Below are 144179 nucleotides of genomic sequence, written 5' to 3'. Positions count from 1 at the left end.
GGGTTTGCTGCTTTTGTTTACCACATACTCAGAAAAAAAAAATAATCTGTATTGATGGGGAATTGCTGTTAATAGATCAAATAATACCTGGATCAAACCCTTGAAATTAACAGAATTAAGTCTGCAGAAAGCCACATAGCCTGTAGGTAAAGATTATTGGGAAAAACACAGGATGCTTTGCTTAAGATAATGACAATGTAGCCTGAGGAGGTAACAAATGAAAAAGGCTGTACATTCATTGCAGTCACAAGGCAAAGGGCCACTGCTTTTGCTAACAAAGATAGCATCACTGACACACGTTGCTGAGATGTTCAGCCAACTCAGACCAGGAAAAGGAAACACTCACCACCTGATCACAATCTTTTTTTTTTTTTTAAGATTTTATTTATTTATTCATGAGAGACACAGACACAGAGAGGCAGAGACACAGAGGGAGAAGCAGGCTTCCATGCAAGGAGCCCAACATGGGACTCAATCCCAGGTCTCCAGGATCACACCCTGGCCTGAAGGCTGTGCTAAACCGCTGAGCCACCCAGGCTGCCCATCTGATCACAATCTTGATGAAGCCAAATGGACCAGCACTAGAAGGACAAGCCAATCAATCTTGAAGTTTACCCAATCTCTGACCAATCAGAAGAACCCATAACCCCAAGCCCCCTACCCTTGATTTTTGCCCTTACAAATTCTTACTTGCAAACCATTGGGGAGTTGGGACTGTTTTCCTAGGTAGTGCCACACCAGTAAGTAAGCCTATCTTTCTGCACTGCAAAAGCTTAGTGTCAGTTTTGTTTTGTTTTATTAATTGTCTTGCTGCACATAAGCAAAACCAACTCTCATTTGGTTATACCCTTTGCATTTCCATTTTTTTAAAATTTATTCATGAGAGAGAGAGAGAGAGAGAGAGAGAGAGAGGCAGAGACACAGGCAGAGGGAGAAGCAGGCTCCATGCCAGGAGCCTGACATGGGACTTGATCCCGGGTCTTCCAGGATCACGCCCTGGGCCAAAGGCAAGTGCCAAACCACTGAGCCACCCAGGGATCCCGACCCTTTGCATTTCCCAATGCCAAGGAGATATATACAGAAATGGAGCAACAGCAGCCGTTAGAATGGTGGATAACTGCAAAAGCAACCACCAATACATCCCAGTTTTCTCTCATTGGCCTTTCACAGAAATCATGAGAATTAGTGCTCCCCTGGCATCTGAACAGCAATATACTGCCAACATCAAGTAGTAGCGAGCTTGTTTACAACATTCTTCAGGAAAGATGGGAAGGAGCTGTTCTCAGAGCAGAAACTGGAGATATAGCTGCAGAGCTCACTAACCTAGGACAAAAGTCAATGCCTCCGAGCCATGGTTTACTAATCTGTAAAATGAGAATGGCCATAATTGCAGAGACAGCTTAGCCCATTGCAATAGAAAAATTTAGACTTTTGGGGGCACCTGGATGGCTCAGCTGGTTAAGCATCCAACTCTTGATTTCAGTTAAGGTCACGATCTCAGGGTCATGCGATCAAGCCCCGTGTTGAGTCCTGTGTCAAGCTCAGTGTCAGGGTCCACACTCAGTGGTTAGTCTGCTTGAGACTCTCTTTCCCTCTGCACCCCATCCATGCTCTCTCTCTCTCAAAAAAATAAATCTTTTAAAAAGAATAATATAGACTTTTCGACAAACTTGATCCTAAATACTGTCACAGTATAACCTTGAGTTACTTAATTTCCCTGAAGCTATACTTGGTGGTGATAATTGAGTTTGAGAGAGATCTGTTGAGACAACTAGGTAGCGGCTTATATAAAGTGCTTATTACAGTACAAGCATATAAGACATGCCCGATAAATGAAAATGGTCTATTAGCAGTTACTGGATGTTTGCTTACATTTTGGCTACAATATTACTTACAATTGTACTGAATACTTCACATGATTTATCTTGTCATACTTGCTTTTGCTTTCTCTACCCCTCAAAATATTTTTATGAAGATAAAACAAAATAATATATATTTTTATATGGAAATATGAGCACAGGAAAAGTCCTAAAAGGATATACATAAAAATGTAGTGGTTATCTCATAGAGCTATGTTTATGGATGATTTTTTTTTTAAGATTTTATTATTTAGTCACGAGAGACACAAAGAAAGAAGCAGAGAGAGGCAGAGGGAGAAGCAGGCTCCCTGCGGTCAGCCCCACGTGGGACTTGATCCCAGGATCCCGGGATCATGACCTGAGCCAAAGGCAGATGCTCAATCACTGAGGCACTCAGGCATCCCTTACAGATGATTTTTGTCTTATTTTTTCTTACCTTCCTTTTCAAACTTTTCTACAAACATCACTGATGCACATTTTGGTTCTGGTTTCTTTTTTATGCCAAAATACTAAAAAACAAACAAACCTACATGAGTCACTTCTTTTGGACATAAGAGCTAACAAAGGCTTTGCTTTCTCTTAGGAGCTTGCATGTGTTTTTCTTTTAATTTATTTATGTATTTATTTTTAAAGATTTTATTTTTTTAAGTAATCTCTATACCCAACATGGGGCCCAAACCCACAACCCTGAGATCAAGAGTCACGTGCCTCACTGACTGGGCCAGCCATATTTTTCTTTTTAATAAGCAGTGTTAGCTAATGGTATACCCTCTTCACCTTGCCAAGGGAACTAAAGGCAGATTTTTATTTTATTTCATTTTTCTGAGCCAATTTTTTTTTAAAGATCTTATTTATTTATTCATGAGAGACACAGACAGCCAGAGACACAGGCAGAGGGATAAGCAGGCTCCATGAAGGGAGCCCCACGTGGGACTCAATCCGAGGTCTCCAGGATCAGGCCCTGGACTGAAGGTGGCGCTAAACCGCTGAGCCACCAGGGCTGCCCTGAGCCAAATTTTAATCCAATCATTCAATTAGGTCCTTAACTCTTTGTATATTTCTCTTCAATTTCTCTGCCTGCCCTAGTCTTGACTTTCTATTCTAATTTATATTTGTCTTATCCTGATTTTATATTTTATTACTTTTCTCAGTGTTTGTCATAAGCCACCACAAACCCTTTATAGAATGAAGCCTGGTATACAAAAACACACATATACAACTGCTAATTTTTAAGAATTGCTGTTGCCCATGTATTTCATTGCACATTTCACACATTCCACAGAGTTCTTGGTTACAACATTAATGATAGAATTATAGTAATCTTTAAATTCTATTTCTGATATTAAAAAAAAAAAAGTAAGGGTACCTGCGTGGCTTAGTTGGTTAAGTGTCTGACTCTTGATTTTGGCTCAGGTCATGATCTCAGGGTCATGAGATTGAGCCCCAAGTGGGCTCCACACTGGGCATGGAGTTGCTTAAGATTCTCTTTCTCCTCTGTCTCTGCCCCTCCTCCTTCCCCACTCTCAATAAATAAATAAATAAATATTAAAACTTTTTCAAAAATGCAAAACCACAAAATCTCCCTGTAATGACATAATTTTAAAAGCCTTAGAATTGGGTCACTTTTATTAAATGTTCAATTCTCAAAATTTTGTGTATATTTTATATTTACATAATTATTAAATTTATATATATTTTTATGATATATAAAATTTTTAGAATATGTTTTTTAATTTTAAAACTTCCACACTATTCCTCTCCTTCCCTACCTACTTCACTAAATTCTGACACATGTAAGCAATAGCAAGCCCAACAAAGTCACTCCTAAGGAAAGAGGTCAGAGGCACTAATAAAACCACTCTCTCAAAACCCTGGAATAGAATTTCAAGAGGTCCTCAATCAGAACCTAATGCTACAGCCAATGAATCATCCCACAGTAACTTTATGCCACCATTCTTAAACTAGGGGCCTCCCTCAGGCTGGGGAAATAGGAAGTTGGCAATTTCCTACTCCTGGAAAAGATACTGAGGCAGTCAATTCATAAACACTTAAGATGTTTACCAACTCCAAGAGAACAGTTCAAATACACAAGGGAAGGCCTCTGCCAGCACCTCCTCTCCCTACATCAGGTCCTTTTATCAGGAATCCATAGGAAGCCCAAACAGTTTCACAGTTCTTGCTTCCCGGCTGTTGTCATACCTACTATCTTGTCATCATAGGCAAATGCCAGCAGAGGCCTTTTGCAGTGCCAATGCATGCCAAGGTCAGAGACCCACACTACATTTCTTGCTTGTCTCTTATGGAAATCAATATAGAAAAACCAATAAATTATGTTAATAAGAAAAATGTACATTTATTAATATTTGCCTACATAACTGACTTAACCTGATTAATAACCCTATAAGATAGATACAACATTACTGCATTTTACTGAGACCACTGAGGTACAGAGAGGTCATAAGCCAGTAGGTGACAGAACAAGATTTGAATGTAGGCCAGTTAACTTAAGAACCTATGCTCTGAATCCCTATTCTCTAGTCCCTGGGAAAACAGTAATAGCAGCTGATGTTTGTTGAGCACCCCTTATGAATCAGATAAATTATATTTTATTGAACACCAATGACAACCTAGCAAGGCAGTTTTCTTTTTAAATTTTTAATTGCAAACAGTAAAACAGTTTGCAATAACAGCAAAATTAGCTTTTTTTCATGTACAGTTCTGTGAGATTTTAAACATGCATGCAGGGATCCCTGGGTGGCGCAGCGGTTTGGCGCCTGCCTTTGGCCCAGGGCGCGATCCTGGAGACCTGGGATCGAATCCCACATCGGGCTCCTGGTGCGTGGAGCCTGTTCTCCCTCTGCCTATGTCTCTGCCTCTCTCTCTCTCTCTCTCTCTCTCTCTGTGTGACTATCATAAATAAATTTAAAAAATTAAAAAAAATAAACATGCATGCATTTTTATAACCATTACCACAGATAGGATATAGAATAATCCCAACGAAATAATTCCCTTGTGGCTAGCCCTTTGTACTCAAACTTCCAACTCTAACTCCTGGCAATCACTCATCTGGTCTCTGTGCCTCTATTTTTTCCTTTTCCAGAATGTCATAGAAATAAAATATTATGTAACCTTTTGAGACAAGGTTTTTTCCGTACTTAACACATCTAAGATTCACCCATGTATCTGTGTGCCTCAAGAGATCATTCCTCTCTATTGCTAAGGAGTATTCCACTGTGTGAATATACCACAGTTTGTTTATCTATCCATTGACAGACATTTGGGTGGTTTCCAGCTTTTGACAACTTTAAGTTAGTCTGCTACACACACACACACACACACACACACACACACACAGATGTTTGTGTGAACATAAGTTTTCATATCTCTAGGATAAATCCCTAGAAGTAGAATTTCTAGGTCATATAATACTTATATGTTTAACTTGTTGAAACAATTGTCAAGCTGTTTTCCAAAATGGCAGTACCATCTGGCATTCCTACCAGAAATAGGAATGTTCCAGTTACTCCACATCAGCACTTCATGTTGTCAGTATTTTTTAATTTAGCCATTCTAATGAGTATGAATATTTCATTGTAGTTTTTTTTTTTCATTGTAGTTTTAAACATTACTAGTGGTGTTGAGCGTCTTTTTAGTTGTTTGTTTGCCGTCTTTATATCCTCTATGGGGAAAAGTCTGTTCAAATCTTTTGCCCACTTTTTATATTGGTTTGGTTAAGTTTTGCTGAGTTTTGAGAGTTCTTTTTTTTCTTTAAGAATTTATTTATTTATTCCTGAGAGACACAGAGAGAGAGGCAGAGACACAGGCAGAGGGAGAAGCAGGCTCCATGCAGGGAGCCCCACGCGGGACTGATCCTGGATCTCCAGGATCACATCCTGGGCCGAAGGCGGCACTAAACCGCTGAGCCACTGGGGCTGCCCAAGTTTTGAGAGTTCTTTAAGTACTTCAGACACAAATAAATTTTCTTATGTATGTTTGCAAATAATTTCTCCCAATACGGGTCTGGCTTTCTACCTCTCTTAACAGTGTTATTTTGCAAAGCAAGAGTTTTTCATTTTCACTAGGTCCAATACATCAACTTTTACTTTATGGATCAAGCTTATGTTACACCATCTAAGAAATATTTACCTAACCCAACAGGAAAATTATTTTCTGCGATTTTTCTTTCTAGGAGCTTTATAGTTTTATGTCTTACAGGTAGGTCTGTCATCCATTTGGAGTTAATTTTTGTATGCAACATAAGGTGTAGGTTGAGGCTCACTTTTTTGCATGTGAGTAATCAATCCAGCACCATTTGCTAAAGACTGTCCTTTGTCCATTGGACTGCCATTGCACTTTTGTCAAAAATCGGTTGGCTCTATTCATGATTTTATATTGTGTGTATATATATATATATATATATATATATATATATATATATATATATAATTTGTCTATATAACTTTCCTTTCACCAATATGCTGTCAACACAGCTGCTTTACAGTATATCTTAACACAGGTAGTGAAATCCTCTCTGTTTTTTCAAAACTGTTTAGTTTTTCTAGTTCCTTTCCATATAAATTTTAGAATCAGCTATATCTACAAAGAAGCTGTCTTAGTCCTTTCGGGTTGCTTTAACAGAATATCATAGAATGGGTGACTTACAAACAACAGAAACTGATTTCTCTCAGTTCTGGAGGCTGGTAAGTCTAATAAGAACCTGTAGATTCAGTGTCTGGTGAGAGCCGCTTGCAGTTTCACAGATGGCTGTCTTCTCCCTGTATCCTTACATGGTAAAAGAGGCAAAGGAGCTCTCTGGGGTCTCTTTTGTAAGGGCACTATGCCATTCATGAGGGTTCCACACTAATGACCTAATCACTTTCCAAAGGCCCCACCTCCAAATACCATCCCACTGAGGATTAGATTTCAACATATGAATTGTAGGAGAGTTGAGAGTATAAATATTCATTCTGTAGAATAAGCTTTCAGAGGCTTTGATTGGGATCGCTTTAAATCCTTAAGTCAATTTAGGAAGAATTAACGATATTGAGTCTTCCAGTCCATGAACACAATATGTTTCCATATTTATCCAGGTCTTCTCTAATTAGTGTTTGGTAAAGCATTAATTTCAATCTCACTATATAAATAAATAGATGATTTAACTAAGGTCATACTTTGTAATGGTGCCAGCATTTTGAAATAAGTTTCATCTGCCTCCAAGGATTTAATTCTTTCCACTAAACCACACTGCCTTACAAATAGATTGGTTGTTTTTTTTTTTTGTCAATGTTTTATTTCTTTGATTCATTGAAATAATATATGACTTTTCCCCAAGCTGTTATTCCTTCAGCTGTTTTTTTAATCAATATCAGGATTATGATTAAAATTAAAATAGAAAAATGCTTACAGTATGCTGTTAAAAAATGCAGGATATAAAATTATATCTACTATATGATACCTCCCACATAAAAAAACATATATAGAAAAAATGCATTAAAATATATTAAAATTGTTAATGATTCTGATATAGGCAGGCCAGGTCCAAGGACCTCAAGCAGGTCCCACAGGACCAGCCAAGAGGAAACCTGGTTTCACATAGGATGGAATCAAATGCAAGCCAGGAAGAAGTGAGAGTAGAGTTTATTGAATAATGTAAGTGATAGACTATAGCAGAAAAAATGGCTGGGTGACTCAGAAAGGGAGAAGTCTCCCCATTGCTTGGGGTTAGAAGGGGTCCAGGATATGTGTTCTTTCAGGAATCCAGGGTAGGATCCAATCAAGGCAAATGTGAGGTGAACAATAGGTGTTATTCCGTAAGTCACCAAAATTAGGGGGTATTGACGCCAGTGTTGACAAAGGTTTGTTCTAAGCTAATATTCTGTAATATGCTCAGGATCTGGTTCTTCTTAGAAGTTATCAGGTGTATGGGGGCCTGTGACAAAATTCAGAGAATGATTAACTTTCTTGCATCCACCTTGGAGTGGGAACATAGCTTCTTTGGCTTATTCAGATGCAAGGTGAAATACAGAACATGAGTAAATGGGGCCTAGGTGAGAAACAGTAGAGATGGAGCATTTCCAAAATGGAGTCCCATCAGTTTCCTTACTCAATTCTGAGTTGTAGATCTATGGGTAATTGTTAATTTCTTCTTTATATCTGTCAGCATATCTAAATGTTCTACAATGAGCAAATATTATTACTATTACTTAACATATAAAGACATGCTCATTGCACAAGATTGATACAAGAATAAGATATCATATGTACCTTTCATCCTCTATCCACTTCATGCTCCCAATGTATTGAGCCTGATGTATATATTTCAAGGACTATTTCTAATCACTTAGTTTTAGTATTTTTTGACTAAATGGAACACATCACACAACACATTGATTTGCTACTTGCTCTTCTCATTCAGTCATCTTATCTTGCCGATCTTATACTTCAATACCTGTAACTCTTCCTCATTCTTTGGTACCTCATACTATAGGATGAAACTGTAACTTATTTAATTATTCCCTTTCTAATGAAAATTTAGGCTATCATTTATGCTATTCAATGATGCTGTAATTGACATTCATGTTATTACTTATATAAGAACACTGTTTTTGTTTTAACTTGGGTTATAGAAAAAAATCATATATTAAAGGTATCATGCTGAACTGTTTTTTGAAAAGTAATGCAGCTATATTTGTAATATCCCTAAAATATTGTAAGTGAATTAGTCACATTTACATGTTTTAAGTGAAGTAGATAATTAAAAGAAACTTGCACACAGATGGCATGGGGAAAACAATTCATCCAGTGGTGCTAAGAGCATACACTGAAATAACCTTTCTGCAAGGTGGTTTAGTCTTTCATAAAATATGAACAACTCTAATCCATCAATCCCATCCCACTTTAGTGGTTTACTCAAAAGGATGATCACATGAGTAAAATAGAAGTACATAAAGGATAATCACCGCTGTATTCTTTATTATACGTAAAGATTAGAAACCATCTATTAGTTGGAAATTTTAAGTACATTCTGGTATAGTCAATGGAATTTTAAGTAACCATTAAAATTGACAGTAGAGCTCAGTAGCCATTGCCATGAGAAGCAAAAACATACTGCTAGGGAGATGAACAGGCCACAGAGCAGCAGGAGAGTATCCCTATTACATGAATAAAGAGTTACATAAAATTGCTGCATATCTGGATGGCTGGACAATGCTCACCAGAATGGTATTCTTCACAGTGGTTAACTCTTTCTTTTATATATTTTTTAAAGTGGGCTCCACACTCAGCATGGAGCCTAATGTAGGGCCTGAACTCAGGACCCAGAGATCAAGACGAACTAAAATCAAGAATCAGATGCTTAACCAACTGAGCCACCCAAGCATCACATTCTTTTACATTTTTTTATTGGAGTAAAATTCATATACCATAAATTCCAAATCTTTTCTCCAACTGTGTCCTTTTTTTTCAACATTGTTTTGGCTATACTGGGATCCCTGCATTTTTACTTTATTTTCCTTATTACTACCTCACCAGCATTAGCATGAAAGAATTTGTCTTCTTAAGGGACGCCTGGGTAGCTCAGTGGTTGAGGGTCAGCCTTCGGCTCAGGGAATGATCCCGGGGTCCTGGGATGGAATCCTGCATCAGGGAGTCTGCTTCTCTCTCTGCCTATGTCTCTGCCTCTCTCTCTGTATCTCTCATGGATAAATAAATAAAATCTTTGAAAAAAAAGAATTTGATTCCTTAAGACAGGTTTATGTTATGACTATCACCACCAGGTAATGAGGGAGCAAAGGGTTTGGAAAGTATCAGGTATCAAGGAAAGCTATTTATGTAAAATATTTTACATTTTAATAATTGAATTCTTCCATAATGATGACATTTTTTAAATATAGAGTAGGAGAAATGAAGACTCACCTGTGGTGTCATCATATAGACCATCTCTAGTCATGTGTATTTCTTTTTATCTTTTTCCTATATATAAACCTAAACAAGTATATTTCTCATGTAATTTAGAGAATTAACAAAATATTTCTGCTTCACTTTAAAAAAAAAACCTAAAACAAAGCAGAACTTGAAAATGGAAAATTGAGAGAACAGTATTCATTTTACAAAAGAATTCTCTCAGACTTTTATTTTTCAATGTGGCTTTACTGTTTGTGGAAATGTTATAGTCTTAAAATATTCAAACTATGGGACGCCTGGGTGGCTCAGCAGTTGAGTGTCTGCTTTCGGCTCACAGCATGGTCCTAGAGTCCTGGGTTAGAGTCCCACATTGGGCTCCCTGAGTGGAGCCTGCTTCTCCCTCTGTGTCTCTGCCTCTCTCTCTTTGTCTCTCATGAATAAATAAAGAAAATCTTTTTTTAAAAACCTCAAACTATACATAAAAATTTTTAATTTTTAAATTAAACTTAAAATTCTCCTATTTAAAGTTAATTACTATTGGGATACAGTGATAGAAGAGAAACTTATAAATTAAAAGAAGTTGACTTTGCTAGCCTAGGGAAAAGACCAGACCTATCTCCTTCAAAGATTCATTCAAGATAGTCCTAGTCAGTAGAAGGGAACTACCATTTATGGATCACAACTAGAAGTCCAGTACATTCACCTATAAATTTGCCCATCAGTCCTTACAATACTCTCAGACACATTTTAACCCCATTTTACAGATTGAGAAATGGAAAATAAGAGAGATTAGCCAAAAAAAAGAGAGAGATTAGCCAAAGTGTCAAAACTATTACATGGATGAGTAAAAAATATGTAATGAAGTTTCACTCCAAAACCACTTATTCTTTTACACAGGCATTAATCATTCACACATCATCTTCAGAATTTTTGTCCTATCCACTATCAGCTACACTTTTCTTTATTCAATAATTTTTTTAAAGTAGGCTCTACAACCAACGTGGGCCTTGAACTTATAACCCCAAGATCAAGAGTCACATGCTCTACAACTGAGACAACCAGGCACCCCTCTTTATTCAATAATTTTTAAGTGGGCTCATTTTTTTTTACTTAAATAAATTTAGTTAATCTTAGGTAATAAATTCATTGACCTGGCTATATGTTTTTAGTAAGCTTGAAAACACACCCCCGCTCTGTGTTTGTCTCACTCTTCTCAGTCCTACCCTCTTATTCACCCCTATCCTTCTCCTCACCACAGTCTCTATCCTCTCCCCTCTCCTCATCCAAACACCTTCTCCCTCCTTATTCCTCCTCCTTCCTTCTCCTCATTCCCACCCCATCTTCTTCTGTACCACCATTCTCTCCTCACCACCACAATACACTTCTCTATCTCCCTTCTCCCTGGCTCACCCTTGAGCCCTGATAGCTAACTGATAGGTCCTGGTCCAGCAAGAAGACACAGACCATTTTGTTCAAGGACTCCAAGGCCAGGAAGGCTCAATGGCAACATATACCCTATGCCAGGAACTCTCACATCTTGCTGTGGATGTAGAACAGCTCAGAATCCTAAACACTTATAGGACGGGCTTTAAGTCACTGAGTTCCAGAGGGCCACTGAACCTTGACTGCTGGTCCTGAGATAGGATCCCATTGCTGCCAGAACCACCACAAGGAGCACCTGATCAACAAAATCACTGTGAACCATAGCCTGTTCTCTGGCTGCTTCCATGTGAATGCATGTGCCCAGAAGTGAGGCATGAGGCAGAGGACTACAAAGCCACACTGTGTCCCAACACACTGAAAATCCCAGCATGCAGCACACGTTCATCTTTGTTCTTTCAAATAGTGATTTTGCCTTAAAAATTTTAAGAGAGAAGCAAACCATAAGAGACTCTTAACAATAGAGAACAAATTGAGGGTTGATGGAGGGAGGTGGGTGTGGGATGAGATAGATGGGTGATGGGTATTTAGGAGGGCACTTGTGATTATGAGCACTGGGGTGTTACATGTAAGTGATGAATCACTGAATTCTACTCCTGAAAACCAATCTTACACTACTTGTTAGCTAACTAGAATTTATTTTTTTAAGATTTTATTCATTTATTCATAAGAGACAGAGAGAGAGAGAGAGAGAGGCAGAGACACAGGCAGAGACACAGGCAGAGGGAGAAGCAGGCTCCATGCAGGGAGCCCGATGTGGGACTCGATCCTGGGGTTCCAGGATCACACCCTGGGCTGCAGATGGCGCTAAACCGCTAAACCGCTGAGCCACCCGGGCTGCCCAACTAACTAGAATGTAAACAAAATTTTGGAAATAAATCAATAATAAATCACTCATCTATTCAAGAAAAAAAAGTATATAATTTAGTGCTTTTAATATATTCAAAAGTTGTACAACCATCACAACTACCTAATTTCAAAACACTTTCAGGGGCAGCCCCGGTGGCGCAGCGGTTTAGCGCCGCCTGCAGCCGGAGGTGTGATCCTGGAGACCCGGAATCGAGTCCCACATCGGGCTCCCTGAATGGAGTCTGCTTCTCCCTCTGCCTGTGTCTCTCTCTGTGTGTCTTTCATGAATAAATAAATAAAATCTTAAAAAAAAAAAAAAAAAAACACTTTCAGAAATTAACAAGTAACCATTTACTGATACAGTCACTCCTCATTCCCTCCTCTCAACAATTACTAATCTACTTTCTGTCTCTGTGGATTTACCTTATCTGGACATTTCATATAAATGGAATCACACAATATATAGCCTTCTTTCACCTAACATAACGTTTTCAAGATTCAGTGGGCAGCCTGGGTGGCTTAGCGGTTTAGCGCCTGCCTTCAGCCCAGAGCCTGATCCTGGAGACCCAGGATCAAGTCCCACGTTGGGCTCCCAGCATGGAGCCTGCTTCTCCCTCTGCCTGTGTCTCTGCCTCTCTCTCTCTCTCTCTCTCTCTCTCTCTCTCTCTCTCTCTCCCCCTGTGTCTCTCATGAATAAATAAATAAAACCTTTGGAAAAAAAGAGATTCATCAATGTTATGGTAGATATCAGTGCTTATTCCCTTTTATGGCTAAATTATATTCCATTGTGTCCCATGGATATTACATATTTTGTTTATTTAATCATCAGTTGGTGAACATTTGAGTTGTTTTCACTTTTGACTATCATAAATAATGCTACCATAAGCATTCATTTTTCTGGGAACATACATTCAATTGCATATTTCCAAATATTTTCTTCCATTCTACAGGTTTTCTTTTCATTTTCTTATTTGTGTCTTCTGAAACACAACAGTTGCTGCAATTGGTTTTTCTGGATATTATACCCTTATCAGATATAAGTGAAGTCCAACATATCTAGTTTTCTTTAGTTGTTTGTGCTTTTAGTGTCATACCTAAAAAAAAAAAAAAAAAACCAACCTAATCCAAGGTCACTGCCTAATCCAAGGTCAAGAAGATATTTTATTCTTAGAGTTATTACATTTAGGTCTTTGATACATTTTGAGTTAATTTTTGTATATGGTATGAGATAGGGGTCCAAATCCAGTAAACATATTAAAATCAATTACAACTTGGGGCACCTGGCTGGCTCAGTCAGTGGAGCATGCAATTCTTGATCTGAGGATTGTGAGTTTGAGCCCCATGTTGGGTATAGAGGCTACTTTAAAAATATGAATAAAATCAGTTGTATCTTATATATTGGCAATAAACAACTAGAAAATAAAAAATTTTTAAATATCATTACAAAAGCTCCCTGACATTAAATAATTAGGTATAAACTAACAAAACATGTTCAAGATAAAACTATAAAATTCTGATGAAATAAATTTAAAAAGATGGGATCCCTGGGTGGCGCAGCGGTTTGGCGCCTCCCTTTGGCCCAGGGCGCAATCCTGGAGACCTGGGATCGAATCCCACGTTGGGCTCCCGGTGCATGGAGCCTGCTTCTCCCTCTGCCTGTGTCTCTGCCTCTCTCTCTCTCTCTCTCTCTCTCTCTCTCTGTGTGACTATCATAAATAAATAAAAATTAAAAAAATAAATTTAAAAAGATTAAAATATAATAAATTAAATAAATTAATTAAATAAATAAATAAATAAATCCTACATAAAGGAGAGGCATATCATGTTCCTGAATTGCAAAACTGAACATAATAAAGATCTCAATTCTCCTAAATTGACCTATAAATTTAACAGAATTCCAATCAAAATCCCAGTAGGATTTTTTTCTGTAGATATAGACAATTGATTCTAAAACTTACATGGAAAGGCAAAGGAACTAGAAAAAAAAATAATTTTTAAAAACCAAGTATAAAGTTGGAAGAATCACATTATCCAATTTTAAGACTTATGATACAGCTACTGTAATCAAGACAGAATGGTACTGGCAAAGGAGTACACACAGATAGAATCATACAATATATGACTTTTAATGTAGCATATCTTCAGAAGTAGACCCACACAGATATGACCACCTGATTTTTGACTAAGACACAAAAGCAATTAAAGATAAAATCATAGGGTTTTTTTTTTATCAATAAGTGGCATTAGAACAACTGGACATCCATATAAAAGGAAAAGAATATCAACCTACACCTTACATCTTATACTAAACTAACTCAAAATGGATCATAGACCAAAACCATAAAATCTTCATGATATGGAATTGGACACAATTCCTGGTGATTTCTCCAAAAGCACAATTCACAAAAGAAAAGCTGATAAATTGAAATTCATTAACATTAAAAGCATTTGTCTTTGCAAAAGTACTGTTTAAAAATTAAAAGACAAGCTACAGACTCAGAGAAAGTATTTGCAAATAACATACTCAGAAAGGAGGATTTATGCTCAGAATATATAAAGAACTCCCCAGAAAAACAAAAGGAAAACAATTCTATTTATGGGCAAAAGACTTGAACACTTCACTAAATAGGATACAAATAGAAAATAAACACATAAAAAAAAAAGAAAATAAACACATAAAAAGAAAAGAAACACATAAAAAAAATACTTGACATCATATGCCATTTAAACATGATTTAAAACCATGATGTCATACCATTGCACATCTATTTGAATGACTAAAATAAAGAATTATTATAATAATTCCAAGTGCTGACAAGGATGCAGAACATGTCAAACCCTCATACACTGCTGATGGGAATACAAAATGATAGTCACTCTAGAAAACAGTTCAGCAGTTTCTTACAAATCTAAAAACAATCTTACCATTTGAACCAGCAATCTCTTGGGTATTTATCTTAGAGAAATGAAAACCAATATTTACAAAAAGAGCTTATGGCAGCTCTATCCATAATTGTCCAAACTGAAAACAACTCAAATGTCCTTCGATTAGGTAAATGGATAAACTGGTACATCCGTCCAGTGGAACATTACTCAGCACATATCAATAGTGCCTAGATGAATCTCAAAGGTGTGCTATTTGAAAGCCCATATCAAAAAGTTATAAACAATATGATTCTATTTATATGACATATATGATAAGACAAACTACCAACAGATAGCAGTTCAGTGGTTGCCAGGTTGGCCCCAGGGAAGGTCATCTCCATAAAGAGGTCCATAATGGAGGGCTTGGGGGTATATGTTAAGTTTCCCAAGGCTGACACAGATAAAAGTACCACAAAATTGGTTGTCTTAAAGCAACCAAAATGTATTCTCTCACAGTTCTGGAGATTAGAAGTCTGAAATCAAGGTAATAACAGGGTGGTGCTCCTTCTAAAGCCACTAAGAGAGGAGCTTACTTACCTCTTCCAGCTCCTAGTAGCCGCATCCTTACATTTCTTGGTTTGTGACAGCATAACTCCAATCTCTGCTTTTATCTTCACATGACCCTTACCCTGTGGGTGCCTCAAAATTCACATGATATTTTCCTTCTTTTTAAAAGACACTGGTAGAGCCTGGAGGATTCAGTCAGTTGAGCAACAGACTCTTGGTTTCTGCTCAGGTCATGATCTCAATGTCATGGGATCAAGCCCGACTCTGTGCTCAGCAAGGAGTCTGCTTGTCCCTCTCCCTCTGCTCTCCACCCCACACCCCTGCTCTCCTTCTCTCAAATAAATAAATAAAATCTTTAAAAAACACCAGTTATATTAGATTAGAGCCCACTCTAATGGCCTCATCTTCACTTGATTACATCTCCAAAGACTCCTTCCAAATAAGGTTACATTCACAAGTACTGGAGGTTAGGACTTCAACCTACCTTTGAAGGAGCGGGGGCAGGAAGGATGTAACTCAACCCATAAAAAAGTGATAGAACTGTGTTGACTGATTACAATGGTGGTTTCAGGAATCTGTTCATGTACTAAAACTGATAGAATTGTACATTTTTAAAAGCTACTATAAATATAAACACAAAGCAAAAAAAAGGAAAAGCACAGGTATAGGGATGTCAACTTTCATTTTGCCAAGTAACGGACATTAAAATATATATAACTGCCATCATTTAATATTGTCCTCTTTTTGTTGAAGAAAGGATTGATGACTACCAAAAAGTAAGAACAGATCCAGCAAATGTTTCATTGACTCTGATTGGCTTGCCTTAGATTATCTATAAAATAGTCATTGAAGCAAAAGAGATGCATAGTTGCCCACTTTTTTAAATAGGCAAAATAGGTTAAAGTAAAACAGAAACATGTTCCATAAAAATAGTCCCTTCCTCTCCTGTTGCCCAGTTCATCAGCTTTTCCCAGAGACAACATTGCTACCAATCTTCTGGCAACCTCCCCCAAAAATTATTTTACTATACAGTCACATATGTGTGGGTGCATGCATGCATACACTCCCACACACACTCCCACACATACAGATGGTGGCATACTGTATAAACTGTACTGTATCTCCCTTTTTTTCACATAATAATAAATCCTGGAAGTTGTTTCATTTCATCACATAGAGACCTGCTTTCTGTTTTTAATGAATGCATAGTATCACAAAACATGAATATACTGTAAAAAATTTTTTTAAGATTTTATTTATTTATTCATGATAGACATAGAGAAAGAGAGAGAGAGGCAGAGACACAGGCAGAGGGAGAAGCAGGCTCCATGCCAGGAGCCCAACAAGGGACTCGATCCCCGGACTCCAGGATCACACCCTGGGCCAAAGGCAGGCGCTGAACCGCTGAGCCACCTAGGGATCCCCTGTAAAAATATTTTTCATTTCTTTTTTTTTTTTAATTTTTTTTTAATTTTTATTTATTTATGATAGTCACAGAGAGAGAGAGAGGCAGAGACATAGGCAGAGGGAGAAGCAGGGTCCATGCACCGGGAGCCTGATGTGGGATTCGATCCCGGGTCTCCAGGATCGCGCCCTGGGCCAAAGGCAGGCACCAAACCGCTGCGCTACCCAGGGATCCCAATATTTTTCATTTCATTCAACAATCTCTCATAACAGATATCAGAAAGTCAACATCATATAAGTAGAGTTTGGATTATTTTCTCTAAAATCATGAAATTGCCCCCATTTTTCTGCCCTCCAATACTCTTATAAGCTATTCCTGTAAGGTATCCTTAAATGATTTGAGACTGTCACATCCAGAAAAATCTCTTAGTCCTGCAAATGTATACATTTCACTACCCATTCAATTGTAGGAATCATTTCTAAATGTGTTCAATAATCACAGACTTGGCTGAAGGTGGAAAATTGGTCAGTTTCTCCATGCTGTTCTCTACGCAATTTGTTCCTATTCTCATTTCATAAAGGAGACAGTTACTTTATGTTTGAATTAAAATGATACACATTGAAATAGTGCCATAGTTAAAATATAAATAAAGTCTCACCATATGCAGAAAAAAGAAGCAATGCAATCCCCATCCCACCCCCAATTTAAGACATCTGCCAAGAATTTCATAATTCAAAACTAGCAAGCCAGGTTAATTGTATACTGTGCTTACGTAGTTACCAAATTGGGCATCCTTCAGCTGGCAAAAAGAAAAACTATAGCTTTTATGTGCTTTGGAAAATTTCCCGAAGTTAAATTTTTACTTGTCCACTCTACATTTGTTATTGTAATGCAATATCATCTCTATGTTGCATAACAGTGTCCTTTAACTATTCTGTTAGGTAATACTTTGTTAGGTAATAATTCTGATTACAGAGCTATTAAAGGTGCCCCTCAAATGTGAGGAAACCTTAAGAGGAAGACCAGTCATCATGAGATACCATGTTGACAATTTAAAGAGTACACTCTGCTGAAGAATATGAATCATGCTAAGGAGTTTTTAGAAATCAGCATTAAAACAAATACAAGTGACATTAGTTGTTAATTTAGAAATTGATGTGTTCTGAATTATACAAAAGTTTTAGATCTGTGTCCCCCTCATAATGACAACTGGCCTTGAAATTCCTTCAAAATTTTCATCTCTACTCTGGGTTTTAATAGCAGTGAAACACCTGGCAAGCACCTTAACTTCTCAGAGCCTCAGTTTTCTCATTGAGAAATGGGGATGAGAATAGGATTTGGTTTTCGGAGCTCTCCGGAGGAGTAAATGAGATAATTCACATAAAGTGCTTTTTGAAGTGATTCTTACAGAATAAATGATCAAGGAAGGCTCATAGTAAATGTAGTGGTAGTTTTGTTGTGGTTTATTTCAAAACATTAGTTGGATTATTGCTCCCTCAGATCTGATATAGCTGCCTTATCTAAATCCACCAGTTTCAATATAAATCAGAACAGTGGTTGCCTATTGAGAGAAAGGGGTTGAGGATTGACTGTAATGAGGCATGAAGGAACTTTCTCAGGCGATGGAAATCTCTCTATTGGGGTGTTGGTTGTCAAATTTCATTGAATCATATCCTTAAGATTAACACCATTTCACTGCATATAAACTTTCAATTCAATTTTTAAAAATTAGCATCTTATGCTAATGACTGCCCTACTGACAAAACAAAGGCATCATTTCTTAGTGTTTAGGAGGTAAAGGACAGAAATTATTTTTGAGGCCATACAAACAGGGAAAACTGGTTTTTCTTCCCGGCCTAAGACTACAAAGTCCCAGAGATGGGAGAGCGGTAGAAAACAAATAAAGGAAATTAGAAGCAATGTAGTAGCTTCAAGCTCCATGCCAGCTTCTGTACATCTAGGTTTACGGCAGAGGGAGAAGGTGATGAAGTGCCGATTGAAATCTGGGGGACCCAAGGATGAGACATGTGTACCACCTTTTGTCTGGCATTTGAGAGTAGTACTCCCATATATGTCCCCTGTATCAGTGGACAGGGGCATGCAGTGAAAAGGACAGGATGTTAATCTGGGTAAGGGGTCAGGGAGACTGCCTAAATCTCTAGACTCTCCCCTGTACATCTGAATGCCCCAGACTGGTAAGGCAGAGAGGACAGTAACAACAGTAACAATACATTTGAAGGCCTACTGTGTTCCAAGTACTTTTCTAAGTGCTTTATATGTATTATCTCAGTTAATCCTCTCAGAAATCCTATGTAAGTAGGTATTATTATTATTCTCTTTTTACTGATTAAGAAAGTAAGGCCAGGATGGCAAAGAAGTTTGATCAAGTATAGTTAATAAGTGGTGAAACTTGGCAGCGTGTATGCAGATCCCTCTATCCTCCAACTTTTCTTTTACAAAATTGTCTTTGCTATTCTGAATCGTATTAGAATCAGCTTGTCCTTCTACCAAAAAAAAGCCTGCCAGGATTAGGGTTGCATTGATTCTATAAATCAATTTAAAGAGAATTGGCATTGTAATAGTACTGAATTTATGAATATAGTGTATTTCTCCATTTGTTTATGTCTTCTTTAACTTCTCTGAAATTTTGCACTATTTAAATTTTCAGTGTACAGGTCTTGTACATTTTTTGTTAAATTTATCCCTTAGTATTTCATATCTATTGATGTTATTATACTTTTTATTTTTTCAATTTATTGCTACTATATAAAAATACAATAAATGTTCTTTATTGAGATATAATTCACATACCATAAAATTTGCCCTTTTAAAGAATATAGCTAAAAAAATACAGAATATAGCTCAGTGGTTTTAGTGTATTCACAAGGTTGTGCAATCATCACCACTATCTAATTCCATAACATCTTCATCACGGCAAAGAGAAACTCCATATCCATTAACAGTTGTTCCCCATTTCCCCTTCTCAATCATCTGCTTCTATTTCCATGGATATATCTGTAGAATTAATTTTTATGTATTGACCTTATATCATGAGTCCTTGATAAACTCACTTATGATTTCTACAGTTTTTGTAGATTTCTCTGGATTTCCTACATATGTGTTCATGTTAACTGAGTGACTGAATATGTGATAGACCATATATGACAACAGAACTCTAACCCACAAACTCTGCAGCAACTGCTCTAAGAAGCAAAATAACAACCTCTGAAGCAATCAATCCAGAATGGTCAGAACTTGATCAGTGACTGTTTGTGTCCTTTTTTTAAATTTTATTTTAAAGATTTATTTATTTATTTATTCAGGAGAGGCACAGAGAGACAGAGGCAGAGACACAGGCAGAGGGAGAAGCAGGCTCCATGAAGGGAGCCCAACGTGGGACTTGATTCCAGATCTCCGGGATTAGACCCTGGGCTGAAGGTGGCGCTAAACCGCTGAGCCCCCCGGGCTGCCCCTTGTTTCTTGATACTACTACTAACTCAAGACTAATCAGAAAAAGACAAACATGCTCCCCAAACCATCACATCAGATGCCACTTCTAGTTAATTCACCTCTAGCTTCCCTATGACAATAGCCTCCAATCAGTGCAGACTTGAAGCTTTCCCTTTTTTTTTTTCACTATAAAGCTTTCCAGCCTCCCTATCTGACTTTGAGTCTCTGCCAAAGGCAAGTAGTAGTGGCTATCTCCTATGACAAATTCTGAATAAATAGCCTATTTTCATTTGGGTGGTCTTCATTTCTGAATAACGAGTTTTACTTCATTCTTTCCAATCTGTGACCCTTTTATTTCTTTGCCTTGCCTTATTACTCTGGATAGGACCTCAAGCACAATGCTTTAAAAAGTGGTGAAAGCAGACATCTTTAGATTGTTCCTCATCTTAAAATATCAAAGTATTTTTAATGAAATTAAACTGCTATAATATTAGACTTCTTTGGATATATCTAAAAATATGGAATAATAGTTTTCTTTTTTTAAAAAGATTGTATTTATTTATTCATGAGAGACAGAGAGAGAGAGAGAGAGAGAGAGGCAGAGACACAGGCAGAGGGAGAAGCAGGCTCCATGCAGGGAGCCCGATGTGGGACTTGATCCTGAGAGTCCAGGATCACACCCTGAGCCAAAGGCAGGTGCTAAACCGCTGAGCCACCCAGGGATCCCTTAGTTTTATTTTTAAATATTGGAGTACCTGGGTGGCTCAGATGGTTAAACATCTGCCTTTGGTTCAGTTCATGCTCTCTGGGTCTTGGTATCTAGCCCTGCATCTAGCTCCCTGCTCATCAGCAAGTCTGCTTCTCCCTCTGCCTCTGTCTCTGCCTCTTTAAATCTTAAAAAAAAAAAAGAGAGAGAGATTTTATTTATTCCCTTGGGAGAGAGAAAAGGAGTCAGGGGAGAGGCAGAGGGAGAAGCAGGCTCCATGCAGGGAGCCCGATGTGGGACCGGATCCCAGGACTCCAGGATCATACCCTGAGCCAAAGGCAGATGCCCAACCGCTGAACCACCCAGGCGTCCATAAATAAAATCTTTTAAAAATAAATAAATATCAATATATGCAGAATGTTAATAAATCTTTTATAACTCTTCAAACTTATGATGAAAAAGCTTAAATTTTTGTGCCTAAGATTGCAAATCCGAGAAACCACCAAGGAGCCAACACCAATGAGAGTACACGAGAGTTTATTTACAAGCTCGAGCTTGGGTCCAAGTATACCCGACACAGCGGAGCAGAGACTTGGACCCCAAGGTGGGTTCCACTTTAGTTTTATGGGCTGGTCTAGGGGATCTCCAGAAGGGGTGGAAGAATTTCTCAAGTTCTGTTTACATTCTGATATGGGGCTCTCAAGGGCATTAAGCTGTAAGCTGTTTCTTCCTGTAACTGAAGCAAGGTAAATTTCAGCTCTTATTCACAGGGGCCTGAGATGGCTGTACTTGTGCTAACGCTGAACTTAAGGACCGGGATGAGCAAGGAGTTGTCTGCCATTATACACAATGAGGATGCAGAATCAGAAATTAAAGAGTTATTAAATATAAATAAAATTACTCTATGCACACCTGAGATTGTGACTGAAATTTAAATTCACATTATGATTATAATAATTATTATGATAATTAAAGAGCAGGGAACCTTCTAAGACAGATGCTGTGTTTTGAAAACCTCCAGCTGGGGGGAATTACAAATAAGAAAGAACCTTTCCTTAATTGTCACAATCCCTTCTCTCCCTGGGCATCACCTTACTAACTAGAACTGAAGAATCATATTTGCAATGCTAATACCTGGCCCTGGGGAAGGCCCACAGCTATCCATCTGGTTTATTTACAATCTCTAACTTCTGAAACAAAGAGCTGCCCAAGCATCAGCAGAAGTTCCCAGGAACCAAAAAGCAAGGATCCCCCAAAAGAGAAGAGCAACCACTGCAGGCTGGCATCAACTTAGTTGGGAGTCCTGTCTGTCCACCCGTCATAGAGAACCATCTGAAGAAATAGTCAGGGATTAGGCAGAAGAGGTGCTGCCCCTCATTTTCCCCCAGGAAAACATTACTTACCAAAACAAGGCACATTCTGCACACTTGGAGTCCTAGGTAGAGTCCCCCAACCCCAGGGAGCTGGAGTAGGGACTTAGAACAAAATCCAAGAAACCTCAGATCCTCAAGTATGGAACTGGACCAGAGGGGTTGTTCAGTTTTAAACACCAATTCTTTTGGCATCTTAGTCCTTTCCCTGGTAGGAGGCATCCCAGACTGCACCTTTCTAGCCCTGATGAAAAGCAGGAATAAAAAGCGGGAGATGGGGAGCTGTACCCTCTAATTAATTCTGCATTGGAACTGGATTAGGTTGAGTAGAATGCAGACAACTGGGAGTTCATTACTGACAAGAGAAATGGCACTGGAATTTGTCAGGACCAGAGCAGATGGGCTTTTAAGTGAACTAGCCATACCAGCACCAACATAAAACTCAGTTAAATAAACAAATACTATGATACAAATAATCTCAGTAAGTTTACAGGTTATAAGATCAATACATAAAAATCAATGCTTTTTCTATTTAGTAATGATGAACAATCTGAAAATGAAATAATTCCATTCACAATAGTATCAAGAAGATAAAATGCTTAGGTAATTAATTTAGCAAAAGAAATGTAAGACTTGTACACTGAAAACTACAAAATACTGCTAAGAGAAATTAAAGAAGATTTAAATAAGTGGGAGAGAAATTTCATGTTCATGGGATTGGAAGACTCAATCTTAAAATGGCAATTCTCCTCCAAATTGATCTATAGATTCGATACAACCCTATCAAAATCTCAGCTACCTTTTTTGCTTAAGCTGACAAGATGATCCTAAAATTCATATAAAAATTCAAAAAGGGGGGATCCCTGGGTGGCGCAGCGGTTTAGCGCCTGCCTTTGGCCCAGGGCGCGATCCTGGAGACCCGGGATCGAATCCCACGTAGGGCTCCTGGTGCATGGAGCCTGTTTCTCCCTCTGCCTATGTCTCTGCCTCTCTCTCTCTCTCTCTCTCTCTCTCTCTGTGACTATCATAAATAAATAAAAATTTAAAAAAAAATTCAAAAAGGGGCACCTGGGTTGTTCAGTCAGTTAAGCATCTGCCTTTGGCTCAGGTCATGATCTCAGGGTCCTGGAATGGAGATTAGCATCAGGCTCCCTGCTCAGTGGGGAGCCTGCTTCTCCCTCTCCCTCTGGCCATCCCCTTCACTTGTTTTCTCTCTCTCTCTCTCTCTCTCTCTCTCAAATAAATAAATCGATCTTCAAATAAGTAAAAATTCGAAATACCTAGCATAGTCAAAACAATTTTGAAAAAGAACAAAGTTGAAGGGTTTACAGCTCCCAATTTCAAAATGAATTATAGATCTATGTAAATCAAGACAGTGTATGGTCATAAAGATAAACATATAGATAACCCACACTTAAGGAGAAGGGGATTTGGGACGCCTGGGTGGTTCAGCGGTTGAACATCTGCCTTCGGCTCAGGGTGTGATCCTGGAGTCTTGGGGTCAAGTCCCACATCGGGCTCCCTGCATGGAGCCTGCTTCTGCCTCTGCCTCTCTCTGTGTGTCTCTCATGAATAAATAAATAAAATCTTAAAAAAAGTGGGGGGGGGGAGAAGGGGATTAGACTCTACTCTTAAAGAGGAACATTAAAGAATTTGTGTCCATATTTTTAAACCACCACAGACCTTTGGTGATTTTTTTTTAAGATTTATTTATTTATTCATGAGAGACACAGGCTGAGAGAGAGGCAGTGACACAGGCAGAGGGAGAAGCAGGCTCCCCACAGGGAGCCTGATGTGGGACTCAGTCCTGGATCCCAGGATCATGACCTTAGCTGAAGCCAGGTGCCCAACCACCGAGTCACCCAGGCATCCCGACCTTGGGTGATTTGAGTGAGCACTATATCTGTGGAGTACTGAGGGACAGGCTACAGTGGGTTGAGAAGTCAATGTGAGGCTAGGAAATGGAGGCTGCTAATGTAGATCATTCTCTGGAAGTTTATAAAGAAGACTAAAGAAATGGGATGGAAGCCAGAGGAGAAAGTGGAGTGACAAAGTTCGGGTTGTGGTTGTTTTTAAGATGGGACAGACTTATTCATGTTTAAGAGCATAGGAGGACAGAGATGGGAAGGAGTAGCAGGATATACAGGTAAGGGAAAGAACATGTGAGAGTGTAAGGTTTGAGGATGATGGGAGGGAACTGCATGCAGAGTATAGCTGTAGAGCTTAGCCTTAGATGTGATGAGAAACAGCACATCTAATGCCACAGGAGGGGCAGGAGGAGAGGGTAGACGTGGTTGTGGGTGCATTTGGAGTTTGGCTTGGGGAGGATGAAGGAGTTCCCATCTGATGGTTTCAATTTTCTTTGTGTGAAAAACAGCAAGGTCTTCTGACAGTATGAAAGGAGATGGAATAGTCAGAAATTTAAGGAGAGTAGTAAATGTGACATAAATAACTGTAGAAGAGTGGGAAATCAAATTGATGAGAAAAATAGAGAATCACACAGAAGTGTTGAGGGAGGATATGATGTTGCTAATCATATTAGTCTGCTGGAATTATAAGGAAATCTCTTAAAAGGAAGAGCAAATGGTATCAGATTAAAAGAGCAAAGCATGGGGTACCTGGCTGGCTCAGTCAGTATAGCATACAATTCTTGATCTCAGGGTCATGAGTTCAAGCCCCATGTTGGGGATGGAGCCTACTAAAAAAATAATAAATAAAAATACATAAACACATGTGTTAAAAAAAAGAGAAAATCATAACCTCAAATTTCCAGAGGGGGGAAAAAACTGAAACAAAAGGGAAGAGCAACTTGAAGTTTCTCCAGCCTCGGAGCCAAGGGATATGGGGAAATAGGAATGAGACATAGGCAGCAAATAACGTCATCCTCTGCAGCTTTTGTAAGCACCTGGCAGTAAGAGAAGTGAGTGTCAGTATAAGCACCTAAGCTAAAGAGGCAAGGCATTGCAGTGTCCATGGTAATAAGATGGTTGTCCTCGGTTCTAGTTCTAGATATTAAAGAATATTCTACATCCAGCAGCAAGTCTGAATTCTTTCCTGAAATTACTGGCAACAAGATGTGATAAATAGATGTAGCACTCACATGTGGGCTAATAGGGAACTTCAAAAATTAAGATGAGTACCCAACCAAGAATGACAAAACATTTGAGGAATGTTTTAACATAAAAAATGAGAGATACCACATCCTACAAAAGAGAGAATTAACACCTAAGGAAATAGAATAGACCAAACAGAACATGCCTTAGTTCTTCTCTTCTCTGAGCTAGGGAGAAGAAACTGGCTCAGTGTGCCTTACACCCAAGCCCCAGCTTCAATATTCACAAGTCAAGAATTTGCCTCTTTGTATTCTTGTTCTATTGTGACAATCTCCCTTAAGGCCAAAGGATGACTCAGAGTCTAGTCATCTGAATAGAGAGTTACATATTGGATAAAAACACATGGGTTTAAATATCAAAATATTTTCCCAGCACACCAAACAAAAGATTATGTTGTGTACATTACAATGTTAATGAGGCAAACAGTAGAATTCAAGATAGAAAGCACTAAAAGGAACACATAGTGATATTTCATATCAATAAAAGAACAGTTAAAAAAACTATTGAATTTTTGTATATCTCACATCAGAACTTTTAAGTAAACAGCAAAATCTAATATAAATGTCAGACTTTTTTTAAAGATTTTATTTATTTATTCATGAGAGACACAGAGTGTGAGAGAGAGACAGAGACACAGGCAGAGGGAGAAGCAGGCTCCATGCAGGGAGCCTGACTTGGGACTTGATCCTGGGTCTCCAGGATCAAAACCTGGACCGAAGGTGGCGCCAAACCACTGAGCCACCCAGGCTGCCCAAATGTCAGACTTTTAAGTAAGGGGATGAATTTTCTCCCTTAATACCTAATGAAATGAGCAATAAATGGTATACACACATATTGTCAGCATTAGCCAAACTGGACTGGCGTGCAAGAAAATAACCAGAAGAGTCTGGAGTGAATAAAGAGGTCCAACTTAGCTTAGCCCCCAGGAGCATTACTAGTGAATTAATAAGATCCTGAAGATTCTTGCTAATGGCATCAAACCCAGAGTGATCAGAATCCTTATCATTTACCTCTTCTGACTAAAGAGTAGTACATATGGCTCCTGGAAAAGAATGGGGAAGGAAAACAATGGGACTGACACACACAAAAGAATAAAATTCAGAACAACCCACTGAACTGGGAGAATGTCCTAAAGAAAAAATCCAAATGGACAATAAACTTTGAAAAGATTGTTTTAAAGCCCACTACCAAAAGCCTCCAGGAACATATCCATAGGAAAGAAGATTAGATTTACCCTCCTGCAGCAAGGGACAAAGTACTCCAGAGGAACTGTAGAGGCCTTAGCAAGGGGACCTCAGGAAAGGCTTCTCATAGTATTGAGACTTGTGCTGGATTATTCCCAGAAAAGTTAAAGAAGTAGGGTCCAGTTATGGATTGAAGGTTGTCAGAAAGTTGGGGCAATTTAGTGGCTGTATATCTCAATAATTTTTATCTAGGAAGCATGAGGATTGAAGCAAGGCTAAAGTTGTCATTGGTAAAAGAGAAGCTGTGACTCAGTTTAGTCAGAAGTGGGGGATGTTATATGGTTTTTATGGTCTTTCTCTGTCTTGTTCCAGAAATGGTCACTGAGTGGCCTTGTGTACCTCTTATTTATATTCTAAGAAGTATTGTTTTGTTGAAGATTTTATTTATTTATTTGAGAGAGAGAGAGAATTTATTTATTTATTTATTTATTTATTTATTTATTTATTTGAGAGAGAATTTATTAGTTTCTGTGAGAAACAGAGCATGAACGAGGGAGAGGGCACAAGGAGAGGGAGAAGAGGGGAGGGCAGAAGGAGAGGGAGAAGCTGACTTCCCCCCTGAGCAGGGAGCCCAACTTGGGGGTTCCTTCCTAGGATCCTGGGATCATGACCTGAGCTAAAGGCAGACACTTAACTGACTAAACCACTCAGGCACCTGTAAGAAGTATTGTTTGTTTATTTGGAAACAACATGGCCTAGCTGTTGGTTGCCAACAAGGAAGTTTATGTTCATTTGGAAACAACATGGCCTAGCTATTGGTTGCCAACAAGGAAGTTTTATACCTTCTCAAGAAAACCAACCTTTGTAATAGTAATAAGATAAATAAAAACCATATCAACAAATATCTTTTTTCATATATCAGATTGACAAAAACAAAAAAGTAATAATAAAAAGAAAGTAATAATACCCAGTGCTAAGGGAAATATAAGGAAATAGTTTTTCTCATACATTATATAGTATGAATTGCTATAGTTATTATTATTATTATTATTGTGGAAATTTCAAACACATATAAAAGAAGACAACGAGGGGATCCCTGGGTGGCTCAGTGGTTTAGCTGCCTGTCTTTGGCCCAGGATGTGATCCTGGAGTCCCGGGATCAAGTCCCACATCAGGCTCCCTGTGTGGAGCCTGCTTCTCCCTCTGCCTGTGTCTCTGTCTCTCTCTCTTTCTGTGTCTCTCATGAATAAATAAATAAAATTTTTTTAAAAAAGGAGACAATGGCATAATTATACCAACTTTAATCCACTTCTCTCCCTCCAGTACTTTTCTGAAGCAAATTATTTCATCCATAAGTATTTCAGTATGTATCCCACATCTAAAAAAGTCCCCCCATTTCTTTTTTTTTTCATTTCTTAATTTAATGAAATATCTAGTGTTCAAATTTCCCATTGTCTTATAAATGTACTTCTTAATTTTATAGTTTACTTGACTCGAGATCCAAATAAGGTCCACACACAGCTTGTTAAAGTAATATGGCATTATACATTAAAAACCAAAAATATAGGGGTGCCTGGGTAGCTGTCAATTAAGTGTCCAATTCTTGATGATTTCAGTTCAAGTCATGATCTCAAAATGGTGAGATCAAGCCGTACATCCGGCAAAAAAAAAAAAAAAAAAGCCTCACATCCGGCTCTGTGCTGGGTATGGAACCTGCTTAAGATTCTGTCTCTTTTCCTCTGCCCCTCCTCCCACCCTGTTCCCCCCAATCAAAAAACATTTTTTTAATTTAAAAAATATACATATATACATACCCTCCGTTCTAGTAATCTTCATCCTAACAATCTAAGATCTATGAGAATATTTATTGTGGCATTGGTTGTAATAACAAAAAACTTAAGAACAGCTTAAAAGCCCATCAATGGAGGAACTCTCTATTGATGAATAAGGTGTGTATCTATACTATGGGTAACTATGTGGCTATTAAAAAAATCAACTTTGATCTGTAGCTACTGATCTGGCAGGCTGCCCTGATGAATAAATAAAGGATGTAACTGAGAAATATATTTAGTTTATGATCTCACTTCTGTATAAGCATATGACAACTCACAACCTCATATATATTTTACAAATTTATTTATATGTGTATACATGTATCTGTATATCTTTTCTACTAGGCTTACATGGTTATGGAGGAAAATACATGGGCTCACATACCTGCACAAACACATTGGTTACATGACAGTGGTCAAGGGAAAGTGCATGACAGCAAAAGAAACAGTCAACAAAACTAAAAGACAACCTACAGAGTGGGAGAAGATATTTGCAAATGACATATCAGATAAAGGGCTAGTATCCAAGATCTATAAAGAACTTATTAAACTCAACAGCAAAGAAACAAACAATCCAATCATGAAATGGGCAAAAGACATGAACAGAAATTTCACAGAGGAAGACAGACATGGCCAAGAAGCACATGAGAAAATGCATTACTCGCCATCAGGGAAATACAAATCAAAACCACAATGAGATACCTAAGATCTGGGATCACACCAGTGAGAATGGGGAAAATTAACAAGACAGGAAACAACAAATGTTGGAGAGGATGTGGAGAAAGGGGAACCCTCTTGCACTGTTGGTGGGAATGTGAACTGGTACAGCCACTCTGGAAAACTGTGTGGAGGTTCCTCAAAGAGTTAAAAATAGATCTGCCCTAGGACCTAGCTATTGCACTGCTGGGGATTTACCTCAAAGATACAGATGCAGTGAAACGCCGGGACACCTGCACCCAATGTTTTTTTTTTTTTTTTTGTATTACTTGATTTTATTTTACACTAGGTGGCGGGCACAAAGCAATCCTCCTTAATCAAGTTGACAATTAGCTTCACTCAGAACACTTTTAATAATGCACATAAAAAAAAGTATTCAATCTTACAAATTGTTCTGCAATCCAAATATACAATAGCTTGGAAAACAACGTTTAGAAAACAAAAGCCAATGTAAAAAGATTAAAACAACTAGAACAGTACAGGTTTTATATGGCTCTGATTTTAGTTTTCTTACTGCATCATCAATGTCAGAAATCTGTTCCTTCAGCTGGCTCCATTGCTCAGGATTTAAAGAAATACCTTTTCTTCCAGGTTTCATTTCACCTTCTGGATCCATCCAATATTCTCTAATATCAATTAGAACTTTCCCTTTAAAGTCCCGAACACTGACGTACCTCATTTTCCCAATCTGAAACATGTTATCATCTCTGCTGCTGCTGCTCTGCTTAGAGGATGACAGGGCTCTTGAAGTTTCGCCAGTCTTTTGCTTCTTCACAGGTTTCTCTGGCGCAACTTGCTTTTTCCTCTTTAACTTTTTGTCAACCTCACTGTCAGAATCGCTGCCAGAAGAGCTTGAAGAAACAAGTTCCTTTGATTTAGGCATTGCTCCACTCTCGCGGCCGAACTGCCTTCTGCTCACTCGTTTGCAACTCTGCACCCAATGTTTCTAGCAGCAATGTCCACAATAGCCAAACTGTGGAAGGAGCCTCGGTGTCCATCGAAAGATGAATGGATAAAGAAGATGTGGTCTATGTATACAATGGAATATTACTCAGCCATTAGAAATGATGAATACCCACCATTTGCTTTGGTATGGATGGAACTGGAGGGTATTATGCTGAGTGAAATAAGTTAATCAGAGAAGGACAAACATTATATGGTCTCATTCATTTGGGGAATATAAAAAATAGTGAAAGGGAATAAAGGAGAAAGGAGAGAAAATGGGTGGGAAATGTCAGTGAGGGTGACAGAACATGAGAGACTCCTAACTCTGGGAAACGAACAAAGAGTGATGGAAAGGGAGGTGAGGGGGAGTGGGGGAGGTTGGGGTGACTGAGTGAGGGAGGCACTGATGGGATGAGCACTGGGTGTTATGCTATGTTGGCAAATTGAACTCCAATAAAAAGTATACAAAAAAAAAGGGGGGGAAAGTGCATGAAGCAAGAGAAAACAAGAATAAAAACAGACTAGCAAAATGGGAAAACATTTATGGTATATGTTAAATAAAATGCAGAAATCAAAACTCTACCCATAATATTGTTGCAAATATGTAAAACTGAATATGCATGTAGTGTAAAAAAGACAAAAAAAAATTTTATTTAAATGGTGAATTTCTATCTCGGATTTTTTTCAAAAGAAAATAACATTGGAAAAAGAAAAATAGATTACATTATTAATGTTATATGTGTGTGCATATATATTCATAATAATCAAATAAATGCATATTAGAACAAAAAAAATGAGAGCAAACCAATTTTTGTCTATTTAATTTTGTCTATCAAAAATATTAATGCAGAAAATGTTCAGATAATTATGTTGTACAAATAGTGTTGATGTAGTTTTGGAATGTTGGTGAGGTCCAGAGCTGATGGCCAAGAAAGAATTATTGAAATATCTTTGGCGCATAAAAGGTGATTTTATGAAAGCACAAGGACAAGAGCTGCTGCCTCGGGGTTGTGAGGAATGGCTGATTATATACTTGGGAGTTGGGGGCGGTAAGGAAAAAAGAGAGGTGTTCAAGGCTTTCATATGCTAAAGAAGATTTACAAGGTACTGGGGGCCTTGCTATTGTCAAGCTAAGGTTGTTTTTCCTTCTAGTAAGGCACTAACATCAAGATAATTGGGAGCATTCTGGAGGAATTTTAAACTCCTTCTATTACAAGTTCTTGTTAATGGGCTGCAGGTCATAAAGAAACTTAATTTTGTTTCCTTTCCCTTTTGTCTCTGTTTCCCACAACATTCAAGGAAGGGAAAAGTGGTGTTAGGACTCCAGGAAATGGAGTTATGGGTCTCTGGAAGTTAGGCTATAGATAAGAATGCTTTTTCCTTGTAAATCACTAAGACATTGTTGAACTTATAGGGACTCCTGTTTTGCAGGACTGTGATCTCTATTAGTTAACCATTTGTTTTTTTCCTTCCCCTAGTTTTAGGGAAGCCAGGAGTACCTGAGGTGAGGAATGTCCCACAGACCCCACATGGTGGGGGTGTTGGTTTGTGGGATGTCAGCTAATGCTTTGTCTTCAGCTTGCCTTCTGCTTCCTCATCAGTGTGACCTACTTCATTTCTTTCTTAACTTTGCAGATATCAAGGCAAACCTCATATTCAGTCAAAACTGCCCAAGCAATCCTGGGATGCCTAGTTTAATGCAGTGTCACCTCATAACCCCTATAAAACTAAAGTTGGCATTGTGGTCATGAATGCAATTTGTGGTCTGAATTGGTGTCCTAATCCAATTATTACTCCAACCAGAAATGTAAATTTCTTCGCTCTGTATTTTCTACTACACTAACCGCTAATGAACAAGTTGTTAGGTACAAAGACAAGATTTATGCAGTTCATCCTCCCCCAAATCATTTCCTACATTATTCTAATTTAATGGATTGCTTTGTGCACAGGTTCTTTCGAACTCAGCTTGCACAGAAGGCCACCAGTCCTTGAGGTAAGCTGACTCAAGTCTCCCACGACTTCCTCCATTCAGTTTCAATTAATGAATTACCATAATGCCAAATGTTCCTTCAAACAGTATGCACCACTCAGACAATTGTAAACAGAAATGTAAAGTCAACATTAAAATTGCCTGGCCACAAGGATTCAAAATGTGCTTATAACTATGTTTTAATACTATTATTCACTTGAAAATTACTTTTTTCTTTTTTCCCTTCACAGAATTTGCAGACTCCCAGGAGATCCAGGCACCAAATGGAGGAGATTTAGAATTTTAAGAAGCTTATTGATGAAAGCAGCTAGGATGATAACATCACCAATTAGCCTTTTAGTTCAATTTTAATTTAGAGCAGATTACCCTTTGCAATCTGGAGCTCCTATTTAGTTCCTCTTTCTTTTCTCCCACTCCTCGACTTGGGCCATTCTCCCACCAAACAATGCTACTTTGAAATTCTGACAAACGGGGCAGCCCGGGTGGCTCAGCGGTTTAGCGCCGCCTTCAGCCCAGGGGGGCACCTGGGATCGAGTCCCACGTCGGGCTCCCTGCTTCTCCCTCTGCCTGTGTCTCCCCCTCTCTCTCTGTGTCTCTATAAATAAATAATTTTTTTAAAGAAATTTTGACAATCTGGCTTTTGATAAATCAGCAATTTTACTTCTGGAATCTAACTTAAAGGGATGTTTGATTCAGATCACAAAAATGCAAGTACAAGAAGCCTGAAACTGCAGTATGATATTGTAAACATCCTAACTATTCATTATGAGGTAACTAGTTGAATAAATTATCCAAGCAGTGTAATACCTTGCTCAATAATACCTTATCTGTTCACACAAATTCTACTGATAGCTTGCTCAATAATACCTTATCTGTTCACACAAATTCTACTGATAGCTATTGAAAAAGATGTACAAATATAGTCTAGGAGGAAAAAACAGTGAATGTATACAAACAGCTTCAAGGAAAAAACTACAAACAGCTAATGAATATTTGAAAAGTATCTCAACTTCATTCATAATAAGTAGATGCAAATTAGAAAATAACAATTTTAATTTATTTGATTGGCAACAGCTTAAAAATTTGAGGTAGGAAACAAGCACTGAAAACTTTTGTTGTAGTATTATTTGGTGCAACCTTTCTGGATGATGATTTGGCAATTTCTACCAATGTGTGAAACACATACACCTTTTAACCCAAGCCCCAGTGCTTAAAATTTTCTCTATGGATATGTGAGCAATCCTTGTTAAGATAAGTACAAATATGTTCTTGCAACATTATTGGTAATAGTAAAATCAAAACTGCATAATAAATCAACAAACAAGCAAAACCCTGGAAACAACCAAATATCCACCATAGGGAACTGGTTAAATAAATTGTGGCACATCCTAACAAATGACTTCCTTTATGCAGCTGTTAAAAAAATATATTTACCTTGTAGTTAAGGAATGATCCCCAAAATACATCAAATGAAAAAAGCAGAATAAATACTCTATGTAATAGTGTGATCTTTTTTGTGTTAAAAACAAACAAAAAAGAGAAAATACATATATGTAAGTAATTTTGTATGCTTTGAAAGATTCACAAGAAAGTAATAAAGGCATTTGGCCTTAGAAAGACTGAGCTAGAAAACAGGGTTGCTTTAAACTTTCACTTTTTATTTTGTAACTTTTTGTAGCATGAATTTTTCTAATCCCATAGATGTGTTTCTTTTAGTTTTACAAACTGTTCAATATAGGATATCAAGGTTGAGAGAATGTGATACACTTTTTTGTTTGCTTCTTTGTGCTTTCCTATTAAATAAGAAGAAACATGTCGTACTATTTAAAAATATTGGAAAGCCTGGGTGGCTCAGAGGTTTAGCGCCGCCTTCAACCCAGGGCGTGATCCTGGAGACCCCTGGATCTCCCTGCATGGAGCCTGCTTCTCCCTCTGCCTGTGTATCTGCCTCTCTCTCTCTGTGTCTCTCATGAATAAATAAATAAAATATTTTAAAAATAAAAATAAAAATATTATTATCAGCCAATAAAATGGATAATGTAGATCTATATTCACTGACATAGCAAACTGTAAGGATATATTTTTTTGAACTAAGAAAGCCAATTACAATACAATGTGCATAGTATGATCTTGTTTGTGTAAAATTGTGTGCACCTGTGAGTATTCACCATTCAGAGATGTTTAGAAAGATGTTATCAAAGTGACGATATGGTTACACATTCTGTTTTATAACAATTCTCAATTGCTTTAATTTTCTCAAAATGAGGATGTATCATCTTTAAACAGAGAGGATACAACAAAATTTTTATGAAGATTTTGACATCTACTTGATGTCTCAGCAAATTAGAAACAGGAATAGAAATGAGGAAAGGATAATAAAATTATTTAAGTTATGTACAATGAGAGGCTGCCTACTAAAGCAGTCCAGTGGAAAAGCTAGGAGTGATCTGAAACTGGGAGATCACACCTGGAATCCAGCAGGAAGGACAGAGTGTTCTCTAAGGCATGGTAGAAACCTGAGCTGGCTAGCTGTAGCATAAACAAAAGTGTTCCTTAAGCACTGACCTTGCCATCTAATGAAAAAAAGAAAAATGAAAGAAAATCACAACCTTTGAAAAATGTATATCCACCAAAAAAAAATCCCATTAATAAGGCAGAAAGCTCTACAGCTTAGAACATTTTTACTGCAAACGGCAGTTTCAAATTCCATCTAAAGCAGACATGCTCTTTGGATAAAGCTAAAAATATATGTTATTTTGCTAAGTTCATATGGATACAAACAAATAGAAGAGCTCTAGAGGAGGAAACACAGAACCACTGAAGATGGGGAACTGGGATCAGGATGAAGGAGGTGGTCAAAGGAGCCTTTAACATTGTCCATAATGGTTTAATTTTTTGATAAAAGGAAAATACTCACATATTTCATTGTGGTAAAATACCCATAGAGTTCTAAGCATTTTTTTTTTTACGTAGGCTGCATGCCTAGCATGCAGCCCAGTGTAGGACTTGAACTCACAACCCTGAGATGAAGACCTGAGCTGAGACATAGTCAGACACTTAACTGACTGAGGCACCTACGTGCCCCATAAACCATTTTTTAAAAGACTTTATTTGACAGAGAGAGAGAACAAGCAGGTGCAGAGGGAGAGAAAGAAGCAGGGAGCCTGATGCAGGGCTCTATCCCAGGACCCAGGAATCATGACCTAAGCCAAATGCAGATACTTAACTGACTGAGCCACCCAGGTGCCCCTCTTAAACCATTTTTTAAAAGATTTTATTTATTCATGAGAGAGAGAGAGAGGCAGAGACACAGGCAGAGGGAGAAGCAGGCTCCATGCAGGGAGCCCAACGTGGGACTCGATCCCGGGACTCCAGGATCCTGCCCTGGGCTGAAGGCAGCACTAAACCGCTGAGCCATTGGGGCTGCCCCAAACCATTTTTAACTGTAAAATACAATGGCATTAGGATATGGACACATTATCATGCAACTGTTACCACTATCCACTTCCAGAACTTTTTCATCTTCCGAACAGAAACTCTGTACCTATGAAATAATGCCCCATACTCCCTTCCCCTAGCCCCTGAAAACTCTATTTTCTATTTCTATGAATTTGCCTATTCTGGTTAGCTCATATAAGTAAAACCATACAATACTTGTCTTTTTGTGACTAGCTTGTTTTATTTAGCATGATGTCCTCGAGTTTCCTCCATGTTGCAGCAGATGTCATAATTTTCATACTTTTTAAGGCTGAATGGAATTCTAATTTGTTTATCCCTTCAACTATTGATGGACACATATTATTTCCACCTCTTCCCTATTTTGAATTACTTTGCTATGAAGATAGGTGGATAAGTATCTGTTTGCACCCCTGCTTTTAATGCTTTTGGGTAAAATACCCAGGAGTAGAATTGCCAGATCATATGGTAATTCTATGTCTAACTTTCTGAGGAACTGCCAGACTGTTTTCCACAGCTGCAACATTTTACACTCCCACCACCAATGAGCAAGGGTTCCAACTTCTCCACATCCTCGCCAAAACTTGTTTTCCATTTTTTAAAATAACAGCCATCATAATGGGTGTGAAATGGTTTGATTTACATTTTCACGTATTTTTTTTAAAGATTTTATTTATTTATTCATGAGAGACACAGAAAGACAGAGACATAGGCAGACGGAGAAGCAAGCTTCATGCAAAGAGCCCGATGTGGGACTCGATCTGGATTCCCTGAGCCAAAGGCAGACGCTCAACTGTTGAGCCACCCAGGGGTCCCACGTATTTTTTCATATGTAAGTTTTTATTTATTTTTATTTTTTTATTTTTTAAATACTTATTTATTTATTCATGAGAGGCACAGAGAGAGAGAGAGGCAGAGACATAGGCAGAGGGAGAAGCAGGCTCCACGCAGGGGGCCCGACGTGGGACTAGATGCAGGGACTCCAGGATCACGCCTTGGGCCGAAGGCAGGCGCCAAACCGCTGAGCCACCCAGGGATCCCCTGAGATTTGTTTTCTTCATTCATAAACTAGGGCGGCTAAGCTCTCTGAGAAAGAAGTCATGCCTATCTTGCTCACTGTTTCATCCCCAGGTGCTAACAAGGTGCCTGGCACCCAGTAGGCACTCAATACTACAAGTTTCTCCTGACATCCAAAACTGGAGTGCTCCTGTGAAAGCTTTCATAAGTTGAAGTGATATAATAAAGCAAAGAAGTAATTACCATGAACTTAAATGGAATTTTCTGGGTGTTTCCAGACTGAAAAAAATAGCCTCTCTTAGGTTTTTCCATTACCATAGCTCACATCTTGCTAATAGTTGACAAAATAAATAAAGCACAGATGCTCACAGATACAGTTCAAAGCTACAGTGGCTTAATGCTGAGATGTTTAGTGTATTTCCTAGGGATGGAGCTTGGCAGGGCCACTCTCACTGCTTGGGGTGCATGCTGCCTTTATAACAGCTGGCAGCAAACAAATGCTGAACACTATGTTTTTTTGCCTTCTTTCACAAGAGTGAAAATCCTCTTCAAATTTATTTTGGTTAGCAAAAACAGATACTAATGTAGGTCTTCCATAAAAGCAAAGTGGTATATGTGAAACTTTCAAAAAGTGGGAGATACCTATACAGTATTCATTGGATGAATAAATGACTGCATTAGTCTTTCAGTTTATATGGGATTAATGTATGACTTAAGGGGAATAAGTCTATGAACTACCACCTTGAAATACACACACAAATATTATTCAGCCATAAAAAAGAAGGAAATCCTACTATTTGCAACAACATGGATGGACCTTGAGAGCATTATGCTAAGTAAAATAATTCAGAGAAAGACAAATACTCTATGATCTCACTTTTATGTGGAATCTAAAACATCAAACTTTGGATACATAGAGTAGAGTGGTGGTTGCCAGGTTTGGAGGGCAGGTGGTGGAAATGGGGAGTTTTTAATCAAACAGAACAAACTTTCAGTTTTAAGATGGATAAGAATACTAAGTTCCAGGCATCCAATGTACACCATGATGATGATAGTTAATAATACTGTATTATACTTAAAAGTTGCTTTGACAGTAGAGCTTTAATGTACTCACCATAACAAAAACAACAAAATGGTAATTATGTGAGGTAAAGGAAATTTCACAATATATATGTATCAAAATATCACATTGTACATCTTAAACTTACACAATGTTATATCAACTATATCTCAATAAATCTGGAAAAAAATAAGATAAACCACTCAGTAAAAAAAAAAAGAAAAGAAAAATACACATACATACTAACCTTTGACTAAAACACCATCATTCTGGAAGCCTTGAGTAAACAGAGTATTTCAAGACAGAACCAGGATGACCGGGATCCCTGGGTGGTGCAGCGGTTTGGCGCCTGCCTTTGGCCCAGGGCGCGATCCTGGAGACCCGGGATCGAATCCCACATCAGGCTACCGGTGCATGGAGCCTGCTTCTCCCTCTGCCTGTGTCTCTGCCTCTCTCTCTCTCTCTCTCTCTGTGACTATCATAAATAAATTAAAAAAAAAAAAAAAAAAAAAAAAAAAAGAACCAGGATGACCAAGAAAATGTAAGTGACACTACTTACAGTTTTAAGAAAAGCAACTTCAGAGCCAGTATTCTTCCATCTGGATTGTCAAATAAGGACAAGGTACTTTTCAAGTGTACTCTTATTACACAACCAGGGTTATGTTTCCTGAATTTTAGGCAAGATGGCTGATGAAAAAGATATATACAATCAGAACATTTTTGTACCCCTAAGGTCCTATCGCCTTTTTTTTTTTTTTTTTTTTTAGATAAAGAGAGTGTGGACACAAGCTGGGGAGGGAGGGGCAGGAGATGAAGGGAGAGAGATCTTAAGCAGGCTCCATGCTTAGCATGGAGGCCAATGCAGGGCTTGCTCTCACGACCCTGAGATCATGGCCTGAGCCAAAATCAAGAGTTGGAAGCTTAACCAACTAAGCCACCCAAGCACCCCAGTCCTATTACTATTTTTATGCTTAAAAGTTAGTTACTAATATCATACATTCTGTAATAAAAGTAGAATTTTATTTTTTCCAATTAGTTCATATATCCATGAATGAATATTACTTATTGTAGATGGCAACTATCCATTACTTCTCCCTAGCTTAAGATTGGGCCATTCAACTTATTTCCACCCCATTCCCTTCCCACAATTTGAAAGTGCAGCAAACTACCTTTTCCCATTCCCCAAGCTGAGAACTTGTCTGAAAGTCACTGAACCACTGACTTAAACGAGTCCCCGATGTCCTTTGGGTGTGAAGGAAGGGGAGTAAAGAGTTAGTTGGCGCTGAGATAGGGGTCATCAGGATGAAAGCTGCCTGCATTTCCATAACTTCTTGCTGGCACTCCCCAAGAAGCCCCTCCAGACAAGGATCCCCCACCAATAAAAGGCTATTTGTTAGATTGCCCCTGGCAAGCCCTGGTGGGGATATCTGGGAGAAAGACGTTGAGACTGATTTCTCCTAGGTTGGGAAGTACACAAGGGAGGCCCCAGAGAGCAACCATGTGCCCAGTCCAAGTAAGACTGCTGGCATCTGGACTCTGGACACACTGAAGAATTGTTACTGTAGTAGCAACAACCAACAGAAAGAGAGCAAACAACTCTTTCTGGACAGTCTTGCCGAGAACATTCTCTCTTCCTCCTCCTCATCCCTACTTGGGAAGAACAAGAGCCAAGGGGAGAGAAGACATTACCACCCCCTCCACTAAAAGCTGTTGTAATCACAAGTCCACTTGCACCAGAAGAATGGGAAGAGCTATGAATAAAATATGATAGTAAAGATTTAAAATGGCAAGCCTAGGGATCCCTGGGTGGCGCAGCGGTTTGGCGCCTGCCTTTGGCCCAGGGCGCGATCCTGGAGACCCGGGATCGAATCCCACATCGGGCTCCCGGTGCATGGAGCCTGCTTCTCCCTCTGCCTATGTCTCTGCCTCTCTCTCTCTCTCTGTGACTATCATAAATAATAAAAAAAAAAAAAAATGGCAAGCCTAAAACATTATACTTGGAAAGTTACTGAAAGTGACTTCATAGTTATGGGACCAGAGTAGGATATTCTTTTTCTAAAAATATTTTATTCATTTATTTATTTGAGGGGGGCGGGGCGGAGAGCCGAGGGGAAGAGAGAGAGACAAGCAGATCCCGCACTGAGTGTAGAGCCCCATGTGGGGCTAGATCCCAGGACCCTGAGATCCTTACCTGAGCCAAAATCAAGAGTTCGATGCTTAACCAACTGAGCTACCCAGGCACCCCTGGAGTTAGATATTCTTAAGGAAATGCACTGTCAGGGAGCAAGAGGATTTCTGGAGACAATGATAATGGTTATCAGAGAAACAATGAAAGTGTTTCATATTTATATCTCACAAGTTAAGATTTCTCAAACTGGTTATTATCATAATTTATAATTATTTACTAGTTTATTGTTTGTCTTCCCCTCAAACTATAATCACCATAAACCAGAGGCCATGTGTACTTCTGTTCACTACTGTATCCCTTGAGTACAGCATATGTGCTCAACAAATAGTTAAATGAAGATTCATTATCTTTTAAAGATACAAACTGAAATGTCTCTAGAATAAACAAAGTGATGTCTGGGATTTACTTTAAAATAATTCAGGAAGGTGGGATTGAGAGAGTGGGTGAGGATATAAGTGAAACAAGATTGATCATTCTTGAAGCCGGATGATGGGCACATGGGGTTCATTATAATCTTCCCCTTTTTTTAACTTTTTAAAACTGTGGGAAAATCATAATTCAATTTTCTAATTTTAATTTTTTACTCATTATAATATGAAAACATTCAAATTTACATAAGTTAAATATCTATTTAACTACTATGTAGATTTGACAATGTTAACATTTTGATATATTTGATCTATCCATATTTATCCACCTACACATTTGTATATCTTATTTTTGATGAATTTCAAAGTAACTTAGAGACATTAGTACACTTCACCCTTTAACACTATAGCATACAAAATTTACCATGTCTTTTTTTAGGATAAAACTTACTTACAGTGAAATCATATATTTACTATATGTAAATATAACACATAATTTACAAATATATATATCTTTATACTTAAAATTTGATAGTGTTATGTTTGTGTTCCCCTAAAATTCATATGTTAAAACTCTAACCCCCAATGTGATGGTATCAGATGGGGTTTTGAGAAGTAACTAAGGTTAGATGAGACATGTAGATAGGGCCCTCATGCTGGAATTAGTGGCCTTATAAAGAAGAGAGCTCTCCCTCTCTCTTTTTCTCTTTTTCCTTTTCCCTCTCTCCCTTCCACTTTTTCTCTCTTTCCCTTTTCTCTCTCTCCCTCTTTCCTTTCCCCCTCCCTTCTTCCCATTTTCTCTTCCTTCCTTCTTTTTTCTCTCCTCCTTCTCTCTCTCCCCGCATGCACCCTCTGGAGAAAGACCACATAAGGATATAACAAGAAATCTGCAACCCAGAGAGAGAGGAACCAAATTGTCCAGCACCTTCATCTTGGACTTCCCAGCCTCCAGACTGTGAGAAAATAAATTTCTATTATTTAAGCAACCCAGACTATGTCAATTTGTTATGGCAACCTAAGCTAAGACCTATGTTATTAGGAAGCCACTAAAAGGGGTTTGATCACATACTCTCTTTTTTTTTTTAAGATTTTATTTATTTATTCACGAGAGACACAGAGAGAGAGAGAGAGAGAGAGAGAAGAGAGAGAGAGAGAGAGAGAAAAAGAGGCAGAGAGAGACACAGGCAGAGGGAGAAACAGGCTCCATGCAGGGAGCCCGATGCGGGACTCGATCCTGAGTCTCTAGGATCACTCCTTAGGCTGAAGGCAACACTAAACCACTGAGCCACCCAGGCTGCCCCTGATCACATACTCTTAAAGATCATTTTGCCTGAACGTGGAAAAAGAAATGAAAGAGGGCAAGAATAGGTTCAGGAAGCCTAGATAAGAGGCTGCTACATAGACTGGGCCAGAGGTGATTTTAGCTTGCCTGAAGTTCTAATAGTAGAAGCCTAAAGAAGTGAATGGGTGCAAAAAATATTTAGGAGATAAAGGGACAGGACTTGGTGACAAAGAGGTAGAAATCGAGCATAATGTTCAAATTTCTCACTTGAGCAATTGCTGGCTAGTAGTACCACTACTCATTGAGATAGGGAACAAAGAAGAAGCAGGCTTTATTTTTTTTTATTTTTTTGAGGGGACAGTTCAGTTTTAGACATATTCAACTTGAGAAACCTATGAGACTTGATACACATTTGGATATATATATCTGGAGCTCTGAGGACAGGGCGGGAGATAAACTTAGGGAGTCGTCGGCATGAAAATTATCATTTAAAGCCATGGGAATAGGGATCCCTGGGTGGCGCAGCAGTTTAGCACCTGCCTTTGGCTCAGGGCGCGATCCTGGAGACCCGGGATGGAGTCCCACGTCGGGCTCCCGGTGCATGGAGCCTGCTTCTCCCTCTGCCTGTGTCTCTGCCATTCTCTCTCTCTCTGTCTGTGTTACTATCATAAATAAATAAAAATAAAAAAAAATAATAAAGCCACGGGAATAATTGACATTGTGTACGGACAGGTGTGTGAAGGTAGCCTATGTGACCTCTCATAGGAGGTCAGCTCTCTGAGGAACATTAAGATTTAAGGAGTAGAAGAGCAGGAGCCATCCAAAGAGACTGAAAAAAAGTGGTAATAGAGGCATAGAGTCACAGAAGCCTTGAGAAGCTGGTGTTTCAAGAAGCAGGGAGTTAAGTTAAATAAATCAAATATTTAATGGTATTTGGTAAAGATAACTTTTTTAAAGATTTTATTTATTTACTTTTAAAGATTTATTTATTTTTTTCATGAGAGACACACAGAGAGAGGCAGAGACATGGGCAGAGGGAGAAGCAGGCTCCCTGCAGGGAGCCGGATGGGGGACTCCATCCCGGGTCTCCAGGATCAGGCCCTGGGCTGAAGGCGGCGCTAAACCACTGAGCCACCAGGGCTGCCCCTGGTGAAGATAACTTAATGAATCCCTTCACATCAGGGATGATTTCAGCCATTCGACCAGAACTTCTGAAATCCATTGGCAGTAGACTCCTTGCTCACCAGACCAGTGGTTTCCAATGCGTGGTTTCCCCAGAATAGCAGCATCAACATTACCTGGGAAATTTGTATTACCTCAGAAATACAAATTCAGAGCTCACATTAGAAACTCTGGGGTGCGACCCAGAAATCTGTTTGAACAAGTCTTGGCGATTGTGATGGTCTCTAAAGTTTGAGAATCACTGCACTAAACAGTGCTTAGGTAGCACCTGATAATCATCCCTTCCAGAACCAATCCATCTTTGGATAAAAACATTTTCCCAGTGAATCTGTCGACACATATTACCAAGCTGCTGGAGCGTGAGCAACGGGATTTTGGTCAATAACCGCACATTTATTGTAACACAGAACTTAATTCGATTTTAATTGTTGGTACGGCTACAACCAGCCAACTACCTACCACTTCTATGAGGTATATCTTTTTTTTTTTTTTATCTTTATAAGTTTCCTCACTCATAACATGTCATTATTCCTGGCGTGTACCACCTCATGGCTCCTCTGTGCATTTTTTCAAGTATGTGATCCTGCTACCAACTGGACAAGCGTCTAAATCTCACAGCGTAAATTCCTGAGTCACAGATTGTTGGGGAAACTGCCAACTGGTACGATTTAGCAGCGGTAAATTGGCATCATCCATCAAAATAGCAGAAACATCACCTCTGACCCAGTAATTCCACTTCTAGGAATTTATCCTACAGACGTCCTGCACGTGTGCAGAGGGGCGTGGGGCCTCCGTGCCCGGCTGGGCCACAGGCCAGGCCACCTACCCTCAGCCAGCGCGGGCTCCTCCACAGGGTCCTCCGGAGGGCAGGCCCCTCCCCTCCAGGCCGCTCCCCGGCGCAGTCAGTGGACGCGGGCTCGGTCAGAGGCCTGTTCCCACCTCGCTTCACACTTGGTCAGTTGGAAGCAGGTGAGGAAGCCGTCGCAGCCTCAGCGTCACGCACGCACCACCGCAACACCGGCCCAAACCGGCTGCGGCTTGCTTCACTCGCTCTCTTTTCCTCCCTCCCCAGGAAGGGAGGACTAGCGCCCCCGCCCCGCACAGCGCCCGCCGCCCGCCGCCCGCCGCCCGCCGCCCGCCGCCCTCCGCCGGGGGGCAGGCTCGGGAGGGGAGGGGCGGGGCCGGCCGGCGGGGGCGGGGCTCGGGGCGGGAAGGGGCGGGGCCGGCGGGGTGATGGCTCCGGTTGCCGCCACCGCCGCCACTGCCGCCGCCTCAGCAGCAGGAACCGAAGTCGCCGCCGCCGCCGCCGCCGCCGCCGCCGCTGCCGCTGCCGCCTGGGTCGCCGGGCGCCCGCGCGCTGCCCTGGCCGGGGCCCGCAGCCATGGAGGACTTCATCGTGATCTCGGACGACAGCGGCTCCGAGAGCTCCGGGGGGGCCCGCTCGGGCAGGGCGCGGAGGCTCCGCCGGGCCCTGTCGCGGACCCCCGGCGCTCTGCCCCGCCGGACCGTGGTGAGTGAGCGAGCCGCCTCTAGCGAAGCCGCGCCGCGGCCGGAGCGTCGCCCCCCTCGGGCCGCGCATCTTCGCCTCGCCCTCCCCGCCCCCCGGCTTGGCCCGCTGTCCCGCGCGCCCCCGCCCCCCGCCCGTCGGCGCCTCCCAGCTGCAGCCGCTTCCCGCCTCGCCGCCCGCCGGCCTCTCCCGCCAGAGGAGCGCGTCGGGCCCGGGCCGCGGCCGCCGGGCCTCCCGGGCCTCCCGGGCCTCCCGGGCTCCCGGCTCTGGCCGCAGCGGGCCGGGGCTGGCGACGGGGGCTGAGCACATGGACGGCGTCCGGCGCGCCTGCGGCGGGGGGTGCGGGCGCCGGCTGCGGGCAGGGGTCTCCGGCCGGGCCGCGGGCTCCGCGGGACCCCGGGCGGGGGCGTCGCGGTCCTGGGGGCTGGCCGGGATCTCGAGGCCGGGACGCGGGAGCGTGTAATTGTGTGGCCTGTGGTGGGTACAGATGTGTGCAGGGAGGTAACAGGAGCCTGCGCTGGGAGAGAGGGAAGCGCGGGCCTGAGCCTGAGCCAGATGGTGGCGGAGCTCCAGGGCCTGGCAGCCGAACGAGGGGCCCGATTTTGGAGTTGTGCAGGAGGGCGATTTATTTCGCTCAGCAAACGTTTACCAAGCTCTAGAGGAATAGGGAGGGAAACATCTTGCTCTGTTTCCTTTTCCCTCAAGCCCCTTAGCCTTTGTCCTTTTTCCTGAGATGGTGAATGAAATATCTATGGCCCCTGCCTTTCTAGAATCCTCCACAGATATTTACTGAACCCCTAATGTGTGCTAGATGGACTAGGCCCCGGGGGATACAAAGGAGAACACAACATCCGTGGTGGTCCCTCTCACGGAAGGTGATACATTCAACAAGTGAGTATTGAGTACTCAAGGGGTGGGAGGTGGACAGGCTTTTTCTCTACCACAAGACTCAACATCAGACTTACAGCAGTGTTCCCAGCCTCCTCCCCAAAATAAAAGAATTCTTATGCTGCTCTTATTTGTATAGATCTGTAACCAAGAGTTTAAGGAAGACACCTTTATTCATATGCATATCTCCTGGTTTCTGCTCCTTTGATCTCAGCCAGCTTGCAATCCCTAAGTCTCCACAGGGAGCCCCTTCTGTGTCCCAGGTATAATGCTAAATGGTAGGTGCTCATTACAAAATGAATGCCATGCAAAGCCAATTAACTTAGAGTCCTAGGTGGCCATGGTTCAAGCATGAAGGATTCTCAGGAAATCTCAATTAAGAATTTAAATGAGATGGACAGACAAGAGATTTTCAAAGTAGAAGTGAGCCAACTTGGTAAGTGAATGGCAGTGTGTAGAACACAATAGATCCACAATTAATGTTTATTGGATGAAAAAATGGTTGAAGGAAGGGGAGAGGGAACAGTTCAAGCGGATGTTTGGTAAGTGAGAGTGAGTACAAGAGTAGGAGCAGGCTTGCAGTAGAAGGGATGCTGCATTCAGTTTGGCTACCGTTCGCACGTTCTGTGGTCACGTACAGAACATGATCAAGGGCGTTACGCTGGGCTTCTGTTACAAGATGAGGCCAGTGTATACTCACTTCCTCATCAATGTTGTTATTCAGGAGAATGGTTCTCTTGTTGAAATCCGAAATTTCTTAGGTGAAAAAATACATTCACAGGGTTCGGATGAGGCCAGGTGTTGCTTGTTCTGTATCTCAAGCCCAAAAAGAAGAGTTAATTCTTGAAGGAAATGACATTGAACTTGTTTCGAACTCCACTGCTTTGATTCAGCAAGCGACAACTGTTAAAGACAAGGATATCAGAAAGTTTTTGGATGGTATCTATGTTTCTGAAAAAGGAACAGTTCAGCAGGCTGATGAATAAGATCTGAGTTGTCCAGCAACAGAAACAGCAAGATGCCAGATGATTTTTCAGACTTATTTGTGATACCTTAAGAATGCAATAAAAAGTATACTCATTAAAAAAAAAAAAAAAAAAAAAAAAAAAAGACCCTGAGGTCAACAGAGACCTCTGTTCAAATCCAGGTCTCACACATAGCAGCCGTGAGAGCTTGGGCTCCTTTCTCAGCTTTTGCACTTGAAAATGTTGATACCTGGCAGGACTATTAGAAGTTTTTTAATGAGGGAATGCAAGGAAAATGCCTAGCATCAGTGATAGCTTTTGATACACTTTGTGCTATTTCTCAACCAAGCTTTGACCTTCTCAAGCTCGGCAGGCAAAGAAATAAAAGAAACAAGTTTTATTTATTTTTCTTTTTTACAAATATTGACTGAAGAAAAACAACTTGCTTAAATTCAGGAAATCAGAAAACTATCTCCAATGCTGTAGTTAACATTTCTGAACCCCTAGTCCTTAACTTGGGTTCTAGTCTTCATTCAGTTTCTAAAATGTTTCTCTGTTTTACATAATACTTAATTTCTTTTTGTTTCCCACATATAAAAGCTAAACGTGTTCAGATAATTTTTGTTGACCTAATTATAAAAAGTTTAGAAATATATGTAGGAGAAAAGTTTAGAAACCAATGTTGACATTTTGAAGTATGTCTGTCCAAAGTTTTATCTGTAAATGCCATTGTGTATTCATACATACCTGTGTGTCTTCCCCATACATGTTTTTGCAAAAATGAAATTTCACTATACATGTGGGGTTTTTCTTAAGATTTTATTTATTTGTTCATGAGAGACAGAGAGAGAGAGGGGCAGAGACATAAACAGAGAGGAAGCAGGCTCCCTGCAAGGAACCTGATGTGGGACTTGATCCTGAACCCCAGGATCATGCCCTGAGCCGAAGGCAGTGGCTCAACTGCTGAGCCACCCAGGTGTCCCTTTTTTAAGATTTAATTTATTCATTTTTAGAGAGAGTGAACAAGAGCAACAGAGTGCTAATGCAAGCAGGAGAAGGGGCAGAGGGAGAGGGAGAGAATCCCAAGCAGACTCCATATTATGCTAGGAGCTGGACGTGGGTGGAGCTCTATCTCAGGACCTGAGCTGAAACCAAGGGTCAGATGCCTAACTGACTGAACCATCAAGGCTAAGCATGTGGGGTTTTTAGTTTGCCTTTTGATGCACTTTTTATCTCTTGCTGCACCAATAAGTACATGCCTCCCCAATATATTTTTTTAATGAAGAGCAACTTTTTTAAAAAAGATTTTATTTATTTAGGGCAGCCTGGATGGCTCAGCGGTTTAGCGCCAGGTCCAGGGCATGATCCTAGAGTCTCAGGATCAAGTCCCACATTGGGCTCCCTGCATGGAGCCTGCTTCTCCCTCTGCCTATGTCTGTGCCTCTCTGTGTATGTGTGTGTCTCTCATGAATAAGTAAAAAAAGATTTTATTTACTTATTCATGAGAGACACAGAGAGAGAGAGAGGCAGAGACACAGACAGAGGGAGAAGCAGGCTCCATGCAGGGAGCCCAACCGACATGGGACTCAATCCCGGGTCCCTAGGATCACACCCTGGGCTGCAGGCGGCACTATACCGCAGCACCACCGGAGCTGCGCAGTAAATAAAATCTTTAAAAAAAATAGTAATTGTTTATCCTTGTTCATTTGCTTGTTTAGGATAAGTTCCTCTTAAAAATAAGAGTTGAAGTCAAAAGATATGCCCTCTTTGAGACCTTTTGATATATATTACCAAGTTTCCTACAGAAATTGTGCACCAATTCTCACCATATCCTTTTCTCTACTACCTAGTCACCCCCAGATATTATCAATTTATTTGGTAAAGATTTACTGAACTTACTATATGCCAGGCATTTGTAGGCACTGAGAATACAGCTGTAAATAAAACCAAGTCCCTGCCCTTGTGGAGTTTCTATTTTAGGAGGAGACAAACAATAAACAATCACATAAATATAATGTCAGACAATATACAGAGCGTTAGAAAAAATAGACATTTTTGTTTTTTTAATATTTGCTAATATGATAGCCAAATTCTGTGAGGTGTCATAGTTTTAATTTTTGCTTTGGTTGTGAGTCATTCTTTCAGTAGATACTTTTAAGCACATACTCTGACCCTGGGGACCAGAAGTAAATAAGGTAACAATGGACCTACATTCTAGTGGGGAATTATGAGCAATAGACAACTAATAAATAAGTGGACAATGTAATAGTAACTTGGATGGAATTGGGAACATTAGATTGTGTTTTCAAAGAAGGCCTTTCTCTGAGGAGTTAATATTTGACCTGAGAACAAATGACAGACTAGATTTGTTATGCGATTTAAGGAAATAAGGTAGCAGCAAAGGGAGCAACAAAAGCAAAGACTTGGAAGTAGAAATGGCATGACTAAATAGAGGAATGGAAAAGCTAATTACAGCCCCCTTAGCTTGTAATGAGTGAACAAGAGTCCTAAGAGATGAGAAGTAGATAGGCTAGGTCATATAGGATTTTATAGACCACAATAAGAAGTTCAAATTTTATCCTTATGTAATAAGAAATCTTTGAAAAGTTTCAGGCAGGGGAATGATAAAATGTGATATACATTTTTTAAAAGGTAACTTTAGCTACTGTGAAAAGATAGGATTGAAAGGTAAGGCAACCCTATACTTTAGTATACAAATGGGAATCCTTTTGCAAATGAAAGGGGTTGCTCACTAGAGGGGATGTCAAGCAACAGGTAAAAATTGGAACTGTCCCAAACAAACCAGAAGTATAGTCACCTTTTTTTTTAAGAGGACCAAAGTGGAATTAAATCATTTTTTTTAAGATTGCTGCAGTGGGCAGCCCTGGTGGCGCAGCGGTTTGGCGCCGCCTGCAGCCTGGGGTGTGATCCTGGAGAGTCGGGATCAAGTCCCACATCGGGCTCCCTGCATGGAGCCTTCTTCTCCCTCTGCCTGTGTCTCTGCCTCTCTCTCTCTGTGTCTATGAATAAATAAATAAAATCTTTAAAAAAAAAGATTGCTGCAGTAATCCAGACCAAAAATAATTGTAGGTTCGAATAGAGTGGGCAGGGATACTGGAAGGATTTGGTAGATATTTAGGAAGTAAAATCAACAAGTCTTAGGAACTTGGATGGGGACAATGAGGGAAAGGGAGTAATCAAGAATGATGTCCTGGTTTGGCCTGAGCCACGATGCATGTTGGTGTCCTTCATTGAAATGAAGACTTGGAGGAGGAACAAGATTGGAAGAAAGATACAAGAGTTCTGTTTTGAAAGTGTTGTAAGTTAAGATGCTTATAGAACAGCCAACTGGAGATGCAAGGTATATTGTTTGTACTGAGTTTGGAGGCCAGGGGAGAAGTTCTGACTAGGGACACAAATTTGGTGTCATTAGCACATAGATTGTAGTAAAATCATTTATCTGAATGACATCATCTAGGCTAAGAATCTACAAGAGGAAGAGCATCCTGGACCTAATGGTAGGGCACACCACAGTGACTAACTACCTCAGGTGAAGGCAAGGGAAGGAGGAACAACTAGTGAAGTCAGAGGTCAGAGCATGCTCAGCATGTAGTAGACCTGGACATTTCTATCACCAATAAATATATTGGATATATATAGAGAGAGAGGGAGAAAAAGAGATTGAGAATTACCTGTTCTCCTATTGGGGTGTTTTTATAAATTTACCTTACATATTAAAGACTTTTTATGGGTTGAATTGGGTCCTCCAAAAAGATATGTTGAAGTCCTAACCACCACTACAGAAATGTGATCTTATTTGGAAATGAGGTCATTGCAGATGTTATAATTCAAGATGAGGTCATGCAGAGTAGGGTGGGCCCTTAATCCAATGTGACTGGTGCCCGTATAAGAAGACATGGAGACAGAGGAAGAACACCATGTGACAATGGAAGCAAAGATGGGAGTTGCAGCTGCAAATCGAAGAATGCCAAGGATTTCTGGTGATGCCAGAAGCTAAGAGAAAGGCTTGGAACAGATTCTTCCCTAGAGACTTCAAGGAAGCATGGCACTGCAGAAAGCTTGATTTTGACTTTTAAGCCTCCAGAACTGTGGGAGGAAAAACTTCTGTTGTTTTAAGCCAGTTTGCAGTAATTTGTGCTAGGAAACTAATACAGCCCCCTGTGTCATACATATTACATTCCCCCCCAAACTTTTGACTTATTTTGGTTCTCTACAGAAGTTTTAAATTCTTATGTTGTCAGTCCTATCACTCTTTTCCTTAGAAAGGCTTTCCTCTTAAAATTATAAAAATAAGAAAAAAAGATTGTAAAAATATTTTTTACATTTAATTTATTAATCCACCTGAAATTAGTTTCAAGAAAGGGTTAAAACAGTAATATTTTTACTTCCGGTTGGTTAGCTCGTTGTCCCAAAATTGTTTATTGAATTATCTACCGTTTCTACCCAGTGGATTAAAGAAATACTACATTTATCAAATGGTAAACTTTTATATATTTTTATGTTTATTTTTGGACCTTCTATTCTGGCCTTGGTACATGCTATTTTAATATAAGCAGAAGAGGGGCACAGAAGAAGAGCCTGGCTGTCTTTGTCAGTAGAGACCGTGACTCTTGGTCTCAGGATTGTGAGTTCAAGCCCCATGTTGGGCCTGGAGCCTACTTTATTTTTTTTTTAATATTTTATTCATTTATTCATGAGAGACAGAGAGAGAGAGAGAGAGAGGCAGAGACACAGGCAGAGGGAGAAGCAGGCTCCATGCAGGGAGCCCAACGTGGGACTTGATCCCAGGTCTCCAGGATCACACCCCGGGCTGCAGGTGGCGCCAAACCGCTGAGCCACTGGGGCTGCCCTGGAAGCCTACTTTAAAAATAAAAATAAATAATCATAATAAGCAGAAAAAACTCTTCATTGATCTTTTAAGAATTTTTTTTTACTAGTTTTGTGCATTTATTCTGTCATAACTTTAAAATCATTTGGTCAACTTCCAAACAATTTCTACTTTTAAAATTGAGAATATACTAAATTTAGAAATCTATAGTTTGTGGGTGGTGTCTTTACACTTTTATATATGTATTTATGCATCTTTTATCTTTATGGGATTTTTTATTTGTTTAATGTTTAGATAGATCTTTTCTTCCTGAGATTACTTTCTATTTATTTCCTTTTTATTGGTCTTTTACTATCTCATTTTTAACATTTAGGTCTTTAATTCATTTATATGACATGAAGTATGCTCACCATTTTCCATATACTGTATTGCCAAATTTCTAAGATAGTACCAAATTGTAATATTTGCTGTCAACTTACAAATAGCTTTTCAGGAAAAAAAGAAACTAATACATGAAATGTGAGACCAACAACTAGATGCATTCTGATTCCATATGTATGGGAAAAACATTCTAGATGTTAGAGTTTATAATATATGATGTTGATCAGTTGTCTGGGAATAATTTCTCAGATAGTTATCTTTTTCTTCACTTATCTCAAACACATTTTTTTTTTTAAGATTTATTTATTTATTTTAGAGAGAGAGTACAAGTGAGTAGGGGGTAGTGGATAGGTGTAGAGAGAGAATCCTGAAGCAGACTCCATGCTGAATGTGAGCCTGATGCAAGGCTCCATCCCAAGACCCTGAGATCACGACCTGAGTTGATACCAAGAGTTGCCACTCAACCGACTGCACCACCCAGCTGCCCCTTGAAACACATTTTTTTTTTAAGATTGTATTTATTTGAGAGAGAGCACGAAAGGGGTGAGGGGCAGAGGGAGAAGCAGACTCCCACTGAGCTGGGAGCCCAATGTGTGGCTTGATTCCAGAACTCTGGGATCATGACCTGAGCCAAAGACAGATGCTTAACTGATTGAGCCCTGAAACACATTTTTTAAAATTTTTATTTATTTATGATAGTCACAGAGAGAGAGAGAGAGAGAGAGAGAGAGAGAGAGGCAGAGACACAGGCAGAGGGAGAAGCAGGCTGCATGCACTGGGAGCCCGATGTGGGATTCGATCCCGGGTCTCCAGGATTGCGCCCTGGGCCAAAGGCAGGCACCAAACCACTGCGCCACCCAGGGATCCCCCGAAACACATTTTTAACACCAAGTTATTTTACACACTTATATCTGTTTCTGGATTTTCTTTTTGTGTTTCATTGATTTGTCTATTCTCAATGACAGAATTCTACTGTTCTATTTCTGTGGTTTGATAGTATTTTTTGGGGGGGGTATCTAATAGAGCAATTACATCTCCTTATTTCCCCCCCCCCCCCAAAAAATTTCTTGGTGATTGTACCCATTTAATCCTCCAAAAGAATTTTAGAATAATTTTGTCAAGGATATCATTAAATCAGGATTTCTTTGGATCAGACAATTCTTTGTTGTAGGAGGCTGTCCTGTGTACTATGGAATGTTTAGTTGCATCTTTGGTCTTTGCCCACTAGATGCCAGCCAGTAGCAGCACTCTTCCTCTCCCCTGACTTGTAACAATGAAAAATGTCTTCAGACACTGCCAAATGTCTCCTGAAGGGCAAAATTGCCACTGGTACAGAACCACTACACTAGATTTATAAGTTAATTTTAAAAGAATTAATATCTTTATAATACTATCTTCCTAATTAGAAACATGGTTTAAATTTCATTTTATGAGGTTTACTTTTTTGCAATCAATAAAACTGTCTTTGAATCCTGTGCTTTTCTTATCCTGGAACTAGTGTTCTGATTTTGAATGACTGGTTACCACATAGGATTGAGCATGTTAATCATGGTGAGGCTCACATAGTAAAAGTAGCTAGCATTAATGCCAAGCAGTATGCTAATCAAGTACTTTGCTTACATTAATTCATGTAATTTCACTGTAGCCCTGTAAGGTTAGTACTGTTACTTTCCCAATTTGATAGATGAAGAATCTAGCTTCTAAGCAGGTGCTAACTGATAAAACAGGTTTACCACTACTAGTCCCAATCTTGAAAATCCTGGGGTAAACTTGCAAACCTCTTACCAGGTTTCCAAGGGCACCTCCTCTGGAGATACTAGATATAAATGGATAAGTTGAATAAAGCAAGTTGCAAAATATAATTCTGTTTTTTTCAGTGTATCATTTGTAAGAATAGACCCATTGGGGCCTTTTAAATAAAAGAAAAATTTTTTAAGATTTTATTTATTTATCCATGAGAGACACAGAAAGAGAGGCAAGAGACAGGCAAAGAGAGAAGCAGGCTCCATGTAGGGAGCCCAATGTGGGACTTGATCCTGGGACTCCAGGATCATGCCCTGAGCCAAAGGCAGACACTCAACTGCTGAGCTACCCAGGCATCCCAAAAAATTATTTTTTAAACTCTATCATAGACTTTAAGATATTTTTAAAAATCATCTTCTCTTTCTCAATCCCTTCCCCCAAATATAAGTTCACTGTTGGACATAGCCATATCCCCATCAACTAGCTTAATGCCTTAAACAGAAGCAGTGCTCAGTAACTATTTATTCAAGGAGAAACAAAATTTGTATTACTGGTTTTCTAAGGAATTTTTTACTCCTGGTAAGTTTTGTTACAGTAATGTCTCCCTTCTATAATGGGAGAGCCAAGAAATAAATAATGGTGCCTGGGATCAAGCCCCACATTGGGGGTAAGCAGGAAGTCTTCTTAACCCTCTCCCTCTGCCCTTCTCTGCACTTGTGCTCTCTCTCTCTTTCAAATAAATAAAATCTTTTTTAAAGTGGGGAGGGAGGATGCACCTGGGTGGCTCAGTTGATTAAGTGGCTGTCTTCAACACAGATCATGATCTCAGGGTCCTGGGAGCCAGCCCTGCATCAGGCTCCCTGCTCAGTGGGTTGTCTGCTTATCGTTCTCCCTCTGCCCACCCCCCCCACCACTTGTGCTCACATTCTCTCAAATAAATAAATAAAATCTTAAAAAAATATTAGTACCTCATTCAGATTATTGCTCATTTTGCTTACAATGGTACTCCTAGTACATAACATGATTCCTGATACATAGCATACATTCAACAAATATTTTATCAACTGCATGTTATTCTGATATTCTAAAAAATACCATAATTATTGGATCAGCCCCTTACAGATTTTAGGTTTTTTTGCTATTACACACTATGGTGTGATGAGCTCTCTTACATGGTCATAAGAACATGCTTGTAGGACAAATTTCTTATGGTGGAATTTTGGAGTTAAAGAATAATGTGTATTTATAATTTTAATATATGCCATTTTGTGGACATAGTGCATTCTTTGTGGGATCCTAGTATCAGAACCCCAGAACTGTGTTTGCGGAACTCCCATCTTTGGAGATACCATCTGTTTCTTCCCAAATAAGCTGATATGCCAGATACCTTCTCAGGCTTCAGTCTCAGATACCAGTCAGATATACTTACTCTAAACTTTAAATAGGAAGCTGATGATGGGAAGAAGCAGAGTCAGTGGACTCCATTTTGGTGAGATGGCATCAGCAATGACATTTAGCAATTATAACAGTTCTGGTGGCAGAGTACAACACTGGTGCTGCTGGCCATATAGGCTGGGGTGTTTGCACACAGTGACTGTGATAATGGGGCATTCAGTTGTGCAACATGGTTTGCAGCACCAGATTCAGACTGTATAGATTCCAAGTTTAATTTTCAGGCTCTTGTCTAGATTCTAGAAGCTACTCATTAACCTTTAATAAGTTCCTTTTGTGGTTAAATTAGAGGGGTTTTGAGGGGGATTTGTTTTGTTTCATACTTGCAGTTAAGATCACTGATTGATACATAGCCACCAGATTATACTTCCAAAAGATTATAACATATATTCTTATACAAACTGTATATAAGAATACCTGTTTTCTTGTACTGTAGCCAACCGGGGTATTATCAAACTTTTTAGATTTGTGCCAAATTTCATAGTCTAACGTTCCGATTTTCTAGAATTTTGCTGAAAGGAAGGAAAAACTCTTCTTAAATGGTTAGCTCATTAAATGCTGTCAAATTATCGACTCAATTATATGAAAAACTGTCATAAACTAAGTTTTCATTTAAATTGGACCTATTTTCTGTATATTTTAATTACTGAAGCTCTGCAGTTTATATTTAGTAGGGCAAAGCTTCCTATGATATTGTGATTTTTAAGAAATATATATATATTTGATTATTCAGATGACAATATATATATGTATTTCTCATGTATATTTGGTCTTCATCCTTGGTTCTTGGCTCACAGCTCTGAAAACCCTTGAAACTCCTTAAGTGATGAGACTTTAAAGATGTTCTTTGTTATGTTAATGAGGTTGCATTTAGAAAACACCTAAGGATGGAGCTGTTTGCCAGTGAAGCCAGCCATGTGATTAGAGGATTGGAACTTTCAGTCCCATCCTTCAACCTCCAGAGAGTGGAGAGGGCCTAGAGATTGACTTCAACCACCAATGACCAATGATTTAATTAATTGTAACAATGTAATGAAACCTTCATAAAAACCCAAAGGACAAGATTTGGAGAGCTTCTGGGTTGGTGAACTCAGAAGTGCTGGGAGAGTGGCACACCTAGAGAGGATTTAGAAGTTTTTGGAACTGAGCTCTTTACCTGTGGAATCTGATTCTATCTCCAGGTAGATAGTGTCAGAGTTGAGTTGAATTCTCTGACACTGGTGTCTGGGAGTTGCTTGTTGGTATGGGGAAGCCTTCAGCAGATGCAATGAAATTGGATCCAGGAACCCTTTTCACCTCCTCACTTATCTTTTGTTTTCCCTTATAATTTTTTATGTTATTCTTGACCTTTTTCTCTTTCAGATGAACTTTTGAGTCATCTCATCCATTCCTTTTAAAAATACTATTGGAATTTTGCTTGGTATTTATTGAATGTATAGATTAATTTGGAAAAGAACAAACAGTTTTTAAACTTTAAGATTTTTGTTACAAAAGCTACATGAACAGACAATCTGAGTAGGCCTATATCTATTAAATTGAATCAATGATTAATAACTTTCCAAATTAGAAAGCACGAGTCATTTGCTGGAGTCAAATCTGTCAGGCAGCAGTGTTCCTGGATAGAGGAAGAACAGAGGCCAAGGAGCAGACAGTAGATTGCACTGTATAGGGATCCACTGGGTTGCACTGGGAGAGAATGTTCCCCTTCCTGGAGTACTTTTGTAAGAGGGTATATTGCCTCTCCAAGGACAAGGGATCCATTTAAGGCCATTCAACAGCAGAGGACAGAGACACATGCTGAGGACAGATAACCTGGTCACAGCTTTTTGCTGTACTTCACCATAGACTCCAGGCACCTGCGTGGCTGTGCAACTGCTTTTCTGGGACAGTGGCACTGGATGCAGCACTGGGAGGCTCTCCTCCTGTGAAGGGGAGTGCATTTGCACCTTTGCCAGGGGTCCTTTAAGATTTGGAATTTTGAATCCTATCCATTCACCAGAGATAAAACATGGGAGAATATTGGCACCAGGCATGTCAATGCCCCATCACAGACAAATCAAGGGCAGGGATCCAAATGAGGCCTGGGTCACAGGAGGGGAGATTGTTCCCTTTTCTGTGAGGGCTTCCTGAGCAATGGCAGCCACGAGTTCCTCTCCTTGGCTGAGAGGGCAAGGTGAGACCATTTTCCACCACCACCCCCTTCACCCCCAGCATAGTTGGTCTTCAGTGAGCAACACAGTGCCCTCAGTAGAGGCTAGAGACTAAATCCACCAAACCCTGCTCCATTGTACCCTGCAGGGGCATCTTTACTAGGACAGGTCTGACTGTGAGCCAGTACACCAAACAGCTCCCCCAGAAGACCAGCAGTCACCTTGCATGTACGAAGTCTACTGATCACAGAGTGCTCCAAAGAGTCAGCTTCAGTTCTGGTGGAAACAGGACCAGGCTTTCCTTCAGGTAATACAATGACACTAAATTCATATCTATCAGTAATTACTCTGAATGTAAGTGGACTAAATGCTCCAATCAAAAGACACAAAAGGTATCAGAGTGGATAAAGAAACAAGACCCATTGATATGCTGATTACAAGAGACTCATTTTAGACCCAAAGATACCTCCAGATTGAAATTGAGGGCATGGAGAACCATTTATCATGCAAATGGACATCAGAAGAAACCTGTAGTAGCCATACTTGTATCAGACAAACTAGATTTTAAACCAAAGACTGTTATAAGAGATGAAAAAGGGCACTATACCATAATAAAGATATCTATCCAACAAGGAGATCTAACAATTGCAAATATTTAGGTCCCTAACTTGGGAGCAGCCAAATATATAAATCCAATAATAACAAACTTAAACTCATTGATAATACAATAATAGTAGGAGACTTTAACAACCCACTCACAGCAATGGACAGATCATCTAAGCAGAAGATCAGCAAGAAAACAATGTCTGAATGACACACTGGATCAGATGGACTTTACAGATATATTCAGAGCATTTCATTTGGCAAAATACACATTCTTTTCAAGCGCCCTTGAAACATTCCCCAGAACAGATCACATACTGGGTCACAAGTCAGGCATCAACTGGCACAAAAATATTGGGACTGAAACAGAAAGAAATAGAAAATTTCAACAGACCCATTTCCAGAAAAGAAATTGAATCCGTAGCCAAAAATCACCCAACAAAAAAGTCCAGGGCCAGATGGCTTCCCAGGGGAATTCTGCCACTTAAAGAAGAATTAGTAAGGGGCACCTGGGTGGCTCAGTTGGCTAAGTGTCTGCCTTCGGCTGAGGTCATGATCTTGGGCTCTTGGGATGGAACCCCATGGTCAGCTCCCTTCTCAGTGGAGTGTCTGCTTCTCCCTTTCCCTCTCCCTGTGCTTGCTGCTCTCCCTGACTGTGTGCACACGCGTGTGCTCTCTCTTGCTCTCTCTCTCTGTCAAATAAATAAATCTTTTTTTGAAAAAGAATCAATACCTATTCTTCTGAAACTGTTCTAAAAAATAGAAATGGAAGGAAAACCTCCAAACTCATTCCATAAGGCCAGCATTATCTTGATTCCAAAACCAGCCAAAGACCCCACAAAAAAGAGGAATTACAGACTAGTATCCCTGATGAACATCGATGCAGAAATTCTCAACAAGATACTAGCTAATCAAATCTGACAGTACATTAAAAGGATTATTCACCACAATCAAATGGGATTTATTCTTGGACTACAGGGGTGGTTCAATATCTGAAAATCAATCAACATGCTACACCACATTAATAAAAGAAAGGATAAGAATCATATGATTCTCTCAGATGCAGAAAAAGCATTTGACAAAATACAGCATCCTTTCTTGATAAAAACCCTCAAGACAGTAGGGATAGAAGGAACATACCTCAACATAATATGGCCATATATGAAAGACTCAGAGCGAATATCATCCTCAATGGGGGAAAACTGAGCTTTTCTCCTAAGGTCAGGAACAAGACAGAGATGGCCATTCTCACCACCGTTGTTCAACATCCTGCTGGAAGTCCTAGCCTTAGCAATCAAATAGCAAAAAGAAATGCATCCAAATCAGCAGGAAAGAAAAGCAAACTTTTACTCTTCACAGACAACATGATACTCTATGTAGAAAACCTACAAGACTCCACAAAAGATTACTAGAACTGATACATGAATTCAGCAAAATATAAATATAAAATCAATGTACAGAAATCTGTTGCATTTCTTTACACCAATACAATAACAAAGCAGCAAAAAGAGAAATCAAGGAATCCATCCCATTTACCACCAAAACCATAAGATGCCTAGTAATAAACCTAACGGAAATAAAAGATCTGTACTCTGAAAACTATAGAACACTTATGAATTAAGTTAAAGAAGAAACAAAGAAACAGAAAAACATCCCATACTCATGGATTAGAAGAACAAATATTGTATAAAGCAATTTATACATTCAGTGCAATCCCTATCAAAATAATGCCAGCATTTTTCACAGAGCTAGAACAAACAATTCTAAAAATTGTATGGAGCCACAGAAGACTCTAAATAGCTAAGTAATGTTGAAAAAGAAAACCAAAGCTGGAGGCATCACAATTCTGAACTCCAAGCTGTATTACAAATCTGTAGTCATCAAGACAATATTGTACTGACACAAAAATGGACACATAAATCAATGGAACAGAATAGAGAACTCAGAAATGGACCCATAACTATATGGTCAACTAACCTTCAACAAAACAGGAAAGAATATCCAATGAAAAAGGTTTCTACAACAAATGGTATTGGGAAAATTGGACAGCAACATACAGAAAAATGTAACTGGACTACTTTCTTATGCCATACACAAAAATAACTTGAAAATGGATGAAAGACCTAAATGTGAGACAGGAATCCATCAAAATCCTAGAGGAGAACACCGGCAGCATCCTCTTTGACCTCAGCCACAGCAACTTCTTTCTAGACACATCTTTAAATATAAAGGAAACAAAGCAAAAATGAACTATTGGGATTTCATCAAGGTAAAAAGATCTGCACACAGAAGGAAACAATCACAAAACTAAAAAGCAATCTATGGAATGGGAAAAGATACTGGCAATTTGTCATTTCTTATAAAAGGTTAGAACCCAAAATCTATAAAGAAGTTATCAAACTCAACACAGAAAGCAAATAATCCAGTTTAAAAAATGGGCAGAAGACATGAATAGACATTTTTCCAAAGAAGACACAAAAAGGGCTAACAGATGCATGAAAAGATGCCTAATATCACTCATCACCTCACACCTGTCACAATGGCTAAAATTAACAACACAGGAAACAACAGATGTTTGCAAGGAACTGGAGAAAGGGGAACTGTCTTATACTGTTGGTCGGAATGCAAACTGGTGCAGCCACTCTGGAAAACAGTATGGAGGCTCCTCAAAAGTTAAAAATAGAGCTATCTTTTGACCTAGCAATTGCAGTACTAGGTATCTATCCAAAGGATACAAAAATATAGATTTGAAGGGGCACATGCACCCTAGTGTTTATAGCAGCATTATCCACAATAGTCAAATTTTGAAAAGAGCCCAAATGTCCACCAATTGATGAATGGGCAAAGAATATGTCCATATACAATGAAATATTAGCCATCAAAAAGAATGAAATCTTGCCATTTGTAACAACATGGATGTAGCTAGGGTGTATTAAGTGGAAAAAGTCAGAGAAAGACAAATACCATATGATTTCATCATAATAATCACTAAATGGGTGATGGGCATTAAAGAGGGCACTTGTGATGAGCACTGAGTATTATATGTAAGTGATGAATCACTAAATTCTACTCCTGAATCTTATACTACAATATATGCTAGCTAACTTGAACTTAAATAAAACCTTGGGGGATGCCTGCGTGGCTCAGCGGTTGAGCATCTGCCTTCAGCTCATGGCGTGATCCCAGGATCCAGGATCGAGTCCCACACCGAGGTCCCTGCTTCTCCCTCTGCCTGTGTCTCTGCCTCTCTCTGTGTCTCTCATGAATAAATAAACAAATCTTTAAAAATAATAAATAAATAAATAAAATCTTGGAAGAAAAAAATATGGAGTGGAGAAGATGGCAGAAGAGTAGGAAGACCCTAGGCTCACTTCATCCCGTAAATACAACTAGATAACTATCAAATGATCCTAAATACCTCAGAAATTGATCTGAAGACTGGGAGAACAAACCACAACTAAAGGTAGAGAAGAGGCCACATCAAAGAAGGTAGTAAGTACAAAGACATGGTTTGAAACAAACAGATAGTGGCTGCTGTAGTAGGGAGGGAGCCATGGGCACAGAGAAGGGTGAGAAACTGATGAGTACACAGGGCAAATGAATCCCGTAGCTAGCAGTTGGCTTGGAAAGCGAGAGGGGCCAAATTTCATGAGTTCTTGCAACCAGCATGGAGTTTTAAAGGTCATCAGGCTTGGCTGGGATAGAACCAGAGGGCATTGCTCTGCTGTTGGAGAGAAGGCAGGCAAACAATCCGTGGACATACAGCATGGAAACAGCAATCACAAGAGTACCTGGGGCACACAGTGAGGTGTTATCCACTCATCTTAGAGTGCATCCCAGAGAGACAGTGTCAGCGGAGAGACCCCTCCAGAAACAAAGGAACTGCTGGTATCATATCCCTCCCTTGCCCCTCAACATAAATACAGAGCCACATGTAAGAATCAGAGCAATGCCAATACTCACTACCTAACTTACTTACACCAAGCCCCAACTACCCCACAGTCCAGTGGAACCAGCCCTGGACTACCCAGTCATGCTTGCCTCACTCCCAGCATAGTGGGCTTCCTCCCCCAAAAGACTGGCCCAAACCCCTGCTCACACCTTGTCTCCCAACTCAGGAGTTTTGCAGAGCCTCCGTTCTGGTGCCAGTGATGACAGGTCTTATTTCACAAACAGACCAGAGCATGCCTAGCTAAAATGTGCCACATTCAGGCCAGGAACCAAACACTGCCCACTCAGTGGTCCAGAACCTTTGGGATGCAGCAAAAAATAGTTCTAAGAGGAAAGCTTATAGCAATACAGGCCTACATCAAGAAGCAAGAAAAAAATGAAATAAACAACCCAACTTTATAGGAGCTAGAAAAAGAACAAACAAAATGCAAAACCAGCAGAGGGAAGGAAATAATAAAGGCTAGAGCAGAAATAAGTGATATAGAAACTAAAAACAAAAACAAAAAACTGAACCAATAGAACAAAGAAACCAGGAGGTGGTTCTTTGAAAAAAATCAATAAAATTGATAGACTCTAGTGCCAGCTTATCAAGAAAAGAAGTGACTCAAATAAAAATGAGAGAGAACTAATAACCAATACCACAGAAATACAAGAGAATATTATGAAAAACTATATGCCAACAAATTAGACAACCTAGAAAAAAATGAATAAATTCCTAGAAATATATAACCTACCAAAATCGAGGCAGTAAGAAATAGAAAATTTGAACAGACTTGATAACCAGCAAAGAAATTGAATCAGTTATCAAAAACTCCCAACAAAAGTTCAGGACCAGATGGCTTCACAGTCCATGTCTACCAAACATTTAAAGAAGAGTTAATACCTATTCTTCTCAAACTAGTCCAAAGAATAGAAAAGGATGGAAAACGCAAATTCATTCCATGAGGTCAGCATTACCTTGATACCAAAACCAGATAAAAACACTACTAAAAAAAGAGCTACAGTTTAGTATCCCTGATGAACACAGATGCAGAAATCCTCCACAAAATACTACCAGAATGAATTCAGCAATACAGTAAAAAAAATCATTCACCATTGTCAAGTGGGATTAATTCCGGGGTGGCAAGGGTGGTTAAGTATTTGCAAATCAATTAACATGATACATCATATCAGTAAGAGAAGTATAAGAACGATATTATCATTTCAATAAACAAAAAGCATTTGACAAGGTACAACATCCATTCGTGATTTAAAAAAAAAAAAAAAAAACCCTCAACAAAGTAGGTTTAGAGGGAATATACCTCAATGTAATAAGGCCATATATGAAAAACCCACAGCTAACACCATCCTTAATGGGGAAAAACTGACAGCCTTTCCCCTAAGGTAAGAAACAAGACAAGAATGTCCACTCACCATTTTTATTCGTCATAGTACTGGAAGTCCTAGCTACATTCAGGCAGATAGACAAAGGGATGGATGGAAAGAGAGAGAGGGAGGGAGGGAGGGAGGAAGGAAGGAAGGAAGGAAGGAAGGAAGGAAGGAAGGAAGGAAGGAAGGAAGGAAGGAAGGGCATCCAAATCAGTAAGGAAGAAGTAAAACTTTCATTATTTGCAGATAACATTGTACTATATGTAGAAAATTTTTAAAAATTCCACCAAAAAACCTACTAGAACTAATAAGCAAATTCAGTAAAGTCGCAGGATACAAAATTCATATATAGAAATCTTTTATGGGCAGTCCAGGTGGCTCAGTGGTTTAGCGCCGCCTTCAGCCCAGGGCATGATCCTGGAGACCTGGAATCGAGTCCCACGTCAGGCTCCCTGCATGGAGCCTGCTTCTCCCTCTGCCTGTGTCTCTGCCTCTCTTTCTGTGTCTCTCATGAATAAATAAAATCTTAATAAAAAGAAATCTTTTACATATTTATACACCAAAAATGAAGCAGCAGAAGGAAAAACTAAGAAAACAGTCTCATTTATGGGGTGCCTGGCAAGCTCAGTTGGGAGGTCATGCCTCTTGATCTTGCAGTCATTGAGTTCAAGCCCCATGTTAGGTGTAGAGTTTACTTAAAAAAAAAGAAAAAGGAACAATCCCATTTTTAATTGCACCAAAAATAATAAGATACCTGGGAATAAACCTAACCAAAGAGGTGAAAGACCTGTACTCTAAAAACTATAAAACACTAATGGAAAAATTTAACACAAAGCAATAGAAAAGACAGTCCATGCTCATGGATTGGAAGAACAAATATTGTTAAAATGTCTATATAACCCAAAGCAATCTACACATTTAATGCAATCCCTATCAAAATATTAACAACTTTTTACACAAGTTGTTCCAAGTTGTGTAAAACTTTAGAACTTTAGAATTGGAACAAACAATTCTAAAATTTATATGGAACCACAAAAAACCCTGAATAGCCAAAGCAATCTTAAGAAAGAAGAGCAAAACTGGAGGCATCACAATTCCAGACTTCAAGTTGTATTACATAGCTGTAGTGACCTAAACAGTATAGTATTGGCACAAAAATAGACACATTGATGAATGGAACAGCATAGAAAACCTGGAAATGAAACCACAACTATGTATGGTCAGTTAATCTTTTTTTTCATGGTTTTCCTCTTTCTTTTTATTAAAGTTCGATTTGTCAACATACAGTATAACACCCAATTAATCTTTTTTTTAAGATTTATTTATTTAGAGAGAGCACATGCATGCAAGCAGGGGGAAGGGCAAAGGGAGAGGAAGAGAGACTCTCCAGAAGACTCCCTGCTGAGCCAGGAGCCCAATGCAGGGCTGGATCCCAGGACCCTGAGATCATGATATGGTCAGTTAATTTTTGACAAAGCAGGAAAGAACATGCAATGGGAAAAAGACAGTCTCTTCAACAAATGATGTTGGAAAAACTGGACAGCAACATGTAAAAGAAACTGGACCAGTTTCTTACACTATACAGGAAAATAAATTCAAAGTGGAGTAAGGACCTAAATGTGACACCTGAAACCATAAAAAACCTAGAAGAGAACACAGGCAGTAACCTCTTTAACATAGGCTGTAGGAAATTTTTTCTAGAAATTTCTCATAAGGCAAGAGAAACAAAACCAAAAATATTGGTACTACATCAAAATATAAAGCTTTTTACACAGCAAAGAAAACTATCAACAAAACTAAAAGGCAGCCTACTGAATGGGAGAAGATATTTGCAAATGACATATCTGATAAAGATTTAGTATCCAAAATATGTAAAGATATTCTAAAACTCAACACCCAAAAACCAAATAATCTAAATTTAAAACAGGGCAGAAGACATGAACAGATAACATTGCAGATAACATTGTACTGAACAGACATTTCTTCAAAGCTGACATTCAGATAGCCAACAGACACATGAAAAGATGCCCATCATCACTTACAATTAGGGAAATACAAATCAAAACTTCAATGAGATATCACCTCATACCTGTCAGAATGGCTAAAATCAACAACACAAGAAACAGGTGTTGGCAGGTTTACGGAGAAAAGGGAATACTCAAGAACTGTTGGTGGGAATGCAAAGAGGTACAGCCATTGTGAAAAACAGTACGGAGATTTCTCAAAAAGTTAAAAATAGAACTACCCTATGATCCAGCAATCATACTACTAGATATTTACCCAAAGAATACAGAAACTAATTCAAAGGGATGCGTGTGCCCTGATGTTTATCACAGCATTATTTACAATAGCCAAATTGTGAAAGTAGCCCAAGTGTCCATCGATAGATGAATGGATAAAGAAGATGTGATATATATATATATAATGGAATATTATTTAGCGATAAAAAGAATGAAATCTTGCCATTTGCAATAATATGGGTGGAGCTAGAGAGCATAATGCTAAACGAAGTAAGTCAGAGAAAGACATACCATATGATTTCACTCATGTGTGGAATTTAAGAAACAAAACATTTGAACAAAGGGGGAAGAAAGAGACAAATCAAGAAACAGATCCTTAAACTCTTTATTATAGAGGACAAACTGATGGTTACCAAATGGATGGGTTAAATAGGTGATGGGGATTAAGAAGTGCACTTGTGGTGATGAGCACTGGCCAGTATATAGAATTGTTGAGTCAGCATACTGTATACCTGAAACTAATATAACTATATATTAACTAACTGGGATTAAAATAAAAACTTAAAAAGCCAAAAAATAATAATAAAACATATCTAAAAAATTTTTTAAACAAATAACCATACATAGGCATCCATTCATGGTTAAAAACTCTCAGCATACTACAAATAGAGGATGAACTTCCTCAACTTGATAAAGAACATCTACAAAAATCCTACAGGTGATAACCATACTTAATGTAAGAAACTTGAAACATCCCACCAAGATTAGGAACAAGGCAGATGTCCCCTCTCACCACTGCTTTTCAACATCATACTGGAAGTCCTAGTTGATACAATAAGAGGAGAAGAAGAAGAAATAAAAGGTATACAGATTAGGAAAAAATAAATAAAATTGTCTTTGTTCACAGGTGTCATAATCATCTATGTAGAAAAAAACCCCAAAAGAATCAACCAAAAAACTCCTGAAACTAATAAGTGATAATAGCAATATTGTCGATGCAAGATCAATTTACAAAAGCCAGTCATTTTCTATGAACAGTGAACAAGTGGAATTTGAAATTTAAAACATACTACCATTTACATGAGAACCTTAAAAAATAAGATAGTATAAATCTAACAAAGTAGGTAGAAGATCTATATGTGGAAAACTACAAAACTGATGAAAGATCTCAAAGAAGAACGAAATAAATGGAGGGATATTCCATGTTTGTGGATAGGAAGACTCAATATTATGAAGATGTCAGTTCTTATGAACTTGATCTGTAGATTCAACACAATTTCAGTTAAAATCCTAGCAAGTTATTTTATAAATATTAATAGGATGAGTGAAGTTTATATGGAAGAAGCAAAAGACTGCAGATAGCTAACTCAATCTTGAAGGAAAAGAACAGAGAACTGCTACTACTTGACTTCAAGACTTGGTACAAACTACAGTAATCCAAACAGTGTGGAAAGAATAGACAAATAGTTTGATGGAACAAATTTTAAAGCCCAGGAGTAGACCCACATTAATATAGTCAACTGATCTTTGACAATGGAACAAAGATAGTCTTTTCAACAAATGGTGCTGAAACAACTGGATATTCACATGCAAAGAAATGAACCTACACACAGATCTTACACCTTTAACAAAAGTTAACTCAAAATAGATCATAAACTTGAATGTAAAACTATAAAAATGTAAAACTATAAAACTCCTGGAAGAGGGCAGCCCCAGTGGCGCAGCGGTTTAGCGCCGCCTGCAGCCCAGGGTGTGATCCTGGAGACCTGATATCTGCTTCTCCCTCTGCCTGTGTCTCTTCCTCTCTCTGTGTGTGCCTCTCATGAATGAATAAATAAAATCTTAAAAAAAAAAAAAAAAAAAAACTCCTGGAAGAAAAAGTAGAGAACACGTACTACATGAGTTTGGGCAATGACATTTTTTTTTAAAGATTTTATTTATTTATTTATTCATGAGAGATACAGAGAGAGAGAGAGGCAGAGACACAGGCAGAGGGAGAAGCAGGCTCCATTCAGGGAACCCGATATGGGACTTGATCCAGGATTCCAGGACTAGGCTTCGGGCGGAAGGCAGGTGCTAAACCGCGGAGCCACCCAGGATTCCCCAGGCAATGACTTTTTAGATACAACACCAAAGACATGATCTATGAAAGAAATGGTTGCTAAACTGGACTTCATCAAAATTAAAAACTTCTTCTCTGCAAAAGACAATGTCAAGAGAATGAGGAGACAAGCCATAGACTGGGAGAAAATATTTGAAAAAGACACATGATAGGGCAGCCCCGGTGGCGCAGCGGTTTAGCGCCGCCTGCAGCCCAGGGCGTGATCCTGGAGACTGGATAGAGTCCTACATCAGGCTTTCTGTATGATGCCTGCTTCTCCCTCTGCCTGTGTCTCTGCCTCTCTCTCTCTGTCTCTATGAATAAATAAATAAAATCTTAAAAAAAAAGACACATATGATAAAAGACTTATCAAAAGTATACAAAGAACTCTTAAAACTCAACAATAAGGAAATGAATAACCCAATTTAAAAATGGACGGAGACTCCGCTCTATAAGCCCATGGAAACGAGCCTGGGAAATCCCTTTCACGAAGATGGTGCAGAAGGCGAAGAAAGAAGCCCTGCCCCTCCCAAAGCCAAAGGCAAAGCGAAAGCTTTGAAAGCTAAGAAAGCGGTGCTGAAAGGCAAAAAACAAAAACAAAAAAAGAAGATCCGCATGTCACCTACATTCCGACGACCCAAGAAGACCCTGCACGACCCAAGAAGACCCTGCGTCTCCAAAGGCAGCCCAAATATCCTCGAAAGAACGCCCCCAGGAGAAACTAGCTTGATCACTATGCCATCATCAAGTTCCCCTTAACTACTGAGTCAGCCATGAAGAAAATAGAAGACAACAACACACTTGTGTTCATTGTGGATGTCAAGGCCAATAGCACCAGATCAAACAGGCTGTGAAGAAGCTCTATGACATTGATGTGGCCAAGGTCAACACCTTGATCAGATTGGGATCATCTAAACTGAGTCCGGCTATAAATCTAAATATAAATTTTTTCACCAAAAAATAAAATAAAATAAAAATGGACAAAATGCCAAAAACAGATACCTCACCCAAGAAGGTATACAGACGGCAAGTAAGCATATGAAAAGATGTTCAACATCATATGTCATTAGGGAATTGTAAGTTAAAACCAACATGAGATACTACTACATTTGGATTTTAGAATAGCCAAAATCTAAAATACCGATTATACCAAATGCTGGTGAGGATGTAGAGTAATAGGAACTCTCATTAATTACTAGTGGGAATGCAAAATGCTACAGTCACTTTGGAGGACAGTTCAGCTTTTTACAAAACTAAACACATTCTTAGCCATCTAATCCAGCAACCATGCTCCTTAGTACTGACCCAAATGATTTGAAACATTTGAAACACATAGGGAAAAAAAAAAACAGCACACGGATGTTTATAGCAGCTTTATTCATAATTGCCAAAACTAAGATGTTTATCAGTAAGTGAATAGATAAGTAAACTGTGGTACATCCAGATATTGGAATATTATTCATTGCTAAAAAAAATTAGCTATCCAGTCTTGAAAAGACATGGAGGAAAATTGAATGCATATTATTAAGTGAAAGAAGCCAATCTGAAAAGATTACATGCTCTGTGATTCCAACAACGTGACATTCTGAAAAGTCAAAACTATGAAGATGAAAGATCAGTGGTTTTTGGAGGTTAGTGGGAAGGGAAGGCTGAATAGGTGGAATGTGGAGGATTTTTCAGGCAGTGAAGCTATTCTGTATGATACTGCTGTGATGAATACATGTCGTTATACATTTGTCAAAACCCTTGGGATGTATAGCATCGAGAATGAACCATAATGTAAACTATGGACTTTGGTTGATAATGGTGTGACAGTGTAGGTTCATCTGTTGTAACAAATGTGCCATAGTAGTGCAGGATGTTCATAGTGAGGGAGATTATATGTGGGGAGAGGAGTACATGGAAATGATCTGAAGTTTCTCAATTTTGCTGTGAACCTAAAACTGCTCTAATAAATATTATTAATTTTTAAAAAGATTTTATTCATTTGAGATAGAGAACACAAGCAGTGGGTAGAAGGAGAGAGAGAAGCAGCCTCCCCACTGAGCAGGGAGCCCAGTTTGGGGCTCTAGCCCAGAACCCTGGGATCCTGACTTGAGCTGAAGGCAGGCACTTAACCGACTGAGCCACCCAGGTGCCCCAAATTTTAATTAAATAAAATTAATTTAAAGTTATATGTACCAGTCCAAGAAATTCAAATACTTTAAAATTTTTTTTTATTTTTTTATTTATTTATGATAGGCACACAGTGAGAGAGACAGGCAGAGACACAGGCAGAGGAAGAAGCAGGCTCCGTGCACCAGGAGCCTGACGTGGGATTCGATCCTGGGTCTCCAGGATCACACCCTGGGCCAAAGGCAGGCGCTAAACCGCTGCGCCACCCAGGGATCCCAAAATTCAAATACTTTTAAGGTAGTATTAGTCCCTAACTCATTATTTTTTTTAAAGATTTACTTATTTGAGAGAGAGATTGAGCATGCACAGAGAGGGGAGATGCAGAGGGAGGGAAAGATGGAATCTCAGGCAGATACCCTGCTGAGGACAGAGCCTGACAGGGGGCTCAATCCCATGACCTCAAGATCATGACCCAAGCCAAAACCACAAGTTGGATGCCCAACTGAATGAGCCATCCAGGTGTCCCTCCAACTTATATTTTCCAGTTTCTTTGGCTTTTGTCATGTGTTTTTTTTTTTAAGTTATTTATTTTTAGTTTCAGCTTTATTGAGGTATGATTGATGAGTAAAGTTGTAAGATATTTTCAAGTGTAGGGATGCCTGGGTGGCTCAGTGGTTGAGCATCTGCCTTCGGCTTGGGGTGTGATCCTGGAGTCCCTGCACTCAGGACTTTTCTGGACCTTGCCCTATGTATTTCTTCATCTGGCTTTATTATTGCATCATTTATAATAAAGTGGTAATAGAAAGTGAAATGTTTCTCTGAGTTTTGTGAGCCATTATTATCAAAACTTAGGAAGGGAGTCATGGGAACCCCCATTTTTTAGCCAAATTAGACAGAGTGGTGGGTAACCAGGGGCCCAACTACTTGCAACTACTTGAAATGGTGGGGGGAGTCATGTGGGACTGAGCCCTTAACCTGTTGGTTCTACACTAATGCCAGGTAGTATCAGAACTGAATTAAGTCCTAATAGTGGCATTTATTTTTTCTTTTTAAGAATGGATGCTGAGGGCAGCCCGGGTGGCTCAGCGGTTTACCGCCAACTTCAGCCCAGGACGTGATCCTGGAGACCCAGGATCGAGTCCCACGTCTGGCTCCCTGCCTGGAGCCTGCTTCTCCCTCTGCCTGTCCCTGCCTCTCTCCCTGTGTCACTCATGAATAAATAAATAAAATCTTAAAAAAAAAAAAAAAAAGAATGGATGCTGAATGTGTTATCAAATGCTTTTTGGTGTCTTCACATGATCATATGATTTTTCTTTATGTGGCAAACTATATTAATTTTTTTAAATGCTAAACTAGGTATGATTCCTAGGGAGATTCACCTTGGTTTGCTGGACTTAGTTTATAGTGTTTCATTTAAGATTTTTATGTCTGTGTGCAGACGTGATATTGACTTATAATATTTCCTTCTTGTACTTTCAGATTTTGGATCAAGTTTATGCTAAGTCATAATATGAGTTGGAGGTATCCCTTCATTTTTTATTCTTTTAAATAGCTTATATAAAGTAGAATCATTTTGTTCCTTGAATTTTTAGCAGAACTCTCCTTTTAAAATCAGTTTGATCTGGAGTTTTTTGAAGGAAAAATTTCAACTACTGATTTCATTTCTTTATGGTTAAGGAGCTATCTTGATTTTTTTCTTTTTTCTTTTTTTTTTTTTGATTTTTTTCTTTTTTCTTAAGTCAACTTAAAAAATACCTTTTCAGTATGGAAAATTTCAAACATGACAAATAGAGCAAACTATATAATGATTCCCCACATACCCATCACTCAATTTTTTGAGACAGTTTTGCTAAGCTTTATTTTTCCAGGGATTTATCTATTTCATCCAACATCCCAAGTTGTTGTTTCTTTTTTTATGTAGAATTGTTCACAGCATCTTCTCGTCTTTTTTATCTTAAGAACATCTGTAATTTTATCCCTTTTTCATTCTTAATATTAGTTATTTGTGCCTTCATTGTCTTAATTTTATCATGTTTGCTAATTTTAATAATCTTTTAAAAGAACAAACCTGTGACATTTGCACTTCTCTGCTGTGTTTGTTTCTGTTTCATTCATTTCTGCTCTTGTTATTATTTCATCTCTTCTGCTTTCTTTGAGTGTATTCTGTCCTTTTTCTGCTACCTAAAAGTGTGTGCTTAGCACATTAATTTTCTTCCATTCTTTTCTAAATGTCTAAGTGTAAATTTTTTTCTACACAAATATTTTGCTGCATGTCACATTTTAATATCTAGTATTTTTGTTACTGTTCAATTCTGAAATTTTTCTAGTTTCTATAATTTGTTCTTTGACCTATATGTTATTTTGTCATACTTCTTAATTCACAGTTGTATGGAGTTTGTCTTAGTTACTTTTTTGCATTGCATTCTAACCTAATAGTATTTTGGTCTGAGTGATAATCTTTTGATGTTGACTAAGATGTACTTTGACTCCTGGTATGTGATAAATTTTTGTAAATATTTCATGTAATTGTGCATAACTATTCTGAATCCTTTAGATGAAGCTTGTTAAATGTGTTAGAATCTTCTGTATCCATAATAATTTCTTTGTTTGCATGATCTATCAATCAAAAAAGACATGTAAAAATTTCTCACAATGACTGGATATTCCTTTTTCTCCTTGTACTTTTATCTATTTTTGCTCTATGAAGATTATGTTATTATGCATAGTTTTGAAATTATTTTATCTTGATAAAATAAATCTTTTATTGTATAGTAGCCTCTTTATCTCTAATAATGCTATTTTCATTAAAATCTATTTTGTCTGATATTAATATAGGTATACTCACTTCTTTTGGTTGCTTTTTACTTGTTATATCTCCTCCCATGTTTTTACAAATATACATATATATATATACTTTACATAAATATATATATACTCTATCTATCTAGATACCTATATAGATTAATAGATGTATCCATTCTAGCTTTTATTAGGTTTGTTGATCAGAGTATCTAGCTAGCCCTTCTGATCAGAAATGGAATTTTTTTTTTAAATACTGGAGTTGATTCTAATAATACCATATAGGGGATATTTCCTATCGTGTTCATCAATGAGCCTGATCAGTAATCAGGATGATATTATTTGTCATCCATACTGAAACAGCTTTGAGAGTAAAAGGGAGTACAATATTGTTCCAGGCTTATGGCACAGAAATTAATTATAGTACCATTGGCTAGATCATCAGGATTTATGAACTGCCCAATCATTTTGGCAAGTAATGGAGGTAAAGATAAGTTTTCCAGTAATTAATCTAGTTAGGGCTCAGATTTACCCTGTTGGTTTTATAACTGTTATTGTATTACTCTGCATATCTGACTATAAACTGATTATATATTGAATGAGGTTTTACAGAGAAAGAAGGAAACAGACCTGGGTTTGTGTTTGTTTTTTTTTTTTTAATTTTTATTTATTTATGATACTCACAGAGAGAGAGAGAGAGAGAGAGAGAGAGAGAGGCAGAGACATAGGCAGAGGGAGAAGCAGGCTCCATGCACTGGGAGCCCGACGTGGGATTCGATCCCGGGTCTCCAGGATCGCGCCCTGGGCCAAAGGCAGGCGCCAAACTGCTGCGCCACCCAGGGATCCCCCAGACCTGGGTTTGAATGTCTGTCTCTGTGGCTTAATTGTATAATCCTTAGGTAATGACCTAACCTCTCTGAACTCCATTTTCCCCATCTGTATAATGAAAATTATAATGCCTACCTGATAGGAATATTGTGAAATTAAAGATATGTGAAAGTACTCAGTATGTTCTTAGCACATAGCAGATTCTCTTATGTTAGCTTACCTTCTTCTTTAGTTTCTGCTGCAAATTATCCTGTGTATTTGCTTTTCCAAACAAAGGTTGCTTTTTCTCTTGTGACTTAAGGTTGAAATCTTCCCTACTCCCCTGTTTACTTTGGATCAGAAAAAATTTCCCACTATGCCCTCAGTTATATGCATGTGGCATTTGGATAATTTAAGAAGGTATAGAAATTGACAGTATTGACAGTAGTAAAATTTTGACCAAAGGAAATAGATTAATGCCTATGTTATATAAAATGTTTATCAGTGAAGTGAAAAGGTAAAATATGATTATCCTTAAAAGCTCAAATGTAAATCTTAGATAAAGCAAAGACTCCCTACTTGACCTTTTATATTCTTACAATCCTTTAACAGGACTTCATTGACTTAACTAGAGAAACCAGACCAAGGACAAAGGATCGCAGTGGACTCTGTGTGATTGACCTGACAAGAACTGAAGAAGAAAATAGACCTATTGCCACACTTGACTTGACTCTAGAACCTGTTGCTCCCTCCCAGAAAGAGCCACCTAATCTTCAGACATGTGCCAGCCTCTCCAGCAAAGAGGTGATGGAAGGGCGGGTAGACAGAAGCTCTTGGCCTGCAGCACGGAGAATCATTAACAGCGATCCTGTGGATTTGGACCTTTTGGAAGAAACCACATTTGAAGGTCCACAACCCCCTACATCCATCAGTGGGAACTCTGTTTATTCAACAGAACCAAATTGTAGCTCAACTACATTCAAAGGTGACCTTGGCTTCTTGGCAAGCCTACAGCTATCTTCAGATGTTTGCTCCTCCTCCCCAACAAGCAATAACAGTAGCAGCAGCAATCAGAGGGCACCCTTGCCATGCCCACAGCAAGATGTGCCTTGCCCACCACAAGCCTTGCCATGCCCATTTCGAGCCTTGCCATGCCCACTGCGAACCTCACCATGTCCACCACGAGCCTCCTCATGCCCACCACGAGCCTTGTCATGCCCATCACAAACCATGCAGTGCCAACTACAGGCTTTGCCTCACCTGCCTCAAGCAGTTCCACGCCCTCCTCAAGATATGCCGTGCCCTCAGCAGACTGTGCCAAGCCCACCTCCAGACTCATCATGGCGACCTCAGCACTCACCCAGCCCACCTCAAGACTCACTGTGCCCACCTCAAGACTCTCCTCTGGGCCTACCTCAAGATGTACCAGGCCCACCTCAAAACATATCATATCCACAAGATGTGGCACATTTACAAGATATGCCACATTCATCAGAAGATGTACCACAGTCACCAGAAGACGTGCCACAATCACCAAGACACGTGCCACAGTCACCAGCAGACATGCCACAGTCACCAACAGATGTGCCACAGTCACCAGGAGATGCACCACAGTTACCAGAAAGTGTGCCACATTCACCTGGAGAAGTCCCAGACTTCCCAGGAGATATGCTCCATTCACCTGGAGATAGGCCGTGCTTGCTAGGAGACATGCCACACTCATTTGGAGACTTGGCTCAGTTACCAAGAGACAGGCCTTACCCTCTCCAAAATGATGTACAGAACCATGACACTCCTATGGAAGTCTCAGCTCCATCCTCTCCAAGGTTCTCTCCCAGTCCACAGTCTCCACAGTCTGAAACTTCCTTAGAGAAAGTTCCTTGGCTCTCTGTCACAGAAACTCCAGCCAGAAAAGACAGATCACTGTCAGAGCCTGCTAACCCCAGGTCTGCCCAGGTACAAGCACGAACACCACAAGGTGGATTATACAACAGACCATGCCTGCATAGACTGAAGTACTTCTTACGACCTCCGGTGCATCACCTCTTCTTCCAGACACTAATACCAGATAAAGACACAAGAGAGGTGAGCTAACATGTCTTCCCCTAGGGATTAGGTGTTGTTTGTATAGGCCTCACGTGAAGTTAGTATGCTAAAAGGAGTCCATGCCTGAGAGAACAGGCCCAGGATGAATTCGTTATTTTTATCTTTCCTCCTCTTGTGGAATCACCTAGTGTAGAGTCAGACCTGGGTTCGAATTTCACCCCCATGGTTAGCAATTGGCACTGTAGAAGTAACTATACCTTTCTGAGCCCTAACTTTCCTAGATGTAAAATGGAGATAAGAACAGACCTCAGGATCATTAAATGACATAACATACTTAAAGTGCCTATTAGAGTGTCTGGCTCATTATAGGCCTTCATTAAATAATTCTCTTCAATCCCTTTACCTTTCCCTTCCTGATACCCTTGTTACAGCTCCCATATCACAGAGATAGTGATACTCTTGATACTTCAGTGCCTCCAAAATTACTACTTTCTGACTTTTGGGGAGGAAATTCAATTTTAAAATTTTAATGGAGATGGGTCTTCCTGAGCTGAGAACTAAACCAGATGCTTTTCTTAGCAGATGTAAGGGGAAAAAATTGTGGCTAAGTCCTATAATATGAAGCTATTTTTTCATTATCCATAACCATATTCTCAACATTAAGAAGACTGGCTTGAGGTAGTCCAGGAATTCAAAATGCGCATTTTTGGAGCAATCAGCAATCCAGCATAGTGTGTATCAGGCATTCATGTTGATTTGGCCTTTGTCCTCTCATTTTTACTGTTGTTTTATCTTCTAATATGTTTTCTCTCTTCTGAATGACTGTCCCCAACCAGTAGCTCATCCTATTTTTTCTTGTGGGTTTGCCTCAAGGTAGTGATGCATCAAGATATTATAAAGAGCATTTGGGGGACTTGAGAAAGTTTGTGTTTCCCTAGTCAAGGCTGTAGTGCTTTGTAGGTACTGCTCAACTAGAGAAGTTGCCAGTAGATACAAAGGGGGATACCACATCCCCTTTCTGTGTAAACATTGCTTAGATTAAAAGATGGCAATTAAGCCAAACAAAAGGGATTTTTCCTCTTAATCTTTATTTCTTACTTTAAAGAAACTCGGTCATCTAGAGTTCATCTGTAAATCTTTTCTGTCTCTCCTATGATTTTTTTTTTTTAGGCTTTTAATAAATACTTCACTAGGTCATTTTTCCCCCAGAAGATGTTAGCCAGTCCCCATGCTGCCATTTACCAGCCATTGGCCTTAAATCTTTGAGTCTCTCTTGGTTTAACTCTAAAATAAATCATGATGACCATATTATAAAGTTATTTGACTTAAAAGTAAACACATAAACCACAAAGCCACCATACAAGGCCTAAAGAAATGTTTGATAAGTATATGAGCATCAAAAGAATTTATTAACTTTATTAAAGAATTTATTAACTTTGTAGCTGTCCCCATTTGTGGGCAAGAAATTAATAATATAGATTCAAATATAGGTAAAGTGCCTCACAAATAAAATAGTAATCAAAGTAAGATTTTTTGTTTTTGTCTTCTCTGGCTCTTAATTTTCATTAAGAGGTACAGTATTGGTCTCTGATCAGTGATATCAGGGATTACTCTCAGGTGATTTGAGGCATAAGGAAAGTTCACTGGACTTCTCTAGAAGATTTTCTAGATGGATAATTCCACCCATCTCTGTTTTATTGTTATACATAAGCTGTCAAATCTTTGGTTGATGTTTTAAGTTTAATACTTATTCTCAGATTTTAAAAATATTCTTAATATAAAACATTTTAAAATATAAAAAATTAATTACTTATGGTGCTATAGGTCAGCATTTATTATTGTTAATAATTTTGGTGTATTGCCTGCTCAGTTGCCTTTTTATACATAGGCATTTTAACTTTTTTTAATGATGGGGATTTTTAACAAAAATATATTTATTGTTGGTTTTATTATTTAGAGGTAGCATGAATGTAGAGGGTAGATCTGGAATTATACCACCCATGTGTGAAATCAGCTTCTGCCATTTGTTGCATGACAAATGCTTACTCTAAATCTCAGTTTCCTTATCTATAAAATAGAAATAATAATAGTATGTTTTTATTAGAGTTTTGTGAGAATTAAAGTGAGGGTAAAGTAAATGTTCAAAAATTATTCTTGTTGTTACATTTCAATATCAAAAACTTAAATATGGAGATCCCTGAGTGGCTCAGTGGTTTGGTGCCTGCCTTCAGCCGGGGGTGTGATCCTGGGGTCCTGGGATCAAGTCCTGAATCGGGCTTCTGGGTGGAGCCTGCTTCTCCCTCTGCCTGTGTCTCTGCCTCTCTCTCTCCCCCTCTGTGTCTCTCATGAATAAATAAATAAAATCTTAAAAAAAAAAACTTAAATGTTTTTTTCCTTCTGATTATGAAAGTAATGTGTATCAGTTATGGAAAAATACAAAAGAGCATATAAAGGAAAATCATCCATAATTCCACCCACCACCCAGATAATAGAAAACCACTTTTCACATATTCTCTCCCAGTCTTTTTATATACATACATACTTTTGGGGGATTTGGGGGAAGCAACTTAACATTTACTGTTGACAGTAAATCAACAAAATGGGATTCTTCTTTTAACAATAAAACATATTTAAAACATTTTTCTTCATCTCTTTATTTCAGTATCTGATATAGTATCATAACTACCCCTAACTATCTTCTCACCCTCACTACAAAATCAACTTAGGCTAGCTATTGACTCTTTTGTATGTTTTTTTTCTATGCTCTATTTTATTATAATATAATATTTTATATTATATGTACAACTTTAAATTCTTATTTTTTTAACTTAATATATATATTTTCCCATGTCATTAAAAGTTTTTAGGTAAGACTTTTCAGTCTTTTTATTTTTAATTATGAATATTTCAAAAGCATGGAAAATTTTGCTATCTATCTATCTAACCTATTTCAGAACCTCTTGTTTTTATGTCTGTAGAAACCTATCTTAGGGGCACCTGGGTGGCTCAGTGGTTGAGTGTCTGCCTTTGGCTCAAGTCATGATCCTGGGGTCCTGGGATAGAATTCCGCATCAGGCTCCCTGCAGGGAGTCTGCCTATGTCTCTGCCTCTCTCTCTCTGTGTCTCACATGAATAAATAAATAAAATCTTAAAAAAAAAAAAAGAAACCTATCCTAATTTCTTTCTTTTTATCTCTACAGAGTAAGGGTCAAAAATTAGAACCCATTCCTCATCGAAGACTAAGAATGGTAACAAACACCATTGAAGAAAATTTTCCCCTGGGGACTGTGCAGTTTTTGATGGACTTTGTGTCACCCCAGCATTACCCACCCAGAGAAATTGTGGCTCACATCATCCAGAAAATCCTGCTCAGTGGCTCTGAGACTGTGGATGTCCTGAAGGAGGCCTATATGCTTCTCATGAAAATTCAACAGTATGAACCTTAGATGTTGGTGAATCTCCTAGGGAGCCTGAACTCAGGGCATAGCTCTCTTTTGCCTAAGCTTGATTCAGCTAACCATTAGAGAGGGTGACTTAGTATGTCAGTGTTATTTGGGTTGCAAGTGACAGGAAACCCAATCCAAACTAACTTTAACAGCTGATTAAAGAGAATTTAATAATTCATGTTACTAGAAACCTAGGAATAAGACTTATTTCAGTTCAGAATGGTTACCAGACTCCATTTTTCAGTCCTGCTTTGTTCCCTTTTCAGGGTCTACATAGTAGTCTTCTTAGTTCTAGCTTTTATGAGAGAGAGAATCCACCTCCTTTATAATCACACAAGAGTTCTGTAATTGAGTCTTGTAGGCTTTAATTGGCATAACATAGAACATGAGCCCATTTTTTAACCAATCACTGTGAAGTGAGAGATAGAATATCTTGATTGGCTAAATATGCTTCACAGGCTTCATCCTAGGATCCTGGTAGATAAAGCTAATGGGCTAAGAGTAATAAAGAGTTGATTTCTTCAAGGCAAAATTGGGATAGTGATGCCTTCCAAAAGAGAAGTGGATAGTGAATAGAAAAAATACTGAAGTTCCACTACCCTCAGACGGCATAGTATCATGTCAAAGGATGAGCAAGAGCAGTGAGGATAAGAGGTTTCTTGTTTCTTGGCATCTTTTACATCCCATCCCCTCTTCATTGAACTCTCCAGAATTCTAATTGATGTCTCTTGACTTTCAGGCTACATCCAGCTAATGCCAAGACAGTGGAGTGGGACTGGAAGCTGCTCACTTATGTTATGGAGGAAGAGGTAACATAATAATTATGAGGGTGTATCTTTTGCACAAGAAGTTTTAATTAGAAACAAGTGTGACAAAAAAAAAAAAGAAACAAGTGTGACAGCAAATCTGGTAGTAAAGTCTTTGCCATTACTCCCTCCTTTTACTCTCACCCCCATAAAAAAATTCCTGCTGAAATGGTATATGCTGTCTTCCAATTCAAAATTAAGTACATTTACTTATTCCTCTCCTTCTTGAGATACCATTAAAAAGAATAGTCAATGAATAGAGAAAGATATAAATGCATGGCAACAAAAATAAGGGGAAGGGCAAGAAACCTGAATGAAAACTAGAAGAACTAAAGGAAATGTAAGTGTTGACTGGTGAAGCTAGGGAGAGAAAGCCACAGGCTATAATATATGCGGCCAAGGAGAGAGGAAATATGCACTTAGAGCAGAGCACTCAAGTCATCATGGGATCAAGCCCTGAAATGGGCTCCTTGCTTAGCACGGAGTTGTGTTTTTGTTTTCAACTCAGAAACAACATATATAAGAGGGTTGGAGTCAGACATAGGCTGTAAATCTGTTGAAAGCTTGTAGATGGAACTGACAAACTCTCCATTCTTGAGTACAGGAAGTTGAGTCATCAGGTTACCAAATTAATTTCAGGCAAAAAGTCAGAGGATTTATTGTCTAAAAACATTGAATGAACCATCTGCCATAAACAATGGCACCTAGTATAGAGTTAGTATTCCAGAAAAAAAAAGTTTTCTACATTCTGACTTTTAGGGATCCCTAAACTTACTTGCCAGCTTTCTGTCTGCTCACCCCCAACACTTGGATGGAACAAATTACTTTCAATTTAGATGTCTGTACTCAACAAAACTATTATTCAAGTGTGAGTGTAGCATAAAGACAAGCAGGAACTTGAAAAAATATCTCCACACCCCATTTCTTTGGTTACCTAAAGGTATGCGTCAAAAGAATAGGATAATAATAAAGAGGGAGGTACAGGATCCAGGGAACACTAGATCTAATCCAAGAGAACAATGAAGAGAATTCCTAAAATTATGGTGAATAGTAAACCTAGAGAGCATTCAGTCCAGATTGGAGCAAAATAACTTAGAGCTTTAAGAATGATTTGGGAAACCACCAAGATGATAGACAAGGAAGCTCTAGACTATTGTCCTCCTATAAAGATGCCATGCTAAAAACAAAACAAAACAAAAAACCCAAAACAACAACAACAAAAAAAAACATGGACCAGAATACCTCTGTGAAAACTCTGGAGATCAGTTGAGAAGCTTTGGTACCCAGGAGAATGCATAATCAAGAAGGGACTCAATGAAAGCAGTAGGAAATTTTGTGTTATTTTGTGTGCTTATGCTTCTCCCCTCCCCAGCATAGCATGATGCAACTGGGAGAAAACCTCATATTCCCCAGGTCTCCCCTCAGTGTCAAAACAAAAGAGTAGACTTTGACTCCAGTGCCCTGGCTTGTTAGGGAACTGTGCAAAGGACAGTTTGGTCTCACCTGATTCAGATCACCGATGAGAATAGTGGGATAATTTGGAAGCTGCTGAAAAGTGAAGTGACCACTGCCACATGTTAGAGCTTCAGGGATTTGTAGTTCCACAGGCAGGTAAGAGAAGGACAATAGCCTATGTGCTCCTGAGAAAAAACAAAAGCAAGCGATTTGGGAAATTAAGACAGATAAAAGCACAGATACAAGCCCAGAGAAAACACATACCCAGCAGAGGCCTGAGAGTCCAGAACTTTAGTCCAGGCTAATTGGTGAAGATCTTACCCTTAATAAACTCAGTGGATAGACTGGGGAGGGTATTTGTTTTTTTAAATGCATAAACCTCAGCAAAAGATTACAAGGCATACAAAGAAACTGGGAAATACGTCCTAGTCAAAGAAATAGAGTAAAGTTCCAGAAACCAACCATAAAGAAACACAGATTTCTCAACTTCATGACAAAGAATGTTTTTAAACTACCTTAAAAATGCACAAGGAGGGTCCTGCGTGGCTCAGTTGCTTAATCATCCAACTCTTGATTTTGGCTCAAGTCATCATGGGATCAAGCCCTGAAATGGGCTCCTTGCTCAGCACAGAGTTGGCTTGGGATTATCTCTCTCCCTCTGCTTCTGCTCCGCACCCAACTCGTGCACTCCCTCTCTCAAATAATAAATAAATCTTTTTAAAAAATGTACAAGGAGCTAAAAGAGAAGAGAGGTAAACAACTAACTGAAGCATGAAAATGATGCATGAACAAAATTAGAGTATTAAACAAAAAACTATTAGAAAGAATCAAACATATTCTGGAGCCGAAATAACAGAATTGAATAATTCACTAGCAGACTTGATGGGCAGAAGAAAACAGTCAATGAACTTGAAGAAAGGTCATTTGAAATCATTGAATCAGAGGAGCAAAAGAAAATATAATGAAGAAAATTGAAAAGAGCCTAAGGGACTATGGGACGTAATTAAGTGGACCATATATACATTATGGGAGTTCAAGATGGAGAAGAGAGAAAAGGGCAGAAAGCTTATTTGAAAAAATAATGACCTAGAACTTCCCAAATCTGAGGAAAGAAATGGATATTTAGTTTTATAAATCTCAACTCCACTATGGTTAAACCAGAGACCCACAACAAGACACTTTATAATCAAAGTGTCAAAAGTTAAAGACAGAATCTTGAAAACAACAAGAAAAAAGTGATTTACCATATAGAAGAGAGCTTGTATAAGATTTTCAGCAGATTCTCAGCAGAACCTTACAAGTCAAAAGGCAATGGGATGTTATATTCAAAGTACTGAAGGAAAAAAAGCTACCAACCAAAAATGCTGTATCTGGCAAACTCATCCTTCAAAAATGAGGGAGAGCAGCAGGAGAGAAGCAACACATCACATACCAGATCTCAGTAAGATAATAAGCAGATTTCTCATCCGAAATTTTGAAGGCCAGAGGGTAGTGGGCAGATATATTCAAAGTGCTAAAAATTAAAACTCAACCAAGATTCCTTTATTCAACAAAACTGTTTTTCAAAAATGAGACAGAAATAAAGACATCCCCAGATAAACAAAAGCTGAGGGAGTTCATTTCCACTAGCCCTGCCCAGCAAAAAAGCCTAAAGGGGATCCTGCAGAGTATTATGAAACACCAAATAGTAACTTGAAGCCATATGAAAAAATAAAGATGTCAGTAAAGGTAAATACATGGGCAATCATAAAAACTACTATTATTGTAACATTTTATAACATTTGGTTTTGTATATGGTTAAGTAACTAATTCAAGTTTCATAATTATTAATCTAAAAGCTAGTATTATAACTTTGAAATTCCATATTTTGCTTTCTACATAATTTAAGACACTAATGCATTTAAAAGAATTATTAATTTGTTTTGTATGAAGATGTAGTTATATGACATCAACAACCAAAATAGAGCTGTAAAGGCACAGTTGTTTTTTTAAGATTTTATTTATTCATGAGAGACAGAGAGAGAGGCAGAAAGAATCAAACATATTCTGGAGTTTTAGAATATTCTGGACACAGGCAGAGCGAGAAGCAGACTCCATGCAGGGATCCTGATGTGGGACTCAATCCCCGGACTCCAGGATCGCATGACTCCAGGATCCCGCCGTGGGCTGAAGGCAGCGCTAAACCACTGAGTCACCGGGACTACCCAAGGCACAGTTTTTATATGTTACTAAAGTTAAGCTTGTATAAATTCAAATTAGAATATTATAACTTTAGAATATTAATTGGAATCATGATGATAACCACAAAGACAATAGCAATAGAAATACACAAAAGAAAATGACAAAAGAATTTAAACCTTTCACTATAAAAAATCAACTAAAAATAAAAAACAGTAATTCAGAAAATAAGGAACAAAAAAGCTATACGGCATTTATTTATTTATTTATTTATTTATTTATAGTATGAATCTATAAGGCATTTAGAAAACAAATAGCACAATGACAAAAGTGCATCCTTCCTTATCAGTAATTGCTTTTTAAAAACATTTTTTTTTAGTAGTCTCTACACCCAACTTGGGGCTCAAATTTATAACCCCAAGATCAAGAGTCGCATGCTCTATCAAATGAGCTCTTTTACTTATCAGTAATTGCTGTAAATGTAAATGAATTAAACTCTCCAATCAAAAGATGGAGATTGATGGAATATAAAAACACATGATCCAACTACATGCTATTTACAAGAAACTCACTTTAGATCTAAAGATATAAGTAGATTGAAAGTGAAAGAATGGGAAAAGATACTCCATGTAAATAGTAACCAAAAGAGCACAAGTGACTATACTAATATGAGGCTAAAGAGACTTTAAATCAGAAAATATTATAAGAGATAAAGGAGGACAGTACATTAATTAAAAGGTTCAATATAGCTCTAAAATATAACAATCATAAATAATTATGTATGTAATGACAGACCATCAAGATATGAAGCAAAAACTGACAGAATTGAAGGGAAAAATAGACAACTCTATATTAATAATTGGAGACTTCAATGACCCACTCTCAGTAGTTAGTGGAATAACCATAATGGAAGATAATTAAGGAAATAGAAAAATTAATGCAATAAACCAACCACATCAAATAGTTATATACAAAATATTCTGTATTCTGTATATACATACAACAGCATACACCTTCCTTTTAGTGCACACAGGACATATTCCATGATAGACAATATGTTAGGCCACTAATTAAGTTCCAATAGATTTTAAAAGATCAATATCAAATAAATAAATAAATAAATAAATAAATAATAAAAAATAAAAGATCGATATCATACAAAGTATCTTCATTCTGTGAAACCAGCATCACCATGATATTAAAGCCAGATATAGACACTAGAAGAGAACTGCAGGGATCCCTGGGTGGCCCAGCGGTTGAGCGCCTGCCTTCAGCCCAAGGCGTGATCCTGGAGACCCAGGATCGAGTCCCACATCAGGCTCCCTGCATGGAGCCTGCTTCTCTCTCTGCCTGTGTCTCTGCCTCTGTGTGTGTGTGTGTGTGTGTGTGTGTGTGTGTCTCACAAATAAGTAAATAAAATCTTTTAAAAAAAATAGAAGAAAACTGCAGACCAATATCCCTTATGAACATTGATGCAAAATCCACAGCAAAATACTAGCAAACCAAATTTGGCACCATATCATATGGATTATACATCATAATCAAGTGGGATTTATCTGGGAATACAAGTAGTTCAATATACAAAAATCAGTCAGTGAATTACAGTACATTGATAGAATGAAGTACAAAAACCACATGATCATCTGAATTGATGCAAAAAACACATTTGACAAGATTCAACACATTTCATTATAAAAACACTCAACAAACTAGCAATAGAAGGAAACTATCTCATAAAAAGCACATATGGAAAAACCCACAGCAAACATATTCAATGGTGAAATACTGAAAGCATTTCCTCCAAGACCAGGAATAATGTAAGGATACCTACTTTTGTCACTTTTATTCAACATAGTATTGGAAGTTCTAGCCAAAGCAGTTAGCAAAGAAGGAAAATGAAAGACATCCAAATTGAAAAGCAAGAAGCAGAATTATCTCTTTTCATAGATTACATGATCTTATATGAAGAGAGCCTTAAAGATTCCATACAGAAAAATTACAGCTAATAAACAAATTCAGCAAAATTGCAGGATACAAAATCACAAAAATCAATTGCATTTCTGTATACTCACAATCTGAAAAGGAAATTAAGAAAACAATTCTATTAGCAATAGCATCAAAAACAATAAAATACTGGGACGCCTGGATGGCTCAGCTGTTGAGCACCTGCCTTTGATTCAGGATGTGATCCCGATCCTGGGATCAAGTTCCGCATCGGGCCTCCTGCATGGAGCCTGCTTCTCCCTCTGCCTATGTCTCTGCCTCTCTCTGTGTGTCTCTCATGAATAAATAAATAAAATCTTTAAAAAAATAAAATACTTAGGGGTTAAGCTAACCAAGGAGATGAACAATTTATACACTGAAAACTACAAAACATTACTGAAAGAAATAAAGAAGACATAAATAAATGATAAAGTATCTCATGTTCATAGATTGAAAGATTTAATATTGTTAAGATGTTAGTAGTATCCAAAGTAATCCACAGAGTCAGCACAACCCCTATCAAAATCCCAGCAGCATTTATTTTGCAGAAATAGAAAAATCTATCCTAAAATTCATATGGAATCTCAAAGGATCCTGAGTAACCAAAACAATCTTGAAGAACAAAGTTGGAGTACTCATTCTTCTTGATTTTAAACATATAACAAAGCTACAGTCATCAAAACAGTGTGTAATCTCATAAAGACAGACGTATAGACATGTGGAATAAAATGGAGAACCAAAAAAAATTTTTGTGGGTATGGTCAAATGATGTTCATCAAAGGTGCCAAGACCATTCAATGGGGGAAAAGATAGTCTCTTCAACAAATGGTTTTGGGAAAACTGGATAGCCATATGCAAAAGAATCACATTAGACCCTTATCTAATACCATGTACAAAAATTAACTCAAAGTAGAAAAAGAGGGCAGCCCTGGTGGCTCAGCAGTTTAGCGCTGCCTGCAGCCCGGGGTGTGATCCTGGAGACCCGGGATCGAGTCCCGCATCGGGCTCCCTGCATGGAGCCTGCTTCTCCCTCTGCCTGTGTCTCTGCTTCTCTCTCTCCTCTCTGTCTGTTCTCATGAATAAAAAAAAAAAAAAAAAAAAAAAAGTAGAAAAAGATCTCCTATAACAAACCAAAAACTATAAAACTCTTAAGAGAAAATAAAGGGGAAAGCTTCATGACATTGAATTTGGCATTGTTTTCTCGGATATGACACCAAAGACACAAGCAAAAAAAGGCAAAAATAGACAAATGGAACTACATCAAAGTTTAAAACTTCTGTGCATCAGAGAACATAGGCGTGAAAAGGCAGTCTATGGAATGGGAGAAAACATTGTGAAACCACATTTCTGATAAAGGCTTAATATCCAGACTATATAAAGAACTCCTATAACTCAAAATTTAAACATTTTACTACAGAACTGTCAGAATTAAAGGGAAAATTGAAAAACAAAATAACCTGGTTTTTAAAAGGGCAAACAATTTGAATAGACATTTCTCTAGAGATGACATACAAATGACCAACAAGCATATGAAAGGATGCTCAGTATCACTAAACACGGAGAAATGCAAATCAATACTGCAATGAGGTATCTTTTCATCAGGATAGGTACTATTAAAACAAAAAAAATTTTAAGGTTTTATTAATTATTAATGAGACACACAGAGAGAGGCAGAGATATAGGCAGAGGGAGAAGCAGGCTTCCCTGCAGGGAGCCCAGTGCAAGATCTTTGGCCCTGAGCCAAAGACAGATGCTCAATCACTGAGCCACCTAGGTGCCCCTAAAATAAAAAATTTTAACAGAAAGTAAGTAGTGGCAAGAATATAAAGAAATTAGAACACTTGCCCACTGTGGGTAGGATTATAAAATGGTATAATTGCTATGGAAAGCTGTATGGTGGTTCTTCAAAAAATTAAAAATAGAATTACCATATGACCCATCACTCCCACTTCATATATTCCCACATTGGTATATATGTAAAAGAATTGAAAGAGGGTCTTGAAGAGATATTTGCACATTCATGTTCATAGCAGCATCATTCACAATAGCCAAGAAGTAGAAGCAACCAAAGTGCCTATCAACAGATGACTAGGTAAACAAAATAGGATATATGCAGATAAGATGAAATACTAATTCTGCTTTTAAACAGGAAGGAAATCCTCCCATCCTATGCTACAACATGGGTGGTAGCATAATGAAGACAAGATACTAAGTGAAAAAAGCCAGTCACAAAAAGACACTATATAATTTGATGTACCCAAGGTGTCTACAGTAATCATATTACTATAAAAAACAGGGCAGCCTGGGTTGGTCATCAGTTTAGCACTGCTTTTGGCCCAGGTTGTGATCCTAGAAACCCGGGATCAGATCCCACATCGGGCTCCCTGCATGGGACCTGCTTTGCCCTCTGCCTGTGTCTCTGCCTCTCTCTCTCTCTGTCTCTCTCTCTGTCTCTCATGAATAAATAAAAAATCTTAAAAAAAACCCAAAAACAAATAGGGGTGCCTGGCGGGGGCGGGGTTCAGTTGGTTGGGCTTTCAACTCTTGATTTTAGCTCAGGTCTTGATCTCTGGGTCATGGGTTCAGGCCCCATATTGGGCCCCACATTAAGCTCTGCACTGGGCATGGAGCCCACTTAAATTTCCAAAAAAATTTTTTTAAAGAAAATAGAATGTGGGTTACTAGGGGTTGGGGGAGAGGGAAATAGGGTATTATTGTTTGATGTGTATAGAGTTTCATATTACAAGATGGAAAAGTTCTGGAGGTCTGTTGCACAACTATGTGAATATACTTGACAGTACTGAACTGTAAACTTAAAGATGGTTAAAATAGTAAATTTTATATGTTTTTGCCATAATTTTTTTAAAATTTAGAAAGAAAATAGGTAATCACAAATGTTGCCACAAAAGCAGAGATACAGGAAGTCTCATACATTGCTGGTGGGAATGTAAATGGCACAGCCACTTTGGAAAACAGTTTGGCAGTTTCTTTAAAAAATTAAACATGAACTCATCATATGACCCAGCTATTCCACTTCCAATTACCAATACCCCCAAAATGAGAATATATGTCTAACAGAGGCTTACATGGGAATGTTCATAGCAGCATTATTCGTAATAGTCAAAAAGTGGAAACAACCCAAATGTCCATCAGCAGTTCAATGGAATAGCAAAATGTGCTTTATTCATACATGGGAGTACTATTCAGTAATAAAAATAAATGAACCCTTAAAAATAAAACCTTAAAAAAATAAAAAAATAAATGAACCCTTGATACATGCTATGATATGGACAAGCCTCAAAAAATATTAAGCTAAGTAAAAGGAAGCCACATATACAAAATCACATATTGTATAATTCTGCATATATGAACTGTCCAGAAGGGCAAATCAGTAGAGTAGAGGAGTGGTTGCCTGGGGCTAGAGGTGGGAATGGGAATTAACTGTAAACAAGTATGGGAGATCTTATTTCAATCATGAAGATGTTCTCTTTTTTTTTTTTTTTTTTTTTTTTTTTTAAGATTTACTTACTTATTTTAGAGAGAGAGCAAGAGACCACGCATGAGTAGGAGGAGGGACAGAAAGAAAGAATCTTTAAGCACACTCTGCACCGAGCATGGAGCCTATCATGGGACTCAGTCTCATGACTGAGTAAAACCAAATGAGCTCATGACCTGAACTGAAACCAAAAGTTGGACACTTAATCAACTGAGTTATCCAGGCACCCCTATGAAGATGTTCTAAAACTTGGGCAACCCAGATGGCTCAGTGGTTTAGCACTGCCTTCAGCCCAGGGCCTGATCCTGAAGACCTGGTATCGAGTCCCCCGTCGGGCTCCCTGCATGAAGCCTGCTTCTCCCTCTGCCTGTGTCTCTGCCTCTCCCTCGGTGTTGCTATAACATCTTTATCTTAAAAAGTGGGGATTTAAGACATACTACCTATAGATGATGGAACGTAGATCAAGATAGTTATTTTAGAAGAGAAGCAGGGAAGTGGCATAACTGAGTTAAATCCTTATCTAGCACAGCAGAAGCCAATAGGTAATGTCTAAAGTTGATAAATCAAAAAAATAGTGATAGCATATTTTTTAGAGATGTTTACAGTAACTTTCAGAAGAAAGAGTTTAAAAGTTCCCTCGAGGGTACTGCTGGGGGCAAGCAGTAGTGGAGAATGGTGTTAGTGGAAGACTTCCATCATAAATCTAGTGCAAGTACTTGATTTTTCAGAAATCATTTTCACCAATTAGTAAGGATTAGAGAAAAAATATACACATTTGAAAGACAAAGTTATCCCGTCCCCACCTCCTCTTTAAAAAGAAAGAAATCATTTGTGCTTACAATGGTCATTCTTTTTCCTACTGACTAAATCGTACCCTAGTCCAGGAGTGTATATTCTCAGAATATATGCCTACTCCCTGGTGTTTGAAAAGTTCCTAAAGAGCCCAGAAATGGTTTGGGGCCTTACCCTTTGAATTTTCAAAGCCTAAGCTCCTGGACCTGGGTCCCAGCACTTGTCTCCCAGTAAAGGGAGACCAACAAATGGTATGTGTCTGCCTGGTGTGTCACAGGTACTTACATTGATTTTGGTATAGTCAGGGTTATCACCACATAAATCACAAAGACACTGAGACTCAGAAGGGTGAGTTGAATAAGGTGTGGATATGAGTTTAAAACAATCAAACAAGGATACCTGGGTGACTCAGCGGTTGAGCGTCTACCTTCGGCTCACAAGATCCAGGATCGGGTCCCACATCAGGCTCCCTGTGGGAAGCCTGCTTCTCCCTCTGCCTATGTCTCTGCCTCTCTCTCTCTCTCTGTGTGTCTCTCATGAATAAATAAATAAATCTATAAAAAATTCAAACAAAAATAAATATATAAGGTCTGTGTGCCATCAAAGCCTACATTCTTTATCTCCATCAGTTGGGCTTTCTAATGATCATTTCACCTGTAACAGAAAACCCAGCTTGCTTAAGCAATCACAATATACATCAGCTCATGTTGCTAGAAATTTAACAGTGGTATGGACATCATGGTTGCTGACCCAGCAGCTCAACAGGGTCATTTAGAAAACAGTTTTTGTCTCTCCATTCTGATATCCACAGTTTGGGGTTTATCCTGAGACTGATAGTCAAGTTTAGTGAGAGACTGACTTCTCTCATGGTTATCTATTTCCTAAAATTAGGAAGTCTACAGCCGTGAGCCTCCAAGATCTGGGACTGCCCTATTTTCCCTCTTTTGTAATGACCTAGACTGCCTGCTCTCTCTCAGGAGAGGATTTTAGATACAGACACATTGTTGACACATGGCCTTCCCTTGCACTTGTATTTCTGAGAACCCAATACTCAGGAAATTGAGAGGAAATACTTTTCATTTTTTCTTCCATAGGGACAGAATCTGCCTGGGCGAGTCCTTTTTCTGCGTTACGTGGTCCAGACCCTGGAAGATGACTTCCAGCAGATCCTGAGGAGGCAGCGACAGCATCTGCAGCAATCCATTGCAAGCACTGTGCTGTCCTGTGACAAGCAGCCCCACAATGTCAGGTAACCAGCGCCTGAGCCTGGGGGTGACAAGAGGTTGGGGGCGCAGGTGAGCAGCTACTTAAGGCTCAAGAACATTGACTGGATGAGACTTTATGTCACTCAATAGTGTAATAGGGATAGCTATTAAAACTATAGATGATCCTAAAAGGCAGTCTCTCTGTACCAGCTATGTGTTGGGCACTGCAACTTTTGTGGTTTTACTCAAGACCATCAGATGCCCTTTGGTGTATTTCAGAATTGTCCAGACACCCTCAGGAGACCCAGGGGGAAACTTTAACTTATGTAACTTATAAAAGCTGCTTTTGTAGAATCAGGGCAAGCAAGAGCTTCTGGAAGCTTCAGAGCAGGGAGATACCATATCCTTATAAACGTGATTTCTAGAGTGGTGATCTCAGGCCAGAATTTTCCGCTTGGGACTACAACCTTTGCTTTTTATGGAAAAGGTCCTCACCAGACAAAAGTACCGGCATCACTGAAACTCTTCCATTCATATTTATGTTCCCATATATTCTTGCATGTTTGTTAAAAATAGTTTTCTACAGGCCAATATGGGATATTGACTATTATAACTACTTTAGGTAGAAAAAAGGAGGAAGCTTCATATTGTTTTGAGCATCATCCAGCTTCCCTGCTTAGTTTGCATGACCGTTTTCATCTTCCTAGATGCGGCATTTTACGTAAAGTTTAAATGTTAGTGATTATAGGACAGAAAATCAGTAAGTAGGGAATCTACAAAAAGCATGGGATAGCATAATTGGGTTTTAAATAGAAAAATAACCATTTTATTAATGAGAGCAACTCTACCAGCTATTCTGCTTTGTGAGAATCGGATTGAGTGGAGACAGGAGAAACAAACCCACTTGATCCAGTCATATTAGTTGCTTCCATTTCTACTTTACACCATGCAGAGTATGATCTTGGGTTTGAGGTTTAAAGATAAGCATTGTGGCTTCTAAGTCAAGCCAGATCTTCCATTTTGTTTTTTATCAATGAGAAAAATCTGTTCAGATGGAGGAAAAACCTGCTGTCTGATTCACCAAGAGATGGATATTAGATTGAGGCTGTGGTAACACAGATGTATACATATGTTTATCAAAATTCAAGTAAAAACCTGGTGCAATTTATTATATATAAACTATACCTCGAAGATGAGTTTTTGTTAATTGAAGTATAGCTGACACATAGTGTTATATTAGTTTAGGTGTACAATATAGTGATTTAAGGGGCACCTGGGTGGCTCAGTTGGTTAAGCATAGGCCTTTGGCTTGGGTCATGATCCTGCGGTCCTGGGGTCAAACCCCATGTCAGGCTCTCTGCTCAATGGGGAGCCTGCTTCTCCCTGTTTCTCTCTCTGCCACTCCCCCTGCATATGCTCTCTCTCCTCTCTTTCTGTCAAATAAATAAATAAAAATAAATAAATAAATAAATAAATAAAATCTTTAAAAAAATAAAACAACAGTATAGTGATTTGACAACTCTATATGTTATGCTATGCTCACCACAAGTATGGCTACCATCTGTCACCACACAACACTTCCATAATATCGTTGACTTCATTCCCTGTGCTGTACCTTTCATCCCTGTGACTTATTCATTCCATAACTTGTAGCCTATACCCCCCAATCCCCTTCACCTATTTTACTCATCCTCCCATCCTTTGTGCTCTGACAACCACCAATTTGTTTTCTGTATTTATGAGTCTGTTTCTGGTTTTTTGTTCATTTTGTTTTTAGACTCCACAAATATCTGAAATCATATGAAATATGAAATGAATAATACGAAATCATATTTGTCTTTTTCTGACTTACTTCATCTAGAATAATACCCTCTTGGACTATCCATGTTCTCACAAATGGCAAGATCTCATTCTTTCTCGTGGCTGAGTAATATTCCAGCGTATGTATGTATGTATGTGTATATATACGTATATGTATCACATCTTCTTTATCCATTCATTTATTGATGGATACTTAGGTTGCTTCCATGTCTTGCTATTGTCAATAATGCTGCAGTAAACATAGGGGTGCTGTTCTGAACAAAAGACACAACAGCCATGTTTCTGTTTCAAAAAAGAAAGGAAACTTTATTATTATTTTAGAAACCTAACAGAAACAGAAGAGGAAAGGAATTTACACATAGATTAAGGTACAGTAGGCAATAAATGAGAATAAGACAGTGTTACATTAAATCAGGTGCTTACAACATCCAACCTCATCAGCTGGGGAAACCCTATGGAAACATCCAGGGTGGTGTCATGAGCTGAGGGCACCTGGGTGGTTAAGCATCTGCCTTTGGCTCAGGTTATGATCCCAGAGTCCCGGGATCAAGTCCTGCCTCAGGCTCCCCACAGGGAGTCTCCTTCTTCCACTGCCTATGTCTCTGCCTCTCTCTCTGTGTCTTTCATAAATAAATAAATAAAATTTTTAAAGTCATAAACTACTTTGATTACTGATTATTTATATATGCCCTAATTTTTTCTTCTGAAAGTTTTTAGAATCCTCTTATTGCCCAGTATGCTTGTTGTAGGTCCATATTCACCCACTATACTGGGCAATGAACATCCTTCATTCCTAGAAAATAGAGTTTTTATGTCTGTTATCATGTTTTTAATTTCCAAGGACTTTTTAACTTTGTCTCTTATGTCCCCTTTTAAAATTTTTTTTTAATTTTTATTTATTTATGATAAGCACACAGTGAGAGAGAGAGAGAGAGAGAGAGAGAGAGAGAGAGAGAGGCAGAAACATAGGCAGAGGGAGAAGCAGGCTCCATGCACCGGGAGCCCGATGTGGGATTCGATCCCGGGTCTCCAGGATCACGCCCTGGGCCAAAGGCAGGCGCCAAACCGCTGCGCCACCCAGGGATCCCCCCCTTTTAAAATTAATAAAAAGTATTCTATTCTTGTTTTCTTCTTTCATGGACCCATACATTCTCATATCATTGATGATATTATGGCATTTGTTTTTGTTTATTTTCTGTATAGTCTTATTTTCTCCTAAATTGCTTTTTTAGGGGGAGAGGGGAGTTGGTCTTGGCTACTTTGACCTTTATTTATCTCTCATAATAGAATATTTCCATAAATGTCTGGTAAACCTTGGTAGTCTATCCAAGTTTAAGGGTGACAGACTCAACAGCTGATGGGAGTTCCGAGTACATGGGAGGAATTGTCATTTCTGCACTTCCCTGTAGGTGGAACTGACTGCCTATTTATTTATTTGTTTGTTTGTTTGTTTGTTTATTTTTTATTCATGAGAGACACACAGAGAGAGAGGCAGAGACACAGGCAGAGGGAGAAGCAGGGAGCTCCATGCAGGGAACCCGATGTGGGACTCCATCCCGGGTCTGCAGGATCACACCCCGGGCTGAAGGTGGCGCTAAACCGCTGAGCTACCCAGGCTGCCCACCATTTCTTAAAAAATACTTTGTCAATGTCTTCAGGTCTTTCCTGTTGGGCTGGAAAGGTTTTCCAGAGAACACTTCCTATTTTCTACATAAAGGATAAGGACTGGGATGCCAAGATTTTGAAAGACAAGTGTGGGAAAATAACAAGAGTCTCCGCGTCCAGCATGCATATGTTTACGTCATGCCCCTGTTGTGCTTTGATGCCCTTGCCTCCCAGCTGTGCCTGATATCCTAGTACAAAGACCCTCTGTTTTATCTCTGCAAGATGTTAACCTGTAGTTTAGGGTCTAAAATTTTCTTAAAGAGCTTACAAACCATTATGCTCATTTTCCCTTATATCCTTTAATTCTCACTTCGGAGAAGACTTACACTGCCATTTGCACAGCTTAGTGAAGATTCCTTTTTTTTTTTTTTTTTCTTTTTTGGTAAATAGGATTAAATAGAATTGCTTTTCTCTATTGCTTTTGCTCTACTCTTCCTAAACCAGTTTTCTCAATTCTACTAAGTCAGTTAAAATCCATCCCTTTGGGCAGCCCGCGTGGCTCAGCAGTTTAGCACTGCCTTCAGCCCAGGGCCTGATCCTGGAGACCTGGAATCGAGTCCCACATCAGGCTCCCTGCATGGAGCCTGCTTCTCCCTCTGCCTGTGTCTCTGCCTCTCTCTGTGTGTGTCTCTCATGGATAAATAAATAAAATCTTTAGAAAAAGAATAAATAAAATAAAATCCATCCCTTTGCTAAAGTCAGATTAAGAATCATCCTTAAGCATCTCGGTGGCTAAGTGGTTGAACATCTGCCTTTCGCTCAGATTGTGATCCCAGAGTCCTGGGATCAAGTCCCACATGAGGCTCCCTGAAGGGAGCCTGCTTCTCCCTCTCCCATGTCTCTGCCTCTCTCTGTGTGTCTCTCATAAACAAATAAATAAAATCTTAAATTAAAAAAAAAAAAGAATCATCCTTAAAGGGAAGGAGCACATGGGTAGCTCAGTTAGTTAAGCATTTGACTCTTGATTTTCAACTCAGGTCATGATCTCAGGTTTGTGAGATCAAGCCGCACATTGGGTTCCATGCTGGGCGTGGAGCCTGCTTACATTCTTTCTCTCCCTCTCCCTCTGTGCCGACCCTGACTTCTCTTCCTCTCTTAAAAAAGAAATCATCCTTAAAGCATGAGGGGCAACCCTGGTGGCTCAGAGGTTTAAGTGCCGCCTTCAGTCCAGGGCGTGATCCTGCAGACCCGGGATCGAGTCCCACGTTGGGCTCCCTGCATGGAGCCTGCTTCTCCCTCTGCCTGTGTCTCTGCCTCTCTCTCTCTGTGTCTCTCATGAATAAATAAATAAAATCTTAAAAAAAAAAGCATGAATACACTTGCCTTATTTAGTTAATTGGTAACTTTTGATTTTATGATTAGCATCTCTTAATTGACTCCTCAAATCAAAGGCTGGGACCTTGACAATTACCTGCATCTAACCATGCATCCATCCCCCATCACCTACTTTTGCACCTTCCTGCACCCAAAGTGATCAACATATTGAATGTGCATCATTTCCTTTCCATTTTTATGTAATTTTATATCTAAAAATGTGTTCCTATACAGTATATGTTTATATTTTAGTTCCTTTCTGCTGTATATTAAAGGATATCATGCCACACATAATCTATTGGGACTTATTTTTCACTTTATATTATAGAGTACTAAGGTTTGTCCATACTGTTACTTATCACTGTAGCTTACTCATTTTCACTACTATGTAGTATTCTATTTTGTGAATATACTTCATTTCCCTTCCATCCTCTAAAATTTCACTGTTGTTGTCTCCTTTCCTTTCTTCCCATTCCTTGTGGATTTTTTAAAAGAATTATTTACTATAGCATCAGTGGGATTTTAGGAGGTAACAAAATTAGAAGTGTGTATTAAATCTACCATTTTTACCTGGGTTACCTAAGTGATCATCAATAGTAATTTTGACTGTTTGAGATGGTTTTACCTTACTAACTTTTAGAGCCTTCACCCTGTATATAGTATGACTCTATTGCACATACTCTAAACCTCCATTATTTGCATTAGTAGATGATACCTAATCCTAGAAAGCCAGCAAGGACCTGAGTGGTCATCCAGTCTGACTTTCCATCTGCTCCAGGAAATGTTCCTGGTCAGGAGGCCATGGATACTCTTTGACCTCAGAGGTACCTTTCAATAATCTCAGGAAAATGTCAATATTTCAGCTAGCTGTTATAAGCTTACTGCAATTAAATGTAGGGTTTCCATTAGACTTGTTTAAATATTGAAAATCACCTAAGATCCCTCTTCATTGCCTTTGGAGAAATCTAGGGGCTTCAGAGCCCAGGTTTAAGGCTGTGGTTTTGAGCACCATACAATAAGACAGAAGTTTAAACTTTTTTTGTTCTAATCTTTTTTCCATTGCAGGGATGTTATCAAGTGGTTGGTCAAAGTAGTAACTGAAGATGGATTAACTCAGCCCCCAAATGGGAATCAAACCTCTTCAGCAACAGGAATCTTGAAGGCCAGCAGTAACCATCCTTCTCCCCAGGCCAACCTGACAAAGAACACCAATCAGCTGTAAGGAGCAGGCACAAATTGTCTTTCCCAGGGCTGTTGGGATTTATTGCAGTAAAGAACAGCAGTATTCCTAAAAGAAGTTTCCACAAAATTAACAGGCTCTTGAAACATAGGCTGATTCTTACTAAAGACTGGCTTAGTTTGTCTAAATTCTATGCCAAAGTTTAACAAAAGCAGATGCTTTCCCTCTCAGATGAATAGGACTTCACTAAGTGAACTTAAGTTCATAAAGTCGAAGTGAAACAAAAGCTAGGGAATTTTGTTTCCTGGATTCTAAGTGACAGTGCAGGGTTGCAGCTGCTCATCACTTCAGATGACCATTGATGGAAGAGAAGTCATGGATAGTGGGTGTTCCAGCAGCCTGTAGTCCTCAGGGAACTTTATGTCTCTCCTCCAGTCCTGAGAGAAGAATAGCAATTCAACCTGCAGATTCTAGCAAGTTATAACAGCAATGACTCAGACCAGGGCAGGTCCCATTACCTCAGACCACACTGAGAAGAGATTCTTGGCGTTTCTTTTATGGGCTTGAGAGTGGTTTTGGCATTTTTTGAGAGATGCCAAGATTTTAGGATCCAGAGCTGTCCTTATAAGTAACCTACCATTCCATGTCAGTCATACTATTAAAAGCCAGTCACATTTGACATTTCAAATACAACATTTATGCCTAAATTCATAACACTATTTTATAATCTAGTTGCCCCAATCTAATTTTCATATAAGGCCTATGGGTTTTAACTAATTGAAGAGAGAATCTTGTATTTAAAGGGAGAATGTTTAGAACAATAAAGCACTTGCTTGACTGGGTGGGGGAGGCCCTAAAGTAGGGCTATCTTAGAACCCTAGTATATAGATCCAAGAGAGAAGCAGACACTATTCCTACAATAGAAGAAAATCTTTATCATAATCTATTTTATTACTATTATTTATTATAAGTAAATATTGCTAGAAATAAAAATAAGGCCCTTGAAAAGTCAGTTTATCATGATCGTAACGATAGGCACTACCATTTACCATTAATAAGTGTGAATCTGCCAGATATCTTACACAGCACTTATAACTTCATGAAAAAGATGGTATTATTCCCCCGTTTTAGAGATGAGAAGACTTGGGCTCAGAGCAGTTTAGTAACTTCTCAAAAGTTGACCAGCTTGTGATCATAGAGCCTGTAATGTCATTGCAGAATCTGATGCCAAAGCCCCTGGCCCACCTATTGTGTTACTAGCTGAAGATTTTCTGAAAACAGAGCCCTTTCTTCCATCACAAATAAAAATGCATGTTAAAAAAGGCTGACTTCAGGCCAGGCCCACCTTTCTGAGGGAAAGCCTAGATTCTTTTTGCCTTACCAGCCTGGCTTTCTCCCACATTTAGGTCTTGATGGGAGAGAGGGTCAAAGTCCACCAGCTGAAGTTCTGAGACTGAACTTTGTAAAAGATAATTGTAAAGGAATCAGTGACAGGAAAATCATATGGTAAATATGTATTTTCTCCTGTATCAAAGAAGTTCAAGTGACTAATAGTCATCCTGGACCCGTTTCTTCATCTGGAAAATAGAGAAGTTATAAGTTAGATCCTTAAAGCTATCTAGATCCTTAAGATCAAATGTTTCTATCTTTGAATTTAAAAGGAGCTTGCTTTTACAGCTCAACCACAAGTTCTGAGAGGTTCAGATAGTATGATCTGGCAAAAGGGATTCAGGTAGGTGAAATTGCTAAATAAAAGCATGCCGATAGCTTGAGTAGTTCTTTCTGACCTAGTATGTGCTTTACAAGATCTTTTCATAGACGGGAGGGGACCTCTCAACTAACAGGGTGGCTCTTTGCCACATTCTCCCACTCACTTGTATTCTATGTTCTGGACACAGGATTGTGTGTCAGCTGCAAAGGATGCTGTCCATAGCCGTAGAGGTAGACAGGACCCCCACCTGCAGCTCCAATAAAATTGCTGAGATGATGTTTGGGTTTGTGCTGGACATTCCTGAGAGGAGTCAGAGGTGAGTCTTAGTTTTGTTTCTGTCTTATGTTCTGGGAATAGAATGTCCTTTTTTTTTTTATTTTTATTTTTTTTTACGATTTATTTATTTTAGAGAAGAGCGAGTAGGGGTGAGGGGCAGAGGGAGAGAGAGTCTCAAGCAGATTCCACACTAAGTGTGGAACCTAACTTGGGACTCAATCCCACGATTCCAGGATCATGACCTAAGCCAAAACCAAGAGTCAGATGCCCAACCAACTGTACCACCCAGGTACCCCTGGGAACAGAATTTCAAAAGAAAATTCTGAGCAGTAGTTAAATTGGGGGAAAAAAAAAAAGAGGTGGAGAGATAGTTCCTGTCTCTTTAACCTTTTGGGGAAAAAAAAGGTTCTCAATGAATTATGTGCAACTAAGGCATAGGTTCTTGAAATAGGCAGGATACCATAACTGGAGCCTACAGTTTCTTATTTAATTCATTTGGCTAATAACTTTACTCATCCCTCAAGGTTCAGCTATTCCCTGATCCTCAACCATAGAGCCTGATATAAATGTTCACTAGAGGCTTGATGAATGAAGTAGGCATGTCCACTATTAGGGGAAGAAGAGGTGAGCCAAGAATGACAACAGTTGGACCTGTAGAAAAAGCCCAGAGAGTAAGAATTAAAAATTCAGTTTCTCTAAGCATGAATTAGTAAAGCTTTCCCTTAGGAGGGGATAAAGAAATAGAGTTCTTGGCTAGGACCAACAATTCCTCCTTTTAACCAGTAATTTTAGAATCTAGAGGAAAAAAATAAATGAATGAATATGAATTCATGAATAGTTGCTAGCACAGGAAATAACCATGAGAGAGCCATTGTAACCCTTGGGGAAATTATCTCCATCAGCTCTATGTCTGACTTCTCATGCCTAACCCCTAAACTCCCAGATGGCAGCTAAGACTATTATACAGTTCTGGTTCTTCTATTAGAATAAAATGTCAAATCAAATAGTGCTGTAATCAAGATTTAATAAAAGTACCCCACTAAGGTTAAGAAAAACATTTATTGGGTCCCTGCAATGTGCCTGTAATTGTCTGTTATATTTTCATGAAACTATGATGTTATTCTCCCTATTTAGCAAGTGAGAAAAATACTCAAAATAAGGAAATAATTAATCCAAAGTTACACAGCTAATTAGATTCATACATATTTAAAGCCAGGACTTTTTAATCCCAAGTTCAGTATTCAAAGAAGTCCATATGTTATAGTAGTCAGATCAAAAGAAGTGTACATAAATGTCATGCTTGCTCTATCACTTTGTCAGGATTATTTCGTTTGGGTCCAAATCCCATACCATTCATTCATTTAAGCCCAGATTCTTATGAGAGATGGGAAATCTAAGGAATGGGTAACTATAAACACATTTAGACTTAACATTGACAAAAATAATTTAAATAAAGCCTGATCCTATTTTAAAACTCAGAATGGGCAAATTGGCAATCACCCAGATTATACTAGAATATAATTTATATAGCCTTTACCTTGATTTATTTAAAATTGTTTTAAGTTCAGATATACGTTACATACAATTAAATTGTATAACTAATTTACACAAATATTCCATGGGTTTTGACAAATGCATAACCATGTGACCTGTCATGTTCCAATGGTTCATTGATAGTATATACAAATCCTGCAACCTTGCTAAATTCACCTATTATATCTACTGGGAATTTTTTTTCAGTTTTCTTGGGATTTTCTATATACACAATCATATTGTCTACAAATAAAAACATTTAAGTTAACATCTTCCTTTCCCATCAATATTCCTTTTGCTTCTTTTTCCTGCCTTATTATATGGACTAGTAATCCAACAGAATGTTGGAGAAGTAGTAAGAGCAGACATTCTTGCCTTATCCCTGATCTTTGGGGAAACATTCAGTCTTTGACCATTAAGTGTAATGTTAGCTGTAGATGTTTCATAGGGGTCCTCTATCAGATTGAGGAAGCTTCCTTCTATTTCTAGTTTATTGAGTGGAGTGCTTTTATGAAGAATAGGTATTGAAATTTGTTAAATATATTTTCTGCATCTATTGAGATAATCATAATTTTTCTTCTTTATTCCATTGATGTGATGAATTACATTGATTAATTTCCTAATGTTAAACCAACCTTCATTCTGGAATTAAAAAATTGTACTTGGTTGTGATATGTTACCCTTTTTGTGTATTGACAGATTCCACTTACTAATATTTTGTTAAGGGCTTTCTCATCTGTGTTTACAAAAAATATTGATCTGTAATTTCATTTTCTTATAATGTTCAACTTTACTCATATTTAGACAAATATAAATTAAAAACTACAGTGAGATACCATTTTTCACCTATCCAAATAGAATTTTGAGGTACAATAAATACACTCCATTAGAGAAGTTTTAAGAAACCAAGTACTCACACATTGCTGGTGGTAATGCAAAATGGTACAAATCTATCAGGAATTTTGCAATATCTAACAAAACTAAGTGTACATTTACCTCTCGACTCAACAATCTCACTTCTAGGAATTTGCCCTGAAGACACACTTCTAACAGTATGAAAATACGATATGTAGGATATTCATTACAGCATTGTTTGTAATTGTAAAATATTAGAAACAACCCAAAAGCCCATACATAGGGCAGTGGCTGAATAGCTGTAGTACATCTACCCAGTGGAATATTAAACAGCTATAAAAAATAAAAATTAAAAGTAGGAGCAAAATTACTGAGCTGATTTCCAAAATATATTGTTAAGAAAGCAAAATACAAAAGAGTATGCATAGTAAGTATATGTATCTTTTTGTAAGAAGGGAGAAATTTTTAAATGTACATGATTATCCTCATTTGTCAAAAAAGTTAAGATAAATGGCAAGTTAAGATAAATGGCAAACTAATCAAATTGCTTATGTACAGGGAATGGATGGGAATGGGCTGGAAAGAAGAAAATGTAGGCCAGAGTAATACTAGTGGTGGTGTTGGTGGCATAATACTTCCAAGTATACTTCTTTGTATAGTTAAAACTTTAGGAACCACATTAATGTTTTATATTCTCAAAAAAGGAAAATAAGTTAACAAGAGAGTTGAAAGATATATCAACAAGGGAGGGCCTAAGATGGAATACAAATACAAATTAACCTGTGTTTTAATAACATAACTGGAGAGAAGGAAGGGGTGTGAGGGAGAATAAGCCCAAGTAACTTTTTTTTCAGTTTTTATTTTTAAATAATTATGGATTCATAGGAGGCTGCAAAAAACAAAACAGAGAGGTCCTATGTATCTTTCACTCTGTTTTCCTCCAGTGATTACCTCTTACATAACTATAGTACAATATCACTAACAGGAAATTAACATTGGTACAATCCATAGAACATATACAGATTTCACCCATTTTATATGCACTCATTTGTGTGCAATGCAATCACATGTAGATTCATGTAACTATCAGCACAATCCAGATATACAGAACTGTCTCATCTCCACAAGGATCCCTTTCCTTTTATGGCCACACCATCCATCTTCCCCAATCCCTGGCAACCACTAATCTGTCCGAGTAATTTAAAACATAGTATTTGGACTAAATACTCTCAGGCTAAAGAGAAAACGAACTGTAAATAAATATTGAACTCTAGTTAGTAGATTCTTTTTCACAGAGGTATGAGTTAACAATTCAAAAACTATCTTATGTGTATTCTAGGATTAAACAAATAAATGTATTGTGGATAATGAAAGCCAAGTTTCTTATGGTCAGAGAAGAGAGTTACACATATGAAAAGGGGAAAGGATAGAAGGAGCCCTGTGGTGCTAGATTGGAATTGGAGGTATCAGTATGAACTTGTGGTTTCTAACAAATATAGATAGATAAAGGAATAGATATAGATGTGTGTGTATTCATACATCTTTTTCCTACCTCTACCCACTGAGAGAACATAGAAATAATTACACCTTAGTAGCAATAAGCTCACCTAGTACCCAGACATTTGTTTCTAAATACCAATTTACAGTAAAAGAAACCAGAGTTTCTTGAAGAAGAGGAAGATTGCACAGCTAAGGTAGGGAAAAATACAAGATGAACCTGGAACATCTTGTGCCAGGAAGTAAGGAAATGTTCAAAGGATGTTCAGAACATGGTAGGTTAAAGGGCTTCTACTGACCAAATCTGGGATAATTTAGGCATCAAAATAAATATTGAGAGTAAAAGACTGTAACTATTAAATAAAATAAGAGTCTATGATTCTAATACTGTCAAGAAGGAAGGAAGAGAAGGGATGTTCTTCCTTACAGTTGAAAGCCAACTAATAAATGTAAAAAGAAACAATGAGTTAGGAAAAAATGCCACTTGACAACCATCATAATAGTTAATTCAGGTATGAATGAATATTAAAATGGTGAAAGTTTCTGGAGTATCAAGGTATTTTCATAATCTCAAGGTATATTGCCATAAGATATTCATTAATTATAATGGGAAAATAATAACTTTAGAGTGGAGGCATTACCTTAGTCACTAAGTGTTCAAAGTTAGCATTAACAATAAGACAAGTTGGCATCGTATGTCTTTTCATATGATGCACTGAGAAAAACAATATAATTCTTGCAATACTCTTGCCCAAAAATGCATAACCTCAATCTAATTGTGGAGAAATATCAGACAAATCCCAAATGACAAATAGTCTATGAAAAAAACTGACCTGCACTTTTAAAAAATGTCAATGTCATGAAGGACAAAATGAAGTTGAGGAACTGTCCCAGTTCAAAGTCAAAGGACTTGCAAAAACAGTCAACTGAATGCAATGTGTAATCTGTGATTTTCTTTTGCTATAAATAGCATTATGAGGACAATGAAAAAATCTGATTAAAGTTCTTGGATAATATAATAGCATTGCAATAAAATTAATTTCCTGATTTTGATCATTGTATCTAGTTATCTAAGAGAATGTCCTTGTTTTAGGAATTATACAGTGAAGTATTTAGGGGTAAATGGGCATGATGTCTGCAACTTACTCTCAAGAAGTTCAGAGAAGAAAATTGAAAAACAGAGGGAAGGATAAAGAAGATGTGATAAGCATTTGGTGAAAAGTATTAAGGGTGTTTGGGAATTCTTTGTACTATTCTTGCAACTCTTCTAGGAGTCTAACAAAAAGTTAATTTTTTTAAAAAAAGGTATATTTGTTGTAAATATAATATAATCTGGATTTTTTTAGTCAGCTGATAATCCCTGCCTTTTAATGGGAGTTACTTATTCTATTTACATTTAATTGTTGGTTTTATATCTGTCATCTTGCTTTTTGTTTCCTACTTGTCTCTTTTGTCCTTTGTTCATTTTTACCTCTTTTTCTGCCTTCTTTTGGATTAAGTATTCTATTATTTCATTGTATTTTCCTATTGGCTCTTAGCTTTTTTTTTTTTTCTTAAGATTTTATTTGTTTATTCATGAGAGACACAGAGAAAGAAGCAGAGACATAGAGGGAGAAGCAGGCTCCTATGTGGGACTCAATCCCAGGACCCCGGAATCACGACCTGAGCCAAGGCAGGCACTCAACCCCTGAGTCACCCAGGTGCCCCAGCTCTTAGCTTTTTATAATTAAAATTTCATTTTGACATAATTATGTATTTGCACTAATTATAAGTAATAATACAGAGGGATCCCATATACTCTTTACACAGTTTCCCCAGTGATAAATATATTGCAAAACTATAGTGCATTATCACAGCCAGCATATCAAGATTGATACAAGCCAAGATACAGAGCCTTTTCATCACCACAAGGATTACTCATGTTGCCATTTTATAGGCATACACACTACCCACCCCCACCCTATGTTTTCTTAACCCCTGGCAGGTAAACTGATCTCCGTTTTTATATTTTTGCCATTTCAAGAATCCTTTTTTAAGATTTTATTTATTTATTTGAGAGAGAAAAAGAGAGAGAGAGAGTACAAACAGGATGAGGGGCAAAGGAAGCAGAAGATTCCCTGCTGAGCAAGGAGCCCAATGCATGACCTGAGACCAAGGCAAACGCTTAACCCACTGAGCATCTTTCTGCAAGGGTCCCTTTACATACCCAAGCACCTCTCATTTCAGGAATATTTTATAAATGGAATTATACAGTATATAACCTTTTGGGGTTAGCTTTTTTCATTCAGTATAATTCCCTAGAGATTCACTCAGGTTGTTATGTGTATCAATAGTTAATCAGTTTTTATTACTGAATAGTATTTCATGGTGGGAATGTACCATGGATTTTTCTTTTTAACTACCCATTGAGGATATCTATTTCTTTACAGTTTAGGACTATTAGGAATAAAGCTGCTATAAATATCCATATATTTCACATAAATCTTCATCTGAACATAAGTTTTCATGTCTCTGGAATAAACACCAAGGAGTATGATTTTTGTATCATATGTTAATTGCATGTTTAGTTTTTAAGAAATACCAAACTGGCTGTACTATTTTACATCCTCACCAAAAACATATGTGTGATCCACTTCTCTGCATCCTGGCCAGCATTTGGTGTTGCCACTCTTTTTTATTCTAGCCATTCTAATAGGTTATGGTGATATCTCATGATTTTCATTTTTATTTCCCTAATGGCTAATGAATTTGAACATCTTCTCATGTGCTTATTGCCATCTGTATAACTTTACTGAAATGTCTCTTTTTTTTTTCAGTTTCTAAGTGGATTGTTTGCTTTTTTACTGTTGAGTTTTGAGAATCTTTCTGTATTCTAGATACTACTTTCTTGTCAGATCTGTGGTTTGCAAGAATTTTCTACTATTTTGTAGTTTGTCTTTTCAGCCTCTAAACAAGATCTTTCACAGAGCAAAAGTTTTAAATGTTTATAGAATACAACTTAGCAACTTTTCCTTTTATGAATAATAGTTTTGTGCTAAGATTCCTTGGGATTTGTTTACACAGATGTGTGTCACTGTGTCATCTGCAAACAGGGATAGTTTTATTTCTCCCTTTCTAGAATCTTTATGCCTTTTATTTCCTCTTCTTGCCTTTTTGCACTGGCTAGAACTTCCACAACTATATTGAATAGCAGTGGTAAATGCAGACATCTTTGCCTTTTTTAATGATCTGGGGGAAAGCATTCAGTTCATTAATTAATTATTTATTAAAATATAAACCCATCTTTTTTTTTTTAAAGATTTTATTTATTTATTCATGAGAGACAGAGAGAGGGAGAGGGGCAGAGACACAGGCAGAGGGAGAAGCAGGCTCCATGCAGGGAGCCTGACGTGGGACTCCATCCTGGATCTCCAGGATCAGGCCCTGGGCTGAAGGTGGCGCTAAACCAACCACTGAGCCACCCAGGCTGCCCCCTACTTGTTTTTAAAATAAATTTAAGAGATGATGTGGGGAGGGTCTTTTTATTTACACACCACAATACTGTGATTTATACTAAGAAATATATATTTAGTCTTCATCCCATTTCTGGCACAGAGCTCCTAAAACTCTTGGACTTCCTAAGTGAGAAGAGAGAAAAGTGTTTTTTATTATGTTAATGAGGTGACTTTTGGAATGTCCCTAGGGTAAGAGTGGGAGCTGGTTGTCCAGGAACTTTGTCCCAACCCCCCAACTCCTACCCCATCCACTCCTACAAGGAGGTGAGAGGGTCTGGGGATTGAGTTTAATCACAAATGATCAGTGATTTAATCCACCATGCCTATCTAACGAAGCCTCCATAAAAACCCAAGAAGACAGGGCTCTGGAAGCTCACAGTACAGTGAACACAGGGAGAATGACAGCCTCAGAGAGCTTGGAAGCTTTTCACCCCTTCCCACATACCTTACCCTATACATCTCTTCCATCTGGCTGTTCCTGTCCCTTTATAAAAACTGGTAAACTAGTAAGTAATTTTTTTTTTTTTTTTTTTTTTTAGTTTTATGAACTGCTCTAGCAAATTAATTGAATCTGAGGAGAGAGGGATCCCTGGGTGGCGCAGCGGTTTGGCGCCTGCCTTTGGCCCAGGGCGTGATCCTGGAGACCCGGGATCGAATCCCACATCAGGCTCCCAGTGCATGGAGCCTGCTTCTCCCTCTGCCTGTGTCTCTGCCTCTCTCTCTCTCTCTGTGACTATCATAAATAAATAAAAAAAGTTAAAAAAAAAATTTGAATCTGAGGAGAGAGACCTGGGAACCTCTGATCTACAGTCAGTCATCCAGAAACACAGATGACAATCTCAATGTGAGAGTGGCATCTGAAGTCAGGAGGGAGGGAGTCTCATAGGACCAAGCCCAGAGACCTGTGGGATCTGATGATGTCTTCAGGTAGAGAGTGCCAGAATTGAGTTAATTGCTTGATGGTATTACAAAAAAAAAACATACACGGGACCCACACAGTTACCATTTCTGGTGTTCTTTCTTAAAAATTCAAGTTCCATTTGGTGTCATTTCTTATCCACCCAAAGAACTTACTTTTTAAAGTACTTTTTGTAGTGCAGGTTTACTTGTAAGAAATCCTCTCAGCTTTTATCTGAAAATGTTTTTATGCCTTCAATGAGGAATGGCGTTTTTACTTGATGTAAATTCTAGGTTGATAGGTATTTTTTTTCTTTATTTTAAAGATGTTCCATTTTCTCCTGGTTTACCAATGTAAAGTTATTAGAATATCTAACTATTGTTCCCCTCTATGTCCATGGGTCTTTTTTCTCTGGCTGCTTTATTTTTGATTTTCAACAATTTGGTTATGATACCTACGTGTGATTTTATTTACATTTATCCTGCTTGGGGTTTACTAAGCTTCTTAAATCTGTGAGTTGGTTTTTTTCATCAAATTTTGAAACATTTTGACCATAATTTTTTTGCCCCAAACTCTCATCTTATTCTGGGGATTCAAGTGCATGTATGTTGAATTGCTTGCCACTGTTTCACAGATCAGCAAGGTTCTGATGTTTTCTATTTGCTTTGTTTTTTCTTGACATTTTTCTCTATTTCAGTTTGGATAGAGTTCAGGATCCCTGACCTTTGCTTTCACAGTGCCCAGTGTGCTATTAAGCCTATCTGATGGTTTGTTTTTTTTTTTTCTTTCTTCCCATTTCAAATATTATATTTTTCAGATCTGGAGTTTCCATTTATTTCATTTTTTATAGTTTCTGTCTCTCTTTGCTGATATTCCCCACCTAGTCACTCACTATATACATCTTAGTTGATTGGTTGGTTGGTTAATTTTGAACATTTATAATAGCTGTTCTAAAGGCCTTGTCTACTAATTCTAACGTCACTGGACTTTGTTTCTCTGGACATTTTGCTCCTGGTTATGAATCATATTTTCCCACTTTTTCCTATGTCTAATAATTTTTTGCTGTTTGCTGGACATTATGAATGCTGCCTGTTTTTTTTAAAGAGTATTGAGTTTTATTCTGCTATGCAATTGATTTGTTGGCAGATTAGCTTTTTCCTGCTGAGGGTTGTTTCTAGCATTTGTAAGGGTGCTTCTAAAGCAGACCTTATTAAAGGGCTTGAGTCTTGAGGCTAGTCCTTTTGGGGTCTCAAATGAAGGCCCAGGATGTTCAGTGAGGTCTCTCCACTCTGGCTCATTGAAACCCCAGTGTATCTCAGCATTGGGAAATCTCCAGAATCTCCAATCAGCTCACAACCCTCCAGTTGCTATTCTTTCTCAGCTTTTTGAGCTTCTTCCTGCACATGTGCCAAGGTCCCCTTTACACACATTTCTTAAACTCCTTCTCCTCCAACACAAGTTCCAGCCACCTCAGCTGTCCTGACTGCCAGTCTCTGCTCTGCCCAGCAAGCCTACTGCTTTGTGTTTGGGGCCCATATTTTCCTCTGCCTTAGTTAGAAAATGTCCCCCATAAGAAATCTGGGATAAATGTGGGGTTTACCACTTTTGTTTCCCTTCTTTTAAGAATAACAGTGCTTTGGGGATGCCTGGGTGGCTCAGTGGTTGAGTGTCTGCCTCTGGCTCAGGGTATGATCCCGGGGTTCCGGGATCGAGTTCCGCATCGGGCTTCCTGCGTGGAGCCTGCTTCTCTCTGCCTGTGTCTCTGCCTCTATCTGTGTGTCTTTCATGAATAAATAAATAAAATATTTTAAAAAAAGAATAACAGTACTTTGAAGCAGCTTGTCCAACGCCTGAAAATAGTTATTGCATATATTTCTCCAGTTTTATAATTGTTAATGACAGGAGGGTAAATCCAATACCAGGTGTTCTATGAATCTAGATGTTGACCTTCCTCTATATCTTGTTTTTGAAATTCAAATATCAATTGCAATAGATATTGTACCTCCATTTCCTACTATGGCCAATGCATTAAAATTATGTTTTTATCTTTTGTATATTTCTGAGTTTGCCACCTGTGGATTATAAAAGCAAGACAAACACAGGCCCTAGAAACAAAATTAGAAGAGAAGATACAGTTTGAAATAAAAGGTTATTGAATAGGAAAACTGTGTTGTGAGAGAAATAGGCCAAATACAGAGTATAAATTGGACTTTTTAAAGAGATTTTATTTATTTATTTCAGAGAGAGAGAGTGCACATAAGTCTGCCTGAGACTCCCCTCTGAGCATGGAGCCTGATGCAGGACTCAGTCCCATGACCCACAAGATCCTGACCTGAGCTGAAACCAAGAGTTGGGTGTTTAACCAACTGAGCCACTCAGATGCCACTAGAAATTGGACTTAAAAAGAATTTGGGGAATATCTTGCAAGTGTAATCATTTGGAGTTCCTTGCATCAAAGAAGAAAACTTGTGGGGCACCTAGGTGGCTCAGTCAATTAAGCATCTGACTCTTGATCTCAGTCCAGGTCTTGATCTCAGGGTTGTGAGTTCAAGTCCTGTGTTGGGCTCCACACTGGATATGGAGCCTACTTAAAAAAAGAGAAGAGGGACACCTGGGTGGCTCAGTGGTTGAGCTTCTGCTTTCAGCTCAGGGCGTGATCCCAGGATCCAGGATCGAGTCGCACATCAGGCTCCGTGGGGGGAGCCTGCCTATGTCTCTGACTCTCTCTCTGTGTCTTTCATGAATAAATAAATAAATCTTTAAAAAAAAAAAAAAGAATAGGGATCCCTGGGTGGCGCAGCGGTTTAGCGCCTGCCTTTGGCCCAGGGTGCGATCCTGGAGACTCGAGATCGAATCCCACATCGGGCTCCAGGTGCATGGAGCCTGCTTCTCCCTCTGCCTGTGTCTCTGCCTCTCTCTCTCTGTGTGGCTATCATAAATAAATAAATTTTTTAAAAAAAAGAATAAAATTTGTCAGAGAAGGTATAAAATGATTTTCAAATCACTAAAGAGATAAAATGGAGTTTCACAAATATTATAGACTTTAAAACTTTTGAATATGGTGCCTGGATGGCTCAGTGGATTAAGCATCTGCCTTTGGCTCAGGTCATGATCACAGGGTCCTAGGATTGAGGATTGAGTCCTACACTAGGCTCCCTGCTGTGCAGGGAGTCTGCTTCTCCCTCTCCCTTTGCCTGCCTCTCCCTTGCTTGTGCTCTCTAATAAAGAAATAAAATCTTTTTATTTATTTTTTTTTAAATCTTTATTTTTTTTATTTTTATTTATTTATGATAGTCACAGAGAGAGAGAGAGAGAGAGGCAGAGACACAGGCAGAGGGAGAAGCAGGCTCCATGCACTGGGAGCCCGACGTGGGATTCGATCCAGGGTCTCCAGGATCGCGCCCTGGGCCAAAGGCAGGCGCCAAACCGCTGCGCCACCCAGGGATCCCGAAATAAAATCTTTTTAAAAATAAAGAATATTTTTGAATAGTAAGGCAAAGGTTAAAATTTTTCATTTTGCTTTATAAACTTTGCTTTTATACGAATAATATATGTACCTGGTGCAAAAACAAAAGGAAAGGGAGAAAAGAAAAATGAATAGATACTTTGTGATTTATCATTTTTATAAATGGCAGTGAAGAACTTCCTATTTTTCCAAATGTTGCAAAACTACAAAGGGGCAAGATGTTGTAGGAGAAAAACCTCTTGGATTGAGGGTAGCTTTGTTCCTCATTGCTGTACCTCCTTATCTGTTCACAAGCTATCTGCTTCCAGAACTGCTCTAACCAACAGACCTGACAAGGACTGACAAAGAAACCTATAAGCTAACACTTTCAGGAAGTCCAGAAATACAATCTGTGCATCTGAGATTTATAACATTCTTTTGGGAAGCTGACATTGCTTTTAGAACAATGAGCCACGTGGGTGGCTCAGTCCGTTAGGCAACTGACTCTTGATCTCAGTTCAAGTGTTGATCTCGGGTCGGGGGTTCAGTTTCCACGCTGGGTGTGGAGCCTACTTTAAGGAAAAAGAAAAAAAAAGACCATAGAACAATGAGCTAGATTAACCTTCCTGAAGCACAACTGCAGCTTTGTAGCTCTCCTTCTCTGAGACTCTGAATATGCTCCAGTCCACCTTTGCTGGTCAAGCCCTGCTTTAGGCAGAGTGACAAAGTCAAAGGCAAGAGTCCCTCTGCAACTCTCAAGTCCTAGACTTGAAATTTAAGAAGTTGCAATGCCCACAGCTGTGTACTTTTTACTTCTTTCTTTTTGTCCAGGTTTTTCCCCCTCTGGTGGAATGCCTCCTGCCTTGAGCTTTTTTGCTTCTGCTAGACCACTGTCCCATGCCTCCTCCTCCGTTAGAAGGCTACACGAGGTCCCCTGACCAAATGTACTCTCTCCTGTGTGTATCTCTGGAGCACCACAGGCAGCTCACATACAGGTGCACTGGCCCTGCATTTTATTTAGGTCCCCACTGCATACATTTGCCTCTATTCAACAATCAGCTTTTTGAGAGAAATGCCTTATTTGGTGTATCTTCATAGTTGCTGTGCCAAACAGTATCTGGAACATTGTGGACATTTAGAAAGATTTATTCTCAGTATTAATTATCTTACAATATGAACTTACTCTTTTTAATGTGTCCTAAACTTTTCCAAGTATCAAAGACTTTTCCCTCTTTCTGGCAGTTGTTAATTCATGAACAAATCCACCTCTGCCTCCTTCACAAGCTTCTTGTGAATATGTAGGCATCTATCATATTCCTTCTTAGCTATCTCTGTTTTAGGGCAAACATTAGAGCTTTCAGGGGGAATTGTGGTATATGTTACCTTAAAGTGATAGTGGTGATGGTTAGCCCTCTTTCTCTTCTCCACACAGGGAGATGTTCTTTACTACCATGGAAAGCCACCTTCTGCGCTGCAAAGTGTTAGAAATCATATTCCTCCACAGCTGTGAGACGCCCACCCGCCTGCCCTTATCTCTGGCCCAGGCCCTCTACTTTCTGAACAATTCCACATCACTGCTCAAGTGTCAGGTACATGCTTCCCCGCCTCAGTCAGGCCTAGAACACCTTCCCCTTCACCCTTGAGCATGTAACTGAAGAGAGCACCTCCTACCAATTGCTTTCACTTCTCCGCAGTCGGATAAAACCCAGTGGCAGACGTGGGACGAACTGGTTGAGCACCTGCAGTTCCTGTTATCCAGTTATCAGCATGTGTTAAGAGGTAAGCATGTGTTAAGAGGTAATTTGTTTACAAACAAGATTGTATGGTAGTCTCACAATGGCCATTATTATGAATTGAAGTTACGTGGGGGATTCTAATTTGTTAGCCGAAGTAAAGCATTGTTCCTTGGTTATAGCTATAAGGAACAAAGAATGGCATGTTTGGAATCACTGCTACAAAACAGAAGAATTCACATATTTTTGTTATGGCAGATAATACAGTGGTCCTTGCAATTATTAAGTTGTATAGGTAAACAGAAGTCATCATACCGTGAGAAGTATTCTGCAATGACCTGATTAGCCCTGGCATCTTACCCTGGCCCATCATTGCAGAGTGTCTGTTGGGTCATTTGTTCATTGGCTATGGACATTGTAAACATCTGTCGATATGATACAAATCCAGAGCAAATCAGTGGCAAGGTAAAAGCGTAGCATACATCTTGCAGAAGCTGTAAGATACTCTAAAGTCTGTGAAAGTGGCTTTCCTTAAGTCCCAGGCAAAGCCAGTGATCAAGGAGGATCCAGGAGAGTTAGACTAATTAATGTTCAGGAAGTAAATACTGACGAGGGTAATAGAATAGCCGCTTCAAATGAGAATGATTTTATTAGCCAAAGATTAATAAGGCCCTTGGGAAAACTGATGTAATTATTAATTCTAAAAGGAAAAATAGTGACTTTCTTTGCAGATTTATTTATTTATTTATTTTATTTATTTATTTGAGAACAAGAGAGCACATACAAGCAGGGGGAATGGGAGCAAGAGAGGGAGAGAGAATCTCCAGCAGACTCCCTGCTGAGCATGGAGCCCAAAGTGGAAATCATCCTACAACCCTGAGATCATGAGCTCAGCTGAAACCAAGAGTCAGGCACTTAACCAACTGAACCACCCAGGTGCCCTCCAGAATAGTAACTTTTTAGGGGAGAAAACATATTCCTCTTAATGTGATGCCCTGAGAAGGACACATCATCACTTAGGTGCTCTTGCCAAAAATCCATAACCTGAATCTAATCACAAGGAAACACCAGACAAATTCACCCGGAGAGACCTTTTACAAAATAATTGGGCTGTACTCTTCAAAAGTGCCAATGTCTTAAAAACACAGACAGACAGCCCGGGAGGCTCATGGGTTTAGCGCTGCCTTCAGACCAGGGTGTGATCCTGGAGACCATGGATCAAGTCCCACGTCAGGCTCCCTGCATGGAGCCTGCTTCTCCCTCTGCCTCTGACTCTCTCTCTCTCTGTGTCTCTCATGAATAAATAAATAAAATATTTAAAAAAAATAAAAGACTAAGAAACTGTTCCAGATTAGAAACAAACTAAAGCACATTAATACTAAATGTAAAACATGATCCTGGATGAGCTCATGAACCAGGGAAAAGAAGCTATAAAGTATGTTACTGAAATGATTGGTGAAATTTCAATGGATTAGATCATAGTATTAAACTAATATTTAATGTCCTATTTTTGATAATGATCCTGGCTTATGAAAATAAATGTCCTCAGTCTTAGGAAATCCAGATTGAAGTACTAGAAGGTAGAGGACACAATGGTCTACTCCCTCTGAAATAGTAGGAGGGAAAGTACATATTTATACATAAGTATATGTAAATATATAAATGTATATATAAGACAAATTTTATATTTACTTGCCATGATCATGTTGAGGTTAATTTTAGCTCAGTAATGCCACTGGGGAAGGTACAATGGCCTTTATCCCCTCTCGGGTCTGGAACTGAGGAAGCTATTGTAGAGAAATAAAAAACAAACACTGAATTTAAGACAGATATGAGTTCGAATCCCAACTCCACCACTTACTCTGCTAACTTTATGTCTCTAAACCTCACTTTCTTCTATGAAATGGGGACAGTAAAATAGAATTTCCAACACTGATTGTTAACAGATGGGAGAAAAAATAGTGAGGACTCAGTCCGTGGTAGTTGAATCTCAGGCTGCTTCTTTGCCCACCAGGAGTAGGCTACAAAATCTCTTATGTTTCAGGCTCCTGTAACTAAAACTTCAAAGTGTGTCGTCAAGGCCATGAGATATGTGGTTGTGTAGTTTGTGTATTTTTTAGAACCCTCAAAGAAAGGTACATGTCCTTCTCAGAACAAAGCCCCAAAGGCAAATTCCCTGTTATATGTAGCCTCGTCAAGGTTTACATAATTGTTCTTTTGGAGATCAAACAGAAAGTTTAATATTAAAGCAGCCTGATTTTACTTAAAGTTCACCTTAACACTCCTTATTTACTTCTGTTTTGCTTCCCAGGGAATATAGCTGGGCCTTGGGCAGTAGTGACTTAAGATGGAAATGGGACCCACTTTCATTCCAGAATCTTTTTATGCTTCTAACAAGGGAGAGGAAAGCCTTAGACTAGTGTATATTAACCAAGAATAAATGAGGTGTGTTCCAGCGCTATTTTATCCTTACCATTCTCTCCACTTTCTTTGGAAACTGAGAGTTAAGAGGTAGAAAAAAATATTTAGAACCAATAGTTTGGAAACAATGTCCTCCAAAGACAGCTAAATGGTACCCTGAAATGGTCAGTATCCTTGTTAGTAGGCTTTTTACCATAAGGGCTTCTTAAGTCACCTCTGCCCTCTGCAAGTGGTCTGAGGACATTGTGGAAGACATTTGGGGTCAGCCTGAGTTGTACCATGGGTGAGAGAAGGGAGGAGGATGGGGAGCCCAAGCTTGTCCTTTGCTTAGGGGAACGTGTTAGCATGGGGAAGAGAAGAAGACAGACTAGGTAAGTTCGCATACCCAGACATTTGTAACCCAATAACCCCGTGAGGGTGAGTATCATCCCCTTTTTATAGATGAGGAAACAAAGGCTGAGAGAAAAGTAGGTGCAGAGCCAGGATTCCAACCCAGGTCTGCTGCCAAAAGTCTGTGTGCAGCAAAAAGATGCTAGAGGGAATCATTAGGGGAGATTAGAGGGATAGAATCTCAGGAATTTCCAACCCCTCATTAGAAACTTTCTGTATATGGTGAAATTACTTCTGTACAAACCCTTGACCTTGGGGAGAAGTATATGCTGAAGCCCCATCTTCTGTAAATATTTCCAAAGGAAGCAAAGCAGCCCCACAGAGGCAGAGATGCTGGGCCACCCACTGAGCTCACCTTCTCTGGCCGAGAGAATCAATCCCACCATACCCCAGCTCCATAGCCATGCAGCTCAAGTTTGAGCCTCAGCAAAGTTGCAAATTGCTTTATGCCATGAGCTCTCCTGACACTTGTGAATTTTTTTTTAACTATTTTTTTTTAATTTTTATTTATTTATGATAGTCACAGAGAGAGAGAGAGAGAGAGAGAGGCAGAGACATAGGCAGAGGGAGAAGCAGGCTCCATGCACTGGGAGCCCGACGTGGGATTCGATCCTGGGTCTCCAGGATCGCGCCCCGGGCCAAAGGCAGGCGCCAAACCGCTGCGCCACCCAGGGATCCCGACATTTGTGAATTAATACCTCTTATTTTGAAACTGTGAATGCTTAGGAATTTAAACATCCAGTATTTAAAGGAAGAAAATACCTACTTTTCCTGAATTCCACTTGGCTAGACAGCTTAGGCAGGATGGCCCACAGAAGTCAGGCCTCAGTTCACGCTGAGGAGAGACACCCAGCCTTCCTACAAAGAGCCCTGTTCAGAGAGGAGAGAAAAGCAGATGCAGACAAGATGAGTTCAATTCATATATTCATCCAGGCAAGAGATATTTACAAAATGCCTTCTGTGTGCCTGGCTTATTGGGAAAACTTCAACGAATAAGACCAACATGACCCCTGCCCTCACAGAGCTTACTGTGAAGAGATTGACCCTAAACAAATAATCACATAACATATAATTACAATTAAAATAAATGCTCAAGGAAAGGAGAAGTGTACAAAAAGGCACCTAATCTATCTTTGGAGGGACCCAGAAAGGTCTCTCTGAAGAAGTGGTACTTCACCTTGGATAAGAAGTATTGGTTGGGCTCCTGGGTGGCTCAGTCGGGAAAGTGTCTGCTTTTGGCTCAGGTCGTGATCGCAGGGTCCTGGGATCAAGCACCACATCCAGCTCCCTGCTTCATGGGGAGCCTGCTTCTCCCTCTCTCTCTCTGCCCCTGCTTCATGGGGAGCCTGCTTCTCCCTCTCTCTCTCTGCCCCTCGCCCCCAACACCCCTCTCATGCTATCTCTCTTTCATAAATAAATAAATAATAAATAAATAAATAAATAAATAAATAAATAAATAAATAAATAAATAAAATCTTAAAAAAAAAACAGTGTTAACCATGTGAATAGGGCAGAGTTTTCCAGGATATTAAAAAATAGCATGTCCAAAGTCCCTGAGGCAAGAAGTTGCTTAGTGAGTCCAAAGAACGTAGAACAAGCTAGTAGACTGGAATATAGACAGCAAGGGGAGAATTGTACAAGAGGAGACTAGAATAGTAGATGGATAGGGCATGAAGGGCCTTCTGGGCCATGTTAAGGAATGTCAACTTGATTTGAAGAGTGAAGAGAAGCCATCAAAGTGATTTTGCATAAGGTTGCTCTGCCCGAGGTATGGCAAGTAGTTTTAGTTTTGCAGAGGACTGAGAAGGTCCTGGGAGGGGTCATGGTGGCTTGAATGTGGGCAGTGCAGTGGGGAAGGTAGTGGTTGGAACAGAAGCACTTTGAAGATCAGTTTGTCAGGGTTTGGGTGGCTGAGTCTGAAGTATGACTCTAGGCTTCAGCCATTGCTGGCACGGACATAAATGGAGAAAAATCTGCTGAGAAGATAAAAAGCTCAGTGTAACTGTTGGGTTGGAGATTCCTATAGTGATGATGATGATGATAAAATAATAATAGTTCCCTTAGGGGGTGCCTGGGGAGCTCAGTCAGTTGAGGTGGGACTCTTGGTTTTTGGCTCAGGTCGTGATCTGAGTCGTGAGATGGAGCCTTGCGTTGGGCTCCACACTCAACGTGCAGTCTGCTTGAGGTTCTTTCTCTCCCTCTTCCTCTGCCCCTCTCTCCTCATCCCCCTGCTCTAAATAAATAAATAAATATCTTTAAAAATAATAATCATAGTTAGGGTAGCCCCAGTGGTCCGGTGGTTTAGCGCCGCCTTTAGCCCAGGGCGTGATCCTGGAGACCCGGGATCGAGTCCCATGTCAGGCTCCCTGCGTAGAGCCTGCTTCTCCCTCTGCTTGTCTCTGCCTCTGTCTCTCTTTCTGTGTCTCTCATGAATAAATAAATAAAATCTTTTTTAAGTTAAAATAAAAATTAAATATAATAATAATCATAGTTATGCCTAGGAACCTGATAAATAATAATAATAAGCAAAACATCTTGACATCTTGCATGACATTGTGTCAAACTACCCTTTGCATAAATCGCCTTGTGCAGTGTTCACAGTAGCCTCTGACGTAGGACCTCTCATGCCTACTGAAGCAGAAAATCCAAGGCCTTGCCAACTGGACCAGAATGGCTGAGGTCCCCTGGCCAGGAGTTCCTCCCCTTGGATAGGCTTGGATGGAAACCACCACCACTTGCCTGAATGTCCCCTATTACATTAGGAAACTCCAGATCCTTCTTTGCTCCCACCCCAAGTCTTCCCCGTTCCCTCTCTTCAGCCAGTTCTTTCCATTTCCTCAAAGTCATTTAGTATTTTTCAGAGTAGCATATGCCTTAAGAAACTCCATTTTACTGAAGGGTTTTTGTCCCCCTACACCCAGTCTCCAGCAGCAGCAGAGTAAAGCAGAGCACACTCCAGGCTCGGCACCCTCCGGATACTTCATTTGCTCTCAAAGGCCAAACTCCACATGGCTCTGCGGCCAGCCTATCTTCCAGTCTCATCTGCTACGGCTTTCCCTTACCACTCACATTGTATCTCTAGTTCTCAAAACAAGCTTTTTCCTGCCTCAGGGCACTTACACTTGCTGTTCTCACTACCTACCTGCATTTCCCCCTAGACCTTTGCACAATTGCCTCCTTCTCATCCTTCAGGTCCCAGCTCAGAGACCCTCCCTGACTAGAGTGGGCTGCTTCCCTCATCCCCCAATACCACTGTTTACCACAGCATCCGATTTATTTCTTTGATTGTACTCACCAAAACTGTAATTGTTTTTGCTGGCTAATTAACTGTTAGGCTTCCCGCAACTAGAGTCAGTTCATCAGGGTTGGGCCCCGGTCTCAGAGACTGGAGCACTTCCAGATGCATTGTAGGTGCTCACTGGAATTTTTGTTGATTGAATGTTGAAGGGGCCCTGATAGGACATCTCAAGGCAGTCTTGCTTCCTGTTTCCTTTTCAGACACTGTAGTGTATTTGTTATACTTTTTTTTCACTTCATCGTTAAGCCCAGTGCTATAAATTTAGAGGGACTTTACCTGAAAGGATACCTGAAGGTTGAAGAAAAACATACTAAGCATATTATTTGAAAATGTAACCTACTACATATTGCTTAAAAATAAGTTAATTCTGTATTTCCCATATTTCTGGACAAGATGTAGTTCAGTCCTAATAACCGTGCTAGAAGAGGTGCCATTGTCCCCATGTTATAAATGAGGAGATGAAGAAAGTGATGTGCTAGCGAATGCTGGTGCATCTGGGAGTCCGCAGGTCCTCGGAGCTTTCCTCCATCCGTTCGCTTTCTCCATGACTTGTGCTCCTTTGCCTGAACTCCCTGTACTTCCAGAATCCTATTGGAGCTGATCTGTGGATTTGGATGAAGACCTTTGTAACTTCTTTTACTTTTCCCCAGTATTTTTATTTTTGGACCTACAGAAAGGTTGAACGAGAGGTGCAGTAAACACCCATTTACCTTTTATGTTGATTCACTAGCTAACATTTTGCCACATTTGGTTTATATATTGATCCACCTAAATAATTTCTTTTTGATAGTTGAGAGTAAGTTGTACCATCATAATCCTTCATGCCCAAAGATACTTCGGCCTAAGGATAAGGATATTCCCATACAACCACAATTCATTATCACACTCAACAAATTTATCTTCCATAGAATATTCTCTAATATGTCCCAGTAATATCCTTTATAGGTGGCTGGTTTTGTTTTGAGCCAGGCTCCAAATACCACACATTGTGTTCGGTTGTTGTACGCTCTTTGGTCTTTTACACACTTCCCACCCTTTCCTTGTCTTTCATAATACAGACATTTTTGAAGATCCAGGCCAGTTGTCTTGTAGCCTATCCCATAATTGGGGTTGTCTAATTATTTCTTGTGATCAGAGTCCTGTTAAATCCTATCGGCAGGAACTCTGAAGATTACACTCCTTCCCAGTACATGACAGCAAGAGGCAGTAATATCAGTTTGGTCCCCTTATTGGTGATGTTAAATGTGATCATTTGGTTAAGGTAGAGTCTATCAGATTTCCCCACTGCTGTCTTCCGTTATTAATAAGTCCAGAGAGTGAAACTTTGAGACTGTGAATATCCTATTCAGCCTTTCACTTAAGAGTTTTAGCACCCACTGATGATGGTTCTTACCTGAATCAGTTATTCCAAGAGTAAATTAGAAAGTGGTTACTTTCTAGTTATACACTGCTTCTACAGTTATTAACTGGCCTTTTTCTGCAAAAAGGATCTTTCCCTTCTTCCTCCCCTTTTTTATTTACTATGGACTGGGCACTTTTTAAAATTTAATGTGTATAATCCATTTTTGTCATTATTTTTTATGACCATGTCCAAAATGTAGCCAATAAGAGGCCTCTTCAGGCTGGCTTGTTCTTTTGACATGTTCCCCTGTGTGTATGTGTGTGTACGTGCGCAGAAGTGCTTCCCCCCACTATTTTTAAGCACTCCCTTACTTTCTTATAAAAGATGTTCCAGGTTCACCTTGTAATTTCCTTGCCATAGTCCTAGAATCAGCCTCTCCTCCCAAAAAAATTCTGGTTTCTCTTGGTAGGGAATGAGGGAAAGTATTAAGAAATCAAGATCTGGATGCTAAGTATGCTGATTACTACTGGGGTACCAGCTTTTAGACCCTTCTGACGACAGAGCTAGTAAATTACATAATTTGTTTTAGAACAACAATTTGTTCCTGAACAACAATCAGGAACACCTGGGTGGCTCAGAAGTTGAGCTTCTGCCTTTGGCTCAAGTCGTGATCCCAGGTTCCTAAGATCAAGTCCCGCATCAGGTTCCCCACAGGGAGCCTGCTTCTCCCTTTGCCTATGTCTGCTTCTGTGTGTCTCTCATGAATAAGTAAATAAAATCTTAAAAAAAAAAAAAACGAGTTCATACCAATACCTCAATTTCCACTCCCTCAGAATTCTTCCTCTCTTCCTATTCTGTAACTGAGTCACTCTTCTCCCGCTGCTGCAGAAGGCCATTGTCAAAGGGCAGGCCATTGTCTTCTGAGATGACTGGCACTGCTGTCCACAATTTGTTCCAGCTGATTTTGTGTTTTTATTTGGCGGGGTTTTTTTTTTTTTTTTAAGTTGTCCTCAAATCAGAAACATGAAAGACTTTGTCCTAATGTAGGGCATGATCCTGACACCCAAGGCCAGCTGCCAGCTGGCACCCCACTTCTATCCCAGATTGCCTTTCTCCCCAGCTCTCTGTCCAACTGTTGATTATGTGATTCTTCTGATAAGCCCATTCTCAAATGCCAGCGTGTCCATATCTGCCCCCTGCCAGCCCTCCCCACTTCTGTATTTAAAGCTTTCAAGGCCCAATAAAATAGTACCTGCTGTCTGGAAAAAATATATATATATACCCTTATTTTGAACATGAATATATTTATTTGATCTATCATACAACATATACAAAACTGTTTTTTTTAAACAATTACTACAACAGACCAACACAACAGCAAGCTAAGAAACTAATTCAATATTTCTTTGCAATTCTTTTTATACTTAGAATCAATCTCCCTGAAGATACTAAAAAATCACATGAGTGTTTTTCAAATGGTTATATCAACTTGAAGTATAGTTGCATTGTTTAATCTAGGGTCATTATTTAAATCCACAAAGGTGAAAAACTAAGACAATGATAATCTGTACAATTTTAGTATGCAAAACTTGAGGACCAGAAAGCCAAGTACAAAGGACTTTTGAGAAATGGAGTGACCACAGATACTTAAATGGCCTTTGGCTTGTACTCCAGTAGCCACCAGTCAAGTCTTTGCCCAGACCCTGCCTACTAAAATTGGACTTCTACTTAAGTCATAAAGGAAAAAAAAAAAAGCAGTTCAGAAGAGTTCAACTGACTTTTTCCTCTTGCAGAGCACTTACGGAGTTCAGTGATTGATCGAAAAGACTTAATCATCAAAAGGATTAAGCCCAAGCCCCAGCAAGGGGATGACATCACAGCGGTGGACGTGGAGAGGCAGATTGAGGCCTTCCGCAGCCGCCTGACCCAGATACTGGGGGAGCCGCTCGCACCCCAGCTCCAAGACAAAGTGCACTTGCTGAAGCTCCTGCTCTTCTACGCGGCTGACTTGAACCCTGATGCAGAGCCTTCGCCCAAGAACTGGAGCAGCCCCTGAGGCCCTGCTAAGCACTGAACACCAAGAATACCTCTTGAATTCTATCTCCGACTACTTGCAAGTTCTAAAAGTAGCTGAAGTAGTTAAAAATCTTACAGGACCAAACCTATCTTATTTATCTGTAGGTTATAATGACTTTCTAATGCTTTAGTAAATACCTTTTTTTGATATTCTATCCTAGCCTGTTCTCTAATATGGCTTAAATATACAAGGTGTATATATTTTTTAATAAATTATTTATACTTTTTTGGAAACAGGTATTACTATATGCATTATATGTTTAACATTTCCATTCAACATGTGAAACAAGAAGCCCTCTGCTGAACAAATTCTGGACATCAATGTATGTCATTCAAGGTACCAACAACCTGTTTCGGAAGAGAAAGACTCATTTCTCCCTGATGGAACACAAACATCCTATAGTAGAGCTGTTCTATTGCCTATGAATTTGACTTTGTGGCCAGTCTGTTAAGATCTAACGTAATGGGGGTGGGGGATAGAAACAAAGGAATGGAGTGTGTTACAAATAATTTGATGTTAAAAGGATACAATAAAAGGCAATGGTTTTTCAAAATGCCAAGTTTACCATGCTTAGTTTCTATGACTCTAAGTAGGCAAAATGTAAGAACTCTTAAAAAGACCCCCGCCCAAAAAAAAAAGCTATCCACATTTGAGAAAGCAGTTTAAGAAGTTTATTGTCAAAACAAATAAGAGATACAAGCATAACAGAAGACACAAATAAATTAATTATTCTGATCATTTTAGACTCCAGGGCTTTCCAATGAAAGGTCCGCTCGGCTCCCATGTAGACACGATATTATCCAGAACAAAAAAACAGTGGGAATTTGAGCCAGTGTTTAAGACAGTAACTGACCATATACATGGTGAGAGGAGAAATTAAAAAGTGGATTCCTTAGTTCCTTTCCTTAGTAACTTATATATTTATAAAAGTATGCAGCTCTTTCCAGGGGACAATGATTTCATATAGAAAAATTTTAAATTCTTCCACCTCCCAGAAAAAAAGGTTTTATGCTTGGCCTGAACAAGAAAATCAAAATAGAAAACAAACAAAAAAATCAAAATGGGGTGACACTAGTTTCACATGAACCTCAAGACTATCATCTAAATGTAGGTACCACCTTTTCTGTACTTTAAAGTTTGACATCCACTTATCTATAGGAAACCAGTACACTGAATTTTCTCCCTTAGGAAGTTTTCAACCAAACTGGAGTTAAATTAATCTAATTTTAAAAGTGCAAAAAAGGATATGCAAGACTAGTGTTTGTTCTGTGACACATAAAAGAGAAGCATCCCTCCAACAGCGCCAGCCAAAGAGGTGCTCTGGTAAGAAGTGGCTACAGGATGAAGTGATCTGTAAGGCCTACCAAAACACAAGGACAGCCCTGGTTCAGCACAGGAAGGGGGGGTCCCTGCCAAGTCTGGCTGTTAACTGTACCCAGATCTCAAATAGATCTGAGGTCCCCCAACTGACAAGGCTGGAGCACACAGAAGTGTACAATCAAGAGGACCAAAGTCTCAACTAGTTTGGGAACACCTGTGTTCCATGATTTGTCCATGCACATGTTTACAGTGGTAAAGAAATCAAGAAGCCTCAGTTCTGGAACAACACATTGTTTACCTAGTAAGCAATGATCAAAGTTCTTGTCTAAGGTTAAATGATACAAAAATGGGTATGAGATCCCCCATACATCACTGCTGGGATTATTTAACTTTAAACCACACAAAATGGCTTCTTCTAACAAGGACAAGCTTTGCATTAACATTTCTCAAAAGCCAATCATATCTCTAGCTCCAGCCTCAGTTTAAGAGGTTTTAAAAACAAAAATAACTTTCCTATGTCAAAGCCAAGGTAAAAGGGGAGTTGGGTACAAGATACCCTCTATCCAGAGTCCCTGAAATACAAAGAGCTCTAGAAGCCAGTGGGTGTGAGCACATTTAAGTCACGAGGTTTGAGATTATGGGTCCGTGGTGGTGGTTTCTTCCCTTCCATCACTGGAATGTCCATCTTGGGCGGCTTGAAGGTTGCCGGATCTTCAGCCATTCGGGTGGCCTGGACACGGATCAATTCCATTGGAGAAGGCTTCTGGGCTCCTCTGTAAGTCTGGGTGGCAAAACCTCCTACAGAAGCAAACCAAAAAGCAAATTATTTCAAAATTAGTAGGCAGCCCCCAGTATACATGGTAAAATGCCATCCACATGGGTTTTCTTGAAGGAGTTGGCTTAACCTGAATCAGACTTCTGAAGAGATCTTGGTCCAAAGAGGCTCCATTTATCCGCCAAGTTTCTGTCCTTGTCTCCACTTGCAGAATCCATGGTGCTAGGATTTGGGCCAGGTAAGGCTGTGGAAGAACCAGAAGCAAACCAGCCTCTGGAAGAGAAAGAACAAAGCGTACCCTTATATCCTCTTCCTACACCTCTAGAAGCATCTCATGCCAAGAGACTAGGAACTGTCAACTTCCCCTGCTCCCTGAAACCACAGGCTTAAATTCCAATTTTGTATGCAGCCCTCGCTTTCCTAGAAGCACACTGCAGCTCGAGAGGCTCACAGGAAGGGCTCACCTGGACTTCTGCTTAGGGGAGGAGTGGGGGCTGCTGCTTGGGGTAGACTGGGCTGAAGCTGGCTGCTTCTCTTCTCTTGTTATCTCTCCACTCTGTAGCTTTAGTTTCTGTTCAGATGGGTTAAGAAGAGAAACTTTTCAAAAATGAGAGCTAATATCAAACAGCTAGTTAGGGTGTAAAAACTTGGTTCCCACTTTAACTTCAGGCAAAAGGATAACCATTAGTAGGTAGAATAATTTTGGATTACAGAACAGATATTCCTTTGATTTTGCCATATTAGACAAAATTCTATCTTTAAGAAAATCTATTCCTTCTACCACATATCTCAAACAGCTCTGTACTAAATATCACATTAGTTTTTACTTTCGGAGACGTCTGTTCCACACATGCCCAGCCAGCCAATAAGTGGAAGAACCAGAACTCAAGCTGTTGGCCTTCCTGGCCTTTCAGGTAGGGCCTCCAATTCTCAAGCTGCTTCTCCTGCCAGATACAAGCCCAGCCTTTCGTGGTGTCTCAAGGCTAAGACTCAGGCATTGCTATTCCTCTCCAGCTAAATGCTTTCTCTGTTGAGCCTGTCCCCTTTCCGCCCTTTTCCTCCCATAGCCAGTCACTCTGGGTTCCCTGGGCACTGTAAATACACCTCTAACATACAGACTAGCTGTCTAGGAGAGGAGAGACAAATCTCCTTCTCAGTTCTTCTAGATCAAGGCCCTTCCACTGTCTGTGTGCTCCATGTCTAGTAAGCCCAAGCTACATTTCAAACAAATGTGCATGTTCTCAAATACTCAACATATCAATTTATGTAAGCTGGGATTTCAGCCATCCTCATGTTCTACTTATGTGGCTGAGATGCAGAAAATGGCCCAAAGTCAACTCTACCATTATACAGAGTGAACTGCTCACTTGCAGAATTCAACTCACACCCATCCTGGAAGTTATCAAAGACAGTGCCTCTCTCCAGAAGTATATGTCTTGTCTGAGAGCTTAAACTGGCCACCAACCCCAACCCAATCCCCGACAGCAGTGTTTTTTTTAAACTTAGGATGCAAAGAATCATCTGGGATGCTCATTGTAAAAGCAAACAGTCCACAATGGCTTATATCATTGCCCACAGGCCACCAGATCTGTATTATGATACATCCTTCTATATACTATATAGCACCCGGCCTGCCCTCCAAGGATTAACATAAAGATTAAGTAAACCAAGTGTCTCATAGGTCAAAGGGCACTATTAAGTACCAACTGCCATTCCTACAGAAAATCCCTTGAAACTATGTCATTCATACAACTGTTGAGTCATCATTAACCTTATCAAAAATTGGGGATCCCTGGGTGGCTCAGTGGTTAAGCGCCTGCCTTCCGCCCAGGGCATGATCCTGGAGTCCCAGGATTGAGTCCCCCATCAGGCTCCCGCATCAGCATGGAGCCTGCTTCTCCCTCTGCCTATGTCTCTGCCTCTCTCTGAGTCTCTCATGAATAAATAAATAAAATCTTTTAAAAAGCTTTATCAAAAATTATTCTTCACTCATCCCAATTTTGGAAATGGAAAGGCAGAAACATGTCAATTCTACATTTGATTTTAATATTATAAAAATTAAACATAGAACATGATATTCCTTCCCCACTAAAGTATTACTTCTGTTAAGACTGCCCGATTCTCCTCTCTCCCTCAAAGATGGTCACTCTGGTACACAAAGTACCCACTTCATTGTTTGTAATGTGCTCACAAACATCACATGTGTAAGCTCAGGGTCTCAGCCGCTCCTCCTAACCATAAGGACATAAGGCAGATACCCCCAACTTTGTAGATGGATACGCAGAAACCACCAGGCTAAGAGCTCTGGAGCTTTCAAGAAAGTGCCACCATGGTGGGACTAAACCAGTTCTGAACTGCTCACCTAAATCTTTCCATTGCTCTCCACAATCCTCACCTAAATGAGCCAGTAACTTCTAAGCCACAGCATGTCTTAAGTTATGAATGAGGAGGGCTTTTTTAAAGTTCCTAAGAAACAAGCTTACGTGGAGCGCTTCTGCCACTCGAAGGTACTTGGTCTCCTCGGTGGTAAGGCCCTTGTGTGGTGTGTAGCCAGCATCTCTCAGCCCTGCCTGCTGCTCAAAACGCTGAATGCTCTCCTGGGTCTGTTCTGGGAACAGAGGAGATGATAGTCATGCCCATTCCCCTCTCCTACCACAAACAGGGAGTCAACACAGACATTCATGGTTCTCTACAGAAGCAAAAGACCACACTGACTATCTGAGGAAGAGGGGTCCCCCAGACAAGCATCACAGCAATAATGCTGAACCTTGTACAAAAGTTCTCTAACTAGGAAGCTTCCCTCACACCAAGCTCAGAACAGGTTACTCCTAAAGCAACAAATATCCTCCAGGGAAACACTCCTTCCCTTCCTTTTGTTTGTACCCTGACATTTTCTTTGTATTTAGAAATACAACATGGAGGGGATCCCTGGGTGGCTCAAGAGTTTAGCGCCTGTCTTTGGCCCAGGGTGGGATCCCACTCGATCCCACATCGGGCTCCCGGCATGGAGCCTGTCTCTCCCTCTGCCTGTCTCTGCCTCTCTATCTATGTCTATCATAAATAAATAAAATATAAAAAAAATAAAAAATTAAAATTAAAATTAAAGTGCCTTTTTTTTTTAAATTTTTATTTATTTATGATAGTCACAGAGAGAGAGAGAGAGAGGCAGAGACACAGGCAGAGGGAGAAGCAGGCTCCATGCACCGGGAGCCCGACGTGGGATTCGATCCCGGGTCTCCAGGATCGCGCCCTGGGCCAAAGGCAGGCGCCAAACCGCTGCGCCACCCAGGGATCCCGAAAATTAAAATTAAAAAAAAAAAAAAAAAAGAAATACAACATGGAGAAGGCAGCTGACATTCAGAAACAGTCCAAGTTCTCCACGTGTAAAGCTTCCTCAGCCCGACTCACCACACTCATTCTCCACAAAGACTTCTGCCAGAGAGAAACGGGTCACATCTAGGCTGGATGGCACCAAGATACCAATTAGATCCAAACCACAAAGCACATGCAGTGAACTAGACAAGGTCTACCAATCCCACGTTTCTCGTGTATAAGATCTGCCATAACCGCACCTAGCATGAAAGACAGGCCTAACTCAAGGTTAGGGCAGTATGACCGGACATCAGTAAGTCAGTCATGCTGTGGACTGACTGACAGCTATATGTTTGCTTAATCTGCACCCACACTACATAATGCACCCCTTCATGCAGGAATGCGGCAGCTGTGGACCAAAAGCCTGGACACCAGATGTCCGTCATGACTTAGTCATCCCCTTCTGAGGAACTATTTCATTGTCATTAGAAACAGAAGCAAAAAAAAAAAAAAAAAAAAAAAAAAAAAAGAGAGAGAGAGAAAGAAAAAAAAAGAAACAGAAGCAAAGAAAAAAACATGTAGGGACGTCTGGGTGGCTCAGCAGTTGAGCGTCTCCCTTTGGCTCAGGGCGTGATCCTGGGATCCAGGATCGAGTCCCCACATCAGGCTCCCTGCATGGAGCCTGCTTCTCCCTCTGCCTGGGTCTCTGCCTCTCTCTTTCTTGGTGTGTTTCTCATGCATAAATAAATAAATCTCAAAAAAAAAAAAAAAAAAAAAAAAAAGCACGTAAAGATGTTTTCCAGTATTACTAGGTAGCCACCTGAAAATTTAAAAAGCAGGAAAGAATTTAATGAATTATAGTACACAAATACCTGGATTTTAAATGCAGTGATTGGTTCTTTAAGACTAGAGCAACCTCCAAGTTCATGGTAGTATTAGTTGAGAAAAACAGAATGGCATGTCTACTACACCTGTGATTATATAAAGATATGCATCAAAGTGGAAGTGACCAGACAAGTACCTGAGTGACAGTAGCACACTGGGCTATTACAGCATTCTGTACTGCTGATGAACAATATTTTCAATGAAGAAGTTAATACTGTGCTATGACTGTGAACAATGACTAAGCTCTCTAGCACTGCCACGATACATTCCCAAGCTAGCAGCTGCTGAGTCAAACAGTGCCTTTATGTATGAATAAAAAGAGTCCAAGTAAGAGTTTGGACTTGGGGTTTTTAGGTGAATTCTCCAGGAATTGCCCAAGACAAGCTGATGCCCTCCCGGAGCCAATAAACAAGAGCTCCCGACTTCAAAACTGAGCCAACCAAGGAAAACCTCTATGTGCTCTGCAGAGCTACCGCTGACAAGCAGAACTGTGCCTCTAATAGATGTTAACTTCCCACAGCATCTAGAAGGGCCCTCCAGAGCCAACAAGTTTAGTTAACTTGTTACAAGGTTTTAAAAGTTAAAAAAATAAAAAAAGCAAGCTCTCATTTCTGGTTTCATTAAAGCCACATACCACACACTCTTAAGGCTAAAAATGGGGCAGCCTGGGTGGCTCAGCAGTTTAGCACCACCTTCAGCCCAGGGCGTGATCCTGGAGACCCGGGATCAAGTCCCACGTCAGGCTCCCTGCATGGAGCCTGCTTCTCCCTCTGCTTGTGTCTCTGCCTCTCTCTCTCTCTCTCTCTCTGTGTCTCTCATGAATAAATAAGTAAATAAAATCTTTAAAAAAAAAAAAAAAAGGCTAAAAATGCTTGAGGCACCAAACTTGCCTCAGGTCCAAGAGAAGAAACAACTTTGAGCATTACAATTTAAAAAAAAAAAGTAGTAGTAGTGCAGGGCAGGTGTGAGATGCCTTGGTGTATGTGTCACCTTCTCCAGGAGAGCCTGAGACAGTCACAGCAGCAGCTCCCAGCCACCAAGCACTGGGGCCACCTAAACCTCCCCTCAGCCTGCCAGCCAGATTTCTCATTTCATGGAGACGGAAACTGTCTTGAGAGTTAAGTCACCTGTTCAATGCCACACTGATGATGTGAGAAAATAAGATTGTATCAACAAAGCAACAGGAGTGTACCTAAATCAACTGAGATACTTAATATTTGGCAAATCTTCCAAGTAAGTGGATCTTCAACACCAGTGCATCATCAACCAAGCTGACAAGTGCCAGGACAGTCAGGACATGGCCTGCTAAGGCACAGGAGTTTGCAGAATCCCCCACAGCTAGCTTACAGGAAGCCCAAACTTTTCCCACCCTTACTTCATTCTATTCTGAGGAGGAAAAGTGCTTACTTGTGATCAGAGAATTCATGATGACATGGGTAGCTTTAGCCTTCACCACAGGGGCCTTGTCCACACTGTCAGTGGCCGATGACATGGTCATGGCAGGGGAGGAGACACTGGTCTCTCCTTCCTCCGCCTGTTCAAGAGAGGTAAGGAGGCGCTTGAGCAGGGCAGAGGAGTCACATGCCAAAATTTACTCTTTGGGGGAATAAGTTGCTAAAATATCTTTCATTTGATATGTAACGATCCAAAGGAGGGGGCTGGTTGTCTCTGCCCAGTGACATAGCTATTATCCATAGTGACAATATACAAAGACGTTATATGCCAATATGAATTTGTACAAGTGGGAAAGCAAGAATTTGAAGCTGTGAGGTCTACTACCTGCCCAGCCTCTGTCTGTCCACTATCCTATGCTACTGTGTCCTTAAGAAAGTAGAAGAAACTCTTATTACTAAGCCCGACCAGGTATCAGGCACTATGCTGGCTTTTGCTTAATCACTGCATTTGCTAAGTAGTTCTCAAACTTTGCTGAGCATCAGAATCCCATAGGAGGACTTGTTAAACAGATTGTTGGGCCCACCCCAGAGCTGATGAAGGGTAGGGGTGGAGTGTGCTCAAGAATTCATGTTTCTAATAAATTCCCAGATGATGCTAATGCTGCTAGTACCCAAGACCATACTTTGATGCCTGCTGCTCTAAAAGTTCAAGTAATAGTCTTTCAAGTCAAACCAAAAAAAAAAAAAAATATATATCTAAGTAGCTCCTCATCTTTCACATGAGAGAGCTGAGACATAGCGCCTTCTGTAATCTAAACACCAGAAACTATGCTTCGGTGGAGCGGGGAGAAGAAAACTGTGTTTATTCTGTTCTCTGCTTCTCCAAAGAAACTGAGGAGAAAGATGGTCCAACAGAAGGAGAGCAGAAGAAAGTACTGAAAGGCTGCATCCTTGTTACAAAATAAGATCTGCATCTTTTAGCTATAACCCGACTCAAGAGGGGCCTCTGCTTCCTTACTTGGAGCGCAGTTGACGGTCCGGACACAGACAGTCGGGACACATGAGAGAATGCGTGTAAGGAGTCCAGCCAAGCCTTCCTATGAGACAGCAGTTGTTCCAAGCTGTCAACCATTCCAGCTGGGGCTTGCCAGAAAACGAAGCCCACCCCTTGCCCAGTGGAGTAAGCAGCAGCCTTTAGGATGAAAAGGGTGTGCCCCTTCAAAGCACTACCAGAAGCCATGCTGGGGGCACCTGGTGGCTGAGTCATTTAAGCATCCGACTCTTAGTTCAGGCTCAGGTCATATGATTCAAGGGCATGTGATCAAAGCCCAAGTTGGGCCATCAGCAAGGAGTCTGTTTGAAAGACGCTCTTCCTCTGCCCCTCCCCTCATTTGTGCACACTCCCAAAGGCTCTATTTATTTAAAGAAATAAATAAAATCTTAAAAAAAAAAAAAAAAAAAGAAGCCATGCTTGTTTTCTGCCCTTGTCCCTGGAGTCAGCTGCTCCGGCCTCACAGTCAGGCTGCTGAGCCCTTTTTCCCTAGCACTGCTTGTACTTTCTACACTAAATATTTTCTCTTTAACAAATGACTAGGTCAGATTTCCATAGATAACTGACCCAAGGAATCCCCCCAGAGCTGTAGGGGATGCTTTCATAGAAAGAAGCTCCCTATTTTGAGAGCTTTGTGGGGAAGGCCAAGGGGGTTCACTAGAAAGGAAGGATTAAATATAGCTCTACCAAGTGAAAGTTAATCAAGGAGTCAGGAGTCACACTACTGACACCCAATGTGTCAAGCCTTTTAATCCTCTTTTGTTATCCCCACTTAACACCTCCATGATCTAAAGTATTTTCATCTCTCGGGTGGGAGATACTGTAACTGAGGCGTGAAGCTGTGTCCTCAAAGTCATTGCTAGTACACAGACCCTTAAGGGATTCACATCTAAGTCAGCTTAAGCAGCTGCTTACTGTGCACTTTCTGCCATGCCCTGAGCTGTCACCAGTTCAAAGTTCAGTGAAACTAGCTGCAGGTTAAATGGCCTCACCAGAACTTGGCAGGCCTAGCTGATTTGGGCAACAAACAGTGCCAACTTTCTTGCATTCTTGGTGACTGGAGTCAGAAGTGAGAGAGACACAGGCCCTGCAGTCAGGACACATGTCTGCTACAAGCATGTGAGAACCAAACTGCACAAAAGGGCTGAAGAGCAGATCAAGGTGCAGTGAGGAACAGGTGTGTGTGGGGCGGGGGGAGGGGGGGCGGCTTAGGAAGGAGGCATCTTTTATGGAGGATGGCAATGGAAGAGCCATCTGAGGCAGGAGGAACAGCATGAGGAAAAGCACAGCATGTGTTCACAAAAGAGCCAATTTTTCCCTTAATCATTCAATGAACATTTTTTTGGAACCTACTTTATGCCAGGTCCTCTGCTAGATACTGCAGATGAGGGTACAAAATTAGACATGGCCCCTGACCTCAAAAAGCTAATGGGAGGTGATAAAATAATGTAGGGATTATGACAGGGGTCCGTGGTACAGGGGAGAGCTCAAAGGGAGAGGTGTTGGGACAGGAGGAAAATCCTCACAGAAGAGATGTCTGAGCTAAGACTTAAAGGATACCATTTATCAGGCAGTGGGAATGGAAACAGGGGAGGGAGAACAGGATGGGGACTGTAAACATCTCAGGCAATGAGCAGTGTGACACAAAGACTTGGAAGCATAAGATACCCACTGAAGAAATCTTAAATAATTTGCACGGTTGGATCACGGGACAGGGGGGATGACACAGAAGAGTCTCAGGTAGGAAAAGACATGGCCATTCTAGTTTGAATTCACAAGAATAAAAAGGCCCACCAACTCCAGCTGAGGCACTAAAAACATACAGGGATTGGTAATTGCCCAATTCTATGGGTGTCAGGAGCCATGGAAGGCTTCTGGAGCAGAGGAAGAAAAACGAAGAGGTTGGGCTTGCCAGAAGCAGTCAGTGGAATCAGATACCTTGGCAAGGTGCTGATACTTGCGTTCTGGAATCACTGGCTTCCAGGGGATGCTGCCCATGTCCGATGGAGGAGGAGTCATGGGTGTAGGGTCCTCGAGGGCATCATCATAGCTGAAGGCCCGGCGGTACATCCCAATAGGCAGGGACATCTTGCCTAGAGGCCCACTAGGCTCAAGAGCTAAGAAGAGAGATACCTGTCAGGATGGGTTTGGCAATTGAACATGCTAGTATCTCTAAATTCAATTCTAGGCAGGAAAGCTCTGAAACACTCTTCTTCTGTGACAGAGCAATAGGTTGTTCTGGATAGCTATTTACCATAAGGGGCTATTTACCATAAGGAAAGGTAACAGGACTAAAGTCCTTTCTTTATTGCCTGACACTTTGAATTCTCTGCTTTCCACATTCAGAAGCCCTAATCCACTTTTATGGAGTAGAAAAAACAAAGTTCAACTTAAATTTACCTGAGCAAGGTCATACAACTTCAAAGTACAGTTTGGAATCAAAATCCTAACCTCTGATTTCAAAGCTTACATTCTTTATGCCACAGAAGCCACCGCACAGCAATGCCAAGGCTCTCAATTCATGCAGGACTGAAGATAGGAAGTTCTTGCTCCCAGTTTATAGATAAGGAAAACTAAGGCCTAGTGGTAGAGTGATTTGCCAAAGCTCATACACAAAGTAGCCAGCTGGGGCTCAACTGCAGATCTTCTGACATCCCTTCCTGCTCTACCAAAGAAAACCAGAGTGGTGTTACAAGAAATATTTAATAAAACAATTTGCTATCCAGTGTCACCTCTAGTTTCAAGTACTCTGTATGACTTAGACAGCAGAGCCAATTTCCATCACAGAAACTGTGAGGGACAATCACTCTCATAAGACACTGCCAGCTGATGCTGCCATTTCTGTTCACTGGAACTGACTGGCAGGATGTCCCACAGTGACGCAGGCACCCTATTTCAAGGGCACTCTCAGTTCTGCCAGACCAGAGAGCAAAGTTCATTTTGTTTGTCTGCCTAATCCTTTCACAGCAGAACCAATGTCCAGATCCTGCCTTCAACATGACATTTTCCTTCTTAAAATTATACCATCACTCTCTAAGACATAAACTTCAATGGCATTAAGTCCCAATCAGGCAAAAACACTTCATTTAAACAGCAAAGGAGAACAAGCAGTTGTCATTTTTATTACTATTAATAATAATTACTAACAAATCCATATAAATAAAGAATTAGTGGTTGCCAGGGACTGGGATGGAACAAATGAGGAGTCACTGCTAATAGGTACAAGTTTTTCTTTTCAGGGTGATGCAATATTCTGGAATTAGATGGTGGTGACGGTCGTACAACCATGTGAATATACTAAACACCACGACACTGTTCACTTTAAATAGGAATTTTATGGTATGTGTATTCTCCTAATTAAAACAAACACATAAGCAAATAATGATTACCAAATACCCTTCCTTGCTGGGCAACTACATCCCTCATCTTACCTAATCCTCATTAAGCAGATATTCTTCCCATTTTCCAGGTCAGGAAACTTAGGTATAGGTCTTAAGTGACACCCAGTTAGCAAGGTGGAGACTGCAGAACAGATCTAAGCCAGTGCTCACACTCTCCATGCAACACTCCGTGCTCCCCATGCTACAAAGCTTTACCCTTATGAGTGCAACCCTATGGCCCAGATGGTTACAGGGAGTTTATGGTAATCACAACAACAATCAAAGACAAACTAAAACGCACACTGATGATGTAAGAGACATCCAGAGATGGATCCACATCAGGAGACATGGGGGAAACTCCTCTATTAATCCACTTAATTTGGGAGCAATTTCAAAACATCTTAAAGACTCCTCCCAGCAGCCATCCCAACAGCCTTCCTAAAAATAATAATAAAGTCAGCTAAAATTTAGTAGGAAATATACTCCTACAGATAGAGACCAAAAAATTGAGCAGCAAATATATATTCATCACTAATTTTTAACTCACATTTTCACATGTTATATTTAATCTTCACAGCGACCTTGAGAGAGGCACTATCTCTTTACTGAGAATCAAAATTTGAGTGATTCAGATTTGATTAAAACTCACTGGCCCTTCCCACTAAAGAGATAAATGATTTTAGTAACCCAGAAAGTATTGCCCTACACAGGCCCAGGACTCATTAAACATTGCTGTGAGCATTCTCCTAACTGCCCAGGTTTAATATGCCTTTAAATCAGGCTGGTGTCGTTTTTGCCCAGACCTCCATTCTGCCCACTCCCTATCATCTCCAAAAAGGGGAATAAGTATCATCGTTTTGGTGCATATTACAAAAACTACACAACTTATTCTGAATTCTTATTTGGTATCTACAGGAAAGTGACAAATTTGGCACACCCTTAGGTATGAAATGACTGTTCTCTTTCAAGTTAGGGTCTGGGTTCATATGCTGGCTGGGTGGCTAATAATATTTAAATTTAAATGATACCAAGTTTAAATACTTGCCTGGTGACAGAAAGTAACTATTAGTATATGGTTGAGAAAAAAAAGTGGTTTCTATCTAGCTTAAAACATTAAGGGCAGAACAAGACTTTATCAAAAAGAATTAAGTTTACCAGGCACTTCTGGTTGTCTCGAAGCCATTGAAAGACTGGGATCCAGATGTTTTCTATATAGAATTCGGAGCTGAGTCCCTGCCACCTAATAAAAATAACAAAGGGCATGTTCTTACAGTGAACACCAAAGAATAGCTCTAAAGCTGTTCTTCTGACAGGCACACAGAGTTTTATAGCTTGTTTACAAGGTTGGAGCACACATAAAAGAGCCAATAGGTGACAAACACGACAAAGGAGATTTAAAAAAAAAATTTTTAAGGATAAAGGCAAAAGTCTCATCCATGGATGATCTTAACACATGTGGTATGACAGACACTATACGTAGTGAAAAGGTCACCTTACCAGAGTGAAATGATGATTATGCTGACAGACAGGTATTAATGAGGAACATTGTCCAGCGGCTGCAAATTAGCAAAGCTGCTTGAGGAGAGTCCATCCATTTCAGAGGTTCTAAGAATAACAAACAACCAGCATTGGTACAGCCTTCAGAGTCTGCCAAACACCTTCCCCTACGTTCATGTATTCCTCACAACAACCTTGCAAGAGTGATTACACACATCATTTTAAGTAAATTAGGACTTACTTAACCAACAGCAAGGGGCTATTTACCATAATAGGTACACTCATTCTCTGTTGCTAACACTAATATTCATAAAGGTTTTATACAACGCTTATCTTGTGTTTTAACCCTTGCAGCAAGTCTGCAAAGCAGGCATTATTTATCCCCTACAATTTTAAAAGAACGAAACTAAAAACCCGGAGATGTGTATATGTGATTTGCCTAAGGTCACAGATAAGTGGCCCATCTGCAAGGCAGGTAGTTTCACCTCCATTTTCAGGGGAATTAAAACAAAGCCCTGAAAAAGCCCAGTTACTCTGAACTTGCTACACTGCCCCTCTACCTAAGTTCAGAGGACGAGTTTGTTCTTCATTAAAGACCATCAAAGAAACCAAAGTTCAGCCATTCTCCGGGCCCAGGAAGCTTTCCGACCCACATTCATCCCCTTCCACTTCCCTTAACGCGTTCCACTCCCCCGCAAAGCTCACGCAACTCCTTCACGGGATACAGAACAAAGCCACCAGGATCTGAAAGGCCAGGTCTGAGCCAACCCCCCTCCCAACCCGTGGGACTAAGGAAAAGGAGATTAAGGCCGGGGCCTGGGGCAAGCCAAAGGTTCTCCGAGGGCAGGCAAGGCGGAGGCGTGGGGGTGAGAGCGAGGAGTGAGGGTCCCGGGCTAGGCCGGTCTGAGGAAGCCGAGGCGGGTGCGGGGGACGCCGCGGGGCCATCAGAGAGAAGTCCCACTGGGAGACCCTCCCAGAAGACGGGGCAGGAGAGGAAAGGGGCGGTCGGACCGAGCTCTGCGCCTGTGTAGGGGTGAAGGGAGAGGGACCGAGAGGCCCTGAGTCAGCGCCTCGGTGGAGGTGGAGGAGCCGGAGGTGCGCCCCTTCGGATGCGAGGAGGACGCGTCCCCAAACAGGGCCAGGCCCGGGCCCTCTAGTTACCTGTTCTTCCGCTGCCGCGGGGCTGCCTACAGCCGAAGCTGCGGCACTAAAGAGGCTCTGAGGACCCACGTCTCACGAGACGCTGTGGCGCAGTCGGAACCCAAGCCATGGTGTGAGCGGCGCTGTGCCCGGGGCGACGCCGAAGGCCTCGAGCACTGACCGGGGAACTCGGGCTGCCGAGCCGGCCGGCGGCCTTTCCGTAAAGCCTTCCGAGGTCTCGTCGCATCACGCGAGATTTGGCCCGAGAGGCGTTTAGGACTTGCTGGGACCTGTAGTCCGTGGTGGGAAAGGCCCCACGACCTCCCGGGCAGCGTGAGTCGGAGGAACCACAGTTCTGTCCGCAGAACCAGCCATCTCCCTGAGGAAAAGCCACCCTTTACCACAGCCCTGTGCATTGGTCTGTGACAGGCTGAGGAGTCCGATGGAGATAGCATTGAAAAGTGACGTCCGCAAAGCCATTGGGCGGAGGCGAAGTTGAAACCCAGAGAGATGGGAAATCACTTGACTAATAGGTGAAGGGAACCGGCACCCTCTTCCAGAAACAGCTACGTCGGGCAGGGTTCTTAGGAACGGCACAACCGAGGAGCCCCTACTCTCTGCACGGTAAGGTGGTCCTAATATTTCCATTTTACACCAAGGAACGTGACACTTGGAGAGGTGCCAGGTCAAATGTCATACCCTGAAGGAAAACTTGTTTCTTTTCCTTTTCCTTTTTTTTTTTTTTAATAAATATCATGAAGCAACAAAGTTGAGGAAATAAAAGAAGATGAAAAAAAAATCTACTCCCATTTCTACCCAAAGTCCGAAGCTTGCCATCAAGGCTCATCTCGAGGGCTCTGAGGACTGAAGTGGATCTTTGAGGGCAGGGCAAGGTTCTGCATTTGCCCTTTGCCAGGCCTACTGGCCGGAGAGGCTTCGCTTCTACAACTTTAAACTTTGAGTGCTGTTACCATGGTGCTTAAGTGAGCCACCAATTCAAGCCTTTTGTGGATTCTATAGTTAGCTTATGAATGAATAGCACAATTACATTGCAGTGTGATTTGTGTGTGTGTTAAAAGTGTTACTTTGGCAGCATCTGGGTGACTCAGTCCGTTAAGCAGCCGAGTCTGAATTTGGGATCAAGTCATGATCTCGGGGTTGTGTGATGGAGCCTATCTGCTCCACAGTGAGGGCAGAGTCTGCTTGTCCCTCTCCCTCTGTTCCACCCCCATCACTTGCTCGCTTGCTCACTTGCTCTCAAATAAATAAACAAAATCTTTTAAAAAAATGAATCTGTTAATTTGGAACTTTTAAAACATTGCTATATAATTTTTTACATTCTGCAGAAGCAAAGCTGACACCTTACCCTCCTCCATCAAGAGGATAGACTTCATGGCACAGTTCAGTAAAGGGGGGAGAAACAGGACTTAGTGCTATTACATAAATAATAAGCATCAGCTTGTTTTTTATCACCAAATAAAACTAAAGTATTTCCTAAGTAAAACAACTTTATCCCTGACTTTAACAATACAAATTTCTGAACCTATGCATTATGTTGATCATCATCATATAAGAAAATGGCTGTTTCCCACCAAAAAAAAAAAAAAACCAGATTAAACTTTTAACCTTCACAATCTTATAGGGTTTTCCCCCCTTAAGTGTGTGTTGTATTTTTTATTGAGGAGCAGATTATTTTAAAGCCTGGTGTCCCTTAGAAGCCTTCTTTGCAAGTACACTTTTTGAAAGGGTTTGGTTGCACAGGTGAGGATTCAGTCAAAACTGAATCCACAAGGCCCAAGAAGGGTATGTTTTGAGCTGTTTGAGCTCAGGCCATCTTTTGCAGCTCTTGGGATGGATTTCTTACAGCAATAAAGGTTCCCCTTTATCCCCTTTTGTGCTTTCTTCTGACGCTGGTTTTGGTTCATAGGCAAGCCTGCTTCCATTTCTATGCACAGCCACATTTTTCCTCAGGGGTGGCAGCATCATTGGGAAGTTGGTCCTTGAGGTCTGACTGTATGGTTAAGTGTCTGGGGGCAGACAACAGTCAAGGGTCCCTGTATGTATCTGACCAGGGAATCCCGTTGCCTTCTTACATATGTTTAAACATACACTTAGTATGAAACTAATTTCCTAAATCCTTTTGCCTCTGAATTGCCTTTTTGCCCTTCCTTGGACATCTCATACTTTAACAAATTTAGAGCCTCAAAAATTAGAATTGATCAGGATCTCTCGTACATCCACCCTGGATGCCCCAAAGCATCCTACATTCCTACTTCATGAGGGTGGAGGCAGGCAGCAGGACAGAGTTCTGCCTACCTGCCTTCCTCTGGACATCTGCGCTCTCTGGCCAGTCCAAACCCGCTCCATAGACTTGCCAACATTCTCAGCGACCCGTCAGCAGACAAGAACTTGTTTACTGACAAGGAAGCAAGTGGGGCATTTTAGCACTTCTGGGGTTTCTAGACTCAGAGCTCTATCTGGAAGCCTGCCCCATATATCATCACGGATGAGGTATTTCCATTGCCCACTCAGCTGCAGAGAAAACTAACACTCTCAAGGGGACCTTGGCAAAGATATCTCAGCCAGGAAATGGCAGAGTTGAAATTCAAGCCCAGGGCTGAATGCCCTGCTGATAGTTTGGCTGCTGGCTGTCCTTGGCCTCAGCTACCCCACTTTTAATACCCCTGGGGCAAGAGGGTTGATGGCACGTTCCCACAGAGGAAAACAAAACAAAACAAAACAAGAAGTAACATCTCCCTCTAGTGGTGAGGGGGAAAGATTTCACTGAAGAGATTAATTAAAAGATCAGTTGGGCCAACTGTCAGGCTGTCCTTAGAGACCAACTTATCCAGCCTGATATTATACAGGTGGCGCAGCTAAGGTACATCGAAGAGAAGGAACCAGGCCAATGTCACACCATTAGTCTGGGGCAGTTAATTAAATAGAAAATGTGTTCTTGTGTTTTACTTAATGTCAGGCATGATGCTCAGAGCTTGGGGACACCAAGCTGGGTGAGGATGTGCTCACTTTAGCAGCACATATACTAAAATTGGAATGATACAGAGAAGATTAGTGTGGCCCCTGAGTGAGAGATACGCTGGGAAGGAGGACACAGTCCCTGACTGTTATGGGCTGAATTGTGTCTTCCCAAAAGTCCCAAAACCCAGTGACTCAGAACAGAACAGTATTTGGAGATAAAGTCTTTAAAGGATAATTAAATTAAAATAAGACTGGTGTCCTTATAAGTAGAGGAAGAACCCCCAGGGTTGCACACACATAGAGGAAAGGCCATGTAAGGACCCAGTGAGAAGGCAATTAACTGTAAGTCTAAGAGGGAGGGCTCAAAAGAAACCACACCTGCCACCATCTTCATCTTAGACTTCCAGCCTCCAGAACTGTGAAAAAATAAATTTCCGTTGTTTACACCACCCAGTCTATGGCGGTTTTTATGGCAACACTAGCAAACTAACATGAGGAAACAGACAATGAATAAATGGTTATGAATAACTACAAATCAAATGTCATGAAGCAATAGCACCAGGTGCTATGTAATAGAAGGGCTGACTCTGGAAGATCAGGGGAGGTTGCCCAGAGACATACAAGTTGTAGAGGCAGATAAATAGGTAGACGGTGCTCCAAGTAAGGCAACAGGGTAAGGGCAATGACTCAAAGGTAGGAGAAAGCCTGTGTCTTAAGAACTGAGGGCAGCCCGGGTGGCTCAGGGTTTAGTGCTGCCTTGGGCCCAGGGCACGATCCTGGAGTCCCACGTTGAGCTCCCTGCATGGAGCCTGCTTCTCCCTCTGCCTCTCTCTATATATCTCTCTCATGAATAAATAAATAAATCTTTAAAAAAAAAAAAAAAAAGAACTGAGAGAAAGTACAGCTGGGGGGTGGGGGAGTCCGCACCCCCAATACAGTTGGGCTTCATAGGCCAAGGTACAGAATGTGGTCTTTTCCCTGAAAGCTGAGAGGAAGTGGCCATCTCAAAATAGATGTAGTGTAAACAACTCTAATGTCAGCCTTTGGTGAGGAGGAAAGGGACAGTTAGAAAGGTTAGTTGCAATGTGCCCTGGTGTGATTTTTGTTAGGCTAGAATCACTTACCTGGATGGCAGAAATTAGCGCATTTAAATGCAGTTGGGAAAGAATCAAGCAGAGAGGGAGGTGTGGAAGATGTGAGTGAGGGTTTTAGAGCCCTGGGAATCAGGAAGGGGCCCGAGGGATTTGGTAAACTACTTAGGGCCTATGAGCTTTTCAGGGACTTACAAAGAAAATCTCTGAGTGCTTAAAAGTAAAATCATTGCCTCCAAAATTTTTTTTAAACCATGAAAAATCAATATTAATGTTTAATTAAGTGCCTAAACAAGAGATTATTATGTCAATTTTCTTTTATGACAGTGTTTAGTGTTCATAAAAATGGCATTTACATTTGAAAACAATTTGGGGGGCAGCCCTGGTGGCTCAGCGGTTTAGTGCCGCCTTCAGCCCAGGGCCTGATCCTGGAGGTCAGGCTCCCTGCATGGAGCCTGCTTCTCCCTCTGCCTGCGTCTCTGCTTCTCTCTCTCTGTCTCTCATGAAAAAATAAATAAATAAAATCTTTTTTTTTAAATGTAGACTACTCTCTCCTAGCCAGCAAATGCCAATGCATAATTTGCTTAATTTATTTCCTGAGCCTTCGGTAAGCCCCCTATGCTTGAATTAATGCCTCTCCTCATATGTGCTCTTTTTCTCGTATCATTGCATTATCACAGTGTCTTGTATTGGAACTGCCTTTTGATTTGCTTATACTCTTTAGCAACATTTATTCAGACCCTGTGATGTACTGGGCAGTATGATTAGCACTCTACATGCGTTATCTCATTTTACTTTTACTATATCTCAATTAGATAGGTTCTTTGATAACATCTGGCTTACGTATGAGGAAATTGGGACTTGGAGAAGTTGCTCAAGCCAGACAGCTAATAAGTGGTGGAGGTAGGCTTTGAACCTGGGCAGTCAACCAGATACTTCTAATATCCTATCTAGGAGCATGTTCTTGTTAGGAACCTTCTGACATATTTGATACTAAAATGCCATGATGTCTGCAACTAATTCTCAAAGATTTTGTGTGTATCTGTGCATTTATGTGTGTATCTGAATACACACAGAGAAAGAGATAAATAGATAAACCAATAAGGCAAAATGTTCACAGTTTGTGAATCTAGATGAAGGATTTACAAGCATTCACTAAGCTATACTTTAAACTTTTGTCTATAGGTTTGAAATTTTTTGAAAGAAAAAAATTGGGAAAAATCCAAATGTAAAGTGCTTTAGTCAGAATTCACTAGGTTAAATGGAGAGAAACTCAACTCCACCAGTTTAGCTCACACAATCCTTCTTGAATACCTGAAACCAGAGGCTCAAATTTTCTCAACCTTCAGGTTATCTTTATTCTATGTTTATAGGGAACATGAATGCTGATAGCGCTCCAGCTTTATTTCCACCAAGAAAAGTATGGCTATTTCTCTTTTTTATAATATTTTATTTATTTATTTAGTTAGTTAGTTAGTTAGCTAGTTAGCTAGTTAGTTAGTTATTGGATATATATATATAGAGAGAGAGAGAGAGAACAAGCAGAGGAGTGGCAGAGGGAGAGGAAGAAGCAGGCAGCCTGCTGAGTAGGGAACCTGATGCAGGATTCAACCTCAATACCCTGGGAACGTGACCTGAACCCCCCGGATCATGACCTGAGCCAAAAGCAGACACTTAACCAACTGAGCCACCTGGGTGTCCCAGAGTATGGCTATTTCTCTAATCCAATTTGAAAGTCTCAAACACTTGCCCTGGCTTAGGTCAGTGCTTCCTCCCACTGCAATCAATCATCTGTGGTCAGGAGCATGTTACATTAGAAAATGTTGGGATCCCTGGGTGGCGCAGCGGTTTAGCGCCTGCCTTTGGCCCAGGGCGCGATCCTGGAGACCTGGGATCGAATCCCATGTCGGGCTCCCAGTGCATGGAGCCTGCTTCTCTCTCTGCCTGTGTCTCTGCCTCTCTCTGTCTCTCTCTATCTCTCTGTGTGACTATCATAAATAAATAAAATTAGAAAGAAAATAAAGAAAGAAAGAAAGAAGAAAGAAAGAAAGAAGAAAGAAAGAAAGAAAGAAAGAAAGAAAGAAAGAAAGAAAGAAAGAAAGAAAGAAAGAAAAGAAAAGAAAAGAAAGAAAGAAAGAAAAATGCTTTGGGGGACCTGGATGGCTCAGTCCGTTAATCATCTGCCTTTGGCTCAGGTCAGGATCCTGGAATCCTGGGATCAAGCCCCACATTAGGCTCCTTGCTAAGCAGGGAGCCTGCTCTTCCCCCTCCCTTTGCTGCTTGCCCAGCTTGTGCGTTCTCTCTCTCTCAAATAAATAAATAAAAATCTGAAAAAAAGAAAAGAAAATGTTAGCTTCCCTAGGAATCTTGTGATTGGGATAGAAGAAACATTCCCACAGGAAAAGGGGGAGGTGACAGAAAGCACATAGTAGGTGCAATCAGTAACTGCTCAACCAGGATTGATGAATACTGAAAGGAGGGGAATTATGCTAGGTGCTGGAGGTACAGCAATGACACAGTCCCTGCCCTCAGGGACCTTCTAACAGAGAAGACAGGCAAACTGATACTCATCCAAATTACTAATTGAACAAATGGAGAAAGGATATGAACAATCACAGAAGAATAAAACTGAATGGTGAATATATAAAACACATACAAAGTTGCTCATTCCCACTCCAAATAGGAAAAATAACAATAAACAAAGAGATATAAGTTCATTTCTGTCAGATTTACAAAAGTTTTAAATTTGATAATACTATATGTTGGCAAGGTTATGGGGAAATGGAAACTGAATATGTTTTCATATTATGGATTATAAATTAGGATAACCATTTTGGAGAGCAAATTGGCAATATTGACTTTGAGGATGCACAAAAAGAACAATTCAGCAATTCTATTCCCCAGGATACTTTAGACAAGTTCTCACAAACGTGCTTAAGGAGATGCCTCTAACACACATCACTGTGAGCGCAAAAATCACATCACTGTGATAGCAAAAATGGGATCAACCCAACCATTTCAACAACAGAAGGAAAAAAAATAAATTGTGATATATTCACACAAAGGAATACTACACAACATTTGTAATGAATGAACTAGATCTCTATGTATCAACATGGTTGATCTCAAAAACATCATGTTGGATTAAAAAAGATAACAATAGTACATTACCTGTAGAGGCCACTTTTTTTTTTAAGATTTTATTTCTTTATTTTGAGGGAGAGAGCACAGGTGCACATGTGCTTGGGTGAGCTGGGTGAGGGGCAGACAGAGAGGGAGAGAATCCCAAGCGGACTCCACAGTGAGCAAGGAGTCCCACATGGGGCCAATCCCATGACCCTGAGATCATGACCTGAACCAAAATCAAGAGTCAGATGCTCAATTGACTAAGCCACCAGGCATCCCCATAGAGGACACTTTTAGGCAACAGGCTTGAGCAATGGGAACTTGAAAAGGCAAGAGGGCCAAAGTAACCACAGAGCTGATGCAAACAGGCTAATCAAGCGACCCACCTTGACATAGCCATAGGACCTAGCTGACCAATTACAACCAGGCACAGTTCCAAAGATTACCAAAAAAGGGAAAATTCCATACAGTCCCTTACTTTCTCACTCTACCCTATAACAATAGCCCCTTACAGCCACCTCATAGCAGACAGTCTCTCCTTTGCTGTCCTGCCTGCTGCTCCCTTGCAGTGTATCAATAAACTTTTATCTCTTTTGTCCTGCCTCGGGTGTATCCTTTCACTGCCCATGCCAGTCCCCATCTGATCAGGAGGTGCCACACTACCATTTATGTAAATTATTAAACAAAAAAAAGTTTTGATATGTATGTAATGAAAGTATAAAAACATAAGTGGGAATGATACACATCAACTTGAGGATAATGGTTATCTCTGGAGATAGGAATAGCACCTTAGTTATACTTCAAAATTTTTTTTAATAAAAAAGAACATGGCAAAAATGCTAATTCTTCAAGTTTTGGTCAATACTTGGATATCTGAACAGGTTTATTTTACATATTTAATAATTTTTAAATTTAAAAGCATTAAGAGCCGATTAATTAAAATGATGTAGAACTCAAGAGCTTGTCTATATCTGTGAAAATGAAATATCCTAAAATCCAACTGAGAACACATGTGAGGGACTTCGAAGCCAATCCCTTGAGCTTCCCTTCTTGTTTGGAAGAAAAGTTTGATTGAATGAGTATACCTAGATTCCAGGATCTGTACAGGGAGATCCAAAATATTGAAAGCATAGTTTTCAAGACACACAGATCTGGTTCAAATCATAGCTGCCTCATTTATTCACTATATGATCTTAGAGAAACCAC

At 39.7% G+C, this 144179-nt stretch overlaps 2 protein-coding genes, 1 long non-coding RNA gene, 1 other non-coding gene and 1 pseudogene across 9 annotated transcripts; 2 read left to right on the top strand and 3 right to left on the bottom strand.

Moving 5' to 3' along the window:
• Positions 1-29504: 29504 nt before the first annotated feature.
• LOC144312575 (activated RNA polymerase II transcriptional coactivator p15 pseudogene) lies at positions 29505-30230 on the bottom strand (annotated as a pseudogene).
• Positions 30231-39813: 9583 nt separating this feature from the next.
• On the bottom strand, positions 39814-43877 carry LOC144312578 (uncharacterized). The gene is made up of 2 exons (XR_013378081.1): positions 43574-43877; positions 39814-42863 (listed from the first exon to the last, which is right to left on the bottom strand). It is a non-coding gene; the product is annotated as an uncharacterized LOC144312578 (long non-coding RNA).
• A 172-nt stretch (positions 43878-44049) lies between these two features.
• On the top strand, positions 44050-122851 carry SIMC1 (SUMO interacting motifs containing 1). Of its 4 annotated transcripts, none has more exons than XR_013378076.1 (10): positions 44050-44257; positions 73279-74751; positions 77913-78145; positions 78898-78967; positions 89963-90117; positions 95939-96091; positions 97952-98080; positions 105959-106002; positions 106207-106346; positions 111195-111332. XR_013378076.1 is itself a non-coding variant. In XM_077895463.1 (10 exons), the coding sequence occupies exons 1-10, from the start codon at positions 44129-44131 to the stop codon at positions 120437-120439; spliced, it is 2649 nt and encodes an 882-aa protein (XP_077751589.1). In that variant the 5' UTR covers positions 44055-44128; the 3' UTR covers positions 120440-120478. The 4 variants fall into 4 exon arrangements, 3 of the variants coding, with proteins under 3 accessions (XP_077751589.1, XP_077751591.1, XP_077751588.1); XM_077895463.1 differs by lacking the exons at positions 105959-106002; positions 106207-106346 and adding exons at positions 111457-111541; positions 120375-120478 and having other exon boundaries at positions 44055-44257; positions 111195-111351; XM_077895465.1 differs by lacking the exons at positions 105959-106002; positions 106207-106346 and adding exons at positions 111457-111541; positions 120526-120734 and having other exon boundaries at positions 44056-44257; positions 111195-111351.
• On the bottom strand, positions 121672-136087 carry KIAA1191 (KIAA1191 ortholog). 3 transcript variants are annotated; one of them, XM_077895467.1, is made up of 10 exons: positions 135799-136087; positions 134638-134745; positions 134296-134380; positions 133442-133578; positions 131699-131877; positions 128723-128849; positions 125602-125726; positions 123583-123689; positions 123249-123391; positions 121672-123141 (listed from the first exon to the last, which is right to left on the bottom strand). In XM_077895467.1, the coding sequence occupies exons 5-10, from the start codon at positions 131846-131848 to the stop codon at positions 122933-122935; spliced, it is 861 nt and encodes a 286-aa protein (XP_077751593.1). In that variant the 5' UTR covers positions 131849-131877; positions 133442-133578; positions 134296-134380; positions 134638-134745; positions 135799-136087; the 3' UTR covers positions 121672-122932. The 3 variants fall into 3 exon arrangements, with proteins under 3 accessions (XP_077751593.1, XP_077751592.1, XP_077751594.1); XM_077895466.1 differs by lacking the exon at positions 133442-133578 and having other exon boundaries at positions 135799-136085; XM_077895468.1 differs by lacking the exons at positions 133442-133578; positions 134296-134380 and having other exon boundaries at positions 135799-136084.
• Positions 136088-138796: 2709 nt separating this feature from the next.
• On the top strand, positions 138797-138903 carry LOC144313178 (U6 spliceosomal RNA). The gene has a single exon (XR_013378903.1). It is a non-coding gene; the product is annotated as a U6 spliceosomal RNA (small nuclear RNA).
• The last annotated feature ends 5276 nt before the right edge of the window (positions 138904-144179 follow it).

This window comes from Canis aureus, chromosome 4, assembly GCF_053574225.1.
Source record: "Canis aureus isolate CA01 chromosome 4, VMU_Caureus_v.1.0, whole genome shotgun sequence".
Classification (NCBI taxonomy): Eukaryota; Metazoa; Chordata; class Mammalia; order Carnivora; family Canidae; genus Canis; species Canis aureus.
This window is presented reverse-complemented; position numbering and strand designations above follow the sequence as displayed.

What these genes read in the sequence shown, in the direction of transcription:
- KIAA1191 (XM_077895466.1), bottom strand. Translation starts at nt 134,323, where the DNA reads ATGGCTTCGAGACAACCAGAAGTGCCTG. An exon ending in GAGTGGCAGAAGCGCTCCAC is followed by an intron (nt 123,690 to 125,601) that starts GTAAGCTTGTTT and finishes CCATCTGAACAG; the next exon opens with AAACTAAAGCTACAGAGTGG. An exon ending in TCCCCTAAGCAGAAGTCCAG is followed by an intron (nt 123,392 to 123,582) that starts GTGAGCCCTTCC and finishes TTTCTCTTCCAG; the next exon opens with AGGCTGGTTTGCTTCTGGTT.
- SIMC1 (XM_077895462.1), top strand. Translation starts at nt 44,129, where the DNA reads ATGGAGGACTTCATCGTGATCTCGGACGACAGCGGCTCCGAGAGCTCC. An exon ending in ATTCCTGAGAGGAGTCAGAG is followed by an intron (nt 98,081 to 111,194) that starts GTGAGTCTTAGT and finishes TTCTCCACACAG; the next exon opens with GGAGATGTTCTTTACTACCA. An exon ending in TTATCAGCATGTGTTAAGAG is followed by an intron (nt 111,542 to 120,739) that starts GTAAGCATGTGT and finishes TTCCTCTTGCAG; the next exon opens with AGCACTTACGGAGTTCAGTG.